Here is a 138,213-nt window from a genome sequence, read left to right as displayed (position 1 = left end):
CATGCTCATTTAGCCACAGCTCCCCCTGTTCCCTTTATATTATGCAGTCTTGAATTTCAAGTCTTGTCCAGGTCAGAGAAATACAACAAATAGCTCTAGTTGCATTACATCTACAATGGCTAGCAAGTGTGTAATTTTTTGTAGGCTTTGCCTGACTTATTCAAGACTTCAAGATGTATAAAGGATGACCTGGCGTGTGGGGCAAGTGTTGCCAAGCAGTGGCAAACCACAGGGTTGTATAAATTGTTCTTTGCTGTTTTTATGCAATTCTTCACTTACCAGCCACTGCTTATTATGCCATCAATGTGATTTGTGGCATGTTTGTAATCACATAGAATGTACTATCAATGTTATGTCAGATTCCAATGTGATTACATTGACTTAGTGTTAGATATCATTCAGAATTGAATCACTTGCTGTGCTTGTCTGATTGAAGGCTTTGTGACACAGAAAACTAATCCAGGAATATTTTTCATAATCTTATATCATCACACAACATTGTGGATGTGATGGACTTCTTGAGGTGATGCAAACACTACACATCATATTTTTTATCACAGGAAGTGTCCTTAAATGCTATTTGACAGTGAAGATAGAGAGGGATGTTGCAGAAGTATCTTTATATTAGTCTAATGATGACTGAATCCGGCAGATAAAAACCTTTCCCTTATACCATTAACCTGGAAAATGTTTTTAGCTGATCTTCTGCTCCCCCCCATGCCATCAAACCCTTCGTCTATCATGCTTGTTTGTAGTGCTCTCCAATGACATTGTAAGTACTAATTGCGGCTCATATGTGTATATGTTTGTTTTAACTTGGGTATTTATTTCATGGCCATTTTGTGTTGGCCTCGCGAGTAATTGGTTCCTATGCTTGACCCTTGTAGAGAGTACATAGTCATCATGCACCATCTGCATTTTTTTCTCTTTTTGTATGCACATTTAAATGGTACATGTGTCATGGAATACTGTCATGTATCCTGTGGTTGTATTCAACATACATTGTGAACTTTCAGCAGTGATTTTGAGTCAAAGGTATTAAATTATTGTTTGATATTTCTCTGAACAGAGAATCATTTACATCAAGTTTTAGGTGAAAATACAGGAAGGGATTAGCAATTAAGGTGGCATGATTATCGTGATAGCAAAAGAAATATGCAAATCAATAAAAACTAGAGATAACACAACCATTTAGGACAAGGTCTTTTTTTCTGTGAGGTTTTAAAATGTGCAAAAAGTGTTCCACTACAATAAAGAACTTGCAATGCCTTTTTCCTGAATTTTAGCACATTTTTCTGGGAGCCGAGAGCAAGAGCCCACTTCAAAGAATTCAAAATTACACCAAAATGCTTCAGATTTCCCAGTTGCTTTTTGTTGTTCGTACAGGAGACATCAAATATAAATTGTGTCAAGGCTACTGTTTTAAACATTACTTTTGCTCAAATCACTGAATGATTTAAATACATATTATATGTAGAATATAATTTCTTGAAATTCGCTGTCCCACATATTGATTTCTGTGTTAGTTAACTGACACAGTGGTTTTCAGCTGGCTCTCTGGCATTTTTTTTTCTGTGTATGTGTGTGTGTTTTTATATTGCGGGCTTCCTATGCTATGCTGTGCTATGATTTATTCTTGACACATAAGTAATCACTAATGTATGGTTAGGACTTTAATAAAGTTAGGGCTAGGTCTGTATTAGTTGAATGATTAATATACTGAAGAGTTGCTTCGCATAAAATAAGCAGTGAAATTATAGTTGCACAGATGGTATGGCAGTTTGACCTCAAAATGAATGACAAAATTTGGGGGTTTTTTATGCAAAGTGTGAAGACTGTAAATGACAAGACCTAGCCTTTGATGTTCTTGTGCATGTGAAGGCTCTGAATGGGAATTGTCAAATTCACACCATCTAAAGTTCATTGTTTCCATGGGAACTCTTGAAATCTGTATTCTACCAGGTCAAAGACTATACTACGAGAAATGTTTAATGCAGATTCACGCCATGCTCGTAGTTCAACAGCATTGTGGAGCCAGATGTTTGTTAGATTATATTTGTGCTTCATTACCATGATGATTGTTTAGTTTATGTGTGTGTTTGAGTGTATGTAGACCCTTATTGAGTTTCCCACTGTGTGTTTCAACTTCTTACGGTATCACATCTGCTGTATACATGTATCTCGTATGTAGTAATGATGTATGTATTATGTAGGATTACTGTGTGTATTATCTGGCAAGATATTTTGTAAGATTTATCATTGGAACAACAAGTCTGCTTGTGAATGGAATGTCACTGTGATAATCATGTTTTGAGACAGGAGTGGAAAACTAAACAAAAATAATAAAGAGAGTATTTTGCAAGTAATTCTGAATTTGTACAATGCACAATAGATGCCATTTGATACTTTGTAAATGTACAATAAGTGTTTATATATATATTACAAGTGTATGATATATATTATGTTGGAAGTTGAGAAAGAACAATGTTTGATTCATCATTTTATACTAAAATGCATTTATATAGCTTGAGACATCAGCCCCCGTTTTTGTTTAGAAAGAGATTATAGATTTAGTTTGCCGAAGTTGGTCTGTCACAAAAAGATGTTGAATGTATCCAGACATGGTACCACCCAATGATCTCTATAGGATGTATCTGGATATCTCATTGACCAATCACTTTGAAGCCACTGTGCTGCCATCTTACCACCGACATATTGACCATACATGTGGCACTTTTGTGTGTGTGCATGGAGCTCACGATATCACAAGATCCTATAGTGACAGTCTCTGCTGGAAAATGTGTGCATCTCCACATAGTGTGCTTAGTATTATCAGTAATATGGCGGCGCAGCAACATCAGTTGTTTGTACAGCATAAATCGGCAAATGAGATATCCAGATACTTCCTATAGAGATCAGTGGGTACCACCTCATGATGTAGCCTCTGCCTAGATCACTCATTTATACACCGACACTTGGTGTATGACAGCTGCACAGAAAGTGGGAAAGCATTGAATCAAGTCTAGCACCTACAACGTAGTCTAACCTGCAGACTGTAGGCCAGAATGTTTCACACCGTCTTTTAGGTTCTATGAAAAATCCTTGCTTGACATCACTTGCAGATAGCCTACCTTTGTTTCGTTTTTGAAAGAATAGATTATGCAGACATTTTATGTGTATTTGTGCTGCATACAGGCCCACACAGTGTGAGCCACGGCCACCTGTAATTTCCCACCTGAGGCTGAATGATTTATCTGCATTATGACATTCTCAATGAGAACATGATCCCCAATGTCGTTGCATCTCTGGCCTGGCACAAAATTCTGAGAAAACACTGCACAAGATCTCACGCCAGGACTTGTAGTCTGTACCACCAGACATTGACGAGGCAATTGTGCCCATGAAATGAATTTCTGTATCTAAATATTGCATGCTATTTTTCGTCTCCAGAATTCATGATGACCAGCCAACGTCACTAGTGTTTGAATAAATTACAGATAACATGATCATCTGTTTTGTCAATTTCCAAACAGATAAATATGATGCACTGGAATTGGAAAGGAGAATTTTCTTTGTATTTTACTCCAAACTCTCTCCTGCACTGATAGTTGTCAGTTTGCATCCACACTCGTCAGCCTCATCAGCATGAACTTGGTCATCCACAAGTAGTTTTCTTGTGACAAATCACTGGTAAACTTGCAGTTCAAACTATTTCTGGCCTTGTCTGGATTACTGATGGTGGTGGTGATGATTTATCTGATGCCTGGAATTTGAAACAATTTACTTCCTAATTTTTTGTTTTTGTTTTATTTTTGTCATTCAATCAACTCCTTTACACACAAAGTGTGGTAAAATTCACATGTAAATTGGTAATCTATAGTCGAGATATTTCCTTGTATTGAGACACATGCATATCACATTCATTTCCCACTTGATTTTTCTGTGTGTTCCATGTACAGAATATGGTGTATCGTGATTGCCATCTTTGGTATGGTAGACATATTTTTTATGCTGTACAGAAAATAAAAAAATGACGGGGCAGGGTCAACTGTATCATAGGACTAGATGTGAACATTTTGACAGACTGTAATTGCTGTATGTGACTTTGTACAGTCCCGATGAATTCACCCTCACTGCAATTGATTTGGAAAGTTTAGATACTCTTTGGTGTATTTTTGTCACTCACTTTCACAGTGTTTTCCTTTAGTTCTTATGCATATGGCAATGTTTGCAAAATATTTTTTGAGCTTTCAGACTTGTGGCAAGAATGTAATCGTTGAGGTTATGTATTGACATTGTGTGTTATGAATTTACATTGTCCGTCACAAGTGCGGACAGAAGTTACCACTAACTCATTTCTGATTTCCTAGGTACAGTATTGTGAGGGAACAGTGGTGTTTTTTAAGTAGACAATGGTTGGGGCTTAATCTGCAAGTACAAAGACAGAAAAGTTAAATGCAGTGCTAGCAAATTATATCACCAAAACCAGCTTTTTTCTATTGCAACTGATTGACAAATTGCCATACATCACCATTATAATTTACATCAATGTACAATGTAGGACAATTTGACTATCAGTTGTCATTAAAAAAAAAGAAAAATGATGCAAGAATTCATTAGTTTGAAGTCTTGTCACAATTCTTGAATGAATTGTGCAAGTTACATAGGAAGGTTAATAAAGGAAGATTCAGAATATCAATAATTGTGCTCTTGTGCATTTCAATCTCTTTCTGATCCATCCATTAGCCGAGATAACTAAGTATATTGGTCCTCTCCCAATTCACTGATAGACTATGAAAATTCCAGTTTACATTGTATTCACATTTTGGTGATGAAGAATACAATTTTAGAAGAGCATGTCGAGAAAGGAAAGCTACTTCAGTGAATAAGTGGAGTAAAAATGCAATCACCCACGTACGACAATCCCATGATGTCTTTTCTGCCCACTGATATCACCAAACATAGAATGAATGCTACTGTGATGCATTCATCATGAAAGCAGACAGGATTCTTGTGATGTATGTGAAGATCCTAACAAATCACTGTTGGAACATTGCTAGAAGGCCGTTTTATGCAGGGCATACTTTTTTTTTGATTGTGTGACATTGTAAAAGTGAAAGTTGGTAGGAACTGTCAATGTCAGAAGGAAGATGTACTGTACATGTCCTGCAATATATTGAAAGAGCATTGTCATACCTTTTTGAGAATGCACTTTATGATTTGGGAAATGCAGGATGAATGTGATTTGAATATGCTGTTAGCGTCCGACAAAAAAAGACAACAAAAGTTAAATTGATGTGTTTAAAAAAAGTATAGAATGTTATTTTTTCTTTAATATTTCATTTTTTGTTCTATTTATGAAAACACAGCAGTGACATTGAAAGTTCAGAGGGAAATACCTCTGTTTGCATGAAGGCAGAAAATATGACATGGAGATTCTATTGCTGGCACATACTATGTTTATAGAAGAATTTACTATTTTTCTGTCACCAAGGCAGTGAAATGGAATGCTATCATCATCTTTATTAAATTAATTTTCATCTTGTGTCTTGGTAGTACTGAGAACAGAAGCTGAGTTATGAAACCAGCCATGGATGGTTTAGGATGTGTTGCAATAATCTTGTGAGCTTCTTGCATTGATTGTGGGTAGACAAGGCAAGGATGATGTACACAAATGGCCTGTATTCACACAATGCATAGAAGTTCTCAGGGTGGCAATCTTAAATTACGGCATAGGATCGTCCATTGATTGGTATCACTACCACTGATTTGGATACTCAAAAGGACCCACATTGATATTCTGTTTCCTCTTCACTCTGTCATTTCAGAGTGATTCAAATTGAAACTAATCCATATTCTGTCCATGACATCAAACATTTTCCTGTTCCATCTAATTCTGCAGATGCTGTGGTTGTAAGCAGAATGGTGACCCCCACAATCTCTGTGTTACAAGTTTAAGTTACCTTGTCCAAGGTTTATTACATGAAAGCAATCTCGTGTCAAATCTATGAATTGGAAATTTGCCTTGGGTGTAGAGAGGTTTGCCTAATAGATTATACTATTTCATTATTCTTATGTGCAAAGTTAACATGTGTACAGTGTCATATTTCTCTCTGTTATTGTAGTTCATTTCGACTGTACTTGCCTTGTGAAAATAAATATGAATAATACTTCCAAAATGTGAATACTTTGTGTTGAATTCTTCTTGTCTTAGACAGAGGATTCCATTTACATACATGTAGATACACAGCAACATGCTGGCCAGTCAGTCAGTGCATGAGACCGCTACTTACACTGGACAAAAATTGGATTCCAAGAAATTACACATGTGAAGGATACACACATTTTCTGTTAATGCAGTGTAGAGTTATTTTATTGCCACACAGTTTCAATAGATGTACATTTAAATTACCCAGTACTTACTCTCCACACACTTACAAATCTGCACATTGAATGATGATGCAACATTTATAAGCCTTCTGAATATACAGACAAAATCACTCTGGACTTTGTTTTATGTATCAGCATATCACAAATTCTGAACAACCCAGTAGTCATTCTAATCAGTATAAATTCATCATCTATCATTCACACATACATGTTTATAAAATACAAGATTGCTAAATGCACTAGTGTTTAAGAATTGTAAGAAGGTGCACTCTTGGTTTTACAGTACTAGAAAATCCATATACAAAGTATCTGGAAAACAATTACAATGCACAGTACATAATACATAGTAACTTTATACTGGAAACTGAGGAATGTCAAAACTGTCACAGACAGTTGAAGTTGGCTCAAAATTTACAACAAAAGCAGTGCTCTATTAACATAAGGCTATCAGAAATGTCCTTTTCAATTATTTCAATACCATGCTGTACAATTTACTTGAGAATTCCTCTTCTTTGAAGTACATTACATGAGTTAGTGTGATACGCTACACTTCAGAAATTGGCTACAAGAAAGTAAACAATCTACATTACCTATTGGCATGCTCCCTGAGTTTGGACCATTATAAGGTCTATCAAGAACTATTAAAAATGATTAAGAAGGATTAAAAAGGATTTGCTAGGAATAATAAATTTGCTGATCATGAAAGTATTTTGCCCTGCCAGGCAAACATCAACAAAAGATGTTGACATGTGTATGACTGACATCTGTTGCAATATTCAGTGTGTAAGCAGAGGTACTTGTATCTACCTTTTAATATGAGCATGCAAACAGAAAAATTTCATTATTGTACAGCGTAATTTCACATGACCAATGCTCACTTGTGTGCCACAATGAATGTTTGTGTTATACATGTCATACACTAGGAATATCACAGGACTTCCAATACTGCTATTTACCACCTTTCCATAGCATATCAAAAAAATTCTCTGCAACGATGTAGTGCCATGACTTCTCTCTCAAATCATTTACATGTTCACCTGGCCTAGGACATACACAATCTTAGTGATTGCAAGTACACAGTTCACATTTTATGTGCGAGAGAAAATGATTTGTTCATAAATCACACCATGGATATAATACCCAGTTTCTTACAAGGCTGGATGACCAATGCCACCCTCCTTCTTGTATGGCCATCAAACACGTTAAAGAACGCTGCTATAAAGTTCATTTTTTGCGCTTTTCATTACGTAAGTCTCCGATCCAGACTGCATGTCTGATAGGGTGTGAAATGAGATCCTGCTGGTCAAGTGTGTGGCAATTTGTAGCCGTGTATTGTGTGAATGAAAAGGACTTTCACAACCTCCGATACTTTCAAGAATTTCATGGAAATTCTTCCTTTCAGACTTACAAGTGTATATCATAATTATGAAAGAACAGAAGGATAGATGATCTGTTGGCGTGGCTGCGGAAAAGGAGAATAAAGAGAAGAAACTGACCATGTGGCAGCAGAATCTTCGGGCGAAAAAAAAAACAACAAAGTCACATCAGGCGGTGAGAGTTGGCCAAGCTGACCGCGCAGCGGCAGCAAAAGGGACGGCTGCCAACATGGATCGTGGCCAGGGAGTACCGGCGATGCTGGAGGCTGCCGACTGCTCGGTGGCCTCGGATTACTACAAAATCCAGCTCATCAAAGTTGAAAAATGAAAACTTTGGGACAGTAACAGTCGGCTTGATAGACTCAAAGGCTTGCTCTGTCAATTCATGGAGGCTCTTCCCAGTAAAAGGGAAGGGGTGGCAGGCAGGCATGGGACATGCACAGCCAGACCGACATCTTGATTGCAGTTGAAGTGATTCAGCCTCTGCTTCAACTTCTACTAGTGCAGATTATGACATGGCACAAATAATCAGGAGATTCGGTGTGCCTGAAATTGACATGTTTGCCTCCCGCCTAAATAAGCAGGTAGACCGATATATTTTTGGAGGCCTGGGCAGTAGATGCCTTCACAGTTGATTGGAGCCAATGGGATTTTCATGCCTTTCCCCCATTCAATCAAGTGCACCCAGCATCCTTTGAATAATCACCTATCACTATTATGTCGCAGGCTTGGAAGGGACTTTACATAGAACAAGGCCTCACACAAAGAACAACAGACATCAAAGCGGCTTCATGTAAAGGATCCACTAAAGCACAGTACCAGGTGTACATTGGAAAATGGAAACGATTTTGCGCAGAGAGACATCAATTATTTGCAAGCCCAAGTTTGTGATGTCCTTGCATTCCTTACAAAATATGTTGGACAAAGCAAAAGTTGGATACAGTAGGCTGAATACAGCCAGGAGTGCCCTTTCCACATTTCTCATAGGTGATGATGGACGACAGCCTCTTGGGTCACATCCACTTCTAAATAGGTTTATGAAAGGAGTTTTTCACTTAAAGCCGCCTGCCCCTTGTTACTCTTCTATCTGGGATGTTAAAGTGGTCTCGGACTACGTCAGAAAGCTATCTCTAGCCAAGGCACTTAATCTGAAGCAACTTACTCAGAAATCGACTATGCTGATAGCACTTGTTTCTGCACAAAGGGTGCAGTCTCTTCATGTTATCCACTAGGACAGGATGAGGTGGAAAAAAATCATCTGTTGAGATTTCTTTTGAGAATACACTGAAACAAAACAAGTCTGGGAATACAGGATTCAAATTAACACTAAATGCATACCCTCTGGATAGGAGACAGGGCTTTGAAATCTCATTTTACACCCTATCAGATATGTAGTCTCAATCGGAGACTTACTTAATAAAATAGGAAGATTAAATGAGAACTTACCTGTTTGAAAGTGAATCTTGATTTTCTTATAAGTAAGTCGTAGAGAAGAGACTACATCCCTCCTCTACCCCCACCCCCCTGCGACTTACGTAGCCTTATGCAGGCAAGTTCTCAACATCTTCATCTTCCAATTAATATATCCTGCAGTCTCGTACAGCTTTAAAAATTGCCACACACATGACCAGTGGGATCTCATTTAACACCCAATAAGACATGTAGTCCCTTCTCTATTTACTTATAAAATTAGGATTAAATTTCAAACAGGTAATTTCTCATTTAATCTTCCTGATATGAAATCATGTATGCTGCATGAATGCTGATTACTTCAAATTTTTTTGAATTTCTACTCCTCCCTACACTAATAAGTTACACATAAAGTATTGTGTTGTTTTCATTTTCACAATGTCAGTTACAATTCATGAAATACTCAAATTTTAGTAGTCATAGAACTGCCATGCAAAACTTGTATATTACCTTGTATACTTTTTTTGTTCTTTATGACAAAAGAGATCATACTTCTTTTATTTTTAATCCTGCATCTCCTTACCCTAAATTGGTACCATGTGGAAATAGGACAAAGATACTAATTTCATTTGAGAATTTAACTCTTGAAATAAAGTGGAAAGAACACAGAAGTTTTTATATAGGTAAAAGATGTGTTGCTTGATTGTACTCTCCAAAGCATAACATGAGTAGGTAGAAAGCATTCGCATTCCACCATTCTGTTTTACTGTGCATGCCAAAGAGCAGAGAGTTGACTGTCTCACAGATATTTCTAGTTCTGGATGAAGAGCTCAAGAAGAAAAATATCTCAAGGAAAACTGTCTTTTCTTTTTTTTTTCTTTTTTTTTTTGTGGGGGGGGGGGGGGGGGGATGGATAATATGAATGTTACAGAGAGGCTAGCCTCTGGTCTGGCCAAGCCTCACATCTGAAAATATATCCAGAAATACAATGTAGTATGTTATTAGATGTGCCTGCCATCTGTTACACTGTAGCTGCTGAGAAGGCTGAACAAGAGCTACCAGTTCATGTCACAGAAACTTTGATTGACATTATTATTTCCATCTAGAGAAAAGCAGCAAATGAAAGGTCATCCTTGAAAGACTTTCAGTGTCTGCATAACACAGATATTAGGAAGATCCTTAAAACATGCTAACACAAGGCAGTCATCTCTAAAGATGTGTGTTAACAGGCTTCATATGATGTGGCCAGCATTAACATGCTTTTTTCAATAACAAATTACAGCAGGGTAGTGAAAAGCAAACGGCACAGAAGAAGAAAGCTGGTGAAGATGCTCTGGTTGTGCAGATGTGCATAAAAATGAGACAGGCTACCATTACGACAACATTTAGAAGCCAAACTCAAATAGCAGTTGCATTGAAGCCATCAGTCACACAGTCTGCTCTGAACACAAAATCTTCAGTAGCAGGACAGAAAAGCAATGGCTCCACCTCAAAAGTGTCACAGAAAAGTAATATCGCAAGTTCTAAGACAGCTTTTCCATCTGAGACTTAACCAAACCTGATGAGTGGATCTTAAATCTTCTTAAATTTCTTGCTTAAATTTCTTCCTACTGATCATCCTCTGATTTTTGCCAAATTTCTACTGACACTGTAGAACAATAGAACACACAAAGAAACATTTGCGTGGGACTGCACAAGAGGTCTAAAAACATGACAGGGTGTAAGTTATTTAATGAAAGAAGAGCGTCACTGTGCATTACTCCCAGGCTGGGATAGGACCAGGTCTGCGCCAACCACCAGGAGGAGCTCCAGGTGCTGGACTTGGTCCTGGTCTTGGTCCTGGCCTCGAACCAGGTCTGGCACCGGGCCTCGATCCTGGTCTGGAGGTGGGTATGGTAGATCCTGGTCTTGACGACATTGGAACAGTTGATTCAGGTCTACTGGTCAGTCTGGACCCGCTGCGAGGATAGTACTGAGGGCCAAGAGAAGGAACAGTTTGCTTGAGATCAGTAGGTCCACAAAACCATGCACACTTTGGACAATCATAAAACATTAGTTATCAATAGCTTTTCAGTGCACTGCAACAATTGTCTTTACATCACAGAATAATAACACTTCTACAAAGCATGTTATGCCAATGATCATAAAACAAAGTATTGCCAAGTTGAAACACTAGTATGTAACCCATCCCATTTCTTGAAATTTTGTCTCTTCATGGCACTATGCCATCAGGCTTCCAAGTTGTTGAATAAAGTATTTCAGTGTAATAAGAATGGAATGATAATATGCTGAAGAAATTATAGCAGGAGGTGCATCATCCAGATTTGGATTCAACACCTTAGAAATAGGGTAAAAACAGTAAGAAACAAAACAAAAAACCTTTGGGTGGATGGTAAAACACGTTAGGCACAATATCTGAATTTGGTACCCAGACTAATAAATAATCTAATTTTTGTGGTAGTCTATTTGACAGTAGTTTATTGGATAGTACTTTCTTTGAGGACTTTACTTGATGGTATACCAGTTGTAGTTTATTTGATGGAAGTTTGTGCATTCACTGTAAGCAAGAGTTCACTAACCAGCTGTTTAAACCCTTGCTTATTGGACTTCTCATTAAAACATCAATCCAAAGATATGGGGGGGGGGGGAGAGAAATCTTTGTAATGATGTGTGACAAGGCAGATCAGGGCAACAACCCCCCGAGGACAACTACCCCTCGGCTGAATATTGGTTAGTGATAAGGTAAGAGTAAAGATTCAGGTTAGGGTGAGGTTTAGGGTTAGAGTTTGGGTTAGGGTTAGGTTTAGGATTAGGATTAGGGTTATGGTCAGGGGAAGGGTCTGGTGTAATTGTCTGGAGGGTAATTGCCCTAGAACCATGGCAAGGATTTACCTTGGGTTCATAATCTTCTAGGGCCATCCTGGAAGCCTCTTCTCTGAGCATTTCCTCGTAATCCCTCTCTGCCTGGTTCTCAGCCTCAAGTTCATGTTGGAGCCTCACTCTGGCTTCTTTCTTCCTCTCTCTTCTCTCCGTCATCTGTAAGAAAAACGTTTGACCATTGGTCATTCAGTCATGTAGTTAAAATATATGCTCTCCTCCATCAATGGCTGTTTATGTCTGACAGAGGAATTAAGTCCTTAATGCATTAATTTTGAGACAAACCTTATTCACCCACTGAATCACAAATGCATTTAATGAAATTGCAATGCATCATGAAAGATTAAGAATTGAAATGCTTGATTACAGCATATGACTCTCATCTACTGTATACGGCATATATTTTAGTGAGTGTCAATTTTTCACAAATCGGGACTTCTCAACAATTTCACGAGTGGTTAAATTCGCGATTGTAGATTACAGCACTGAACAGAAAAATGTGAGTGTGCAAATCACATTCATGTTGAGATCAGAGTTGATTGTTTCACAATTTTTAAATTCGTGAGAAGCACCCAACTCGCAAAATTCAAGAAAATAAAAACCTCAAGAAATATTTGGCGTACATGTATACTATAGTTTACATACTAATGTACAAAAACATCAAATTCATGGCTGAAAAGTTCCAGTCAGATATCAATGACATCATTTTGTCATGAGTCAAAGGGAAGGTACTAGAGGCACTGATAAAAGGACTGTGACAAAGTGGTAAAACCTTTTAAATACTTCTAAGTTTCCCTTCAAACATAACTCTTTGCATTGAAGATAACGTATGTTCCTCTGGGGGCTCATCACTACAGCATGTGGTCCATCATAGCATCCTTCTAACCAGTCACGCAATATTTGGAGCATCCCAGGTATGTATTGCATGTTTGCATGGACTTGGCAACCATATGAGCACAGAAACTATACAAACACCAATAACAGAAATGTCCTTTGTGCAACCGCATAGACATCTCTCTTCTGTTATTTAGTTTAACATTTCCTCATCTAAATACCACCATTGTTATGAGGTAATCCACAAGTAGAAAGCAGTCGTACAGCAGAACAAATTTGTGTCAGATTTCCTTCACTAAAAAGTTCTAGACTCACTCCACCATATGACCTTAGAAGTTCCCTTTGTCTCACCTGTGCCTTAAGCTGTCGCCGGGTGTCGACTTTCTGCTGCTCTTGATCCTCCTTTTCCCTCTGGGTTAGCTGCTGCGCCACCTCCATCTCCCTCAGGAGTGCCTCCCGTCGCCGTAGCGACTCTTCCTGCCTCTGTCGGTTCTCCTCCATACGGTCTTGTAGCTGCTCCTGCCGACCTTGCAGCACCTTGGAGGAATGATGCACATTGTGCATTATAAATTCAAATCATGTACATCAGCATTTGTAGAGGACGAAATATCTGTCTTAGATTTAGGAGCTTGTTTTTAAATGTGCAGGAAATGAAAGATAAAGCCCATAGGTTTTGCTGATATATTTTCCTGTACATACAGCCCTGTGTTGAGGCTGGGGGAAGGTTTTAGTTACATGGACATGGTGTAAATGGATTGAGTTTGAAGGTTCTGCAGACCTTCAAAATCACAGTGTAGTGGAGCCATTACCAGAAGTGCAAAGATAAACTCTATTGTTTTAGACTTGCTATATCTCATTTGCTATAAAAGATAGGTACTGGCAAACTTCACCAAAACCTACCAATTAGTCATCTAATGCATATTATGAATCTGAACACACAAGAATGTTGGCATAAATGACATGTACTTGGCATTTCATAGAATGTTTGGTTGATTTGAATTTTTCTGAAGCATCATATGATACCGAGTTTGATCTATAATAATAGCTATCAAATCCTACTATTCCACTGCAGCTTCTTCCCACTGTGTCATTCCTTCATATTCTTTCACACAGGAGGAGGAACAGAGCTATCAAAGAAGTATGATCTAATCTGATTTGGTGAGGGCAAGAAGAATGCATTCTGTGTGCATATTCTCAAGAGGAGAATTCAGAGTTTGGTCTATACCTGTACACAGTATTAACTGCAGTTTGGTCTGTACTGCATAGCTAGACATCTCATTGGTGTATGTTCTAGAGTTACACTGATTTCAGACTGCACCCTGAACAGGAAATGCGGATATTGCTAAATTGTTTGTTTGTTCATTTTCATCTGAGAAGATGGCTGGATAGCCCATATTCAGCTACTGTAAAAGTGGTTTCTTTCGCGTACAGAGAACAGAAACTTTCGTGGTTTCCATCGGTGCCGACTTTTTCGCGTGTTTAAATTCACGGTCGGTAATGATAGCGTTGTAACAAGCGACGAGTTCAAAAAATGTTCGCGTGATGTTAAATTCGCGGTTCAACCTCAAAGCGCTAAAATAAAACCACCGCGAAAGAAACCACTTTTACAGTACGCTAAGCTGGTCTTCCATGGGGTCCAGCTGGATGTGAGGTGGGACCACTTCACCGGGTTAAACACCCTGCTCTTCGTGATGAATGAATGAAGCGGGATCTTTTACGTGCATGAGTTGTGACTCTCTCATACACAGGACCTCCATTTCATGTCATATCCGAGGGACAGAGTGTTTTGCCTCTTGCTAGAGGGGACGGTATGATTACACACAACATTGCATATTCCAGACTTGGGTTTGAACCCGGGTCCTTAGGATCGTCAGGCAGATGCGCTACCGACTGAGCCAACTCACCGCCCTAATTTGACACTAATATTATATACCATGGTCAGATTAAATTAATAAATGTGACCCTGCACCACAAAACAAACAAAAAGTCGCCAGACATAGATTTTTAGTTAAGGGCAGATTCTGAAAGAGCAGACTCTAAGCTTTCAAATGATGTATAACTCAATTCAGATGGATTCCCCTAACCTGTCTAAATACTGGAAAGAAAGCACAATCTCTGGAAAAGTGTGAACCGAGAAAAGAGGTTCTGAGGTACAGAGTCTATTAAAGTGCTTAATCTTTACCAAGCTTTGCTAGCTGTGCCATGAAAGGGACAAAACGCAGGATGTAAACCACCTGCGCAACAACAATGAAGAGATTATCAGATTAAGCTGGAATTGAGCATATTCCATTAACACATTCTGTCCATAATTAATGCCAACTTTCAAAGCAGTAGCATTATTCTTTCATGAGCTATTAGACTTGAAATTGAAGAGAGTGCTAGGGACTTCAAGAAATGAAAAGGGGACCTCTAAAACATACCTGATCATTCTACTCTCCCCCAAAAAGGGTTGTAGAAAAACTGCTAAAAACACACTTTTTCATTCATGTTATGATCCAAAATTAAAGCATAATGTAGAAGAAGGATAGCTCTTTCAGAAAATATGAAAAACTCAAGATTGACTCAATTGACCCATTTCACTTATTTTGAGCTCTCAAGTAAGATCAAGGGGTGCGACTTTTTGTTTGTTTTGTGATGCACGGTCACAAATGATCACCTTACCTCTCCCATTAGCCTCTCCCTTGCCAGCCTCTCCTTCTCCCATTCTGCCTCTCTCTTGGACCACTGTCTTGCTGCCTCTTCTCTGTTGAAGTATGGAAGAACACAAAACAAATTTTATATGCACAAAAATTCTTCTGCACATGTGCCTCTCAATCGTAAAGTCAACTATCACAATGCTGGAACAGCTTATCATTTACTTTGGCTTCATACTGCTGTGTGATGTGGCAATGATTTCATCAGCATTTTGCCTTGATATACAGATTATACAATTCCCATTGCAAAACAAGAATACACTTCCATGAAATTGAAGAAAAAATGACAGGAAAACACAGCGACTGAGAGCATAGAGGTAATTTTGGATGACTATTTTACACATCTTTTACGTTACATAGTTTGCCATACAAGCATAACTCTTCATGGGAGTTGGGAAAATAAGCAAATGAGGATGCTGTAAATACCAAGCCACACAGTACTTTGAGCAATATAAAGGTCCAAAGACAGTAAGACATAAACAACATGATAAGGAATTGAGGGTGACGTACTGGAAGAGGGTGTCGAGTTCTGCCTCCCTCGCCTTCTCCAGCTTGAGCTGCTCCTCAATGACCTGCTTCATCCAGGCAGCATCAGCCTGGGCCTTTTGCCTCCTGGCTGACTGGAGGTCTTTCTCCTCAGCCTCCTTCTCTGCCAGTGACTCCAAGATCTTATGATCCAATTCCTGCAGGTGCACATTATTCATGGTGGAAGCTCTCTTGAGACTTGAATCATTTCAATCTTAGAACTTTTCACAGCGTTTAATGAAACCAGTGGGACTATTTGATTCATTTCAATTTGGGAGTCAAAAGGGGCCTGAGCTTTTGATCCTAGCAGAATCTTTTTCAGAGGCAAAATGACCAACAGGCAGGGAAAGCAACCATGGGTATAAGGACTTCACACAACAAGAACAGTCAGAGGAGGGTTAGGGACACAGAACAAAGAAAACAAAAGGGATGGGTATCATGGGCAAGGAGCCCAACAAGTAAGGGAGGGGATTAAAGTAGGAGGGTGGACAGACAAAAGGCAGAGGAGGGTCAGTAATGATCTCAAGGATCATAGGGGGCAACCTGTGAAGGATAAGGATGAATAGAGAGGCAACATCAAACACGATAAGGAACAACAGAGGTTAAGAATAGGACAAGAGTGAAATAGCAACAGCATGAGTGGGGGGTGGGGGCTGAACAATCAGTGAGCCCTAACTTGGTGTGCCAAGAAGAGGCAACAAAATGAAAGTGAGAGTCCACCAACAAATGCAAGTTACCAAACACATCAAAGTATGAAAAAATGACAATGATGATGATGATAATCATTTCAATTTTAGAACTTGCCACAGGGATTGATGAAAGCCAGTGAAACCCTTGGATTAATTCAGTAAGGCAAAAGCCTGCCTTTGATTAACAGCAGATTTAAGAATCTGAATACAACATTGTAATACATTGGACTGACCCCTCTTTAATAGGTATTTCCAAAGGCACTTTCCTCCAGGTAAGGCTGGGTTATATTCAAGAAGAAATATGTGATCATACTAAACATTATTGTACCCTCACTGCTTTATTCCGCAAGCGTCCTCTTGATGGTAAATATTTCAGAGCTGTGATGTACAGGAAAAGAGTTTGGTCAAGTATCCCAGTAATGTACAAATTAAGTTCAAGGATGGGTGAATGTGAACGAAACCTGGATATTGCTTGGCTGTAAAATTGTTGCCTACAGCAAGACTAAGCTCAGTAAAGTGGAAATTTGACTTTCAACATGCAAGAAGATGAGTCCATCCTTTCTTCTCAAGACCTACATTTGAATGTCAGATTTAAAAATAATGTACTTTCTGTGCTCTCTAGAGCTTTGCATCATATCATATCATGAGACATTATTTCCATTCATGTCAATATTGGAAAAATCTCTGCTGAGAAATTTGCTAACCAGTGCTTCCTGGACCTGCCGTGCCCGTCTTCTTAGCTTGGCCTTGTACTGGCTGACAAGGACACGCCCAAACTCTGCCTTCCTCCGCTGCTCCTCCAACTCCTTCCTCTCCTCCTCCAGTTTCTCCAGCTCCCACTGCTCCTGGACCAAGTCATCCTGCTCTGTCTTGAGCCGCGCAGCCTGAGATCATGATGAAATAAGCATTGATGGCAAAACTTGATGAAATCTTCAATGAATGTTAAAAGCAAGACACCTAACATTAAAGAAACACTCCATCAAAAAAAAAATAAGTAGAAATACTTTGTAATATTCTAAGCCTGTACCTTACTGTTGCAATGTCAATCAGGTTTTAGGAAACAAAATGCCTCTATTACATGAACGGCTTGTTTTATAACTGTTCTTCGCTTCATCAATTCACTGTATCAGTAAATGAGGGTTATTCTGTCTGGTACAAAGTTAAAGGACAAGTTCACCTTCAGTAACATAAGGATTGAGAGAATGCAACAATATTAGTAGAACACATCAGTGAAAGTTTGAGGAAAATTGGACGATCGATGCAAAAGTTATGAATTTTTAAAATTTTTATGTTGGAATTGCTGGATGAGGAGACTACTACAGCTTGTGAGTCATATGCGTACAACAGTATAAAGAAAATATAAAGAAAATTCAACATATTTTCACTTTTTTCGCATAATAAAAGAGCACTTGACTTGCCTCTTTCTAAAGGCAGGGGCAATAATATTACCCATAACATATGTCGGTAACGAGTCAGGGGAATGTGTAATTTTTTCAAAAGATTAAATTTTGTGAAATTCTCTTTATATTTTTCTTATATTGTTATACGCATGTGACATCTAAGTTATTCATACACTGCAGTAGTCTTCTCATCCAGCGGTTACTGCACAAAAACTTCAAAAATTCATAACTTTTGAACGGATTGTCCGATTTTCCTCAAACTTTCAATGATGTGTTCTATTAATATTGCTGCATTCTCTCAATCCTTATGTTTATGAAGGTGAACTTGTCCTTTAAATCCTTACAGAGGATATCAAACAAGAGACCCGCGGGTCTAGCGCTCACCTGAGTATCGCAAGTTCACCTTTCACGCAGTCACTAATCTAAATTATTTACAGCTCCACCAAAATTTGACCAGGCATTCTCAAGTAGAAGATGAAAATGTACAATAAAGGCCCAATTTTTTTAAGATTCCTTAATTTGGGGGGATTGGGGCCCCCTGGGGCCCTCTGGGTGGGGCATGGTGCCCATTTTGATAAATTGAGATCCTGACCCCCTAGGGATGCTACGTGCCAAGTTTGACAAAAATCCATCATGAGGTTTTCAGGAAGAAGATGAAAATGTACAATTCAGGCCCCCATTTGGACCCTTCCAACCACCCCCCCCCCCCCACCCAAGAGGGGCACCCCTGGATCTCCTATGAACAAACTTGAAACTACAGTCATTAATGTACTCACTCATAGTATTATCTCAGCTCTATAACTTCTGATTCTAGAGAAGATTTATAAAGATTCCTTCATTTGGGGGGTTTGGGACCCCTGGGGGCCCCCTGGGTGGGGCATGGTGCCCATTTTAACAAATTGAGATCCTAACCCCCTAGGGATGCTACCTGCCAAGTTTGGTGAAAATGGGTCATGGGGTTCTCAAGACGACGATAAAAATGTACAATTTAGGCCCCATTAGGACCCCTCCTCACCCCCTCCCCTGGGTCCCAAGGGGGGCACCCCTGATTCTGCCATGAACAAACTTGAAACTACAGTCATCAATGTACTAACTCATAGTATTAACTAAGCACTATCACTTCTGGTTCTAGAGAAGAAGATTTTTGCAGAATCCTTAATTTTGGGGGGCTTGGGCCCCCTGAGGGCCCCCTGGGTGGGGCATGGTGCCCATTTTAACAAATTGAGTTCCTAACCCCCTAGGGATGCTACCTGCCAAGTTTGGTGAAAATGGGTCATGGGGTTCTCAAGAAGAAGATGAAAATGTACAATTTAGGCCCCATTAGAACCCTTCCCCACCCCCCTCCCCTGGGTCCCAAGGGGGGCACCCCTGATTCTGCCATGAACAAACTTGAAACTACAGTCATCAATGTACTAACTCATAGTATTAACTTAGCTCTATCACTTCTGGTTCTAGAGAAGAAGATTTTTACAGATTCCTTAATTTTGGGGGGTTTGGGCCCCCCTGGGGGCCCCCTGGGCGGGGCATGGTGCCCATTTTAACAAATTGAGTTCCTAACCCCCTAGGGATGCTACCTGCCAAGTTTGATGAAAATCGGTCTTGGGGTTTTCAAGAAGAAGATGAAAATGTAAAAAGTTTACGCACGACGCACGACGGACGACGGACGACGGACGACGGACGACGGACGACGCACGACGCACGACGCACGACGCACGACGCACGACGGACGCCGGACGAAGGGCGATCGCAATAGCTCACTTGAGCCTTTGGCTCAGGTGAGCTAAAAACCTGAAGCACACAAAATACACAAAAGATTTGTCTGCTAGCTAATAGGAGAAATCAGGATAGTGTATGTCAATAACAAATTGCATGTACATTCTCACAAAAATTATGCCATTGTTCAGTTTCTCAACATGAAATAAATGTAATTGAACACACACACACACACACTTTTGCTGCAGTGACTGACCAATGTTGAACATGTGTACTCTGACTGTTATTGACACCTTTTCTAAATTGTGTCCAAAACAGTTGCTACATTCAATACTGCTATCAACATCAGTATATCCTTTGGATGATGAAAACAATTCATGATATCACATTCTAAGCTACCACGCTCTCACAGGACGTACAGTGTGTCTGAGGACAAACTGTGTCGTCAGCCCTCACCTCTAGCCTTTTGACAAGACCTTGTGGACGAGGCTTGAAAAAGAGACTAACTACGAGGGAACGAGTGAAGAAAGAGTGGAACAGCCATGAGGCCTTTTGGAACCTGACATGAATTTCCTATTTTGAATCTTGTTTCTTGTTGTTTTTGCCACCAAAATGATAGTAACCAATCAGTGACCTCATTGCTCGCAATGACATCAGCATATAATCAATATACATTAGTATGCATAGCGGCTTGCTCATCCAGGCTGTGCTGCCTGCCTTGAGATGTGATTCATTAGCATACCAACTGCAGATTGATTCATGAATACATGAATAATTTATGCATTGCATACGTTGCAAAGTGGCAGAAAAAAACCAACAACAACCATGTTTCAAAAGGCCTTGTGGCTGTCTGTGCCACTCGGTCTCGCATTTCAAAAATGCTCGTTGTGGCGAGTTAGTCTCATTCCTCAGCCAGGAGGCCTTGTCAAAAGGCTACTCACCTCCTGTTCCCGATCCTTGAGTTCCTTGACCTGGTCCTGGAGCTGGGCGGCCAGGGCCTTCTCCTCCTCCAGCCGAGACTCGGCCCTCTGACGGTCCAACTCCAGCCCAGCCAGCCTCTCTCGCTCCATGGCCTCATCAAGGAGCTGCTCGTGTGCCCTGGCCGAGGCTAGCTGCTCCTCTCTCTCCTCTCTCTGGTCCTGCCAGGCATTGGTGACGTAGCGCTGGTGCATGTCAGACTCCAGCTATATAGATGGGAGAAACAAGTGCAGCACTAAAACACAACCACAGCAACAAACAAAAACAGTGATAACAACCTGACATCATACCATTAGAATATCTAATGCAAAGGAAAAATAAATACTTTGCAAGATATTTGACTTATTTCTTACAGTTCTATACTTCCAGGAGAGATGAAACCCTTCTGATTCAACATGTTCTCTTCGATTTAGCACTTGACAAACGAAGCTGTTTTGGGATGTAGGAAGTGGAATATTGCTTTTCATGAGAACTTCTGTCATTTAGTCATTTAGTCAGAGATTTCATAATTACTAGACTATAGCCCATAGTCAACAATGATACTGAAAATCAACAATTGCTTAATTGCAGCAGGTTCAAGAACATGCATGTTCCTGACTCATCCCTTACTTACATTTGAAATCATTCTCATTCTCAGTGAAAAGGTGGAAGCAATAAACCTTATCCATCTGAGTAGATAATAGATTTATATGCCATAACTCTGTAATTTAAATCTTTTTCATGCTTTTTGGGAAGGCTGCCTCTCTTTCCTTACCTTTCTCAAGTCTGGATTATTCTTTTTCCAGTGGTCATACAAGCGTTCATCTGCTATCTGCCAAACAACACAAGAAAGACAGATTTCATTGTGATTCATATCATTTTACTTTAACACAGTCATAAAGGCCTGTTAAAGAAAAGTCATGTTCACCTAAATTCAAGTGGAACAAATTGACATTATCAATAGATATATATCGCTATATAGAGTTGGAGTCTACTTTTGATTTGTTTGATGCGAGATTTCATTGCTCATTCACAAACATGAGTCAATATAGCAATGCTCTTTGAAAAATGTATCTTTATCATCATATAGTAAATCATGTAAGTCAAGAGTTAAAAAAACACCAAACAAAACAAAAACAAAAGCATAGACAATTACTTGTGGCTTTATGAATTCCATTAATTATGAATAATGACTTCTTTTCTCAAGATGAAGAACAATATTGTGCCTATATTCAACTCTTCCTGTAATTATGGATGACATGTTTTTCATCAATTATGGATGACATGTTTTTCATCAATTATGCAAATGTGAATGACTTTTGAAGTCAGGCTTGATTATGCTTAATAAGTCTATCTTCCTAAAAATGTTATTTTGTTGTGAGTAATAAAATCCCCAATGCCAACACTACACATAATCTTAACCTGCCATTACCTGCTTTCGATGGGTTTCTCTACTAGTCTTCAACTCATCACTGCGTTCTTTCATCTCACTGAGTCTCTGGTAGTTGTCTCCCGACAAGCCACGAAGCTCAGCCTCGTACGCATTACGTTCCTCTGTCAGCATGCGGCGCAGCCTTTGGCGCCTACCCTGCAGCTCCTTGGCTTTCATTTCTCTCTCAAATTTACTCTTGAATGCATCCATACTGCAATGAACATAAAAGCAGGATTGTAGAAGACAGCAAACAAACAAATGACGTGTCAAACTCTCACAAAATCATGTCTGTGCGGGGTCAGGGCATTATCACAAATAATCCCCCCCCCCCTCAATTACCAATCCAACAAGGAAAAGTAGAAATTACGCGGTGCGTAACATATGTCCCCGCCGGAAGTAGCATTTTGTAACAAAATGTGCAATATAGGTAAAAAATCAAGGTCAAAGGTCAAAGAAGTCAAAGGTCAAAATTCTGTGTAGAAGTTTTGAAGCCCTCACCTAGTGCCATCACATAAAGCAAATGGAATCGAAATTGGGTTAGAAATGGCGAAGGAGTAGCATTTTGTAGCCAATGTACAATATAGGTCAAAAATCAAGGTCAAAGGTCAAAGAAGACAAAGGTCAAAATTCTGTGTAGAAGTTTTGAAGCCCTCACCTAGTGCTATCACATAAAGCAAACGGAATCGAAATCGGGTTAGAAATGGCGAAGGAGTAGCATTCTGTAGCAAAATGCACAATATAGGTCAAAAATCAAGGTCAAAGGTCAAAGAAGTCAAAGGTCAAAATTCTGTGTAGAAGTTTTGAAGCCCTCACCTAGTGCCATCACATAAAGCAAACGGAATCGAAATCGGGTTAGAAATGGCGAAGGAGTAGCATTTTGTAGCAAAATGTACAATATAGGTCAAAGGTCAAGGTCAAAGGTCACGACTGAAATTCTGTGTAGAAGTTTCAAAGCTCCCATGTAGTGCTATCATATAAAGCAAACAGAATCAAAATTGGCTCATAAATGACAGAGAAGTAGCAAATTGAAGATTTTGATCACACACGGACGCACACACGGACACACGGACGGACGGACGGACGGACGGACACACGGACGGACGGACGGACGGACACACGGACACACACACGTACGGAGCCCGTTTCATAGTCCCCTGCTCGAACTCGTTCGGCGGGGACAATTACTTGGATATGGTTTCATTATTTTGTACACGCATAAAGACTATCTTATGGTATTATGCGTTTCTAAGAACTGACTATTATTGTCCCCGCCGAACGAGTTCGAGCAGGGGACTATGAAACGGGCTCCGTACGTGTGTGTGTCCGTGTGTCCGTCCGTCCGTCCGTCCGTCCGTCCGTCCGTGTGTCCGTCCGTCCGTCCGTCCGTGTGTCCGTGTGTGCGTCCGTCTGTGATCAAAATCTTCAATTTACTACTTCTCTGTCATTTATGAGCCAATTTTGATTCTGTTTGCTTTATATGATAGCACTACATGGGAGCTTTGAAACTTCTACACAGAATTTCAGTCGTGACCTTTGACCTTGACCTTTGACCTATATTGTACATTTTGCTACAAAATGCTACTCCTTCGCCATTTCTAACCCGATTTCGATTCTGTTTGCTTTATATGATGGCACTAGGTGAGGGCTTCAAAACTTCTACACAGAATTTTGACCTTTGACTTCTTTGACCTTTGACCTTGATTTTTGACCTATATTGTACATTTTGCTACAAAATGCTACTCCTTCGCCATTTCTAACCCGATTTCGATTCCGTTTGCTTTATGTGATGGCACTAGGTGAGGGCTTCAAAACTTCTACACAGAATTTTGACCTTTGCCTTCTTTGACCTTTGACCTTGATTTTTGACCTATATTGTACATTTTGCTACAAAATGCTACTCCTTCGCCATTTCTAACCCGATTTCGATTCCGTTTGCTTTATGTGATGGCACTAGGTGAGGGCTTCAAAATTTCTACACAGAATTTTGACCTTTGCCTTCTTTGACCTTTGACCTTGATTTTTGACCTATATTGTACATTTTGCTACAAAATGCTACTCCTTCGCCATTTCTAACCTGATTTTGATTCCGTTTGCTTTATGTGATGGCACTAGGTGAGGGCTTCAAAACTTCTACACAGAATTTTGACCTTTGCCTTCTTTGACCTTTGACCTTGATTTTTGACCTGTATTGTACATTGGCTACAAAATGCTACTCCTTCGCCATTTCTAACCCGATTTCGATTCCGTTTGCTTTGTGTGATGGCACTAGGTGAGGGCTTCAAAACTTCTACACAGAATTTTGACCTTTGCCTTCTTTGACCTTTGACCTTGATTTTTGACCTGTATTGTACATTGGCTACAAAATGCTACTCCTTCACCATTTCTAACCCGATTTCGATTCCGTTTGCTTTATGTGATGGCACTAGGTGAGGGCTTCAAATCTTTACACAGAATTTTGACCTTTGACTTCTTTGACCTTTGACCTTGATTTTTGACCTGTATTGTACATTGGCTATAAAATGCTACTCCTTCGCCATTTCTAACCCGATTTCGATTCTGTTTGCTTTATGTGATGGCACTAGGTGAGGGCTTCAAAATTTTTACACAGAATTTTGACCTTTGACTTCTTTGACCTTTGACCTTGATTTTTTACCTATATTGCACATTTTGCTACAAAATGCTACTTCCGGCGGGGACATATATTACGCACCGCGTAATTTCTACTTTTCCTTGTTATTATTATTATGGTAAAAACTATGAAAGATCATGTCTTTATAGTACCATACAACAAACATTAAGGAGTCTCACCTGTCATGGAAACTCTGATCTGATGTCCATGCATTCTGTTTGACCATCTGGACCTCACTTGTCTTGAAATACTCGGCTCGGTGTGACCACTGTTCCCGGAAGTCTTCCTCATGGTTACGTCTCTGCACCATTGCCTTCTCGTGTATGTTCTTGTAACGTGACGTCCAGTAGGATGGCAATGTGGGAAGCGCCATGACACTGCTTGTATGTTGTACTGCCTGTAGTGATTTTTCAGAAGCAGTTCAAGTAGGGTGATGATACAGTGAACAGACTTGAATTTGACACATAATATACAAACTTTGTAAACACATGGAATTTGAAATGATTTGGATCATGGCATGGCATTTTACCAGGTTTACAAGGAGTGTCATTGTTATAGAAGATCCAGTCAATAGGTGGCATACAATATGTGAAACTGATATGATGACAGTATTCAAGATGACTAACAGTCTAGATGGAATTCCTGTGAATTTGGGCAATATGGCCATCGATGGGACTCATCAAGCATTTTGCCAGATTTGTTTTTCTGAAAAACAGTTTAAGCTCCTGAAATTCTTGCATTTGATTGGCTAAGAGCAAATTTGACAAAACGCTTCATGAATTTCCAACTGCCCCCCCCCCCCCCCCCCCCCCGTTATTGGTGAATGAACACATTAGCGGTTTAGTAAATAGCAAATCACATTGGTTTCCATGCTACACCCGACAGCATCCTCCCTACAGTACTATTGGCTATTGGACTCAGAGCCTCCAGTCTGTAAATTTTAGGTGAGGGATTCCATGAAGAGTGAAGCCAGATGTAGTCTTTGCGGAACATATCTCCCATGAATACCGTTACAGCCTGATCTTTTGGTGTAACCTAGCCGTATCAGCGACCCTGTACAGCGCCCCGAGTGGAGTCAGGTCTATTAAACCCTGATCAATGACACTGCCCACTGCTGCACTGGCGATGGTATGATGATGTGGTCCCATCTAGTAGCAACTTTCTAGCACTATTGTGACAATGTCTTGCAGCTGCAGTAAAAAAATCTTGAACAAATGCCACCACCACGTTCCAGCCTGTTGACACCAAAATCTACCGGATTCCTTGTCTTATAACTCTTCCCGGGCAATTCTGGACAATGGAAAGAAAGATACAGATGTAAGCCTACGTCATAAAATGGTCTATCTAGAGCCAGGTTTCTTTAAGACGTGTTACACAGAGTTACCTAGATCTATATCTACACACTATAGACATCTAGAGACACAAGTCTAACAATACATATAGAGGGTGTAGACTCTACTCTAGTCTGGCAGAGCACCAAGACGGTGTGAGATTGAGAGCTTGCATGAAATTGTGCAAAATGGGAACCCAGCAATCAGTTTTGATTCAGAGAGATTGCTATCTAAATACAAGGAGATTGCTATCTAAATACAAGAACTTAAAAGTAAAACTATTTTAGTATATTCATTCCGCCTACATCTAGGCGTAGGGTTTAATGCCTACGCTAAAGTCGAAGAGTAACTTTTAGCTTAGGTATATTGTGACCACATAGACATTGAACCGAAGCCAGCACTAGCAGCAGCAGAGCCGAGGCCGAGGTGCAGGGACTAGACTGCGACTGTGTATAGCTGCCTGTATCGTAGGTAGCTGAGCGGCATAGAATCTAGTAGAGTCTCTATTAACCCCGTCGCGGGGCGCTGTAACACAGTACGTATTTGTCCGTATGGGGTCGCTGCTGCGGTTAAGTCTCTATCAGACCGTTATTAGCAGATTAGTAGGGCAAAATCGTGAAATAGGCCCCACCGCAGTGCGCGTGCACCCGTGCGATGCTATGCTGTGGAAATCGGCCCCACCGCCGTATGCATCTCGCGTAAACCCCGTTTGGTGGGGCCGTATTCACGAGTATTTATACTGTGGAAGAAAGCCCCACCGCCGTGCTTATCTACCGATGAACGCCACACGGTGGGGCTGAATTCACGAGTATAAACAGGCGAGCCGCCGTAGTATTTGTACGGATACGCAGTGCCAGTGGTGGGGCCTATTTCACGAGTATGCCATTAGTAGTAATGTAACCCCGCAGAGCATGCATAACTGGATTGTAAGGAGTTAAATTTAGTTGTAACGAGGCGGTGGTAATTCAGCTCAGTAACGGGTACCTACAGGCTACAACCATCAATTCCACAATGGCATGCAACTGTACAGAAATCATTGTCTGTAGTTATCGAGCATATCAATATATCACCGCAGGCGCAGCGGCACCGCGTACGTACATCCACTGAGAAGCGTCGGGTCGCCAACGGGTTGCTACCCTCAACAAGCCCAGCAGTTTAGGGGCGGAAACAAGCAACGATCTGTTGCACACTCCATGAATTTCATGAGCGCATTTACTGTGATATTCGATAATATTCACAATACCACGGCTTTCTGCTGCAGAATTGAATCAAATCCGTATGAATAATTCACAGAATTGAAATACGAATGACTACATACCTTTTAACAACACCTCAAAATTCACGGATCAGAACCTGGGTTCCGTTCAGTGGAATGCTATTTACGTTTCAAATATGTATGTTGCCGATTGCATTGCCTGCTCATAACATGAAACGATTTTCTTACTGTTTATTAAAATCAATATATTTTGATGTAATAATTATTATAATACTAAATTTTATATTTATTATCATTTTTACTCGAAAGAAGTTTTATAATTCATCAATAAATGAAAGCATTTTTAATAATCAGTTGGTCGATTCTGCGCTGGAGGATGAGTGGATAAGTTTACTCACAAAACAACAACCAGGGACAACTACTAAGTATTCTGTGGATTGAAGCAGGAGCATATTATCACCGAGCGAACTGAATTGTTGCCGAAGTGTGCTATTGTCACAACAGTTTATAAACTTAGCAATTCATTATGTTTTCATCTACACGTATAGGGCCTTCAACAACAAGAGTTCTTTAAAAAACAACAACAACAACAACAATGCCAATGTTTGGGTCATGTGAGGGTGAATGTCTAATATAATAAATTATACTAAACACAGATAGGCGGCCGGTATAAACTGAAAATCTATTAAAACTATAGAAGATAATCACAGGACCACCCATCTTGTCAGCCTTAATTTTAAGTCCTCTTTTATTATACATAATATTATTGTTTATCGTCTTTACGAAAATCTCCTCTATGTAACCTTGGTGATCCCTTGCATCTCGTGCCTCTATATAACGTGGGCTAAGTTGGTTATTGACCCTCCATAACTCCTCTTCCTTCGCCGCTTTTCCCTGTCCTCTTCAGTCTCTTCCTGTGTGTTTTTCCTTTCACATGTTTGTCCTTTTTTATTTTTACAAGAGAGCTGCCTTGTGTTTGTTTGTGTGTGTGTGTATTTCTTCTTGTCTTTCTTTTCTTTAAGGCAATTTGCCTCGTTCGTTCGTTCAGCAATTAGTTACATCCGTCCTTGTTTATGAGGAGATTGGAAACAAAATAAAATATAGGGTCCTACAAGCTCTGATTTTTAGCAATCCCCTTGCTCCACTTCCAACAATTTGATTCGGTATTTGTCAAAGAAGTCAAAACATCCATATATTGCACTTCAGTTCACATTATTTTAATGGTTCGATGTTGTACTGGTTTTGTACAGTACTTGTATTCAAGTGTCTAATTGCAATATCATTTATCTTAATGCAATAAATGAAATTAGAATGTAATGAATGATTGATAATTATTAATTATGATATCAATAAAACTATTGAATGACAGAAAAACAGTGAGAGCCTGTAGTATGAATCACTTTAGTGATCTTATATGGAAGAATAATGAAAAACTGAAATTATGGTAAAAAGCGGGTGATTCAAAGGTTCAGGGTTTCCACATTAACCAAAGCCCAAGGGGGAGGGCGCATTGTGCCCCCTATATACCATATATATATTTTCATTTGCCACCACTACGCCCTTAACCCAATTTCAACCAAATTTGGTGACTTTTTGTAAAAACTTTATTGCAAACATTACGATATATAATTCATCTATGTTTGATATTGCTGGTTGTCATGGCAACCATAAGCTGACAACCATGTCCGCCGGATCTTGCATGTTTTTTCTGTTCCAAAGAACATAATAGTTGATGAAATGTATATTATACATGTAACGTTACATATTAGATTTTATCTATTATTGTATATAGCGAATATCACCCCCATGTGTTAAAATTGAGAAACTTCAACCATAATAAATAGTGAACTTTGACTTGCTCTGTGGCAAATGTGAAAATGATTGGTCTAAAACAAAGACATAACTGAGATGGGGGTGGAGAAAGAAATTATAAAGAAAAAACATAATTTTATGGCACATATTTTAATCTTATTTATTTCTTTATATTTTGGTGAATAGCCCCATCAGTGGGTGACCTTGAGAAATTTCAAGTATTGAATCATGTAGAGTATGAGTTGCTCTACCCATGTGCCAAAGATGACGGTGATAATGGGTTCATAAACTTAATATAGAATCAAGGGTCTACTACTATTGAACCTTTCAGATGCTAGCGTTCTGAGAAGAGGATATGATAAATTGTGGCGTTGTATTAGTGTATCTCAACTATAATCTGACCACTCAAGCGCGGTCTCGGGGTGTCTGTGGGGGGAGGGGGCAGGGAAACATTATTGTTTGCCCCCCCCCCCCCCCCCATTGCGGGGGATATATATCTCTCTAAAAAGAATCGAGTGAAAATGTTCACTCTAAAAAGAGTGAATACAAAAAAGAGTGAATTTCGAGTGAAATTGGAGTGAATTTTGAGTGAAAATGCTAATTTTCACTCATTTTGGAGTGACGTCAGGGATCACTCGAAGATTTTAGAGTGATCCCTGACGTCACTCCAAAATGAGTGAAAATGAACATTTTCACTCAAAATTCACTCTTTTTTGTATTCACTCTTTTAAGAGTAAATATTTTCACTCGATTTTTTTTTAGAGAGTACACACGCTGGGACAGCCGAAATGTAGATAATACAAGGCAAATTGTATATAAACAAGCGATAATTAATGCATTTAGATATTGAAACATTATCAAAATTGTGTGGTTTTTTTTTTGAATGATTTGCACAAATCCATCCTCCAGTGTTTAGTGGCAAGCGAGCAGTTACTATAGACCTGTAGACCGAAAGATCACAGAGCTATCCATTATTATGTTATGCGCGGAGACTTTGTCTGGCTTCAAGGAATCCCTCTCCTATACAGGAGAACTGCCATAGCAAAAAAAAAAAAAAAAAAAAAAAAAAAATGACACACACACACACACACACACACACACACACACACACACACACAAAAGGGGGTAATAAAACTCCTCCAAACAGACGGATTTTTCTGTCTCAATTTGTCATAGCGAGCAGCTGGTGGAGTTGATCAGAATTAGCATGTATAGAGGCTTGCGGGCGCGGTTATCACCCCTCCCCTTAATGATAGTAGAATTACTTTCAAATTGCTCAATGCAAAAAAGCCCAGATATTTTTTCAATGTAAATGGGCAATCTTAGCTGTATGTCATCATCCTCGTATCAAACTATATATCTGCCTAAGATCTTGATCCCTAATAATTCAACAGAATTATTATAAATCCAGCTGGCAACGGATCAACGCCCTGCATTATACACAGGATATTTCGAATACCGTTATCAATTTCCTGTTGACATCTGGTAATGTTGACTATTTTGCTAGTTTGACAACATCGTTGTGTTACTTGTCATGATAACCCCTCCTTTATTTCTGTATTTTATTGTATCTTGGTGGATTTATCGCTGAAACAGCTGAGAGTGCTTGATTATTACATCATTGTGCATGGATGAAGTGATGATGCAGGAAAGGATAATAATTTGTAATCACAATAATTGTAAACAAAACTGGCAATTGCAAGATGACTTTGTTAAAAATATGCAAATAGTTAGACCTGAATAATATACATTTACACCCACAAAAGACGAAAGTCGTGACATTAAGTTGGTAATAAAAAAAATGGAATATGATATTTTGTTAATAAAATTTGGAACTTACCTTTAGGAAATGAAAAGAAGATCATTAATATTTGGCTGTCTGGAGACCCGGTTTGACGGGGATGGTGTGAACATTTTTCTGCTATTGTTTGTATAAAATATCTCGTTCAATATAGGTTGTATACGCAGGATTAAACACTTTTGCTGTCATTCAAATTAAGGAAGAATCTATATTTTGCTATGATTTTACCTCATTTTTAATATTGATCATTGTAGTGCATCTTGGGGAAACTGTGCAAAAATCCATGGGGATAAGATACAAAAACTCCTAATAAATATGCCAGAATGATGTTGAATACTGATTATCATATACATCTCAAACTTCCTTGTTACTAACGCTGAAATGGCAATCAGTATATAATGAGCAACGTATATAAAAATATCAATATTGTGTTCTTGTTTTTAAGATTCAAAATAATCTATAGTACCGACTCATTTAGAATCATTGATATTTAAACGAACTGTAACGTAATATACATATACGACACGTTATTCTTTGAAATGCCCCTTCAACTTTCCCGCCCAAGGACATAATAAACAGGGGCGGATCCAGGAATTCCGTACCCGAGGGGGCGCCTTTACAAAATAAACGTTTATTAAAAAAAAAGGGGGGGGCACGCACCCCTGCCCCAATTTTTTCTTTTATTTCTTTTGTTTAAAAAAAAATGCGGGGGGCGTCCGGTGCGCTCCTCCTTGTTATGGATCCGCCACTGATAAGGAATTCTCTCGTGCATAATCATTTCGAAGCCATTTTGTTTAATGCACTCTATAGTGTAAATGTTGCACATCCTTTTATGGACAAAAAACAAACAAACAAACAAACAATGATGCAAAGCCATACTGGCCATACTGTAAAAGTGGAAATTTTCGCGGTGCTGGAATTTTCGCGGTGCTGAAATTTTCGCGCCTTTCGCGCAACCAGAAACTAGCGCGAAAATAAAAGCACGCGAATATTTTTGCTTGTCTTATGCTCCAGTATTTAGTGGATATCTTGATTCCGCGAAATCAAAAAACACACGAAACTCTTCTTACCCTGCCGAGCGCGAAGAATATCCACTTTCATAATATATCAGTAGTGATTCAAAACAGTGCTACACTTGATACATGTGTATCCATATATCTACATAGTATATCCTATATCATTAATCCACTCCAATGTTTATAGTTTACAATGTTAAGCCTATATAACTGTTTTTATAGTGTTTGTATTTTCATGCTGTAGAATGATGTTTGGTATATAACTACAGGGTATACATATACCTTTTGAAAGCAGTTTTACAAAACTGACAGGCCACCCTGCAGTATAAAGTAGATAAAACAAAATGAATATGAATAAATGTTAATGAACATAAATTATTATCTATCAGTTGAATAATTGTAGAAAAAAATGATATAGTTTTTTTTTTAGTTGAAAATGTCGGGTTAATCATCTATTTTGTTATGGCGTATGTGTTGTTTCAGTTACAGTAATTTGCACCCTTGTATGTCTTTGGCGTATCTTAATTTGTAATATAGGCCTATACTTCATGTTTATTTTGTGGTAATATCCTATGTACGAATAATTTCCATCGCTGACAATAAAGTAATCAATCAATCAATCAATCAATCAATCAATCAATCAATCAATCAATCAAAACAGCAATTGGATAGAGGATACTCTTCATATAGAGGGTAGTTTTGTACCATGAAGCTCAGTGGCGGATCTACGGAGAGGGGGAAGGAAAGAGGTTCTCCCCTCCCCTGGAGGTCCATGTTTGTTTGTTTGTTTGTTTTTATTTTTTTTTTTGTATGTCTGCCGATTTGGGAGAGAGACCCAATGGGAAAGAGAGTTGCCAGCAAAAAATATGAAGACTTTTTCCCCTTTCTTTCTTTCTTTCTTTCTCTTTGCTTTATGACCCATCGTCCCTGGAGCTACAACAGATTTCACCAAATAGAATCTGTTTTTGTATCCTCTATTCATTCTTGTCTTTGAGGTTTGAGGAATTTTTGTGCCTCTCATAACTCCCCCCCCCCCCCCCCCCCCCCCCCCCCCCCCCCATTCCATACACATCGTCATAGCATCAACACTGCATACAGTACGAATCAGGGTATTAAAGTACCATTCAGTGACCGGTCGAAAACTGGTGACGAAAAAGTCGAATATTGCGTGGAAATCCGGTCGCCCGTCGGCTATTTCAACGGGAAAATGAATAAAATCTCAATATCCTATTTTCAACTGAAAATGGAACACGGGATAATGGATTTGCTCTGAAATTCTGTTTTCCGTGTTTCAGTATAATGAAATGTCGAAAAAATGACTCAAAATCCTATTTTCTGAACATTTCAAAAAATAGGAAATGGAAAACAGGATATCGGTTCGATATTCGTTTTTCCATTTTCCATTTGCAACGAGCGACGGGATATTGAAGACCGCCCCCAACGGCCACTTTTTTTCGACACATAAATCAGTGGTAGCGGTTCGGTATTATTCAGCGTCTAGAAGAAGAAGACTATACCTTGGCTACGCTCATTGCTACGCACCTCATCAAACTATCCAGCAGGCACTGGGGTGTAGCTCTGCTGCGAAACGACAAATTTGTAGAAACTTCCGACCGTAATTATGTGATATTTCCATGTATACTGAAGACCCTTTTCTTCTCCGACTGAAACTGAGATGAACTAAGAAAATAATTTCAGCAGAATCTTCGTCAGAGGCAAAATGACAAACAAGCAGGGAAAGCAATCACATATAAGGACTTCACACAAGAAACAGACAGGGACAGGCTGGGTACACAGAACAAAGAAAACAAAGGAGAGGATGGGAGGTAATGGGCAAGGAGCCCAACAGGTAAAGAGAGGGGATTAGAGCAGGAGGGTGGACAGGACAAAGGGCAGAGGAGAGTGGACAGACAAAAGGCAGAGGAGGGTCAGTGCTGATCAAGAGGATCAAGGAGGCAACCAATGAAGGAAAAAGGATGAATAGGGAGGCAACATCAAAGAAGATAAGGAACACCAGAGGGATAAAGAAAGGAAAAGAGTGAAATAGACAACAGCAAGGGGAAGGGGGGGGGGGGGGGGGGCTGAGCTAACAGTGAACCCTGAAGGGAGTACCAGGAAGAGGCAGCAGACCCGTTTATTCCCTATTACTTCCTTCCTCTAGTCCGAGTCTCCTTTATACAGCCCATTTCTACCTAAACATACACACACTTGGTTTTGTTGGCTTATACATACTTGTGCTTACTATGCCTTGCCTGCTCATCTACATACATTGTGTACAATTTTCTCTCCCCCTTTTTTTTCATATGTGTTTTATTTCATTTCTTTTATCAATATCTTTTTTCATTACTGTTATTTCATTTGTCATTATCATTTACTGTGTGTGTATATACACTTTTTATGTTTGATTACTTTCCTTTTGCTGCCTCTTCCTGGTACTCCCTTCAGGGTTCACTGTTGCTCAGCCCCCCCCCCCCTTCCCCTTGCTGTTGCCTTTTTCACTCTTTCCCTTTCTTTATCCTCTGGTGTTCCTTATCTTCTTTGATGTTTGCCTCCCTATTCATCCTTTTCCTTCCTTGGTTGCCCCCTTGATCCTCTTGATCAGCACTGACCCTCCTCTGCCTTTTGTCTGTCCACTCTCCTCTGCCCTTTGTCCTGTCCACCCTCCTGCTCTAATCCCCCTCTCTTTACCTGTTGGGCTCCTTGCCCATTACCTCCCATCCTCTCCTTTGTTTTCTTTGTTCTGTGTACCCAGCCTGTCCCTGTCTGTTTCTTGTGTGAAGTCCTAAATATGTGATTGCTTTCCCTGCTTGTTTTGTCATTTTGCCTCTGACGAAGATTCTGCTAGGATCGAAAGCTCAGGCCCCCTTTTGACTCCATTTTACTCCATTGGCTCGCCTTTATTGGATAAGCAGTTTTTCAGCAGTTTTTTTTTTTTTTTGCCACAAAATAATTTCAGATGAAATCCTCAAATCTCAACAATTGCAATCAACCTCAATGTCGGGAAAACCGTGAGAAAGGAGGTTGCGTTTTTCCTTTTCAATGTGCTTTGACCAGGATTGTGATTTTGTTTTATGCTGTTACTCTTCCTCTTGGTTGCTATATGACACACAGAATTTTTTTTTTTTGGGGGGGGGGGGGGAGCGAACACCATTCACCACAGTGATATTTTCAGTTCGTATGTACAATTGAATGGAATTTAAGATCGTTTTTATTGTTATTTCATGTCAGATAACCACATGTAGAATGCTTTGTATTCATTTATTAATATTTTTCATTGTGTATATTCGGTCATTACCACGGCAAAGGCAACTGAACGTGTTAACTTTAATAGCAGACTCATTATTATCATTACTATTACTAGTATTGTAAAGTAGTTGGAGTGGTTACACATACACTCTGTAATTTTCCCTTTTCCCCCTACCCTTCCCTCTCTCTCTCTCTCTCTCTCTCTCTCTCTCTCTCTTCTCTATCCCTTATTCTATCCATAGCAGCTAAGTATAGGGTCTCTATACCGTCAAGCCTCGGGATATTTTGAAAACCCTTCTCTTTAAGTTCCCTAAGCTGTTTGTGCTTGTTTTTGTTTTGTACTAAAATCTATGTGTCGATATACTGTTTGTCATAAATGACTTGTACACAAGCATATCTGATGTAACGGAATAAGCAGAGATAAATCAAATCAAATCAAATCAAATTCTCTTTATACATTTTGATTTATGATTGATTGATTCTATATAGGTTTTTAGACTTTATGTGTAGGACATATATATATGAAACTGATCCAGTATATCACTGTTTTCTTTTGGTTTTTGGTGTTTTTTTTTTATCATTCTCACACAACCCCAATACCATTTATGAATTTCAGTGAATACTTATTGTAAATTGCACAGTGGTGTATGTATTACCACATAAGGATTTTCATAGAGAAATCGTTGGGTCATGGAGTCTCAGGTTAACAATGAAGCTAAAGTTTTGAAATCATTTTTATTTTTATTATGTATCGAAGATTGTTTCGGGTATTTTGATGATACCTGGTAACGTGCATTTGCTGTCTGACAGTGATATTTTTTTTTTTGGGGGGGGGGGGAGCAGAGGTTTTGGGTCATCGGATAGGATTTGGGTGCTAAGAATACATTATTGATTAGCAGTGCAGTTATACTAATTTTTGTTTTTGTGGGTTTTTTTTTTCCACAGATGTACTCTGATAACACTTTTTTGTATACTGGACTGACTTTTTATGGGGGGGGGGGAGGGACGAATACCATTCCCCACAATAATATTTCTAGAATAATTCACCTGGTGTACATGCTCAATTTCAAATCACTTGTATTATTATTTACTATTATTATTTTTTATGTGTGTGTCCAAGTACTTCCTGACGTGCTTCCTTCAGTTGGTTGGAGAGGCCCAAGGGTCACAATGATTTTGATTGGTTTTTTTTCAACTTAGGGAAGCTCACTGAGCTCACCATCAGGGAAAACCTGACATCTGGTATCCTTAGTGTTTGCTTTGTTTGTTTATTTGTTATCACTTGTATTGTCTTGCAAATGTCGAATAAATGATAATAATAACTTCGTTTCATGTTCACCTGTCTTTTCTTCTTATCATATGCAAACAATTAAGATTAGAATCACAAATTAATACACAAAATATACACCAAATGAAATCATCTTTGGTTATGATTCACCTCTTTTCTCACCATTAAAGGAGACCTCCGAATTATTTTCAGATTTCTACATTTGAACAACTATAAATTAGTTATGCTGAGGACAGAGTTTCAGAAGTTGTGATAATTGGGATGAAGAATAAGAATATTTTCAAAATTTAGACCAAATTGCAATGAACAAGGATGATGACATGGCAGAGTCACCATCTAGAATGCATGAGTTGGGGCTCAAGGAAGCAGAACAAAAGAAGGCATGCATAGTTTATACACAGGTGAACTCGCAAGCAAGTGGTATTGTAATGGAATTACACTGCTACATTTCTGAAATATATGAACCTCCTATGTCATCATCCTTGTTCAGTGTAATTTGTTTAAGGTTTTTCAAAGTATTGTTTCTCTGCTCAAGAACCACAATAAATTCCAGAAATCTATACATGGAGTTGTCAATTTATGTACTACATGATGTGAAATTATGAAAATCGTCTGGAATGTCCCTTTAAGTTTCTTTAGGTGCCCCTTCTTTTCTTGCTTTTTCATGTGATCATTTCATTTCAATTTCATGTGATGGTGCATGTCCACAAGGGACCATCAAGTGGACCATGAGACTACATTCTATTTTGTTTTATGGACTGTCCACTATAATATAGGCCTATGTACCACCTGACTGGTCATGACAGAAAATTAAATGTAACATACCGTTCATATATAAGGCACCTTTTAGAGAATAATTAACTGATTCAATCAAAGATACATGTCCAACAATGAATTCGAGACAACTCACAAGCGCTCATACATAATCAAACAAAGGCAATTTTTCTCTTTATTATTTTTATTCTATTTATTCGTTTTCCACTCTTGGGAAGAAATTGCCCATTCAGCCAAAGTTAGGACTGATTTTCAAAGGGATCCTTGCCTTTAATAAAAATGTGCATTAAACTTTGTTTCACTGAAAACAGAATTACATGGTTACACACACACGAAAAATGAATACAATAATAATATTTATAAATACTAAAATAAAAATAAAACCTATACCTTATTGGGAGAACGGGGCCTAGTAGGCATACTGTACGAAAAAAAATCCCAATCATACACTTAACAAAGAGAAGCATGAAAAGAAGGGGCAGCTAAAGAAACATGCGGTGAGAAAAGAGGTGAATCATAACCAACAGAGGATTTCACTTGGTGTATATACTTTGTGTAGAATATAATGATAAATTTGTTAATCTAATCTTAGATGTTTGCATAATAAGAAAAAAAGCATTAGAACTAAGTATGTATAGCGCATTATGGTCTGGTCTTAGATAATGCTACACAAACTAAAAACAGAGTCTGCATAATTATGTAGAATTGCTGAATAAGTTTGGAAATGAGAAGGGCCTACATTGAATAATTTACCAGTTCCATCCCCCCTCCCAAATATTCTGTGTGCAATACATGCATAGCAAACAAGAGTAGTCATATGAAGAGCAACAGTAAAAACAAAATCACAATCCTGGTCAAAGCACATTGAAAAGGGAAACACAACTCCTTTCTCACGGTTTTCCCCGACATTGTGGTTGTTGAAGTTGTTGAAATTTGAGGATTTCATCTGAAATTAGTTTCTTAGTTCATCTCAGTTTCAGTCGGAGAAGAAAAGGGTCTTCAGTATACATGGAAATATCACATAATTACGGTCGGAAGTCTCTACAAATTTGTCGTTTCGCAGCAGAGCTACACCCCAGTGCCTGCTGGATAGTTTGATGAGGTGCGTAGCATGAGCGTAGCCAAGGTATAGTCTTCTTCTTCTAGACGCTGAATAATACCGAACCGCTACCACTGATTTATGTGTCGAAAAAAAGTGGCCGTTGGGGGCGGTCTTCAATATCCCGTCGCTCGTTGCAAATGGAAAATGGAAAACGAATATCGAACCGATATCCTGTTTTCCATTTCCTAGTTTTTGAAATGTTCAGAAAATAGGATTTTGAGTCATTTTTCGACATTTCATCATACTGAAACACGGAAAACAGAATTTCAGAGCAAATCCATTATCCCGTGTTCCAATTTCAGTTGAAAATAGGATATTGAGATTTTATTCATTTTCCCGTTGAAATAGCCGACGGGCGACCGGATTTCCACGCAATATTCGACTTTTCGTCACCAGTTTTCGACCGGTCACTGAATGGTACTTTAATACCCTGATTAGTACGCCCTACTTTGCAGCACCTTGCCCGATCGACCATGGCATGCAACAGAGTTACAGCCGTGCGCTGTAGTGCCAGTGCAACACTTTTAATAGTCACGCAGCACCGTGATTTCAGCAAGGATCTCTGCTTGCTATCTCCCCCTATAACGTCAGCTCCATTGACTACTACAGGCGCAGAGAGGAAACGCTGATGGTATTGGTGAGTAGCATTTATTCAGAATTTTTGTTTTCATGTTATCATGTTGACTTGCCATGTTTTCTCTTGTCGAATGCGCCGAATGTTCACCAGTAGTGAGGCCAGAGTTAAGAAAAAGTTCGAGATGCAGCATGCAGCTCATCGAATTGTTGACACCACTCCAGCGGGACGGAGCCCCACCTGACCGCGAGCGAGCGCTTGCTGCCAGTTGCACTGCTGGGTGTTTTTTACGTGTCTTGCATTACATTAGACCGATGCCTCTTGTTCGGTGGCCTCTGCTCTGGTCGGTAGTATGGTTGGTAAATGGTGGGCCCCCTATGATAGCCTTGCCTCACAACACATCAGACAGATACTGAGTATCTTCCATTATAATTCTATTCACTGTTTTGAAGGGACCGACCGTATTTAAACGACCGTACAGTCAGTAACAAGGGGCCACCGAACGAACAAGGGGCAGATTTATTGGTCGAGTAAATCATCAGTTTAATGTGTTTTGCCTCATATTAGTGCAGTCTTCTGAAGTTGTATTTGTATACCATGTATACTCAAAATCTGGTCAAGGTTGGGGAATCCCTGTGTGTCTTTTCCAGATCATTACAATGTTAGTCTAACTGAGCACTGACAAATTGATTACCTCTTGAGCGAGTTTCATGTGCCTTTAGGTAATATTATTACTATAATTTGTAGTCTATACAAAGTAGCTAAACCATGCGTTCATGGATCTGTCAAATTGAAAAAGCAAAAAAAAAAAAAATCAAAGCATAAATGACTCTACTTCGGGTGAGGTAGTACTGAATTATCAAGGAATCAAGGCATATCGAATAAAACGAAGAAATTTGTGCAAATTGCCAGTCCACTGTATTTAGTTCAAACTAGTTATATTCTAATCTTTAAGAAGTGTTTAGTGTCTGTGTTTGTAAGATTCAGACAGGACTCAATCTGCAAGTCAAGTGGAATGTTCTCAATATGCTTGCTCTCTAAATGTTATGTTGTGGTAAGTTCAAACAGAGAACTGTCAATAGCGATATAGTTCTTGCAACCATGTTAGCATAAGTTTTAAAATTCTACCTTTTTTATCTACTGTTCATATTGTGGTCAGTTTTGCAGTAATATGGGTGACACATCAATCAGGGTGCTACATAACTTTATTTTACCACTTGCCCAATCGGGCAAGCAGATTTTCAAATTTGCTGCAAAACACTTGCCTAATATTTAATATACTTGCCAAAAAGAAATTCCAGAACATAAGGAAATAATATAGAAAATCATGTGTTTATAGTCAAGGGCTTGATGAAACACAGTCATTTGAATTAACAGCATACATTGATTCACATGCTTAAACACGATGGAATACCAAACTTGGTCCGATCAAGTATTGCCATTGCATTGCATTGGGGCTTCTTCATGTAAGTGTTGGAAAGTTGCTGAAATGAAATATAAAGTATGTTACATCACTATACAGCCATTATCTTTGGGCTTCTGTATGGTGGGAGGGGGGAATAAGTGGAAAAAAAATGGCTTCAAAACTTTTTGCTTGCCCAATTCGGGCAAGCATTTGTTCTCATTCAAAAACACGTGCCTGAATTTGATTTTCACTTGCCCCGGGCAATTTGGCAAGTGCTTATGTAGCACCCTGCATCAAGAACTTTTTTTAAAAGAAAATTATATTCATAATCCTTGATTAAAAATATTCGCTCTGATTCATTGAGGACGACTCCCGAGTATACTCGAGCAGGTGTCTATGGAAAATGTGTGTTGAAATAGCAAAATCAGTCCGTCCTCAACAGGTTAAGTTGATAAATAACAATGATGCATACAGTACAAAATAGATCCGGTATTTCAGAGATTTGTGAGTATGTGTGGTTTTATGTGAGTTTTTGTCATCTGTCTAAACACGTAAGTAGGCTAAAAGATACAGGTAAAAAAGGAAAATATAGTTCATATGTGACCGTGCACCTCAAAACGAACATAAAGTCGCACACACTGATTTTACTTGAGGACTGAAAATAAGTGAAATGGGTCAACCTAGCCGAACTTGACTTTTTCATATTTTCTGAAAGAGCGGGTCTTCTTTTACATTATGCTAAAATTTGGTATCATAAAATGGGCAGGAAAGTGTGTTTTTTAGCAGTTTATTTCGAACATTTTTGGTAGAATAGTGTGATTAGGTGTGTCTTTAGAATCCCTTTTTCATTTCTGAAAAACCTTGTCCCCATTCTTCACTTTCAACTCTAATAACGTTTGAAAGGATAGTGCTACTGCTTTGAAAGTTGGCATTAACTATGGACAGAATGTGTTAATGAGGCATGCTTAATTTCAGTTTAATCTAATAATCCCTTCGTTGTTGTTACTCTGGTGGTTTACTTCATGTTTTTTGTCCCATTCATCACACAGCCAGCACGGTTTGGGTAAGATTAAGCGCTTGAATAGACACTGTACTTCAGAGCCTCTTTTCTCAGTTCACACTTTTCCTGAGTTTGTGCTTTCTTTCCAACATTTAGATAGGTTAGGAGGGTCCATCTGATTTGAGTTATACATCATTTTAAAGCTTAAAGTCTGCTCTTTCAGAATATGGTCTTAACTAAAATTTCATGTCTGGTGACTTTTTGTTGTCCCCGCCGAACGAGTTCGAGCAGGGGACTATGAAACGGGCTCCGTACGTGTGTGTGTCCGTGTGTCTGTCCGTCCGTCCGTCCGTCCGTCCGTGTGTGATCAAAATCTTCAATTTGCTACTTCTCTGTCATTTATGAGCCAATTTTGATTCTGTTTGCTTTATATGATAGCACTACATGGGAGCTTTGAAACTTCTACACAGAATTTCAGTCGTGACCTTTGACCTTGACCTTTGACCTATATTGTACATTTTGCTACAAAATGCTACTCCTTCGCCATTTCTAACCCGATTTCGATTCCGTTTGCTTTATGTGATGGCACTAGGTGAGGGCTTCAAAACTTCTACACAGAATTTTGACCTTTGACTTCTTTGACCTTGATTTTTGACCTGTATTGTACATTTTGCTACAAAATGCTACTCCTTCGCCATTTCTAACCCGATTTCGATTCCGTTTGCTTTATGTGATGGCACTAGGTGAGGTCTTCAAAACTTCTACACAGAATTTTGACCTTTGACTTCTTTGACCTTGATTTTTTGACCTATATTGTACATTTTGCTACAAAATGCTACTCCTTCGCCATTTCTAACCCGATTTCGATTCCGTTTGCTTTATGTGATGGCACTAGGTGAGGGCTTCAAAACTTCTACACAGAATGTTGACCTTTGACTTCTTTGACCTTTGACCTTGATTTTTTACCTATATTGTACATTGGCTACAAAATGCTACTCCTTCGCCATTTCTAACCGGATTTCGATTCCGTTTGCTTTATGTGATGGCACTAGGTGAGGGCTTCAAAACTTCTACACAGAATGTTGACCTTTGACTTCTTTGACCTTTGACCTTGATCTTTTGACCTATATAGTACACTTTGATACTAAATGCTACTTCCGGCGGGGACATATTTTACGCACCGCGTAATTTCTACTTTTCCTTGTTTGTTTTGAGGTGCAGGGTCACATATTGTCTTGATGTAGCTACTATAGAAACTCAAGCTGGGAAAACTAGAAAGAGATCTACTGTGAACCTTTGTATGCTTTTGGAACAACTTGAACGTAAATCAAAGAGGAAAGGCTTTTAGCACACATATTCTCAACTGTCTGTATAATACTGTCATGATTGTCTTTATGAATGTAATTTGCTTCAACCCTGCCGGAAGTATCATGCAGATCATATGTGTCACACTACTCACAGCTCATTAATTTTTTACTATGTGAAAGTCCATTATTTGCTGTTTGCGAATTATTGTTCTTCCACAAGTTACATTAGAGCTAAAAGAATAGCTAGAAGGGGGAAAATATAGGGATTACCCAGTATGTTATTTATAGGTGGTGCTCACAATGGCGTATGAATGAATGTAAATGGGAAAACTCTTGGCACTAATGGCAGTTTGTACTAAAGCATGCTATCCAATACTAGTACTTACTCAGAAGATGCACACACCCAGCAAAACAAACACATTACCAGCTTGTACGAATTAGCTGAGCGTGTTTGCATCTAGATTGTATGCTTTGTTCTTACTAGGGTAATCTCTTGTGAGGGATGCTTTAATTATTTGAAGAATGTACTAGTAGGGTTATGTTTCAATCATTTATAAATTTCATGGGACCAAACGTTGCCAATATTTTGTTGCTGCTGTATGCATGCTGGTTTAGTGACCGCTGTATGCATGCTGGTTTAGTGACCATGAGTTTAATGACTCCTTCATTGTAATCCGTCAATCATTAACTATATTGTGTGGTGCATGCTTAAGTGGCAACCAATTTATACTAGTTATACTAGTTAGCTCTCCTTTCGTTTGAAGCTCTCCATGGGTTCATTGAAGACACTGACACCTAAGACACTGTATTTACCTGGTAAGGTATGACATGCAAATATGCAATCAATTTGTTCAACCAGACAACTAGTTTTCATTGGTGGGAAGACTGATATCATTTATTTTACTTTATACAGACACATTAATCTGAGCTTTTAGAGTTTTAATCATTATAGAAATATGTTCTATTTTCGCAATCACAAAAATTAGTCTGTACCTTTGTGAGTGGCGTCATATCCCCATGTACAGCGCAGTCTGAAGAAGCCACCAGTTGGAGGCAAAAGTACTCGATAAGGTACAAAATAATTTTAGTGATTGTGAAAAGAGAACATTTCTATGAAATCGCCGATCAGATGAACCTCATTCAGGTTTTAATACATTAATGTACAAGTATCAAATTCTTCCCTAAATTCAATTCACTACATACTTGAATTCATCATAAAATCAGCTTGTAAACAGTGTGCTTCTGTCAAGTCCTGTGCATTGGCAAAACAGCATTAACGTTGAGCATTTTGACCTTTGATAGAGAGTAACCTTTTTTATGGGTCCAGTTATATTTATAGATCAAGTTTGCCAGATCTCATGTGATAATTGTTATCTAAAACACTGAAAGTGGGCTTTACCCACTTCTAAGGTTGGTGATTGCAAATGGTACATGCTGAAATGTGAGCTTCATGATCTTGAAATAGATAACAAGATAACAATACTGTTTACAGAGTGTTAAGGTCTCATCTGCCATTTCCTCATTAATGTCTTTCCTCCACTTATAATCACTGTTTTCTTTTGCAATAAATGTATCGCCTTACATGATTTCGCTTTCTCTCGTGCAGGTCTGAGATTATTATTGCATCCTTCCATCTTCCTCTGTGGTTATCTTGCTCTGGACTCTCACTTGGACATTAAGTTCTTGGTCTCATCATCTTGACATTGCACTCAGCAGCAGGATGTCTTTCTACCAGAGGCTGGAGACTTGCTTCAGGGACGTGCCGGCTGATGGAATCATTGAGACTGACAATTTTCTGGAGGCCAGCAGAGTATCCATTATTCCTCTACTTGGTCAGTAAATTTCTCCTAATCATGACACTGCCCTTTGTATCATCACCCTATCATCATTCTTGTTTTTGGGTTTTTTTTTTTTAAATTCTCTGAGCTAGAAAATGCATGTGAAGGCTAGCATTGTCTGGATGGTTTCAAACGTCACACTTGCCAGGTTATCATGTCTATAGTAGATCATGCTATCTTCAGTGTTGTGTCCATGAAGTTGCCAGTTTCTGTGATATTGCTGTCATTCTTTTTTTTTTAGTACACAAAATTTGTACAAATTGTCTTTTGTTTGAGACCTAAACATGTCATGATTCTGATTTTGTATGTTGCACATTGCAGTATTGAAAAGAGTGATTGTTGGTCTCTGAACTGAGCGCAGAGTAAAACTTAGATATTTTATAGACCAATTCCCTGTGAACAGAATGGCAAACTGATATCGACTCCAATAGATAAGGAAGGAACTTAGTTTTATAACATTTTGAACTGTAAGTGAATCTTATTTGGATATCAAATACTGTAGATAAGCTCACAGTAGTTTACGTACAGACTATGTTTGAAGATTGCTAAGTGTTAGTGTATCATTTCTGTTCCTAACAATGGACTCCCATTGTAACAAATTCCTTGGGGCAAGAATTTTTCTTCTGTTATATATCAAAATTTTGTTATAACTGAACAAATGAATTATAAAATATAAAAAGCATACAGCAGATAATGTTGCAGCCTGAATTTTTATTTCGTTTTAACCAGAATTTCATTATAACCATGTTCGTTATAATGGGAGTGCGCTCTAACTGAAAATTTGGTTTCAAGGTATTTTGTTCTTTTTTTCAAAAGTACCGTAGTGCAAAAGTTTGAAGACAAGATCACAGTTGTGTACGTTCAGGCCACATCAAGCACTAAGTTTTGCAATTCAGTTGTTGCTTTAAATGTGAAGATGGCATACTGAAGACACTAGGTGCAACAAGTATCATGTTGATATAATGCTGCTGTGTATTCAGAAATCATGTGTGATGCACAGCAGTTGACGATGACAATACATTACTGTATACGCTAAATATTTCGCAAGTCTAAATTTTTGCGAATCGGGAATTCCCGACGATTTTGCAAGTGGTTAAATTTGCGATCGTAGAGTCCTGTACTGAATGGAGAATATGCATACGTCACATTCACATCGGGATCAGAGTCAGTATTTTTGTATGTCTTTAATTTCACGAATAGCACCCGACTCGCGAAATTCGCAAAAATTAAATATTCGGCGTATACAGTAATCCACAAATGACAGCTCGCATTTCATGGACAAAGCCTGACTGACACATCATTAGCTAATATTTACTGTTTTCTGCCAATCTCACGTGAAAAGTACAATTCAGTTTACAGTTTAAGGATGCATAACTTTGCACAGTACATGGATGGTTTCCACTACTATTCATGATAGTAGAAACAGTGTACACCTGAATGTATTGATATATACTGCTGAGTGCATAGTTTGGATATTATGTGATCTCAGTGTCATTGATTTGTAGACCTACTTTTGATGACACATAAACAGAACTCTGGGCAGTTGAGTCATTGTTCAGGTGACCGTACATGTGTTGCTTTCATGGGATATATATTTTATTGTTCAAGTTGATGATAAGCTATGCTTTCTACCCTCGAGTACCCTCTATATGACTACCATTTCAAAAACAATCTCAGATGGTGTGATCGTGCGATGTATGACATCATATTTGTAGAGGGTCAGACTTTGTACCAGACTCCCTTCTAACAAATAATGATTGAATTGTCACGGTGTGAAACTCTATAAAAAGAAAATGAGCAAATGGTCACTGATATTAGCAGGTAAATATTGATAAGAGTCCATTAACATAAAGTATTCTACATTTTGTTGAATAATGCTTACCTGTCTTTAAAGCTTGAAGTGGGGTTGAGTGGTAAATTGAAATTCCTGTGTTGCGGACTGATCAAAAATGGTACAGTGGTATCTGTGATCTATCACTTTTATTCCTCCTGTTGAAGTAGAGAAGATAAGAGAGAAATACAGTAACCTTTAACTACAGCATACCTGACTATGTAATTACATGATACAGCTCTTTATCTGCTCCATTCATAATGATCTTAGTAGCCAGTCATTTGTTGATTTTGTAACCTCTCAAGAGGAGACATACATGTACATATGCTTCGCTCATGCACAGCAGAACAATCACTACTCCTTGTGGACAGGGTAAGACAAAGGGGCTAAGGGGCCTTGATCGTTACTTATTCAGCATCTTGTGGACTTTATGAACAGATCCATCTAAAAGAACATTGTAATTAAAGGAAGCATTTGCCCTGTTGCACTAAGTTTCATAAAATATTTCAGCAAAGGAACTTAGAAAGTTGATCTGCCAATAAATAGATTTCAAAGAAAGTCCTAGATGAATTCATCTGCAAGAAGAAGAAGGGAAAAAATGTATGTGTTCAAAAAGAAAATAAAACATATTTCTTTCTATAGGTTTAAGCACAGTTGCCACAGAAATAAGCAGCTGCCCATTAACATTAACTTATGGAAGACCAGCTGTGATGTGCATTTGCAAGAAAGACAAGCCTTTCCAGAGGATTTTAGGGGTTTGTCTTTTGAAGTATGTTAATAGTAATAATACTGTATGTGATATTCAAAATTTGGGTATCGTATGTTGCTTCAAATAAGAAAGTAACTATTTTGATATTTTGTATTAAAAAGCCTTCATGCCATAGACTTTGAACTTGTGATGTTTTTTTCAGATATTTTGGGGTCCACAGCATTTGGCTTTGTGAAGAAAGATGTCAATGGAAATATTGAGGTGAGAGACAATAGGTTTCACAGTATTTATTGTATAAAAAGTGTCCTCCCCCCCAAAAAAAAATATATATATGTATGTATATATATATATATATATATATATATATATAGATATATCTAATTCATCACCCAAACAGTAAAATATAAGTATCTGACCTTGATCATTTACTTCGAGCTTCATTATACTATGTCCCTCTCTTACATCCTAATCAAGTTCTACACTTGTACCACATTTGAAGAAGCTGTATATATATCGTCGGCGTTTTCACGAACCGACGCTATTTCGTTTTTGAGCGAAAATGCAATTCTGAGAAAATCGCGTTTAAAGATCTCACAAGTTTTAGACAACGTTTTCAATGACTTTTCCTGTCTTGTGTGTGAAAATTTTGACAGGGTGATGAGAGTGGAAGTTGTTCTTCCTATCCATAGTGTAATTTTAGTGTGAATTCAAAAAAATTACGATATTTCTGTCTTCAAACTCACTGCGTCGGTTCGTAAATCCATCGTTTCTTGCGCGCACCATAGGTTATGTACTTAAGCGCGGGTCTCACGAACCGACGTAAGTTGTATTACGCCGGTTCGTGAGACCCGCGCTGTAGGGCCTGTACAATAGGTAACGTGCAATACGCGTGTATTTACGAACCGTCGCTATTTCATTTTCGTATGTGTTTACATACAAATACTATTAGGGCTATACCTGCTTATCAACAATAACCTTATTAATTGAAATTAATTGTCATGTAATGATTGTTGTGATGATTACAATACATTTAGTGATAATTAAGATGATAATACAAGCCAGTTTCTCTTAATTGTTCTAAAAAGAGTGTTGTCATTGTTTTCATCTTCATTTAGTACACGCATGTATTGTTATTATAGCTGTGGTTGATCGTTCCAAAGATTTCTTTGCCCCCCCTTTTTTTGTGGATATATATCTAACACTTTTGCATTTGGACATCTATCATTTGGTAATACATGTACTCGGTATACTGTGTTTCATATTTTTTACTCTTTACTGTTTTTTAAAACTTTGTTAACTTACTTTTTAGCTCACCTGAGCCAAAGGCTCAAGTGAGCTATTGCGATCGCCCTTCGTCCGGCATCCGTCGTGCGTCGTGCGTCGTGCGTCGTCCGTCGTGCGTCGTGCGTCGTCCGTCGTGCGTCGTGCGTAAACTTTTTACATTTTCATCTTCTTCTTGAAAACCCCAAGACCGATTTTCATCAAACTTGGCAGGTAGCATCCCTAGGGGGTTAGGAACTCAATTTGTTAAAATGGGCACCATGACCCACCCAGGGGGCCCCCAGGGGGGCCCAAACCCCCCAAATTTAAGGAATCTTTAAAAATCTTCTTCTCTAGAACCAGAAGTGATAGAGCTAAGTTAATACTATGAGTTAGTTCATTGATGACTGTAGTTTCAAGTTTGTTCATGGCAGAATCAGGGATGCCCCCCTTGGGACCCAGAGGAGGGGGGTGGGGAGGGGTTCTAATGGGGCCTAAATTGTACATTTTCATCTTCTTCTTGAGAACCCCATGACCCATTTTCACCAAACTTGGCAGGTAGCATCCCTAGGGGGTTAGGAACTCAATTTGTTAAAATGGGCACCATGCCCCACCCAGGGGGCCCCCAGGGGACCCCCAGGTGACCCAAATCCCCAAAATTAAGGAATCTTTAAAAATCTTCTTCTCTAGAACCAGAAGTGATGGAGCTAAGTTAATACTATGAGTTAGTACATTGATGACTGCAGTTTCAAGTTTGTTCATGGCAGAATCAGGGGTGCCCCCCTTGGGACCCAGGGGAGGGAGGTGAGGAGGGGTCCTAATGGGGCCTAAATTGTACATTTTTATCTTCTTTTTTAGAACCCCATGACCCATTTTCACCAAACTTGGCAGGTAGCATCCCTAAGGGGTTAGGATCTCAATTTGTTAAAATGGGCACCATGTCCCACCCAGGGGGCCCCCAGGGGGGCCCAAACCCCCCAAATGAAGGAATCGTTAAAAATTTTCTCTAGAATCAGAAGTTATACAGCTAAGATAATACTATGAGTGAGTACATTAATGACTGTAGTTTCGAGTTTGTTCATAGGAGATCCAGGGGTGCCCCTCTTGGGGGCAGGGGTGGGGGGGGGGGGGGGGGGGTTAGGAAGGTCCAAATGGGGGCCTGAATCGTACATTGTCATCTTCTTCCTGAAAACCTCATGATAGATTTTCGTCAAACTTGGCAGGTAGCATCCTTAGGGGGTCAGGATCTCAATTTATCAAAATGGGCACCATGCCCCACCCAGAGGGCCCCAGGGGGCCCCCAATCCCCCAAATTAAGGAATCTTTAAAAATTTGGGCCCTTATTGTACATTTTCATCTTCTACTTCAGAATGCCTGGTCAAATTTTGGTAGAGCTGTGAATAATTTAGATTAGTGACTGCGTGAAAGGTGAACTTGCGATACTCAGGTGAGCGCTAGACCCGCGGGTCTCTTGTTCATTTTTTCACATTATTTTTAATTCAAATTCAGTTCACTTCTTTCATAATAATTATGAATGTTTGTTCTAAGATGAAGGATATTGCTAAATCTTGGGAAAAAGACGTGCCAGTCAGTAATAATTACTTGTATTTACTCATCTTTCATACTCATGCATGCACTCTGTTATTTCTTTCTCTGAAATAATATATTAATTTCTTTATTTCTTATTATTCCACATATTTGTGACATTTACTTTGTCACAATTTTTATCAGTGTCATTATTGTCATTTGGCTCGCATGCGAATTCACTCATAATTCCTCATTTTCCATCTTTCTCTTTCCTGCTCAACAGATTCTATGATAGCTGCACCTAATCATATAAAAACATAAAACTCATCCTGCATGCACTCTTCGATACTGATAAACTCCTAAAAATACATAAATATCAACACTATCAGAATTTCAAGCTTCATTATGCCTCCGCCACGAAGTGGTGCCGGAGGCATTATGTTTTCGGGTTGTCCGTCCGTCCGTCCGTCCGTCCGTCCGTCTTTCCGTCCGTCCGTCCGTCCTTCCGTCCGTCCGTCCGTCCGTCCGTCCTTCCGTCCGTCCGTAATGAATTTTGTGGACAGGGTAACTACCAAAACCGTTTGAGGTATCCTAATGAAACTTGGCATGTATGTGTATTAGGGGGTGAAGTTGTGCCTATCAACTTTTGGGTGCACATGCTTAAGGTCAAAGGTCAAAAGGTCAAGGTCAAATGCTTAAACTTTTACTATTTCCCCCATATCTATGCAATGCCTGAAGATATTTTCTTGAAACTGAGTGTATACATGTACTACCCAATTAAGATTCTCTGGTGAAAGTTTGGGGTCATGAGGTCAAAAGGTCAAAGGTCAAAAGGTCAAGTAAAATGTTAAAATTTCACTTTTTCCTCTGTATCTTGGAAATTGTTCAAGGTATCTTCATGGAACATAGTATATATATGCATCTACTGACTGGCAGTGGTTATCTAGGGAATTTAGGGTTCATGGGGTCAAAGGTCAGGGGTCAAAGGTCAAGGGCAATACTTCAAAATTTTACTATTTTCCTTATATTTATGCAATGCCAGCAGGACTTTTTTTAAAAAACTTGATGTATGCATGTATAACCCAATAGAGATTCTCTGGGATTTTTTTTTTTTTTGCCAAGAAGGTCAAAGGTCAAAAGGTCAAAGATCAAGTGAAAGTGCTGAACTTAATTCTTTCTCCATATCTCGGAAGTGGCTCAAGTTAAGTAAATCTTGAAACTTAGTACATGCTGAATTTATGCATGTTCTGCCTGACAGTGATTCTCTTATAAATCAAAGGCCAGACGAAAATGATAACAATTTACTGTTCAATACAGAAATTGCACTTTTTCTCCATACCTTGAAAATTACTCAGTGCATAAACTTATGAAATGGTCAAAGTCAAGTTAAAGTTCTTAAATCCCCAAATATATGCTCTCCTATTCATCCTTGAATTAAACATAGGTCAAGGAAGGTAAACATTCAATACATTTGTGACAAACATGTCATTTTAATATTTTGCCAATTTTGTGAAAATGTAATCACACATTGTCCACATGTACTATAGACCTATTAGGAGAATCATGCATTATGGCGGAGGCATACCAGTCGCCATAGCGACATTTCTAGTTTTCAATATATAATAATGGTCATGTTTTATTATGCCTTTTGCAGCAATATTTTGAAGAGGTACATTATGTAATCGAAGAAACATAGGTCCTCAATAAAATATCAAATTTGAATTATTCAGAGATGAGTAATGACAATGGGAAGGATAACAATTGTGGAAGAGCTCCATAAATCAATACATATCTAATGGCAAATGGAGATGGAATCAAGATTCAAGAATATGTGTAATTCAAGATCATTATTATATCAGTTCTTGTGTGTTCACAAAAAGAGGAACACAGTTCGAACATGCACACCAAATCTTACATCGTACATTTACATCTATAGAGTGCGGCCGGAACATATACAAGAGAAAGAATAACATTCTCAAATTAATATATCAAGCATAACTATTTATATGAACACACAAAGATGTTGCTGCATATGCATGAAGCTTGAGAGTGCTGCAACACCCATATGCTCAGATAAAAACTTGATGTATATCATACAAAAGAGAAGAGGTACTGCATGTACATGTAGTTACACTATTCACAGGACAGTAGAGAAAAAGCACGAGAGAGAGAAGGAAATGGGTGTCTAAAATAGGTCGATGTAAGGAGTGCCAAGCCAATTAAGTCTCTAATAGAAGTCATACATATATAAGGAAACAAATTAATCACAACATAAATGATCATGCTCATGTTAACCAATAATTAGCATCTAAAAATGTGTGTAGAAAGCCCATAATATCAGCCTTTCGCCCCGTAGGCTTGTTACATATGAGAAAAGAGAAATTTTGGCCGACCCCCCCCCCTCCCTGTGAATCCTTAATCCACCAGTACTATAAACACATTCTGAGAATGTGTTTTAGTACATGTACTAGCAAATTCACAAGAGGGGTGGGGAAATTCGGCCAAAATTGTGTGTGGCTAAAATAATTAAAAAGAAAGGTCATCAGCAAAACTACGGGGTGGATGCAGACGAATTTTCATGTGATGACTAAAAAAAATGCAGCTAAAGGAAAAAAAAAAGACGGCGGAGAGGGGCCAAGGCTAATTTGATTCCCCTCCCCCCCCCCACCAAAAAACAAACAAACACCACTGTTTTACAGCACCTTTAAAGGACTCTTAATTTTTTGTTTGTTAAAAACAAACGTCTCGAAGTAAAGAATTCCATATTGTAGGCGAAATGTAGACCGATACAGTGTATAAAGTGTACATCCCAAGCTATTAAAGAAAAAAACAACAGATTATGAATATCATTTAAAGTAAGAATTTCAGTGTGTTTAATCATCTTTAGTTGAGTTGCAAATGACATGTACATATTTAATAAGAGCAGTAAACTTCGAAGCGCCCCCAAGCCCTTCTATACCTAATTATTCATGTGTAAAGGTAGCGCCAGGGCACTCCGGTGGTCTAGTGGTTATGACGCTGGTCTAGTAATCCAGAGGTCGTGGGTTCGAATCCTGCTTGGGCTGCCTGTGATTTTTTTTTTCACAGCAGCCTACAAACTGCACACTGCAGTTGCGTGCGTTACTACGGATGGAGACAAATGAATAATCTATTATTTTGATATACAATGTTTGACATCCTTATTGCAATCACTTTCTTTAATTGTAAATTTAGAGACATAATGAATTATTATTAAAAGAAATCAAATTTCTGTATTTTGTTGTGAGTTTGCATGGGAACATACACGTATCATAATTTACAATTTTAGTTAAATAAAGAACATCTTATAACAGAACGGTCTAGTGATGGTTGAATAATTATGTCAATTTGTTATAAGTCCTATCTGTTACATGGAGTGCATGTTCCCATGTTTATAAGAATCATACGTGACACATTCAAAGTGGGTTGAAGACAACAAAATAATAAATAAAAGAATAAAGGAGAATAGAACTTAATCTGATTACAGCATCATCTAAATATTGCCAATGTGCACTTAGAAATCTATCAAGATTTATCACAAGGTTATGATTACCACACAAAACCTTCAAGATTTATTATCATGAAATACCAATGAACACTTAAAAAAATGTAACATTCCATATCCACATGAAGCTTTCCTTGATATAAATGTCTCTCTGTAGTGTTATTAAAGTGTAGCAAAATTGTAATTACGACATCACAGAATGGAATGCATTGTTTTCACCTTCAATCTTAGGATCTCCTTTCATGTTTCCACTTTACAATCACATTTCACTGTAGATATACCGTCCTTATGTTGTCGCCCTTCATCCCAATTTCTCCCTTCTATCCTATCTGTAGATTGTCTTTTTTCCTAAGCCATTGTATTCACATTCCTTGATGATCAGCACGATGCTGTACTTTTTTCTCCTTCTCTGAAACAGTCCAGCTCTTCGCTACTGCATGGCATCAGTCATCTGAAAGAAAAGACAGAAATTAAGAACTTTCGATTAAAATCAAACATCATGATACAAGATACAACTTTCATTTTGAGAAAAAGAAATCAGCCAACTAAACTGTAGTTGAAATTATTTTGCTCTATTTATATTAAACATAAAACAAAACGGTATACAGGATCAAAGAATGTCAAAAAAATACTGCTGTTCGTCTTTGATGCATATTCAAATTGTCTCGCCTTTTACATATTTTAATGATGCAAGATCTTATGTCTAGCACTTAGTAAGTCTCATGTAGAATTTAAATTATTATTCACATGAATAAATCTGCATGTCCTTGTAAACAAGGCATTGCTTTGAAAAAGCTGAATATTACTAATTGCATTTGGGAAACAGTCTACAACAATCAAACTTGTTTATTATCAGAGACTTTAACATCTTAATTAGATCTAGGCTCTACATTACCATTGTATTCACATCCGTTGGTGATGTACACGACCCTGTACTTTTCCTTTTCTTTTCTGAGACAGTCCAGTTCTTCGCTACTACATGGCACCAGTCATCTGAAAGAAAAGAAAGAAATTAAGAACTTTTGATTAAAATCAAACATCACGGCACAAGATACAACTTTAATTTTGAGAAGAAGAAAAAAATCAGCCAACAAAACTGAAGTTGAAATTATTTTGCTCTATTTATATTAAACATAAAACAAAATGGTAGGCCTATGCAGGATCAAAGAATGTCAAAAAATGCTGCTGTTCGTATTTGATGCATATTCAAATTGTCTCGTCATTTACACATTTTACTGATGCAAGATATTATGTTTAGCACTTAGTAAGTCTCATGTAGAAATTGAATTATCATTCACATGAATATAAATCTACATGTATTTGTAAACAAGGCATTGCATTGAAATAGCTGAATATTACTACATGTACCTGCATTTGGGAAACAGTCTATGACAATCAAACCTGTTTCTTATCAGAGACTGTAACATCTTAATTAGACCTAGACTCTACATTATCATTCAGCTTTTAAAGGTATTAACCATTCACCTATAAAACACTGGCATTATCATGTGCATCATATTTCTTTGATACTGCACATATTTTCATGAAGTCTGTGCAAGAATGCAAATGAAACACGTCTGCTGTTTGGTATTTATGAAAAAAAAATCACTAACCCGGAAGTCCTTGGCCTTAGGAATAACACGTGGCGAGTTAGTAGGAATTGACGTTAAAATAGAATAAGAATAGATCTACTAAATAGGCCTTTGCCTCATGAATGTCTGGTCTAATTATAGACTAAGTGAAGTCTAGACCTTTCACTTTTAAGTTACCAGTGGTACACAGAATTTATATTATAGATCTAGACTACATCTAGATCTAGACATCTAATACTATTAGATCTTGGCAACTTTTGTCTTTGTGACACGAAATTAACACGTCACGGATGATATTGCGGCGATATCCAACAGGATGACAGTACCACTATTACTGAATCAGTAAGTTGACATAGACAACTAACATCAACTTGTTAACGTACGTTAGAGATGGCACCATATACAATAACCGGTGACGCTGACACTGACAGATCTAACGACTACGTTTAGACTAACGTTAAAGAGTTAGACTCGCCATCTCAGTAAGTCGGCCAAAGACAAAGTCAATACAGGGCTAAGTCAGTGTTACTGTTATGTTAGGCCTAACAAATGTTAACGGTTACTCGGTTAGGTTAGGTTTACCAGGACTCAAGAGTCCTGGTTAAATCAGTCGAGGGACATTTCTTAGAAGTCCTTCGATTCCAAGAATAAAAAGGGTGAAAGAACAAAGGGAAAAAAGGAAAGAAGAGAGGACAAAAGATTATGTATGGCTGCTGTGGAAATCGACAGCGCTACTGTATCACTATCAATCACGCGTAAATATGTAAACGCCATTTGGTTGGGCCGCATTCACAAGTTTTAGGGAAAAAAAGCCCCACCGCTGTGCTTCAAAGGTACTCCACTCGAACTAACGTTAGACATAATGTCACATATCTACACACAGTACGGTACTAGGGCTGAATTCACAAGTATACTATAACACTGCACTGTACAGGAAAGCCACCTAACCTGTAGAGTACTACTCGTAGTGTTTAGGTAGTATCACTAGACCACATACTGTCATAGATGACATCTACACCAACGCTGCACACTGGCAGTGGTCCGACGGTCCCTGACCAGGAAAAATCACTGTTGGACACTGACCAGTAACTTTTTCAGGAATGGACCAGTAAAAATTGGGGGAAAAAATGGGTGGACTCTACCTACTATTACCACTAGTCTAGATGTAGATCTAGAGGCAAGAGCTAGACTATAGACTCTGTGTTAATTTGACTTGGTCTTACACTCTTAGACTTCAGCTGATCTCAGTTTTAGTAACTGGCATTACAAGTAAAGTCTTAACTTAGACTTAATAATTAAACTTGAAAGTTAAAGTCTAGCATGTCTAACTTTATTCTTTACTCTTCCTTTGAGTTTTACTTTTAGACTTTTTACTTTTTTTTTAGTTTAGTAGGCCTACTTTGTCAATCTCATGATTTCATTTTCAACTCAAGTCAAGGCATAGCCATGAGTGTCTTCGAGACTTTGACATCTTGCATGTCTTGCACACAGACGTTACGACTACAGTACTCAGTAGTCTCAGAAGTAACGACATAAGTTGAAAAGAAACTATAAATAATATGATTTGGGATCTAATTTGAAATTGGATGGCGTTTACAGACTAGGCTTCATAAGCATCACGCGATTGAATACATGGGACTACACTCTACCGCAATTAATGGTTATGGTAGTCCAACTGAAACTGTTATTTTGAGCATGGTTTTAATAGGATTATAGCTTACCATTCACTTCACTCGTGGACAGTGGGCTGGCTTAGGTCGTCATTCATCTTTCAGAAGGTTTGGTTCTCACTCTGAGATCTGGATTAGGGCCAAAACCTAATTCTAGGCCAGTAAGTTGAACAAAGCTCAAAATAATGCAACTGCGACGGTTCGTAAAACCCGCATTGCTCTTCACCCTAGCAATTCGGGTTTCACGAACCGGCGTATCTTTACTGCGTCGGTTCGTGAAACCCCTTTTTCTCAATTTCTCGATACAATGTATTTCGGGTACCGTCGTTTTTTTCTTTCTTTGATAAAATTAAGAATAATTAATTTTGTGATCTAAAATTTTGGGATTTGGTAGAGTTTTGAAAGCACTTTCATTTGGTACCAATATCTCGATTTTGAAAATTTTGACCAAAATCGAAATAGCGTCGGTTCGTGAAAACACCGACGATATATATATATATATATATATATATATATATATATACAACTTCTTCAAATGTGGTACAAGTGTAGAACTTGATTAGGATGTAAGAGAGGGACACAGTATATATATAAATATATATATGAATATACAGCTTCTTCAAATGTGGTACAAGTGTAGAACGTGATTAGGATGTAAGAGAGGGACACTGTATAATGAAGCTCGAAGTAAATGATCAAGGTCAGATACTTATATTTTACTGTTTGGGCGATGAATTAAATGCCCTGCATGATTCCATTAGTATGTGGATGAGGTGTTGAAAATCAAGCCTGGAATAGATGATACAGACAAATCTGTCAGTCTGGAGGAGTTTTTTTTTTTAATCATTTTTTTTACTTTTATGGCTCTCCTCTGTAAGGATTCCGTGAAGCTAGACATAGTCTCTGCAGAACATATCCCCGACGACACGATACAGAACGATCTGTAGGTCAAGGAATAGATCTTGTACAAAGTATGGCCAGGATCTGTATAATCTGGTTCTAGGAACAGTACCCCCTGGAAAACCACCCTCCGGATAACTACCACCCGGATAATTACCCCCCAGGACAATTCCCCCCTAGGGCAACTACCCCCCGGACAACTACCCTCCAAGGGCAATTACCCTCCAGGGTAATTACCCCCTAGGACAACTACCCCCCGGACAACTACCCTCCAAGGGCAATCACCCCCCAGGGCAATTCCCCCTTAGGAAAACTACCCCCTGGATAACTACCCCTCGGATAACTACCCCTGGATAACTACCCCCTCGGATAACTACCCCCTGGATAACTACCACCCGGATAACTACCCCCTGGATAACTACCCCCCGGAGAACTACCCCCTGGATAACTACCCCCCGGAGAACTACCCCCTGGGTAACTACCCCCAGGATAACTACCCCCCGGATAACTACCCCCCGGATAACTACCCCCCGGATAATTACCCCTCGGATAATTACCCCCCGGATAATTACCCCCCGGATAATCACCCCCCGGATAATTACCCTCCGGATAACTACCCCCCCCCCCCCCCCGATAATTACCACCAGGATAATTATCCCCAGGTTAATTACCCCCTCCTCCGATAACTAGACCCCAGATAACTTCCACCCGATAACTACACCCTCCGATAACTTCCCGAGGATGATTACCCCGGATAAGCAAGCCTACGACTCCCCCTCCCCTATAACTATCAAGACGAAAATTACCCCAGGACAGTGCACCACGCCAATTACCCCCTGGGTAACTACCTCCCGGGTCATTGCCCCCCCCCCCCCCATCTTACCTTTAATAAAAAGAATATCATTACTACAGGAAACGAAGTTCTTTGTATTATTTGCCAGGAATCACGGAGATGTCATACTGATACATCATTTTATGAAAACAACATCTTAAAGATTTACGATTTGTATCGTTTGCACTTAGGACAATTTATGTAAAAGCTTAATTTCTCCCTCTGTATTTTGACTCTATATATATGTTCATAAAAAAACGAAGCTGTCCCTTCTTATCCTACCCGGTAATCCAGTAAATGTCAATGCCTTTAACCAAACTATTTTCGCTAAATCTGTATTTTCTTTTACTATTCCGAAATTTCGGATTTCTCTTGATAGTATAGTATAAAAGAAGTTTTAAGTTTGAATGCCTTTACCATTGAACTAAAGACATTTTGAAGAAATGTTACACTTCAGAATGAGTTAAACTTTTTGCAATATTTTTTAACCACAATTGTCTATCGTTTACCACAACTCCATGTAACACTTCTTTATTTTGAGGAGCTTATATCTCATGCCTCACGTGCCCTGGTTTTGACCCATCATCTTCCTCTTCCCTCTCGCTTTTCTCTGTCCACTGTGAAGGTAGTCTATTCCTGTCATTCATAACTCACCTTTCCTCTTTCTCTCATTACAAGGGATTTATCTCGTGTGTGTTCATGTGCAGTGCACTCCCGTTAAAACGAAATGCTCAGGACCGGCATTTTTTTTTTTTCGTTTTAACGAAATTTCGTTGTAACCGAACAAATATAATATGCAATGTATAACGAAAAGAAGGAAACCACGCATAAAAAAATTTTGTTTGTTGAATCCTCATCATACGCTGGAAAGCTATGTGAAATGGGAGAATACCTTTTTAATTTCGTTTAAATATTACATTTTAAAAAGAGCATAAAGTTGTTTGTGTTGTCACACATGTGTAGAAAATGACGGTGTAGGATTTGGTTACAGTTCGCTATTCCAAAGGTTCTTTTCTTACTAAAGTACGTTACTCCGAAGACTCCTTATTCCGAAGTTTCGCCATTCCCGGGATTCCGATGGTTTGTTTATGTGAAGGTTCGCATTTCCGCAGAATCATCATTCCGAAAGTTCATAATCTAGATCAAAATAATATATTGTTCATTTTCCGAAGGTTCGTTGATCTGAAAATGAAATGAGGTTCGTCATTCTGAAGGTTTATAAATCAAAAAAAAAAAAAAAGGTTCACTAGTCAGAAAGTCCGTTGTTCCGAAGGCTTTTTCATCCGAAAATGAAATAAGGTTCGTTATTCCGAAGAAATTTTGTTAATGAAAAAAAAAGATGAGAAAGGTTAGTTATTTCGAAGATTTATTTATCTTAAGACGATTATAAAGATTGCAATTCTTAAGTTTTGTTAGTGTACTCTCCTTTTTCCACCATGGATTAACGATACTTTTTGTAATGTTCCGATTAACGAACGTTTTGAATTCCTATCATTTTCGGACTAACGAACCGTATAAGAATAAGAATAAGGACCATATTTTATTATCGAATTAACGAACCTTTGGAATAACGCCAAAATGTGCTTAATAACAAACCCTCTTTCATTTCTGAACTAACGGACATTTAGTTGTATCAGAATCTGTGTGTTTTGTATTAAAGGACTTCGGAACAATGAAACAAACCTTATCTGAATTCAAATTATTTTATTACAACAACGCAAGTTCCCCTCGGAAATTGTGCGTGATACACGGAGTGAACATTTAATGATGCGTTCGCTCATGCAGAGACGCTTTAATAATGCTTGTTCCGCTACGCATTTTCGAATGCGATCCGCATTTCGTTATAACGGAGCGCATTTCTTTTATTTTTCTTTGTCAGTGGCGCTCAGAAAAGACTTCGTGATAACGAAAATTTTGTTATAACCGTCTTCGTTATAAGCGAATTTGTACCATAGACTTTAATGGCGATAATTTTGGGACCAGAAGTTTTGCTTCGTTATAACGAAATTTCGTTATAACCGTGTTCGTTGTAACGGGAGTGCACTGTATCTTTATTTGTGTACTTCGTCTCTGTCTTAATTTGCTTTCTTTGCATTGTTTCATCAATTTTGTAACTATTTTACTGTTATACCGTTGAACGCTCATTTCAGAATTGCCCTACTGCATTATTGGGCATATTAACAACTAGTATATCAAGGATGTGGGAAGAGATTGTCACCTCCTTGGTATGATCACTGCAGAACATTACCTCCCTTGACAATTACTCCTTATTAAAATTAGGCTCCAAACAATCACCCCTCTTACAATAACTCTCCCCCAGAAAATTACGTCTCTCATTGTTATTTTCGAACACATTAGCTATTTGAATTGAAAAAAAACCCAACATTTTTTCATATCGTCTGGTTTTGGTCGAGACCTAACTTCAGGTTTTAAACATCTTTTGGGTGAGATAATTAGAAACCCCTTACGAAATATTAAAGAGCATGTTATTCCAAGAAGGATTCAATTTTTTGAGAAAAAAAATACTCTTGAAATGGCCGGGATAAAACAGAGCAGCCCTATAATGTAAAAAGGATTCTGTCAACTACAACTCTCCCTAGATCTATTCAAAAAGAGGGTGCAGGACAAAAGACTTCGTTAACAACTAGGGGTGTTTTGTAAAAAAAAAAAAAAAATACCGTTAAACTCGTAATATTTTACTCTTTCTAATGAGACTAACTTATATTTGAACTGGATTTCCTCTTAAAGTGTCGAGAACATTTAATTTGAAAACTAGCACAATTCTACTTGTATGTAAAACAAGCTGTAATTTTACTCTCATGACAGATTAGGGCACCTTTTGATAAAAGTTGCCAGTTATGACATCTTGTTAGTATCTAATAATTTCAATAAAACCATGGGTTCTGCTTGATTGATAAGCTCGAGTCACTGACTTGTTACCATGGACCTGCTTTGATCGACCTACAACGATTGGTAATTGTGTGGAACTGACAGCTTGTCAGGACTGATAACTTTCATAAAACCGTGCCCGGATCCTATCAGAAATTATGGCTTTATATCGAAGAGTCCCTCGCTAATGTTAAGGGAATATGAATTGCAGTGAAATCAACTCTCCTTTTCTTATGTTTATCGTCTATCATGTGTTATAACGGTAGAAAATAAATGACAAGCCAAAAGAGTGATGACAGTGTAAGAGAAAGGTGCATCTTCTGATATGGTGTTATGAACTTATGGAAAATATACGACGGGTGGTAACTTTCGGGGGGCGGGGAGGGAGGGTTGTCCAGTAGGTAAGTATCAGGAGGGGGCGGGGGGGGGGGGGGGGGTTCGGGGTATTGTTAATGGGGGGGGGGGGGGGGGGGTAGTAATCCGGGTGGTAGTTATCCGGGGGGTAGTTATCCGGGGGTAGTTATCCGGGGGGTAGTTATCCGGGGGGTAGTTATCCGGGGGGTAGTTATCCGGGGGGTAGTTACCCAGGGGGTAGTTCTCCGGGGGGTAGTTATCCAGGGGGTAGTTATCCGGGGGGTAGTTATCCAGGGGGTAGTTATCCGGGGGGTAGTTATCCAGGGGGTAGTTATCCGGGGGGTAGTTATCCAGGGGGTAGTTATCCGGGTGGTAGTTATCTGGGGGGTAGTTATCCGGGGGGTAGTCATCCAGGGGGTAGTTACCCAGGGGGTAGTTATCCGGGGGGTAGATGTCCTAGGGGTAATTGCCCTTGGGGGTAGTTGCCCTAGGAGGGTAGATGACCGGGTGGTAGTTTTCCTAGGGGGTAATGGCCCTGGAGGGTGATTGCCCTGGGAGGGTAGTTGTCTGGGGGGTAGTTGCCCTAAGGGGGAATAGACCTGGGGGGTAATTATCCGGGTGGTAGTTATCCGGAGGGTAGTTGCCCAGGGGGTAAGTGCCCGGATACGGTATAATCTGCATCTCAAACTACATTGGATGGTTGTAGCAAGGAAAACAAAACATATGTGGGATGAGTTCACCGTAAAAGTTTAAAGATGGACCTCTTTATAGAAGAGACACTGTACTTATGCACTTTTTTTTTTCATGCCCTGATGCTTGCTGGTAGGAAGCCTGATATGTGTGCTGGTATGAAGAATTCATGAAAATGGATACCAGCACTTTCACTGTATTCTCCCAAGAACTTCTATATGTTTCAAATGTTGTTATAAATGGATCTTTTAACTCGTACTGTATGTCTGTAGTTTCCAGTGGTACTGAAAATGTTGTTGGTATATTTACTATTATTATTATTATTATTATTATTATTATTATTATTGTTATTATTGTTATTATTATTATTATTATTATTATTATCATCATCATCATTATCATCATTATTATCATTATTATCATTGTTATCATTATTATCATTTGCTACTTCATGTGTCTTTTGCAGAAGCTGAAGAGAAAATATGATGAGGACCCAGAGGAATTCAGGACCCTGCAGGCCATTGTTGATCATGAGGTCAACCAAGGGACGACATTAGCCACAAACTCAGCGACAGATGCTCTCATGTGGCTCACAAGGTGCCATTTGCTTGCTGCCAATTTGAAGAAATAAGGTGTTGCCTGCCCGGCAGAAGGGCACTAGTAGTATGAAATTTTGGTATGTGGCTTAAATCGACAAAGGCCTAACCATTATTTTATTGTGATTCTGCGAGGGCACAAGCCGTAGGGCCCTTCTGCTGGGCAGGCAATGAAGTGATGATGTGATAATTATATTTTTGTCCCCGCCGAACGAGTTCGAGTAGGGGACTATGAAACGGGCTCCGTACGTGTGTGTGTCCGTGTGTCCGTCTCTGCGTCCGTGTGTGATCAAAATGTTCAATTTGCTACTTCTCTGTCAAATATGAGCCAATTTTGATTCTGTTTGCTTTATATGATAGCACTACATGGGAGCTTTGAAACTTCTACGCAGAATTTCAGTTGTGACCTTTGACCTTGACCTTTGACCTATATTGTACATTTTGCTTCAAAATGCTACTCCTTTGCCATTTCTAACCCGATTTTGATTCTGTTTGCTTTATGTGATAGCACTAGGTGAGGGCTTCAAAACTTCTACACAGAATTTTGACCTTTGACTTCTTTGACCTTTGACCTTGATTTTTGACCTATATTGTACATTGGCTACAAAATGCTACTCCTTCGCCATTTCTAACCCGATTTCGATTCCGTTTGCTTTATGTGATGGCACTAGGTGAGGGCTTCAAAACTTCTACACAGAATTTTGACCTTTGACTTCTTTGACCTTTGACCTTGATTTCTGACCTATATTGTACATTGGCTACAAAATGCTACTCCTTCGCCATTTCTAACCCGATTTCGATTCCGTTTGCTTTATGTGATGGCACTAGGTGAGGGCTTCAAAACTTCTACACAGAATTTTGACCTTTGACTTCTTTGACCTTTGACCTTGATTTTTGACCTATATTGTACATTTTGCTACAAAATGCTACTCCTTCGCCATTTCTAACCCGATTTCGATTCCGTTTGTTTTATGTGATGGCATTAGGTGAGGGCTTCAAAATTTCTACACAGAATTTTGACCTTTGACTTCTTTGACCTTTGACCTTGATTTTTGACCTGTATTGTACATTTTGCTAACCCGATTTCGATTCCGTTTGCTTTATGTGATGGCACTAAGTGAGGGCTTCAAAACTTCTACACAGAATTTTGACCTTTGACTTCTTTGACCTTTGACCTTGATTTTTGACCTATATTGTACATTGGCTACAAAATGCTACTCCGCCATTTCTAACCTGATTTCGATTCCGTTTGCTTTATGTGATGGCACTAGGTGAGGGCTTCAAAACTTCTACACAGAATTTTGACCTTTGACTTCTTTGACCTTTGACCTTGATTTTTGACCTATATTGTACATTGGCTACAAAATGCTACTCCTTCGCCATTTCTAACCCGATTTTGATTCCGTTTGCTTTATGTGATGGCACTAGGTGAGGGCTTCAAAACTGCTACACAGAATTTTGACCTTTGACTTCTTGACCTTTGACCTTGATCTTTTTACCTATATTGTACATTTTGCTACTAAATGCTACTTCTGGCGGGGACATATATTACGCACCGCGTAATTTCTACTTTTCCTTGTTAGCTTTGCATCAGGAGTGATGTGGTGTGTCGAAACCATTGTCATGATCCAATGCAAGTATTCAACTTTGATCCATGCCTTCATAATTTACATTGTTAAATAACTGCACAGCTTTTCAAAGAATTCCACAGATTTTTTGTTTTTTGTATTTTTTCCCAAATCCAGTTGTCCTTAAACCAACCACTATCTTGATAGAATTTTGCTGTTATCTTATGTAAAAACAAAAGTGTGTACACTGGTAGCCAGTGGGAGATCTATCTAAGATTCTAAAATTTGTTATCAAGGCAGTTAATGGAGGAAGTCTTAAACTGACATTACTATATCTGCTCCAAACTAGAAGAATAAACTTACACAGTACTACTATTATACAACTATGGTTATGGTATTTTGTAATCACACTGAAGAAAATTAACAATATACTTGCTTTTGTAACATCAACACCACAAAATGACTTCGGTGAGTTCTGCCTGTCATTTATCTGGCAATTACATTCCAGGTAAACTGAGCCTACAGATGGGTGGAACCTCCATAAAGTTTTGCCTAATGATGTACAGTATGTCCCAAAATAAATTACAATCGGGTTTTTGCATTGATAACACCCAATATGATTGAACTGTCTTAATGCTACTTTAGGGTCTTAAAGCAGAATGCTAAAGGAAACGCATATTTTGTTGGATTATTCCCCCATTTCAAGCTTAGAGCATGTTAAACACAGCGGCCTTTCATTCATCCATTTAGAAAATTGCGTTTGGAGAACGGCTGCTTAGAAAAATTGTATCCTGAATCATGCTCAATCGGAAGATCCGTGGTTATTTTGGGGGCGTGTCCATGACGTCATGGGCTGAAGGGCAAACCTGGAAGTATCACACAACAGCCTAAGCTTACCTATGTATGCTCTCGATGAGAGCGTGATGTCGAGGCTCATACCCCGAAATCCCAAGACATTTTTTATCCGAATGTCACAAAAAATGAAATAAAATTGCTTTCTACTTCAAGTCTCCTGTGAAATCACACATTTCCTTGTTTAAATAGAGTCTGTTACGTGTTATTTAGGCCACGAATACAGAAGTTGTCAGGCCTAGTGCCTGTAATGGTGCTTCATAGTCGATCAGTCACATGCATGCGCCCATCACAGGCCGCGTATGTTGCAGTGCAGTAGCCTCCGTGTATCAAAGAGCGGAGAAGCCTTGGCTTCGTACCTCTTTGGTACGTACAAAATGTACTACTGTATATCAGCAGTTCCTTGGTAGTACTCAGGGAGGTGACTGTGTACGCCATATACATGTATTTAGCGAGACTTTTTTTCGTCAATCGGGACTTGCCAATAATTTCGCGAGTGCTTAAATTCGTGGTCGTGGAGTACACTACGGAAGGGGGAAATATATACGGAAAGAGAGTTAATATTTTCTTATGTTTTTAAATTCGCAAAAAGCACCAGGTTCGCGAAATTGGCGAAAATAAAAAAAAAACCCTCGCGAAACATTCGGCGTACGTGGATCGCTAATACTAGATACCACGCATGCAATCAATGCGTGGGCATCAGCTAAGTTAGCCCGACCAGACGCTGTAAGTACGCTGTCGCGACGTACCTACGTACAGCGACTGGGCTGTGTATAGTTACGGCTAAGTCGAAGTCTTGACTAGGCCGGCCGGCCTATCTGGTGATAAAATAAACGATAGAGAGCACTGCGATTTTCATCGATAGTGATAAAACTTTGATGGACTCAGTGAAGTAATGAATGGATCGTGCAGTGAATTTGTGAGGGTACCTAGCTCTAGCTAGATAGAATGCTGATGAGCTGTGAACGGGAGTACGGAGTGAGTGTGATGTGATAAGATACGATAATACGTAGCCCGACCAGATGCTGCGCTACTTACAGCGACTGGGCTGTGTTCAGTTAGGCCTACTGCTGCTCTAAAGTACGAGTTCAAGTCAGCACTAAGCTCGGTTCATTTTCAGTTCAGAATAAAAACAACTCTTACCAATCTAAATTTTGAAGTCTATCTGGCATTGGTCCTGAGTCACCAACATTGTCCTCTGGCCTGCCGTGTGGCAAGGGCTCGTACTGCCAATCTCCACTAAGTCCGTCCGTTTCAACCGGACCGCCCTGGACCTTCCCCACTAGCTCGCCCGTAGCATCTCCCTCCTGCGCCCCGCCGTTCGGCTTGTCATCTATCTCTCCATCTTCACCAGGGTCATCATCACTAGTGTGTACTGTATCACTCAGTTCATCATCGCTCCCACATTCAAATTCCACCAAGAAATCATCCTGATCATCACTTCATGGCCTTAGGGTACGATGTCGCGCATTATCGAAAAACAAACTTTCAAAACTTTATATGTAAATACTATCTACAACAACTTGTATGATACAATGCGTGCATTATGCGCGCGGGGGCCTGCGGCGCTCGAGACCTTGCGCGATTTCCTTCAGCCCATGACGTCATTGGCAAAGCCTTGAAATTTACGCTGTGACCTAGATTTTAGGGGGGTGACAGGTGTAAATCTTCAATATCCTCTAACTTCACTTCAAAAAGGCCATTTTAAACGATGTAAACGACAAATTGTTCTATGTGTCCCACTCTTTGACTTCATATATAATTTTATTTCTTCAGTATTTCCCCTTTAAAACATAACATCTTGGCTCTATTTTGAAGAAAACCCCATTCAATTTGGTTAAGCGGTCACAGAGAAATGTGGATTGTTGTAAAGCATGTCATGAGTCTGATTCTTCCAAGTTTATCACTTGGATGCTTTTGGATCTGCAATGTGTGAACACAATAGACAGAACTTGGAGGGAAGGGATTCCTGACATGCTCAACAAAAATCCTAATTTCTCTTTAACCACTGAAGCAAACTGAATGGGGTCTTCTGTAAGATGTGGGCAATGAGTTATAGTTTCATACCCTGAAATTGTGTTTGGATTGATTACTATTTCTAGCTATTGTGATCGCCCTTCGTCCGGCGTCCGTTGTCCGTCGTCCGGCGTGCGTAAACTTTTTACATTTTCATCTTCTTTTCAAAAACCCCAAGACCGATTTTCACCAAACTTGGTAGGTAGCATCCCTAGGGGGTTAGGAACTCAATTTGTGAAAATGGGCACCACGCTCCGCCCAGGGAGCCCCAGGGGGCCCAAACCTCCCAAAATGAAGGAATCTTTAAAAATCTTCTTCTCTAGAACCAGAAGTAATAGAGCTAAGTTAATACTATGAACTAGTACATTGATGACTGTAGTTTCAAGTTTATTCATGGCGGAATCAGGGGTGCCCCCCTTGGGACCCAGGGGACGGAGGTGGGGAGAGGTCCTAATGTGGCCTAAATTGTACATTTTCATCTTCTTCTTGAGAACCCCAAGACCGATTTTCACCAAACTTGGCAGGTATCATCCCTAGGGGGTTAGGAACTCAATTTGTTAAAATGGGCACCATGCCCCACCCGGGGGACCCCCAGGGGGGCCCAAACCCCCCAAAATGAAGAAATCTTTAAAAATCTTCTTCTCTAGAACCAGAAGTGATAGAGCTAAGTTAATACCATGAATTAGTACATTGATAACTGTAGTTTCAAGTTTATTCATGGCCGAATCAGGGGTGCCCCCCTTGGGACACAGGAGAGGGGGTGGGGAGGGGTCCTAATGTGGCCTAAATTGTACATTTTCATCTTCTTCTTGAGAACCCTATGACCGATTTTCACCAAACTTGGCAGGTAGTATCCTTACGGGCATAGGATATCAATCTGTTCAAATTGGCACCATATCCCACCTGGAGGGCCCCAAGGGGCCCAAACCTCCTAAAATGAAGGAATCTTTAAAGATCTTCTCTAGAATCAGGAGTGATAGAGCTTAGTTAATACTATTTATGACTGTATGTATCAAGTTTGTTCATAGCAGATCCAGGGGTGCCCCTCTTGGGGGCAGGGGGGACTGATGGGGAGGTCCAAATGGGGGCCTAAATTGTACATTTTCTTCTTCCTGAAAACCTCATGATGGATTTTTATCAAACTTGGCAGGTAGTATCCCTAGGGGGTTAGGATCTCAATTTATCAACATGGGCACCATGCCCCACCCAGAGGGCCCCAGGGGCCCCCAATCCCCTAAAAATTAAGGAATCTTTAAAAATTTGGGCCCTTATTGTACATTTTCATCTTCTATAAGAATGCCTGGTCAAATTTTGGTAGAGCTGTGAATAATTTAGATTAGTGACTGCGTGAAAGGTGAACTTGCGATACTCAGGTGAGCGCTAGACCCTTGGGTTTCTTGTTAAAGTTATCATTGCTGAGGGTACTGTTGTAATTTTGGGGGGGACATACGGTATAACGATAATATCAGTGATGATATTGAGTATTTGTCAATCGCCATTTCTACTGTACATAGATGCTCAAAGGTGTTGTACAATACATCTGTACAAAAACAAAGAAAAGACAAAGACCATGTTTAACCATACAATTACACAATATGTATTTTATTTACCATGTTTGATCAGGGGGCTGAACTTCATTTGTCTCTTCATCAAGAATGTGATAGACAGGAAGAATGATGGAGAGGACATCAAACCCTGCATCTTTTCTGCCTATGACAACTCACTGAAGGAACACCACAATTGGATTGTGAGGAAAGCAGCTGGGGTAAGATTATACAGGCTTCAAGAGACCTTTTTTTCCTTGGGGGGGGGGGGGGAGTTGAACAAGTGTGCATTCCTAGCCATATACTTTAATGTGTATGTGTGTGTGTGTGTGTGCATAATATACAGTCAAATCTGTCTACAGTGACCTCTAAATTGAGACATTAAATGTCATTGTAGACAGGCTCATTGGTGGAAGCCATCGATACATAAATTATTTTAGTGGCCAACAAAGCTGGAGTAATCTGACCACTCTGCCATCAGATGGTTATCATGCACAGTCATTAATCGTCGAACAGAAACCAACTTTGTGCTCACTGGTAGCATTAGGCAGGTGGTCACTATACACAGGTTCTGAATTATACATGCTTTCCTATCCAGGAATTTTTATGTACTGGTAACCACTTGTGAACAGGAAGTCGTTATAAACTAGTGGTTGTTATAGATAAGATTGGTGGTCGTTAGGACAGATTTGACTGTATACATGGGTAAGGGAAGAAACTGAAGAGGAGCTCCTGGAAGGTACTTGTTAACATTTCTGCAAAAAAAAAGAGAAAAAAAAAAAGAAAAAGGAAAGGCCATCAATATTTTCCCCATGCCTGTGAATAATAAAATATAATTATAAAAGCATATATAGTTCCATGGCCCATGCTATATGCAGTGTTTTAAGTATAGGAGACATTTGAAAAGGGGATAATGCCCAAAGCTGTTGATGCTTATGTTCAGCTTATGATTCTAACGTGATATGTTAAAATAGTTGTGTGCTTGCTAAATATGGCTGGTGTGAAAGCAATCTGATATAAGATTTATTCTTAAAGGTAGTTTAAAATTAAATCCATGGTATGAATTTAGTCCATGGATTAAAACAAGGGCAAAATACTCAAGAGCAAATACCTTTCACATGCATTTGTCAGCATATGTTTATTATGGATGCCTCTTTTTGTATGTGATATGTAATTTGCATGTATGCACTCAAAATTTGCATAATCCATAAAGGAGATTTCAAATACCTTTGTGAATTCCATTCTTGGAATGCTTCTGTACAGCAGACATACACTTAAACACACATGCACACCCAATATGGTTTAAACAATTTTCCCATACTTTTCATGTTGATAATGATCTGGTATAGCTGTAAACAAGATGATCAGATGATGTGTATACTACCACTGTCCCTCCCAAACATAATGTGGCATACTTCTAGTATCAGTTTGGAACCAACAAAGTTTTATATCTTTTCTTTTGATTGACAGCTGGCGTTCATGGCCGCTCCATATTACAGCGACCTCATGGCGGCACTGAGAGGGGAATCTGACGAGGAAACACTGCGCAGGGAAGTAGAGGAATACCATAGATTATTACAACAGCATGTGAACACCATCCAAGATATTTACATATCACGAAGTATTCAACCACGCCCCTTAACAACGTAGCATTCAGTGTGGTGTAAAAAGTTAGTGTTCATGTGTGTAAGTTTAGTGTACCAAGCCCTAATGAGGATTTATACTGCCTGGTTGCCTAGAGGGTCCGTAGAAGTTCTGACTCTGTGCAGATTCAATGTTAGAGTGTGTGTAGCTAGTTGCAGAAAACACAAATCTACACAATACAATCAATGTTATTTTAACGAATCACTTGAAGACGAATTAGACATAAATTCAGAGATTGAAGATAATTAGTCAACACTTAAAACAAGTCAGAACAGCGTAATGTACTCACAGAAATGTCAACATTTTGTGAGTTGTGTGTGTATACCAATTATCCACACACAGTCACAGACACATTATAAGTGAGTATTGAAGCGCAGTAATCCCTTCTCCAGTCCACCAGATCTTATTACTGAAAGTTTGAAATTGAATTCTGTCTTCAGCCAATCATTGATGCCTTTGACAATTAAGCAGTATTTATAATCAGATTCTATATTTTTATAATTTGTATGTTTGTGATTTGTCATGAATAGCCAGCAGATCTAAATGAATAACAGATTGCATTTGAGGCCAAGTAGACCAACTTTAGTGAGGACTTGCTCAGGTTATGTAAAAATACTCATTTGTAGTTCTGAATAGCAGTGGTAAGTTGGCAAAGAATCTGTGAATTCTTTACTCATATTTTGAAAATGTGATTATTTTTTTTCCAAAAAGGTTTTGAACTTAACTTATATGATAGGTAACTTTTAAATACATAGAGGCAGTTGGCTGCAAATGTGAATTCAATGTGCTGTTACAGAAATAGAGTTTTGTTTTGTGTAATGTACATCAACATTGTGCTGGATATCATCGTAGCATGTGTCAAAAAGACTGTTACAGTGGAGTGTTCAGCTCTCTGCCTCATTTTGAGAGGAGAAGTCATCAATCTATGAAAAACACTATTAATAGCAAGAAAAATGACAACAACAACAACAACAACAACAAATTAATGTTGAAAACACCTAAAATATGGCAACTCATTAAAGAAGGATGACATTCAATTACAAGTGACCTTGTCAGAGACTCCAACCTGAAGCATCTCTTAAACTAGAGATTTCATGTAAGATAGATAGTAGTGTTCCAAGAAGCCAAATTGCAGATGATGTTCCCATTCTTCATGGAGAAAGAGGTGATGCAATATGTGCAGAAAACTGTTGAGCTGTTCCTTGTTAACTCCTAACCCCCATCTAGGGAGTCAAGTCACACAATCTGTCTCCTCTGAACTATTCCTGCTTCCATGAGCAAAAATAGTTCTTTTTGACTTCTCTTCTTGACCTCTCTATTTCAGTCAGTGTTACCTGCCGCTTCTTTTGCGTTTTTATGCTTGATGCCTTTGTAGACATCATGAACAAATATACAGAGTGCATGCTGTACTTAGTTTATGGTCTGCCGGCCAGCTGGCTGCGTAGCTGCAATGCAGTGATAGCTATCGCTATGTGCTCTTTAACAATCACTTTGCCAGTGCTGTTCATATTCTGTATTCAGATCTTTGGTAGATACACACGGTATCATGTAATTGCAATCTTTACGTTCTTAATGTATATTTGTATGCAGTTCCCTAATGCAGTTCACCCAAGCCAAGAGACCTATATTAACGGTTGAAGAGGTCTCTGTTTTTGTTTGAATTTAGTTTTATATTTTAAAGCTAGGTAGTTAGGCGGGGAATAGCTAAATTCTAAGCTGGAGAAAATACACTTCAAGTCAGATACACAAAGATGGAGTGGGAGAAATTCAAACTCAAGCAGGAGATTTTGCAAATATGGCCTCAAAGTGGAAGATCTTCTGAAAGATGGAGAGTTGGTATCTCTGCATGATCATATAAATTATGGAAATGATGCATTTCTTTCTACTGTATTGAAGGGAATTTGTGAAACAATGATAACAGCAACAACATGAAAAACAAAAAAGAGTACGAGCTAGGACCTGCTGTTGCTGTTGTGTATGTGGTTTGTTTTCTTCTTTTTTTTGCATGCACAACATGTATAAGAGACATCAAAAGAATTAAATATTAGCAGACACCTGTTGACAAGCAGCTATTATGGAATTCAGAACTTAGACCCCGTTTACAGTGCGAGGCTCGGCCGCGGCTCGGCCGCGGCCGTTCCCAGCCCCGCTTCAGTGTAAATGCGCAAAAGGCCAAATGCGAGGCCAAAATTGGCCTCGCATTTGGCCTCGTTCTGGAGGTGGTCTCGGCCGCGGCTCGGACGCGGCTGAGCCCGGCTTTTTCTTGGTGTAAACGCAAACTGGGCCAAATGCGCGGCCAATTGCGCAGCCAATTTTAGTCTGGCTTCCAAACCCTCCGAGCCGCGGCCGAGCCCGGCCCCGCACTGTAAACGGGGTCTTAGTTTCCTTTGTTTGGGGAGGGGGCTCTCAGGTAGTTTGGCCTTTATGTGAGCAGGAAATTATGTTCTGTGCCTTGAATAAGATAATGACTAATATTTTCATGAGCTTATTAGATCAGAACTTCTGTAGGACTCCTTCAAAATATTAGTTATATTTGTTGTGTTTGAATAATGCTAATGATAATAATGACAGCAATACATTTATATAGCACATATATATACTTTTATAAATGCGCTTTACAATGGTATCATTATTGAGACAGTAAAACGAACCAGGAGAGAGTTTTATTTTACACAACAGTGGCAACAACAACAGCAACCATAATAGCTCAATCAGGGTCTCAAAGTGCAGATGTTGAGAGAACCTGCACACAGTGGTCCTACCATTTTAAACAAACCACTGTAAAGAGTGTTTTGTAGATAGATATTACACTAGTCGAGTCTAAAGTAACCTATGCTATTAGAAAATGAAAAAAAAAAAACATGAAGGTGAATGGTGAGTGATCATCTGTCAAAAATATCATGGCATAATTTCATGAACAATATGTCAGCGCTGCTAAAATATTCTATGCTGGTGGATGAGAATAGTGGGATGGTACTTAGTATTAGCTCTTGCAGTGGTAGCTGCAGTAGGTGATAGTCACTTTTACAGTAGTCTTGCATGCATAAGTGCGTAGATGCTGCATGGCACATAATGAGGCAGTTTCTTACTTGGAAACTTGAGTTTCATCATGTGGTTGATCAATATTTTTATATGCTTGTTTCATGCAGCTGATCCCAGAGCTAGCTGAAGTGTCAATTATGCATGAACTACACTGTATTCCTATCCTCATACAAGCATACAGTTTGCAACAAGTTATTGACCTTTGAACGCCATCTTGCTTTTAGACAGCAAAAAGAACTCTGGTTGCTTCTGATCACCAACATGAAGATATTTATTTTTGTGATTCTGGCCATAGTGAGCAAGAGTTATATGAATAAAACTACAGGATCATCTGCATGTCTACACCTAATGTTATTAGCCCAGCACAATGAACACTGAAACAATAGCATCATGTCTGCTAGTAGGCATGATTCCCACGTACAGTGTATCTCAGGATATCAGAGACTCCAACCCCAAGCACCTTCTGATCTGGATATTCTCCCGCCCGAAACCCCTAGCAAACGGGAGACTCCAAGTTGATGTGTGCAAAGTGCGAAGTTCCTAGGGTTCTAGATGTTCTCTGGTGCTATCTAAGGCTAATTTTTTCAACATACGATAGCAATAAGTAAGAAATCCTTTCCACCGGGAGACACAGAGCCAGGGCAGGAGAAATCAAATCTTCAGCGGGAGAACGGGAGATTCTACAAAAGTGGGCTTTCGGCGGGAGATCTCCCGTCGAAAACGGGAGAGTTGGAGTCTCTAGGATATGTATACACATGTACATAAGGTATTAGGCACTAGGTACCAGTATATGTTTTGGTAAAAGAACTAAGGAAGAGTTATGTCTGGTAAGAGCATTTGAAATGTTATCCCCTGCTAGTGTGCAAGTCACTTTAGAGGGTTGGTTTCACTCTTTGATTGCACATACTTCCTTATGGTTTTATAATTTGTATACCTGCCTTCTCTTGATGAAAATGTGTTCCCACAGTTATCTTATAAAGTAACACATCTGCATTGCAAAGCCATTTACTTTATTCTCCCAAAATGGAGTTTCTGTGATTAACACTTGTTTTTATGACCCATTAACACTGTATTGAAATCTTCAATGAGAATATTCTATGCATGTCCTTTGTTGTTGAAGGGGAATAATTAAATGTTACAGTGCTTTCTTAGTCTCAGAACTGCAGACCTTACTTTGTAATTTCATTACATGTCACTCAACAGAATGCTATTTTTCATATTGTGTGTTCATACCTCAGATTTGTTTTGTTTACTTCTGGTGATCAGGAAACAGCATTGCATCTGTTTATATTTTACTCTTTTTATCTTGGTATATTTTACAATGATTCACCAATAACATTATATGATAATTCAATTCATTGAAAGTGTGTGACTTTTCTATTAATTTTTAGCAATCATGACATAAACAAAGATCAGTAGGTTTAGGTAGTGTTCTATAAAATTCTTTTGCATACCAATTTTAAGAATATTTAAAGACAGCTCACTTGTGCAGTAGCACACCAGCAGATAGTATGCCATGATGTAGGATTCTACTCAGACAATGTGCGACAGTACTATTAACTCTTGCCACATTTGCACTGTTCCACTTTGAACAATGCTCCATTGTCAAAGCTAGCACTCACTTGCTGCATGTATGCACAGAGAAATTGTCACCTTTCTGTGAGTTGAGAGTCTAAATGAAGTTGAAGTCTGCTTCCTCGTAGATGAAGTTGTGAAATGTTGTTTAGGCTGTATCTATGCATTTTACAATAGCTTTGATCATAATGTGACCCGCTACAACAAAAGGATCCCAAAGTTGCTGACGAGTGAGCGGAGAAAATAGAGTTTGAAGTCAGATCATCAAGATCTGTCAAAACATTTGGATTTCTGTTTTTGACATAATTTTGTCGTCTAATGTATCTTCTATCATCTGCCGAAATTTCGAAGCTAAATGATCAAAAGATAGGCAAGAAAATAGCATTTTTTCTGGGCCATGATTTTGCGACTTTCAACGGAACAGAAACGTGACCGAAGATTTGGACTTAGCGCCGCGGCTAGACTCCTCCCCTAGAAAAGAGGGAGTGATCTCATTGGTCAGTGCGTGGCATCCTGGTAACTGATTGGTCGTGCGTGGACCGCTGGCGCTAAGCTTGAATGAACATCGTGGAGGTTGCTAGGAGCGTACCTTCTATTGTCAAGCGTCGAAAACTGTCTTGCTTCCTTTTAATCATGATAGCGTTGGAAGGAAAACTATGAAGGCAGTTTTCTCGAAACGCTGATTTCTTAAACCACTCGACATGCGCTAATAAAATCATCCATATCTCCGCAACCAAGTACTTTCATGAGTCATGTTGTGTATGACATAAAAGTGAAAGAGTAAGGGAATAATGTCATGTCTTTTTCAGAAAATTGTCCTCCCCCGACTTTCGGATCCTTTTGTTGCAGTGGGTCACATATAGTTTGAATGATCAAAGAGTGGAAATTTCATGAACTTCTAAGGATAACAGTAATAGTAATTAGCAATGATTTGCTTTTGAATGTTTCTACAACAGATATATGGCGCTGTACAACTGCTATGGATCATCATCATGATCATCCCATCAATGCTCTGAAATATAGCATGTAAAACATAGTGTATATGTCCCTTTGCACTCAAGAAAAGGAAAGAATAATAGAATATACCATTGCAATTGCAGTGATACTGAGTTTCATATTTGTTTAGACTGTAAAAAGATGCACTTTCAGTGTAAACTTTATGTACATGCAAAGCACAGTTGGAGAGATGCTTTTTAAAAGACAAAGACACAATGCATATGAAAACATTATGAAAGCATAACAATGATTATGTGTGTACACACTATGATTATTATTCTCTAGTACATGCATGTACTGGAAAGCAAAAGTGATACATCGTACAGCATACTTTGCCACATTTGTATCTCATTTGACTAGTCTTTCCTTATTTTCTCTTATGAGTCTATCAGGGGTTGTGGAACAATTTTCACTGAAGTATGCGTCTTCAGTTGTGCAATGTATGAGTACACTTAACACCTGTAACAGTTAACGATTACATTATTGTGCGATATAGATATCTCTGATTATGTTTGCTCCTGTCTTTCTCAGCATCAGCATTGTCTTAGGCGAACTGATGTTTAATATCGTATTGGGTATATTTAGTCGGGTCAATACTTGCATTTCAGGTATATAACAAGGTATGTTATTCAGTTATTGTGGGAAATTAAAACCAGTTCTCTAGGAAATACAAGGATTTTGTATGAAACTGTGTTTTCTTGCTTTCACCTTGAGTGCAATAAAGAATACACAGCTCTACTGTACTCTATCTCTTCACTGTACGTGTATAATGGTCTTGTCTCTGCAAATCTGTCACCAGGGATAGTGCTTGTCGATTTTCACAGAGGACTGTCTTCTCTTAAGATTGGATGAGCCAATGTTGTTGTGCTGTTTGGTGACTGTCATCAGCTTAAACCCAGAAGTGGCATCAGAAATATTTTTTGCGCCCCATTGTCATGGATATGATCCTTCTGAATTCCACAATTCCTGCACTAATACTGGTGATTTGAGAGAATGCCGGGGTATGCATAGGTAAAAAACAAGAAGAAGAAGAAGCTAAGGAAAAAGGGAAATTGTTGAGAGGAGAAACTGATTCTCTTATAGGTGATTGCAATTTAAAAAAAAAATCAGTTAAATGCAGTTAGCATTAAGGGTCCCCTAGGACATTTTTATTATGTATTAGTGTAGAGCATGGCCAGACAGGTATTTTGTTTTTAAGTTTGAATGTATGTACTTCCTACTACTTTTCTAAGTTTAAATTTTGCTTGTAGGCCTATTCATAGTCCAACGAGAAGGGGGGGGGGGGGAGAATGAGTATTTATTGTGACTGCAGGGAGATGGGGGCAATGTATATGTATGCTCTGTATGTGTGTGTGTGGGGGGGGGGGGGGGCTGTATAATTATAATGTTAGTGTGCCCCCCCCCCCCCCATGATGATGATGACAAAGTATTATGTGAGTGCAGTACAATGAAATCTTCCCTCTGAAAAATGTAAATCAATTATACTGTAACTACATGTACATAAAATACAAGAAATACCAACAAGAAGCTAATTAACCCTCTGTGTACATGCTACATGGATTTCCTGGCCATATGTTCGTGAGAGATATGTGTGCAAATTTGACCCGTTGGCATAGAAAGGGTTAAAGTGTCATAGATAAACAAGAGACAAAAATCACTAACTGACATACATTTCAATACGTGAGAGGAGTTAGAAATATTAACAACACCTCTTGCGTAAAACAAGGGTGAAAGGAAATTGGAATGCAAAGTCCTTGTCACAGGAGTGGCACCAGCATTGTGAGCATGTTAGTTATACCAGTAATGACTTTAGAAATATAATGTAATATTATATATATATATATATATATATATATATATATATAATATTATATATATATATATATATATATATATATATATATATATATATGTTGTATTTGCTCCGCGTATTGGCAGTACTAGAAATAGCAATAATAATGTCACAATAGAGGAATGCATTAATGCCAATTGCCTTGATTTTAATTCAAAATCCGAATTTTCGGGGGCCTCCCCCTTCGTCAGGGATGACAGTGCGAATGAATTTTCACAGTGATATTAACAGTTATATTATTCGCACTGTCATCCCTGACGAAGGGGGAGGCCCCCGAAAATTCGGATTTTGAATTAAAATCAAGGCAATTGGCATTAATGCATTCCTCTATTGTGACATTATTATTGCTATATATATATATATATATATATATATAAGTATATATATTGAGTAAGTTGTCCACGTGTTGGTGTGATAATATCATAAAAAAATAAAACTGAAACTAAGTTCATGCTGTATTCACCAACAGTTTATTTCGGCACAAATTTTCGAGCGATTCGCTCTTTCACTTGAGATATATATATATATATATATTGAGAGAGAGAGAGAGAGAGAGAGATGGAGAGATTATATGAACTTATACTCCGGTGAAAATAGTTGCAGTATAGAAACAGCATCAAGAGGTTCAAAGAGTGTGTCTCTTCACCCATTCACGATTTGAACCTATACACATCATTTTTCTATCCCAATATGTTACCACTCTTCCGATACGTGTAGGGATTTTTTTTAATTCTTATTTTGTACGTTAAGATGACCTCATACATTATGTTTGGCATGAGCTGTGATATCGATTTCAGGTCGTAATGTTTTCACGGAAGTAGGCATGCCTAATTTCCCGCGGTCTGCTACGTATAAGGATGGTGCACAAAAGGCGGGCAGACGGCGTACCATGTAGTAATCTGAAGGTCGAGTTGAATGGCGGGAAGATCATGGTGAGTCGATGTCTTTGTCTCCTCCTAGCCACGCTGCATTAGTGAGTTCACCGCATTCTGTACCAATATCAATGTGATTTTTACTCGGGAGGAGAAACGGAGTGAAAAGCACGAAGCTTGCTCATTTTCTTTATTTACCATGACTGTTACATTTCTATCTCAATATTGCATCCGAGAGCGTTTCTTGGTCTTTTCGCTCATATTTACTCTCTACCTAAAATCGTCGCACAACCCAGCGGTATCACTATTATGCCATGGTCGCAAATGCTTTTTGCATTCGAGTTGGCGCTCGCCTTCTTACTGTCGCCTGTTTGCACATGAGAATTGGGCGATGGACAGAATGTCCCATCATGATTGATATTTAGCTGTTTTCTTTTCCATTTTCTCTTAGAGAACCCACCTAGTGCCTTTTACACTCTCCTCCACACACACGCAGCTATCAGCGATCATTGTAGCATGCAGATAATGGGATTCGTATAGTTACAATCATGATAATTCTAATTTGAAGCGACAAATTAAGGGTAATGAATGCTGAAATGCACGGCACAGTGCTGTATGCATCCACCTATCTTATTCACCCTAACCATGTGGCTAGACGAATATGCAGCTCAGTTGTACTTGTATTGAGGAAACACAAGTACGCCTTACAAGCGATATATTTATGTCTTGAGCTGCGCTTTAAGTTGAAACGGTATCAAGCAGTGTGCATGCTTTTAAGAACGGCAACTTTGCTTGTGGCGCTTCATCACAACAATTTTCTTCTTATTAGACGATGATGCAATGGGCCGTTAAGGTATACAGCGCTACTCTACGTTAAAGCTGACGCACTTTGCCAAATAAAGCGAAATAAAACAACATTTTATTAAAATTTGACATAAACCAGTGTATAAGAGAGAAGGTTGATTTAAAATCTAATAACCACCACAATAATTATGTATGAGATAGGTGATAATGTTATCTCACAACTGCCCTGTTGATTTTGGACACAAAGAGACAAAGTGATATTTTGGTCGATAATTCAGCAACATTTCTCTCCCCCCCCCCCCCCCTCCCCCCGTCCTAATAAGTCATCACGGCATGGTTATTACAGTAATATAGGTTTTCCCGGCCACTTTCGCACTTTTTTCAGTCCAATTCCTAATTGCTGCATTCAATTTAGCACAATTTAGCCTAGATGGCATGTTCGGTATTTCAATTTTATAATCTTTTCATTCAAATTCATTTGGGAGCATTCAAATTACCTTTTACATCATTCGATTCAGCACTTTTTCAGTTCAAATTCGTAAGACAAGCACCATTTCGCAAATCGTTCATTCAATTTAGCATGACATAGTCACGTGATCACGTATACGCTGCGCTCGTTCATTCGAATTCATTCTTGGGCATCCAATTTCGCATTTACTGCAGTCAATTTAGCAGACACGTTTATGCCTTTATTCTGATATCACCTTTGCAACAGTACTTTCAAAATATGTGTATGTGTTTAGAATGTTCGATAGCATTATTTCATTCACAGATACATTGATCTTAAGTTTGTTTTGACATTTATTGGGAGAAGGTTTCAATTTACATCGTGATTATGTCTTTCATCTGCATGTTTCATTATTTTCGTTTGGTGGGTGCTATATTGCGTTAATTATCATTAGGAATAAAGTTCTTGGATCAGTTCTAGCCATCAATTTGTTAAGGTTATTATCCTCAAATGCTTCTATGGTTCTTTCCCTGTCTTCTTGAGAGATACGCCTGTATCTAACTCGTGCTGCCATGACTGGACATGTAAGAAAGTGAAGTGAATCTATGGTACTGGTACATGCATGGCATGTATAGTTCTGATAACATGTATGAAAGAAGAGGGGCGTTACAGAACAACAAACTTGAGTTATTTAGAGTCAAAGATACCTTTACTATATACTTAACAGTGTGTGGATGAAACATAAATTCACATTTAAATACGTATAAATCATGGTTCTCAACTTTTCAAAATGGAAATAACACTACGCCAATTTGAATGAACATGTTTGGAATTTGACTGCCCATACGCGAAATTGAATGACTGAAATACCATTTTCCGCCAGTGCTGGCGAATTTGAATGACTGAAGAGCACGTGCCAATTTGAATGCCCGTTTAACGAATTCGAAAGGCACATGGGCGAATTTCATTGACCGAAATGCTAAATTGAACGAACAAGTTGCAATTTTGAATGACAGAATGTGCAGTGACGAGGATTTTCGCTAAATTGAATGAACCTTTTATCAAATGGACTGACAAAAGTGCGAAATTGGCCGGGAAAACCTATAGTAATGGAACATATAAGTTATCGTATTTCGTTGAAAAATAAAATGTTAGGGCCCACGTAATGAAGATGTGTGTGCTGGTCAATGAGTGTTTTGTTTTTGTTTGTTTGTTTGTTTGTTTTTTAGTTTTTTAAGATGATGATATCATCACGTCATAATTGGGCGTACGGCCTGCACTGTAGTTATGAATGATACCCTACACTGAGCTGAAATCAAGCTAAACTTGTTTGATTACATTGAAGTCAGCTTGAAAAAAGAGTCACATTGCATGCCTTTTGACTGTAATTATTCATAACTGTCTGTACCAAGCGACATCCTGTGGTCACTTTACTCATGAAAGACAACCTTGACCATGAATGTAGCTGTGTTTCTTACGCAAATTCCATGACCATGACCATGAGGTGGTCAAAGCGACTATTTGGCAACATCTAAGGTAGTCAATACAATGTGTACACTGTTGATCACAAAGTTCTTTCACGACACCACAGCGACTGTCAAGATGTCTCCATGCAGTCCTTCGCTACGAGCGTACCTACTTCTCGTTCTTGGCGTGGTGGAGAATCTCCTGAATGGGGGACTCATATTCGGCTGGCCCTCCCTCGTCTTCGTCTTGAAGGAGAGTCACTACTACAGCCATCTTTGCATCAAGAACTCGTCATCGACAGATTTTGACGTCGACTATAATGATGGCGACGTCGTGAAAAGTGGCGCCATAGGAAACTTTTCACCAATATTCAGCGAATGGGGCAGCTCAAATACCACCACTAATTCAGCCGCGGCGGTTTGTCCGGCGCAGGACGTCCAGCTTCAATTGGTCTTCTCTGTGTCGTCTGCTGTCTTGCCGCTCGCTATGTTGCCAGCTGGCGCCATGTTGGACCGATTTGGGACTAGATGGACACGAATTGCCATGAGGTTAGTGGCTATATGCATTGGCCATATTATGGTATTGTGCGATGGGAAGTATTTATTACGTACCATCGAGATGGGTTTGCATGGAAGGTCGCTTTCAAGTGGAGCACACGAAACTTCACTAGATACCAGAAACATTATACACCTGTAGTATTTTATCAAGACTTCAGGTGCGTTTTCTATCATCTCTATGAACACCACTCCGGACCTCTGTAATTAATCTCACCGTGCTTGGCTGGGTGTTGCTTCTCCATCTGATAGATCATTTTCCAAGCTTATATGGACCCTATCCAGTTGGGGGTAGGCCTAATTATTTCCTTAAACACTCGTGGTATATAGTAGCGCAATATTTCTCTTTCCGGTCAAGATTGTGTGTAGCTGCTATGGACAACATGCACAAGCGGGGCTATCAGGAATTCATACTAACAAAAATCATAATTTACCTATTGTTATATTCGTGTCCAGCCTCTTTATTTCAATGATAGTCAGTTTTATTTCAATTCATGCGGTGTGGTTGTATATAGACCAGTCAATATGTGTCGTTGATTGTTGAGCTATATTAATGTTGCTGCAATGCCTGTCAATATGACTGTATAGGTATTACAGTGCCTCTGTATAACATCTGACCCCTAATAGTCATATAATGATATTTATCCATTTTTATCCATGCACATTGTTTCAGTTTTATATTACTGACAGGTTACCTCTTCATGGGCTTCAGCTCACCCGGGAGGGCGTATTTTCTATTTCTTGGAAGTATAACATTTACCATCGGTGGAACAATAGCTCTGTTTTCAACGTTGCAGGTAAATAAAAAGCATGCATATTAGAATCATGTAACACTTCGAAAAAAAATGTGATACTCCGTACAAAAGTCATGTGGTTGACAAAAACATGTCAAGTTATGTCACGCACAGCACATTCAATAAACTCTATCAAACGAAAGACAGCTCTTTGCAATTTATTTCTACTCGTTCAATGTCGTTTCGTAAAAGAAATCTTTCTCATAGTCGTATGCCCATCGCAATATGACAGAAACTAAACCTGGTCGCAGTTGATTTCGGGAAAGACACCACTTTTTAGTGACGAAGAGTTCGTAGAATTTTTTTTTTTGTATGTGTGTGTGTGTGTGCATAAAATATCAGCGCTTACTTTCGAAAGTATACTTGTTAGTGGAGTCTTATCTTGAACATTTTTTAAATCACTGCTCCCAAAGGTAAACAGGACCTTTAACTATGATTAACAGTAGCAAATCATAAACAACATCACTTTTGATGATAATGTGCAATCTATGAGGGGCTAGAACAGAATAATGATCGAATGATTTCGCATGATTTTGCATTTCTACTCTGTTTGCAGATAGGAAATCTCTTCAAAGGTCATCGTTTTACAATGATAAATCTGATGAATGGATCCTACAGTACCTCTCTGATCGTTTTCTTTATCATCAAGGTGAGAAAACGTTTTATGAATTTATGTCGGTTGAGAATTTACGTCGGCAACAAAGAAAAAGGACTGTAAAATATGTGTTTCTGGTTGAACTCAGACCTGCTCGAATAGAGGACGTATATCAAAAGTTGATAACGTCAATATGGATATACAAATGTATTTTGTTGCTTCTGTTGTGTTGCAGATAGCTTACGAGTCTGGAATTTCTATGCAAACGTCCTTTTTTATCATGGCTGCATCTACCCCAGTGTTTACCATCACTACTTGCCTCCTGCCAAAAGACGGTATCAAGTGGCCCCCGTTACCGGACGAGAAATATGTCGAAGCATCGGACAGTATGTACCACATTCTATCCATCATAACAGGCTGTAGTAGTTGGTCAGTCAATTGGGCTTCAATACGTTATTGGAGGAGCTTAAACCTGGTTGTAGCTCATTTTTGCCAGGAGAAGACACTGATGTACATCTTCTTTGGTTGTATTTGCTTTGGTAGAGAATCGGCCAGAATCAGTAAAATGAGGCGATAAAGAAGCAATAGTTGCATAGGTGAATAGAAACAATGTAGAAGTAACACAATCCGAATCGTTAATGCAGTAATACCACCCCCCCCCCCCTGCAAGCGGGAACCACAGCAAATACACTTAAGACAGGATCAATTTTTATTCAAGGGCATAGAAATATAAAGTGTGATTACGCACATCTCAAAATGTTATCAAATCACGCATTTCAGCTCTAAATGAGGTAGTTTGTAAATGGAAAATTAATCATTATTGTAACAGATGTGGATTATAAAGTGAGATGTTCATTCTTTTAACAATGTTTAATGATTTTCCCAGAGGCCGCAAACGGGCATCCTGCTGCACAAATTGCAATGGATATGCTGTCATGCGATTCGGATATTGTTGATGGAGAGAGCGAAATTGCCCAAGCCGCTGACGAAGATAACGAATCGGTTGTCGACTGCGTGAAATCGACCACGTTCTGGCTGATCCTGGTGTGGATGACCATCCTCCAGCTCGACATGACTTTCGCCTTCGGAGCACTCAATCATATTCTATCGCGTCTCGCTGAATATAACAACGAGAAAGGTGCGGAAAATCTCCTAGTTTAATCAATGACGTTATACAGTTGTAGCAAAGTGAGTCATCGACTCCAATAGGGGTCGGGCTTGACGTCATGTGTTAAGAAGTCACACTACGATATGTGAACCTTGTCACAGAATGAACAAAATGAAATGCTTCATGAATATTCTGGAAGCGCAAATTGGTGAAGATTACATGTTTCACTGCCATGACTGTGTAATATATTTTCCCTAAACAATAAGACTTTCACGTGAAATTCTCCAATGAAATTAATCATTACTTCCAATGGAAATGACAGAGTATATGATTATATTATATTGTATTATATCATATCATATTATATTATATTATATTATATTATATTATATTATATTATATTATATTGTATTATATTATATTATATCATATTATATAATTGTAATACATAGGCTTCCCAACATAACCATTTTGTTTTCACGGAGCAGTCGGGAGCTACACGAATGTTTTCTCCATCATTCAGTCTTTCTCTCTCGTGGTTGGCGCCCTTGGGGGCGTGCTCATAGATAGGAAAGCGAGGAGCAAACCTCCTCATCCTGACTCGAGGAGAGGTGAGTTCAACACCAGTTCAACACTCATTTCATCTTGCATCATGGATTTTACAAGAGTGTTTTTTGAAGAAGCATTACAAGATGATATTCACGTAGTTTTCCATTATCACCCCGATAGTAACCTCACGCCAGTAATGCTCTATCTATGATAATTCTGTGCGTCTTACATCGTTTATTTACAGTTCATATACGCATGGGAAATGTTAATGCAGCTGACTTTGCATGAGTCATTCTTTAATAACACCTTTTACCACCCCCTTTTTTCCGATACTGATTAAAATTCGGGATTTTTCTTCTTTAAGCTAAGGGGAATAATGTCTGTAAGCTCCTTCTTACAATGACGTCTGTTACTAATAATTTAATTGATACATATACCGCGTTGTATCATGTATTCTTTCAATGGAAATAAATGAATTGTTGTATTGAATTGAATTAATCAAACTTTTACTCAAAACATGGACAAGTAGGCCTACTTGCAAATCTTCGTGTCTTCTATCCAGAGAACAGCTTAGAACGTATTTCGGAGAACTTTGCGCCTCGTACATGCATGGGATTACAGCCAAATCATCCGTCTCGTATATGAATTGGTGCCAGATATCATAAACAGGATCACTCCCCTGCGATAAAACGACATGACAAACGTTAACTTCACAGTCATAGAATGTTAATCTTGTCGCCCCAACATTTTGCAGGATGCCGTAGGAACACTTTTGCTGAACTGAGAACTAGTTGTCTACCTCTCGCCCTCATTACACTCCTGGCTGTTGGTTACTCCATCTGCCTTCTCGTGCCCAGTCTACTCATGCAGTATGTGACTGCCATTTTCATGCTCTTCATGCGATCCATGCTCTATGGAGTTGGCGCTGCTGTATCCGCCATCGCGTAAGGGAATGTTTGTATGTTTGTGTTGCTACCATTAATTTGTTGCAAACCAAAATATATACCTGTCTATCTCACAGCTATACAGATATTGTCAATCATGCCTACGAAGTGGCAGTTTGATGGGGAAAAAATCCATATTTCTTCTGATTATCTTCAGTGGTGACGACGTTTATTAAGTATGCACTAGAGAAATAGAATGTATTATCATTATACGCTCTACCAAAATTGAGACTCACTACACTCCAAAAGAACGACAGCCTGCTGTCTTTTGGAAATGCAATTGACAGGATCATCACGGTGCAACATCACGGCATTAATTCTGCTAAATCATTGCTCAAGAAAACGCTCTGTCGATGAACTCGTAAGAGATTGTACATGTAATTTTACTTAATTTTCATCGAACAAAATGAAACAAAACCATTAAGACCCCGAATGATTGATGTTTACACAAAGAATTCACCGTTAAAAAATGCACAACTTTTTAACTGTTAAATATATTCTCCACTTTTGAAAATGGGAATCATAATCAAATTATACTTGTCCAGGTGGACCTTCTTATCTTAACGATTCATCTTTGTAGATATTAGTAAAGACATGTCACAGAAAGATAAGGGGGTGGGTGGACGATGCCAATATTGACATAAATACGCCAGTTCCGCTGGAAGTGAAATCCCTTTGATGTCTTCTTTCTTATCCACATTTCAGTTTCCGTCATAACTTCGCCACTGTGTATGGACTTATCCGAGCACTAGGGGGCGTGTGTCTTCTCCTGCAATACCCTCTCTTCACCTTCATACAACGACATCTCCAAGGGGATCCTTTCTTCGTAAGAAAGCTTACTTGGAATATTATACTATACTGCAAACAATACTTTAATGTAAGGAACGTGATCGCTACGTGTTTTCTTTTTAATTACTATATATTAAAAGGATCATATTGAAAAGATTGAGTGCAAAGTTCTAGAGAATAATGAAATTTTGTCATTATTTTGCTTTTAAACTATTTTCCCTATTATTACAATAATCATTTGTTATTATTATCATTACCATCAATAACCTCTTTGGTTGCATTTCTTATTGAATTAGTTAGTGATGTACTGGTATCAATTCCACTGGAAGTTGCAAGAGGGGAATGAAAAAGTTTTGATAGTCTCATACTGCAGCCTGAAGTAGCAATGGTTGGCATAATTATGATGGCATCGTAAAACATGATAATTTTTGAAAGTAAACACATATATGACTTTAGGATGTACTTGGTAGCAATATGCAAAAGGAGCTTGTCTCTATCAGTATATTAAAGGCATCAGCTGGCGTTCTCTATACGTACTTTATTAAACACACAGGTAACAACTGGATTTATTGCAGCTGACCTCACGACACTGAGTCTGCCCTGTTATATTTTATGGAAACAGAAGGACCTATCGCGTACACCAGACTTGGTATAATTCGTGCTGAGACACTATATAGCAAGTTATGTACAATGTACATAGATTCATGCCAAGAAATGAACAAGAGATATGCGTGGATATGATATATTTATGAACGCTATTGCAGAGCTGTATAGACTAGAGGAAGGCGAGACGCCCAGATGAGATATCATTGCGCCCGCACTGTGATGGATCTAAGGATGTTGAAACACCACCAACGTGTGGGGTCAGGAAGCCAATTCTGGAATCTACTGACTGCTTTGCTCTGCTCTCTATACATGGATGAATACGCAATAACATCTTGAGTTCTTTTAACATTCCAGTGGAGGAAGAAAATAATTCGTCATAAACAGTGTTCCATGGCTCAGCAGCAACAATTTACCAACAAATTGTGGCATTCATCATTCATAGTTTCATTCGATTCAGAGCATTGCCCACTGAAAATTACCTTCTAATTACTTTTGTATTACAAAAATATTATTCATGGTGATAATAATGATAATAATAATAATATATATATATATATATATATATATATATATATATATATATATATATAAAAGATGACGAAGTAGGGTGGTAATGCATTTCAGTCCAACAGTGCTATTTATTCAGACCAAATTTTCGACGAATACATACGTCTTCCTCAGGGTCGACAAAAATTTGGTCTGAATAAATAGCACTGTTGGACCATACCACCCTACTTCGTCATCTTTTCTGTACTGATACCAACTATTATCATTATATATATGTATATATATATATATATATATATATATATATATATTTATATAATTTATATATATACATACATAATATATACATACAATGATATGCACTGCTGTATATTCTATATCATGAACAGTGGAATACAAAATATGAGAAATATTACTTTTGGTAACATAGAAAAAAGATATATTCTCGTTATCATGCTCACACACACAAAAAAAAATCCATACAGAAGGAGAATAAATGGCAATTGAATGGACTACAACTTTTAGTCATGAGACTGAATCTTTAATGAGAAGTCCATACCAGTTCGATTGTATTCAGTTACTTACCATAGTGTTTATACCTCATTTCGTCTACTTTTCCTCCTCCTTCTCCTTCTTCTTCTTCATCTAGCTTCTTCTTCTTCTAAACTACTAGGCTACTACTACTTCTTCTTTTTCTTCTTGTTGTTTGTTCTTCTTCTTCTTGTTCCTTCTTCTTCTTTTGCTTCTACTGCCAACACTAGAAATCTGGCAAAATTCTTTCCTAGAGACATACACTGACTACATGCGAATAAGACTGAATTTTTTCAATCGAGTTTTATGACTCTCTTAATCAATATTTCTGAATAGGCATGCAGACGCGAGCGGATCATTTTTCCCCCCATATTTTCACTACTCCTTTCATAGCGGCCAGTTCAGCCGAAATAATTCAGTATATCACTCCACTGTGCATGATTTTATTAGGTGCCCCTGACTTCAGCTCATCGCAAAGTACAGTGCATTAATTCACAGATTGTTGACTTCGGTACACTGGTAATATAATCAATCAACATTGACTTGTTGACTTCGATTAAACCGACATTCACACGCACGCACATAACGACTGTAACATGCGAATGAAATTCACCGGTATATAGGATTGCTTATGTGTATTCATCACCAAAATGTGGCTCTCCTTTTCAGATCTGTGAATATGTACATTGTATTTGATTCGGTGTTTATATATACTTTTTATCTATCTACTAGAAGCTAAATTACTCTAAACATAAGTACATGAAAAGAGCATTGCGATAATCATGCATGTTATAGTAATAATAGACAGAAAACGTAACTCAGAACTATAATACCTGCGAACACTATGGAGAGAGATTATTCAGTGATGTGAACCGTGTGAATGTGGCTTCATAAAAACAATATTACCTACACTCTGTGTCTCTGATAGCAGTTTACTCGTTAAGGGATGCGTTCCTGTTTTGTAATAATGTCCGATAGTGTCCATTTTTTGTGCAATCGGTGATTGTTTCAGAAACATACAGTCATATTATATACATTCTTACATAAACTCAGAGACTCCAACCCAAAGCACCTTCTGATCTGGAGATTCTCCCGCCTGAACCCCTAGCAAACGGGAGATTCCAAGTGGATGTGTGCGAAATTCCCAGGGTTCTAGATGCTCGCTGGTGCTATTTAAGGCTTATTTTTTCAACATACCATAGAAATAAGTAAGAAATCCTTTCCAACGGGAGACAAAGAGCCAGGGCGGGAGAAATTAAATCATAATCGGGAAAACGGGAGATTTTGCAAAAATGGGTTTTCGGCGGGAGATCTCCCGTCGAAAACGGGAGAGTTGGAGTCTCTGAAAACCGATGTATGAGATGGAAGATTATCACATTACATATACATGATACATTGAAAGGCGAACCGCTTATACTATCCTGGACCTCTACTTTTCACGTACTGAATCACAATATGTTTTGCAAGAATCGATGTCCTTCAATGTGAGATTGTATAAGAAGTGACGTACACGCTCCGCCCCCTCCCCCTTTTTCCTTTGGAGTCTAGATAAAATATTTTCAAATAATGATGTTATAAGTAAGTAAGAAATACACGCAACAATAAAGGATGTATAATGTTTATTTCTTAGGTTTCTTAATTGGAGCTACATACATGCATCTGCCACCACTCCATTGATTCATAGCTATTTATTATGATCGCTCTGCATCTCCGTAGACAATGTACACAATAAAGACACACAGGTGGAACAAGACGTGACAGATTCCAAGATTCAAATTGTCCCTAAATGGGAGGAGTTTCCCCCAGCCCTACACACACACACAAACACACACACACACACACACACACACACACACACACCCTTTCCCTTCTGTCGTATATACTTAGTACACAGTGAAGACGCAAATGTGGAAGGAGCTAGGTGACAGATATCACATTTCTCACTTTTTGATTGACAATTTTCGAAATATTCCACCAAAAAGTGTGCACCAGTTCAGTTCTTAATATATATATATATATATATACTAGGTGTTTCAAAAAACATTTCCCACTTTTGATCATTAACAGCGCAAAAACTATTCATTTGATAAAACTGTCATTGATATGAGTAATAGCTGAAGAGTGTACAATTTTGTTGAAGGCAATTTGGATGCGAAAGCATGAATCAATTTCATGAAATCTAAGATTGATTTTGAAGTAAGGTTTCAGATTTTGGTCAAATTTTAGCCCTCTGTGCAAAAATGAACTTTACACAGGAACCAATGATGTGTCTGTGAGTGTGTGCTGACAATGGCCCTGAGCAATGGACATGCCTGAACCACCTGTTCACGAGGCGTCAGTCTCGCGCTCCCAGGCACATGAATGCTTAATCAATAATTCATGTGGATTGCCCTGGGCACTGCTAGTCTGAATTCATGCACGGTAAAGGGTAAAACATATGCACATGGAAAACGTAAGCACATGTTTCCATGTGCTTGCAAACACCAAATTTCATTCCAGTTGACAATCATTTTCAAATTTTGCTTTACATATCACTGAATCTGGGATATAAATAAGCATAACTGATCTAGAGTTCTTCATTTTAATACAACTGTCCACTAATCTGACAAATTTGTCGCTTTTTTAATAAAAAGAGATCATTTTTGGTAAAGAGTTCAGCAGCATTTTTCACTGGGGCAATTTGTTTCACAGAAGATTTATTCAAGGCTCCATATACACAAGTGTATGCTCTATATTGATTTTCTTTGCTTCCTGTCACCATGTTTACGACAGAACAGAAGGTATTCATTGTAATTTCGTTTTTCAGAAGTAGGGAGAGCACTGTCGCCACTCAACGACAGTATCGGCAGGCGTTTGACTTTACACAGATACTGCCATAGGCTGAATAAAAACTAGTATATAGTGGAATTTCTCATGAATAAATAATGAAGCATTCAAACCCTGGCCATTGTTCAGGACCATTATGTCAGGGTGTTAACCACACACTCCCACACACACCCATTGACCCCTGTGCAAAGTGAACGTTTTGTACAGAGGGTTGAAAATAGAGCAAAATCTGAAACCTAACCGTGAAATTAATCATGGATTTCATGAAACTAATTTATGCTTTCATATTTAAACTACCTTCAACAAAATTGTACACTATTCAGCTATAAGTCATATCAATGACAATGTTATCTGATTTATAGTTTAGGAATTATTAAGAATCAAAAGTGGGAAATGTTTTTTGAAACACCTAGTATATATACAGTATGTCCCAAAAAAATTACAACGGGGCCCTCCTCAATGATATCTTTAAAAATAGTAAATCTATCTAAATACAAATTCAGGGTAGGAAACTATAACTCATTGCCCACATCTTACAGAAAACCCCATTCGATTTGCTTCAGTGGTCAAAGAGAAATGAGGAATTTTGTAGAGGATGTCATGAATCTCTTCTGTCCAAGTTCTGTCTATTATTCACACACAAGATCATCGAAATGCTAAACTCGGAAGAATCTGATTCATGACATGCTTTACAACAATCCACATTTCTCTGTGACCGCTTAACCAAATCGAATGGGGATTTCTGCAAAATAGAGCTAAAATGTTATATTTTAAGACCTTGAAGAAGCATTTAGGAAATGTAATCATACAATGGGCGTTATCAATGCGAAAATCTGATTTTAATTTTTTGGGGGACATACTGCAGTAAGTCGCCCCAAAAATTACAATCAGATTTTCGAATCGATAGCACCCAATATTATGATCAACCTGTCTAAGTGCTACTTCAGGGTCTTAAAATGTAACATCTTAGCTCTATTTTGCAGAAAACCCCATTCAATTTGGTTAAGGGGTCACAGAGAAATGTGGATTGTTTTTAAGCATGTCATGAGTCTCAGTCTTCCAATTTTAGCAATTCAGTGCTCTTGTGTGTGAATAATAGACTGAACTTGGACAAAAGAGATTCCCGACATCCTCTACAAAATTCCTCATTTCTCTTTGAACACTGAAGCAAATCGAATGGGGTTTTCTGTAAGATGTGGGCAATGAGTTATAGTTTCATACCCTGAATTTGTATTTAGATTGATTCACTATTTTTAAAGATATCATTGCGGAAGGCCCCGTTGTAATTTTTTTAGGGACAATATTCACATACTGTATATATTATGTGAGATATGAGAAAGGGAGGAGAAATCGGTGCGGAGCTTTGACATCGTTATTCCTCTTGCTGTTCCTCCTTTTTGGAAAAGCGCAAGAGTTGAAAAATTGGTCTCCGCCGGGAATCGAACCCGGGTCTTTGGCATGGAACGCCAACGCCTTAACCGCTCGGCCACGGAGACGTCATAGCGATTCAGGCAGACCCAAGCTCGAATACCCGACGGACCAACCTTTCAACTCTTTAGCATACGTTCCTTTTTGGGGCAGAGAGTTATGAATAACGACCAGCCGCGTGCCTCAGCTGGATCTCCAATGAGATTCACGTAGCGGTGAATTGGGATAATGTTTTTGCGAAAATATATATACATGTATATATGTATATATATACATATATATATATACGGCTATACGGCTCTGAGTCCTGGGCAACATATGCTGGCCAGGAGAAGAGGCTCAACACCTTCCACCTCCGTTGCCTCAGACGACTCCTGCACATAAAATGGCAGGATAGGGTGACAAATGCAGAGGTCCTCCAGCGTGCCGGCATTCTCAGCATGTTTTCACTCCTCGGCCAGAGACGCCTGAAGTGGTTGGGTCATGTGCGTCGAATGGAACCAGGTCGCATCCCGAAGGACAATGCTGTATGGAGAGCTAAGCGAGGGGTCTCGTCCCATGAGAAGGCCGCATCTTCGCTTCAAAGATGTGTGCAAACGTGACATGAAGACGATGGACATCAACACCAACACATGGGAAGGTGTAGCTGAAGATCGTCCGCTATGGAGAGGCACCGTCAGGGAGGGCGTTCAGAGAGCTGAAGCTGTAAGGCACGTACAGCAGACCGACAGGAGAGCTAAGAGAAAGGCACGGGCAGTCCTATATGGCCCCAACAGACTTCATCTGCTGCAAGTGCTCTAAGGATTGCCACTCAAGAGTGGGGCTTTACAGCCACTCAAGGCAGTGCAAACTTCTTGCCTAGCTCGTGCTACGCCATCGTTTCTCGAGACGAATGGATGCCAACTTACTTACTTACTTATATATATACATACATATTATGCAAAATCTCCCTTCTGTGAGAGGGGTAAATCCCCTCACCTCGGCCTCAGTGTAACATGGGGTGTTTGTAAAAAAATCCAAATTTCTGATCGGAACTGAAGGAGCAATGGAAAAAAAAAACAACTTTAGCCTCTAGTTTTCCTTCATGTATACTTTAAATTAAACGCATCAAGCTTAGCATAATAAAGCTTGATTGTCTATAATTATATAACGAGACAAATACGAGGAACATGCAGAGAAAGGAATACCTTCACACAAAGAAGGGAGAAAGGGATATCAAAAGTGATTCAAGGATTTGGAGCTGTATTCCATAATCGTGTATAAGTGGTATGTTACTTAGGAATTCTTCTTTTTTTTCGTTTCGTTTCGTTTTGTTTTCTTTCTAGCATAAGAACGTGAATGATAAAGTAAACATAGAGTTGAGATGTGAGAGATATAAAGCGAATATGAGTTGAATTATTGAGTTGAAAATAGTGCTTTAAAGCAAACAAACATATTGAATTTTATGTGACCTATAAATTTAAATGTTAAAACTATTATCAAAGCAGCTACTTCACTGCTTATACCTATACCCCTTAATATTAATTGCTCCTCGTTCGTCGATAGCACATGGAGTTACAAAAAGGAATTCACATACAGGGGCCGCAGAACGGGGGGGGGGGGGGCTGGGGGGTTGCAGCCCCCCCCCCCCCTCCCCCACACACACTTTTGGATCTTGACAAAAAAAGAAAAAAAAAAGAAAGAAAGGGGAAAAATCGGGGGGAAAATCACACTACCCGAATTTCTCACAAAATTTCTTCAGATCACTTTATTTCGATTTTAAAAACGCAACAGCTCCGTCGAGTGGGAGGGGGCATCCCCCTCCCACACCCTCCCCCTCTACCTCATTAGACTTTGTACATACACTTTAGGGCTTTTTACACTTGTAAATTTTTGCTTAGCCCCGGACCAACGGTGGGGCTAAGGGGGGGGGGGGGCTTAGCCCCACCGTTGGTACGGGACTATCCTTAGCCCACTTTCTGTTTACACTCGTTTTTGCCAAAGTGGGCTAGCCCCACCGATAGTACGATACTATCTGGCCCTGCAAAATAGCAGGGGTTAGCACCGCAATTGCGGTGCCAAGCAAGTGAGTGTAAACAGAACGAAAAAATTTCCCTGGGCTAAGCGACGGAGACGAAGTCCGACCCTCACTGACCAATCAGAAACGAGGTAAATCAAGTGCTGCCGGTGCGTACGTGTACGTGTACAGTACACAGCGTAATTATGAATATTCATGTGGTTTGGAAAGTCCGGGGCTAAGAAATACGAGTGTAAAAAGGTCAGTTTTCTCCTTAACCCCGGACAAGAGATAGTACGGGACTAATTGGAGAGTGTAAAAAGCTGAAAAAACGGGACTAACGATAATCCTGGGTCAGAGAAAGTCCGGGGTTAAGAAACACAAGTGTAAAAAGCCCTATAGATGATGCACACGCGGAATAAGAGCTAAATGCCGTGATTTTGCTATTAACACTTTCCTGAAAAAAAGTCCAAATTATTTTGACCTTGATACCCCCTTCCGGCTGCGCAGCCCCCCCCCCCCCCCCCCCCCCCCCCCCCCCCCCACCCCCCCAAACTGAAAAACGTTCCGCGGCCCCTGACATAAGAGCTGGATTTGTGCGGTCGTCATGTGAATGGCAAAGGTCAAGAATCCAAAGAGCGAGCGAACTTGATCAACATAATTTTATTCAAAAGACGGGTGGGTGAGTGCGGGAGAGATTCCCAGGGTACAGCTATGTGAGGTCATAATGTCAAGAGATTACAGTATGTGATAGAAAACGGGCCTCCAAAAGAAGTGACAACTAGTGCGGGAGTAAAACGCGCGTTCTTAACCGAGTCTACGTCTGCACATTAGAACATCAAGATCGAAGAAATCAAAATGGTGGTGACGATCTATGTCGATTTGCTTTCCCAGCCATGCCGAGCTCTCATCGTTTTCCTGAAGAATTCGAAAATTCCCTTTGAGCTCGAGAACGTGGAAACGCTGGAAGGTAAGTATATACATAACCAGGTTATTATGGAGTAAGTGAAATGATTGATTAAAGTTTAATACTGTCGCTTTTACTCGTGCATGTATGAATTATCAAATGCAAGCTGAAACTGGACATTTGAGTCGTTATCTTGTTCAGAGTAGGAACCTTCTTCTTGTTTTCTATCTATCAGTCAGCATGCAAGACTGATTTGTACAGAGAATTTCGTATAGCGAAATGTTGTGAATGGAAAAAAAAAATCATTTGGATGTGAGGTAATCCTTTGCCGGTTCAGTGCGACAGTGGTTGCTAGACACACTGCCACTGCACTTGAATTGTGCCAGATCACGTGTCGTGAATGAGTACCATGATTTGGTGTATACATATGTGTGTCCATTGTAGTCCGGGTATGGCGTACTGTTCAAAGAAACAATGTGGAATCACGTATAGAATAACTAAATATAAACTGACTCTGTATTCACACAACACTAACAGACGATGAAAAAAAAAAAGATTATTATTATTACTTCTTCTTTTTTTGCAAGAGGTAATGAACATGAAGCAGAAACCAAACAAAAGCACAAAAAAGATGCTGTAAAGTCGAAAGGTATAGGGAACAGGTGTATGAGGGTAAAAAAAGAAGAAGATATTACATTCAGCAATATCATTGATCGCCTTTACCATTAAAATTTTCTTTTCCTCCATACCAGAACTTCCCGTGCAAATGTGAGAATAGTAATTTGAATGGCTATGAATAAGGATGTACGGATATCAAAACTGATGTTATCATTATGGCTGTAGTCATCAACCATAAAAATTGCCATGTCAAATTCCTCCGTTAAGATAATACATTCAAACAATAATCGAAATTGTGTTTCATGTGATTATTAAAGATTAAAAAAAAAATCTGCATTTTGTGGATAGAGCTTGTTTTAATATTTTTGTAGTTATAATATATGCAACTCAGCTGTCTCTTCATTAAACTGGTATGGATGGCATGGCATACCAGAGGTGGGTTACTGTTACTGACTAGGACCGTGGATTGCATAAAAGTTGAGATCAAACATAACTCAGAAAATCAAGCATAAATCTCTGAATGTCCAATTCTGATTGGCTAATAATGGATCTATTATATGTTTGATTTTACGAGTTATGTTTGATTGCAGGTCTATCTTTTGCTGTATGCAACAGCTAGGGCCCAGGTCACGATAAAATCTACATAAGTAAAAAATGATATATATTTTTTCCCAATGTATGTATTAAAAAGCTTTACACACATTTGTTCATATTTCACCCCATCTGACAAATAAAGCAACAACTCCTTAAAAAAATTCTTCTCCCATCTAATCACTTTGTAAAGAGCTGGAGATACATATTCTGTGCATTGTGTGGGGAATTATCTCATGATTCCTGTACAAACAGACACACACATCTGTTTCTAATTCTCCAAGAATACATATACATGTATCTACATTTGTTACATTTTTACACCGTATGCCCCACCCCTTTGCACCCACATGACACTGGTGAACCAAACTGTATTATTATATGTACATGCAGTACAAACAACCATGGTCTACACATAAAAACAACAATTTGCCAGACTCTGCTTAAGCTATAGCTCTACATTCCTGCTTGGATTGTGTGTATGACACATGATCTGTGTGTACTTCTTATAGTACCCGAACAGATTTACACAAGTCACACATACTTGTGATATAATATGAATAATGAAAATCCCAAAGTGCTTTGCTCTCTTGAGCTCCTCGAAGCCCCAACCACCCCAGACCTTTCTTACTTGCTCTCTGTCTCAGTATACTTAACTGTGTTGAATGCTGACATTATTCTTGAATTATTACTAAACCCACAGGAGAGCAGAAGAGGCCTGAGTTCCAGGCCATCAATCCAATGATGCGAGTTCCTGCAATGAAGGATGGAGACTTCTGCTTGTCTGAGACGTGCGTACATGTTTTCTGATTGATATCCTCAATTGTGTTTTCCCCATTTCATTTCTGTCTGCATATACCAAATGTTTTATTTTTTCCCTATAAAAGACTTTTTCCCCTTACACCTCAACCTGTATTCCTCATCATGCAGTCCGCAATTTAAACGCAAGAACAATGTCTTTGTTTAGTAACAAGCATTGTTATGGTAAACAGATCGATGTACTGTGGATTATGTTGGTCACTAAACTTGACAACTTTGTATCAATTTCTGATTAATGGATGGCTATCATAACCAGTGCATAAAATTTTTCTGAAGTTTCATTTAATACACTCCATACGTAAAGAGAAACTTTCTAATTTAATGTTTTAACTTCAGAATCTACTGTTAACATTCTTGTCGACTTTGAATATCATTTATTTTATCTCTCAGGAAAGATTCTCTTATTCTCTCCCAAAGTTTGTATTTCTTTTGGAATCATGCTATCATATATTTCCCATCTTACAGCAAGAACAGGGATACTGTCAATGTGTATAGGAGTTTGAATATAACTTGATGATAATATATCTTACGGTCATCCTTGACAGAGTTGCAATATTCCGGTACCTGACGGCAAAGTACCCCAATGACTTCCCAGACCACTGGTACCCAGCGGACATTGAAAGACGAGCCAAGGTAGACGAGTACATGGCTTTCCACCACCAGGGTGTCCGGGAACCTCTTGAGGCTGTGGCTGTGGAAGAGGCAGGTGTTTGAAGACATTGGCCGGCAGTTATATTTATCATTGTCAGGTTTAAAGGACAAGTCCACTGTCATATACATAAGGATTGAGAGAATGCAGCAATATCAATAGAACACATCAGTGAAAGTTTGAGGAAAATTGGGCAATCCATTCAAAAGTTATGATTTTTGAAATTTCTGCAGAGTCACTAATGCATGCATGAGAAGACTACTACAGTGTATGATGTCACATGCACTCTTATTTCTGCGGCGTCAAAAATAACTCGGAAAGTGTGAAATATGACTCGGAAATGGTGCCAGCTGGGAGTCAACTCCTTCCGAGTGAAAGCTACTCGGACTTCCGAGTCAAATGATATCACTCTGATTCCGAGTCACTTTCCGAGTCATTTCTGTGGTGTCAAATTAACTCGGAAAGTGTCAAATTTGACTCGGAAATGGGGTCAGTTAGGTGCAAAATGACACGGATTTCCGAATCAAAAGATCACAATGTCACTCTGATACGGTGTCGTTACCCGCATTGTAAGTAACCCATTGGTGTAGTAATGACTCGATTTGGTGTGCACTTTTCTAGAGGAATGCGGAATGGAGGAATACATAGGAGTTTTCATCGGTGAGTACCCACCTCATTCACAACACTCATAACACTCATAACACTCATATAAATAATTACCTGACAGTCAGTTTTATTTGGAGCAAAATGAACTTTCGACACGGACACATTGACTGGTAATGGCGTAGCCATAGGCAGCCGTACGGCAACTCGTACCGTTTGTACGTAGCCCTGGGCTATATGCTGTACGTTAGAACCAATCTGCAATAGATGTGAACCTACCTAGCTACACCTCCACTGTACATGCATGGAACCTACCCGTATGGTACGATGAAACTACGGGAAGGGGGCGGATTGAAACTTATTTATTACATGTTATTAGAATAGGTAGGTTTACAAATGGTTCTAAACGTATAGCATATAGCCCAGGCTACGTACAAAAGGTACGAGCTACCGTACGGCTACGCCATTACCAGTCAATGTGTCCGTGTTGAAAGTTCATTTTGCCCTAAATAAAATGGACTGTTTAGACCATGTTTCAGGCAATTATTTATATGAGTGTTGTGAATGAGGTGGGTAATCACCGGTGAAAACTCCTATGTATTCTTCCATTCTGCATTCCTCTAGAAAAGTGCACACAAAATTGTCCATCTTGAAGACAAAAAGTTGTAAGACATCCTGCAGCCACGGCGGATCGTCGAGAAATGGCGCTTCTTTTTTTTTCGCGGGGATACTACGTCACATAGGACACATGACATGTTTTGTCCAATTGTAGCGCGCGTATGTCATGTACACCGCGCTGGGTATTTCTGATGTGACTCTGCGCAGGTGTAAAAAGTCCGATAACCAAAATGATAACTCGGATTTGAGTCAGAAGTACACGGTTGGTGTTAAATTTACACGGATTGGAGTGAAAAATTTTTGACTCGGAAGAAATAAGAGTGTGCATAGAATGATAATGATAAGGAAAATAGAGAATTCCACAAAATTTCATTTTTAAAAAAAAAGTACACATTCCCTGATATTCCCTGATATTGCTGCATTCTCTCAATCCTTATGTATATGAAGATGGACTTGTCCTTTAATGCTCTGGCCCTTTTTTGAAAGACACTATGAACATGAAGCTTGATATGGGGATGTCTTTAGTTGACACTGGAGGAACAACAATCTTTTGCATTAGGCTAGGGAAAGGGTGAGCTGTACTGTTTGAGACCGGAAGGAGTGGTAATGTGGCTGTGTGTATAGGGTTAATATGGACTTTTAACATTTTAGTAAGGTCTCTATACATACTTTTTTTTTCTAGGAGGATTTGTGAAGGGCCTTCAGTGCTGCATTGTTGCAAGGCAGGGCGATATATTGGCCATCTTTGGTAATCTGTGTCACCATAAAGTTACAGATTGGCTATCCTGCATGACCGCTCAATGTGCAAACTGTAGTCATTTTAGATATATTGGTAGTCAGCACTGTGATCGCCCCCTCCATACTGGCCTGAACTTGGTTGACATCATTCTGCATAGAGCCATTTGATTCCAAGTTTAACTGGACATCTGATTCATGTTTCTGGGATGAGAAAAGTGATGTGGATCATGTGAATCACTGAGCTCCTTAAAAACCCTGTGTAATTTTTTAATGATGAAGATATATAATTCCAAATTAGTCAGTACAAGATTTTCAACATGAAAGCACCTCCATGTGAAAGTTCAGCATTACAATGGTTATTTCAATAACCTTACATGATATCTTATTGGACTACAATGACCTCGCATACAATGTAGGTCATATAATCGCCCAAGTCCGAAGGTCTTTGTCCTTTACTCTTTAAATTCTATTGATGTTAATCCCTCATAAGTCAAATTTTCTCCAAATCGAAGCTATTTCTTCAGGCCAAATAGATTCGACTTAGGCAAGGTTGACGGTAGGCCTATACTTGTAACCTATGTCCTCTCAACCATGCTCTTGCCTTGGCATTACCATTGTATTCCACCGATAGGTGTGGCTCCCAATCCTCACAGGGAAACCAATCTCTGAGGAGGCAGTGACTAAGCACCTAGAGACGGCTAGGAAAAAGATGGCTGTCTTCACTGACGTGTGGTTGAAGGATAGATCGTATCTCCTGGGAGATGAACTGAGCTTTGCCGACGTGCTTTCTGTTAGTGAGGTAAGGTAATCCAAGATGGCACAACAAACCAATCAACTCTGCATGCCTGGATTCTATTGCTAGTATGGGTTTGGATAGGTAGTTGTTATGCACCTTGTATGTACAATTATTATTTCTGGCTCTGTGATGATGCTTAGTGAAGAAGAGATCAAATAACAAACACCCTTTCCTTTTGCAGATAAGATTGGTAGGTTGTTTTAAAATAATAAAATCTTATATTTAGATTTTAGTCATGGCAGTTAAATTAATGAGGAAGATGTTATAAATGGTAGCAGCATGTTGATTCATAGAGTGGAGCATTCCATTCATTGTTTGCTTTGTGAGGATAATGAAGCAGTTGGTTAAATGTTCTATTACAGAATGAAATAGATTGTTCAATTTTAGCTTTGTCATCGTACTCTACAACTATCAAACAGAAGTTTTAGACTTACATGATATAGGGATTTGATCAGCCTACTCGAGTAGAGATCATTAGCAAAATGCCACGAAAATGGTATGTTCACACACAAGAGTTCTTAGTCATATTGAATGATGATTCTTTGTTGATAATTGTTCATATTTTGTTTGCAAATGGAATTCTTTATGATATAAGTATCAGTCAAATCTGTATATGGTGGCCACCCAAGGGAGATATACAGTGACTTTTGTAGTCGAGTGGTTGCTAGACAAGGTCTTTTACGTGGCTTTTCTCTCAGGGGAAATTTTTTCAGTGGCTGATATGGCAGGTGACCACTATAAACAGGTGGCTGCTAAGGCAGGTTTGACAATATGAACAAGCCCATAGGCAGCTTAATCAGTGTCCTTTATATCACATCTCTGTCATCTTTCTCACATCTCTGTGACACAGTTGGTTCAGAACACCATGTCTAGAGCCCCCGTCATTGAGGACAATGACGCCGTGAAGGCCTACATCGCTAGAGTCCGGGAAAGACTGAATCCAGAGTTTGACGAGGTCTTCGAAACAATCTACAAGAGGAGAGACAACTTTGTCGAGCAGAACAAGAAGTGATCTTGTGAAAGATACTGCCCACTGCCATTGACCAAAACAAACCTGATGTGCTCCTTCGATGGACATATCAACAAATAGCTCAAGAACAAACTGTTCATGTTTTAGATTCTGTACAGATGGTGCATATTGATTATAACAGGTCTCACCTCCCTGATTATAAACATGTTGCACATGTTAACGTTTTATGGAGAGTTTTGGTATGTTTTTTTAAGGTCTTACTGGATGTAACAAGAAGATTTGAAAACATTTATAAAGAAATATAGTGTCTTGTTATTGCTTATGTGTGAGCTACATAAAACATACATTCCACCTATGAACATGGATAATGAAATAATAACATACACTTAAAACAGTAAAATTGCACTACTTGAAGGACCCCAAGAGCATAACCTATAACTAGTTGTGATTTCATACATTCCCAAGTAGGCCTACAGGTGTACATCAGTCTGCTTTGAAGTTATCATGAGCTCTCGTGATACATGTATATTCAAACATATTAAAGAATGAGAAGATGTGAGAAGCTACAGTTGATATAGAGGACAATACAAGATTCAAACGTGTCTGAGAACATTAATATTTCATATTGTGTTGCATGCAGTCATTAAGAATCATGTTATGTACTGTGGAAATGTAGAAATAATACTTCAAATTGTGTTACCATAAAAAAAGAAGGAGCTCCCCCCCCCCAGAAAAATACCTTGTTATGAGTTAATTACCCTCAAATGGAAAAAAGAGCAAAAACATGTGTAATGTATAGGGAGTGCTATATGATGCAATGCTCAAATTTGTCAGTATGAACAAATTCAAATAGCATCAAGACGCAGTACTTACCATCTTTTCAGTGATGTTATATTGTGGTGAAGATACACAAGAAATAAAGTAGTTGGCCCTACTATCATGTAGTTTGTTACTAGATACAAGAAATAAAGTAGTTGGTCCTACTATCATGTAGTTTGTTACTAGATCAATCATTTGAGAGCATTATGATTGATCCAATCAGCTGAAAATTATGCAGAGAAAATAAGATACTGCAGTGTAATACAATGTAGTTGCCATTTTAGTATTGACATGCATACGTGCCATGAAAGTGTACATTATAGATTGAATTTTATAAATGTCTGTTCTTGTTACGTTTTCACTTCATACTATTGTATTTGTCATTGTTTCCTTTCAATTCAGTGATTGCTTCTATACCTCTTTATTAAGTTACCCTTGAAAAAAAAATGAACCCTATCTTGCCTAATGTATGGTGTGTACTTAATTTGTTATTTGAAACAAATTGGTATGACATAAATCCACAGTCGTTATCATTAAGATTACTCTGTGATGTTATATTGCATTGAAGAAACCCAAGAATTGGATCAACCTTTCGTGAGCATTACAATTGATGCAATCAGTCGAAAAATTCTGCAATGAAAATATGATAGTTGCCTTTTAACTAATGATGTGCACATGCACCATGGAAGTGTAGGTTATAAATTAAGTATCATAGATGCCTGGTTCTTGTTGCATTTCACTTCATAATCTTTGTCATTCTTTCTTTTCCATTTAGTTGTTTCTACCTCTTATTTCATATGGAAATAAATTCATCCATCCATTTATTCTGTTGGCAATATGTTTTCTGTATCAGCTGTTTCCTCAGCTTCCCTTTGTTTCGATACCACCCTCAGTATGCCCAAAACTGAATAAGTGGGTTATTTATACAATGAAAACAAACAAAAGGAAACTGACCAGAAACGATTGATTTATTAGTGACAACTACACATATCTATTTACCTATATATATATATATAAGATATATACATTTGTATATATATATATGAAAAACCAAAACGGCAAATTCAGGAAACTCCTTCCTGCCGGAGGAGCTCGCAAGTCATAATTGTACAAGCAGGTAGTCGCACTCTTCGTCAGCGGCCAGGGTGCGAAAAAGATGTAAAATTAAATCCGTTTCTGAAGCAAACGTACAAAATACGTTTGCTCCTGGAAATATTCTGTTGGCAATATGTTATATATTGCATATATATGTTATATATGTTATATATATAACATATATAACATATATATATATATATGTGTATATATATATATATATATATATATATATATGATAATAATAATACAGAACATTTATAAGGCGCTTAATGCGGATGTTTCTAAGCGCACGATTTACCGGGAAAATTAATATTTAGACCAAAATAATACAAAAATACAAATACAAAAAAAAAAATACAGTGTATAAATGCGATAAGTACTGAAAAATCAAAATCAGTGTGCACCTCCATCGACCGACCCACAACTGGACCATTCCAAAGGACTATATATAGGATTATATACACATATAATATACAATGTAAATATGATTATATGAAACACGTTTAACAGCTCTCTTATCCCTCTTGGTAGCATTTGAATCATGCTCTCCACTATCTGCTTTTTTATTTGTTTTTGTTTTTTTACATTTCTATTAGCTGATATGATAGAACATTAAAGGTATTGGTTACATTTGAAACAGTAATGTAGAAATGTTTGGTTTATCACATTTGATGCATATGTGTAGTTCAGTTGTATCACAAAACGTCCTACCATATATAAAATTTGCAGTAAAACCTAAAATATAAGGAGCTATCACTATTTTTCTCAATAAACCATAACTGTAGACGGTCACTATTCTGGAAACAATGTTATCATAACTATTGTTCACATTTTGTATATTTAACAATACTTAACATCGATTATTTAATGATTAAAATTATCACATTGGTTGTTTCTATCCCTAACTCACATTTTAGAACTATTTTGAAGGACTAATGCTGGGTTTTTATTTCATCTGCAAATTTAAGTAATGCCTTTAACTAATCTAGAATAACCTATTTTATTATATTAAATGGGTTAGTCAAATACCGGTTAGTGATTGGCTAAACAGAGTCACGTGATGGAGGTACATTCGTTATGTTCGCCCATGGGCGAACATAATGGAGGTACATTCGTTATGTTCGCCCATGGGCGAACATTCTTGGTAATGTTCTCCCATGGGAGAACATTTTCACGTAACAAATGACAGAAGGCCATGTAGGACCGGTCACCCCAAACCCCCTTAACTAATCTACTATCTTTGGGTCACCCACGCGCGCACAGTGAATTTAGCTCTGCATGCATGCTGGTGGTTAATTGCAAAGATCATACACTGTAACTACAGCCCAGTCGCTGTGTAGCGCACTGCGCTAGCTACGCGTAAGTACACTGAATCTCAACGATCTTTGGTGGTTGACGTTGACGTATTTGACTAACCCATATAATATAACAGATGATGAATTTTGTTGTCGGGAACATGTACCAAACGTTCCACCCTCAGGGTTTGAAATGCTATTTCGGGAGGCTATAAGTCCCTCGACTTCGTCTCGGGACTTATAACCTCCCTCAATAGCATTTCAAACCCTTCGGGTGGAACATTCGGTATGTTCCCTCCCCCGCCAGTCATCATCTATACAAAGTAATAATGATGACATAACAAAATGCACCTGCTGCTTGTTAGCTGATGAAACCCGGGAGTGCCCCCCCCCCCCCCCAACACACACGCACACTTGACTTGGCGTCGGCTATGTATCACGCGAATCAAAGTTGATCTGCCGCGTATGAAAGTGAAAGCCGTCAAAAGCAAAGTTTCATTAGATAACATTTTAGTGGCCTTTTACGGCAGGTGGCCGCTATTGACATGAGAGAGCCGCTAGTGCAGGTTTTACTATGTAAACATGTGTGTGGCCGTGTGTGTGTGTGTGTGTGTGTGCCAGTATGTGTATGCATGCATGCATTGTATGTCTCAATTATCCTAACATGAAATATGAAATTATTTTATCACGACACACGTAGTCCTAAATGATTATATTATCATGCGTCCACCACAATCTATGTGCTATATGAGTCATATCGCAGTAGCTCCGACCCTGTACATTGTATTTCGTTCCTTTTTTTATCTTTTGCAATAGGTCACCACGCGAAGCATAAATCAGTTAAAAGGTTATGTTTACACAATACGGTACCGACGATACGTTGAACTTCAAGTGTCGACAGCCGACATTCTGTATAATGGGCGGAATGACTTGCGCAAATCATAATAATGTACTTGTGATACCGCGAGAGAAGGTTAATGCACATTACTGTATTATACCTGCTGGAAGATCGAGAGCAAGACGTCCAACATGGTGGTGAAGGTCTTTGTCGATGTGCTGTCGCAGCCTTGTCGCTCCGTCATGCTCTTTCTAAAGAACTCGAAAATCCCTCACGAGTTCGTCTACGTAGAACTCCTGAAGGGTGCGTATAAAATTGTTCGTAGTTTCTGTTCATACTGTATGGCTCGCCGATGCAATTTAATTGATCTACTGTGTATTATTATGCACAGAATATGAGAGCGAGGAGCTCGTCACACCTTTTGTTTGCATCTGTAATTGTTATATCAAAATTGGGAGGGGCTCGGGAGGGGAATTGTCTCTGCTTCCCATGAGTAGTGGACGAGGCAAGGTCCAACAGCTGTATATGCAAACGTGATGACCTTACCTGAGGACACCTGTGATCCGCTCAGACCTCTATAGCATGATAGCTCATGGTTAGTATTCTCTATACAGGAAAGATTCTCTATGCACTTGGCTTCACACAGTTTTATTTTCGAAGTTATTTTTTGCATTTCTTTATCTTTGGAGGGTTACAGAGACATAATGATATCATAGGTTGATTTTTGTATATCAATTTGCAATTTTTATTTTGTTGAATCTGTCTTTTGTTTCATTGTTATATGGAAGAGCACATGCGCTTGAATAACAACTTGTCCATTATTGCAATTTTTACTTTTGTGCCTTGGAAGAGAAAAACGAACGTGTTTACTCATGCGTAACGTGTCCCCTTTTTATTGACCTGCAAGGTTGATAGCCAATTAAATTACCTTTAACGTATCAATCATTAGCTAAACAATCTATGAGAAAGATGAAGATGAAAAAGTGTTTACTTTCTTGTTTTACTGAGTGTATATAATGTGACCCGGGCCCTGTGAAGTTAATCTTGAAATAATATATGAGCCCCTCTGATGTATGCCATGTGTCTGAACGTGTGTCTGATAGTTACGTTCTCTATAGATTTTCAGTACTTTAGAGTTTAACAGTTTTAGTTGAAAATAGAGATGTTATTTCTTGGTACTTTCACTAAATTCCTCGTGTATTGGCGATTACTTTTATTTTTTAGAAAATAGTGTGAAAATGTGATAATTCTCTCCTCAGACGAGCATAAGAAGCCCGAGTTCCAGGCCATCAATCCAATGATGCAGGTTCCTGCAATGAAGGATGGAGACTTCTGTTTATCCGAGAGGTACTTTAGAAACAAATTGACACTTTTGAACGAGCTAAATTCCTTACAAAAAGAGAGACATTCCCATACCCTTTAATTTCTTCTTTTATTGATGACAGATTGGAGTTCTAAAGAGGGTTTATAAAATTTGATTGACAGCGATACTTTGGTGTGTGAGATCAGTTCAAATCTTTAAGAAAAAAAACTGTATAGATTTCTGTTAACTTTGGTTTCCAAATGAAATAGATAAGCCAAATATACTTTTTCAAATGTTCAGATTCATTCAATGATTGATAGTGGTAAGATCCATTGGTAAAATACTGTCATTCCAACTTATACTTTCTCATTGCAAAACGATGATTTCTCAAAGTGCAATAATAGCAATGAATCCGTTAAATATATTATTGCCCCCCGTGCTCACGAAGTTCGATGCAGCCGATATTAGCTTTCATTGCCTCAAACCGTTCAATTAACCAATTGAAGTCACTAACAGGAGGAAGAACGTTTGAATGTATCACCCACCGATGCTGACACGTTCCCCTATATATTCCAACTTTCACAGTGTTGCCATACTACGGTACTTGACGATGAAGTACCCGAATGATTACCCGGACAACTGGTACCCAGCGGACATTGAAAAACGCGCGAAGGTGGACGAGTACATGGCCTTCCAGCACCAGGGCATCAGACACCCTCTGGAAGAGCTTGCCTATGAAGAGGTTAGTGGTCAAGGGTGGCGAGATAACTGTGTCAATTGTTTGTGTGCTCGCACTCATGTTGCGTGGTGCGGGACCGAAAATGTGGGTTAGTATTTTAAATTTGGTCCATCGAGGAAGCTATGAAATGGTCATATTACGCATCCAAGCAAAAGACCGATTGCTCAGTGATATCTCTGATGGGCAATGTTTTTTAAGGTGACTATATTGCCACTTATATACAGCCAACGGATTCGTCTGGGACACAATGGTTGAGTCCGATGATCTTTCAAACTGAACCGAAAAAGCTCCTCTGAGCCACAACAGAGACTATTACTCACCGTTAATTCTCAAATAAGAACCTAAGAAAATAATGACCAGGTATAACTGCTTTTTTACTTGTCTGAAAGGAAATGAATGATTACATAATGATCAACATGCAAAAACAAGTACAGACACACGAAACAGTTCAATTGGGGAATTAAATTTCTCATGAAATTTCATTTATAAAATGTGACCCTTTTGTCTGATGCCGAATGTCGACTTTATAACATGTCATGTTATAATAAAATGATTTTGTATAATTTGAGGACCAATATGAATGGAAAATTATTCCAGTTTCGTTAGGTTACCATCTGTGATATTTCTAAATCTAGATTTTGAATATTCATTAGACAAGACCATCGCAACTGGGCACAAGTAGCTTTAAAACAAAGAATCATACTGTAATTCGAGCAACGTTTGTCTGTATGTCTGTCTGTCTGTCTGTCTGTTTGTCTGTCTATTTGTTCCTCTACTCCTCCCAGGTCCTTGGTCCGATCTCCATCAAACTTAGTGGGTGGATGCAGGTTCATTTTTGGAAAGGTTAAGGTCACCGAGGTCAAAGGTCAAATAACTTTTAATCTTCGTCAGCTGCAATAATCAGAGACCCGATAAGAGGGCGCTATATTGATTTCTTACTTTTCCTACCTTGGCTGCATTGGTACATGCGGTGGCACCTCGGTATGTGCATTATTTTCCCCCAGAAATATCCTCAATAGGGATTTCCCAGGTGTAGGCCTACTTATATGGGGATTCCCCCAGAAATATCCTCAATGGGGATTTCCCAAGTGTAGGCCTACTTATGCTTCCAGCAAGTTTGGTCAAGATCGGACCAAGTAGTAGCGCAAAACAGTTATTTGACCTCCGTTGACCTAGTGACCTTGACCATTTCTGGGGGAATCCCCATAGAGGATTTCTGGGCACTGGCTGAAGCCAAACAAGCATGATACATGTACTTCATCATAGCCCCTCCCCCCCCCCCCCCCCCCCCCGCCCCCCTCTATGCCCCGCTTCGGCTGATTCAGCACTCCACGGGTACAATTGACTAGTATACAAAATACGAGTAAAATCGAATAGACGTGTATTTTTTTTCTTACCTCGAAATTTAGTCGAAAGACGTGATTTTTTTCATCCTTGCGAAAAAGCAACTTCCGTCATTTTTACTTAGCAAAAATAAAACTACTTTCAGAGTGTCTATCTGAGGGGGACCTTTCATGACTCATGAGGTGAGCAGTGATACCGTCTTACAAGCTAACATTGATAACTTATGCGATGTGATAAATCGTCATTGTGATTTCCATTTTCTTTGTGCATACTTGCAGGCGTGGCCGTACCCAGTTATGCTGAACAAGCCCATTGATGAGGAAGCGGTCAAGAAGTACCACGAGCACACTAAAGGAAAGTTGGATATCTTCGCCAAGACATGGCTGGGAAAGAAGCCATTCCTCCTCGGAGCGGAAGTCAGCTTTGCTGACGTCATGGCTGTGAATGAGGTAAGGTCAAAGTTCAGCGTTATCATACCATAAATTTTAATAAGAATGTGGTAGAAACGAATAAATACATAAATGACAAATGAAATCACATTTGAATGTAACAAAACAACTGCTTCAATCAACGTGTGAGACAAATGGGCAAAATTGTTAATGTGTTTAGGGATACCAGAAGAAACAAGATATATATTAGGGTAAGAATTAGAGTAAGAAGGAATGCAAGACCCCTAAATCATATTATGGTGTAATAAGATTTTGGAGACGTTGCCTTTGAAAAGAATATTTGGCTTGCCAAGAAGAAGAAGGAGGAGGAGAAAAAAACAACAACAGCAACAACAACACACACAGTAAAAACAGCATCAGATGGAACTGGATCGCGTATTGATAGATTGCTATAAAGTAATCATGACGTTGAGTTTATTCACGGGGTAAAATATAAAAACACGTGGGACCGATTTTTACAATTTATTTTATTTTCACTCTGCATGCAGTGAAAAAATATAATACACCAAAGATCAGGACCGAATTAAACTAATAATTTCATATATATATATATATATATATATATATATATATATATTTCTATATACCAACAATCCAATTATTTTGTTACTCATGATTACATGTATGTCTTAATTTACATTCTTGAAATTATTACAAATCAGTTCTGTTAATGCGTTGTATGTAATTTGCCCTGTTTATTTAATGGAAATGAAAATAAATTTGAATTGAATTGATTTGAATTGAAATCTTTCTTTATGCAACTCGTAATATTATAAATCAGATTAATCTTGCAATGCTTTGAAACATGAACCACCATAGATGATTATATGAAATGGTTTCAGTCTTTTTGCTTTGATATATTCGAGAAGGACTTGTGTAGATTGACCTATACTTATGGAGTCAAAGAATTCTGTCGAAGCAAGAACACGGAGAGCTTATTGGTATAGTATACCCTCTTTATCTCTCATTTTCTCTTAATTTGAACACCGCACATATGACCATGTAGCTGGTACAAAGCACCATCTCTCGAGATCCGGTCACCGATAGCAACGACACTCTCAAGGCCTACATGGAGCGGGTTCGAGACGCATTGAACCCAGTGTTCGACGAGCTCTCCGCTGATGTCTACAAATGGAGGGACGAGTTCATCGCTAAGAACAAGAAGTAGTTCCTTCGACGCTGAGTCCGAATGTGACACATCATTTGTCCCATTCATGTGTGGGATATTTGTTTTATGTCTCCGCCACAATACATGTTTAAGGGTTGTCCCTCTCCGTCCTTAATTTATTTTGTAGACGACGTAATTCAGAACCGTTTGAGTTATCCAAGTGAAACTTTGCATAATTCTGAATGTATAAGTGGACGGAGTTGTGCATAATGAACTACTGGGTGCATTTGTTGAAGGTAAAAGTCTTAAGCTCAACATCAAATTTTAAAATTTCACTATTTCACTCTTATTTCGGCATGCCAGAAAGTATTTTTCATGAAACTTAACGTGTACATATGTATGACCAGATGAACATTTTCAAGCGAAAGTTTTAAGCCATAGGGTCAAAAGTCAAATGTCAAGTGAAAATGCGAAAATATCACCTTTTCCTTGATATCTTAGGCTTAAAGTGAAATCTTCATAAAATATTTTACATAAAACTACACATGTACTGCCTTACAATATTTCTCTCTTGTAAATTTTTGGTTTTTGGTCAAAGGTCAAAGGTCAGGTTAAAATGCTTGAATTACACCGTTTAGTGCTGATACACCAATAAATATTTTCTTCATGGCTTGGAAATGACTCAAACTTGACTTACATTTACTACTGCAAAATGAGTCTGTAGGGAAAGATTTAAGCCATAGGGTCAAAGGTCAAGTGAACATTTTCCAAATTTGAAAATGCCTCAAAGTATCATCATGATGCATACTTACCAGATAATGATTATTTGCCAATCATGCAAAACTGTCATCTCACATTGGCAAAGTGTACCCTAGACATATTGGGATAATAAAGCGATATAGGAGCAAAAACCAGTCACCAGCGCAAGGTCTATTCACATTTAATTTTTTTTCCCGGGGGGGGGGGGATGGGCTGATGTCTTTGACATTGAAGTGAAAATGACCTGCCAATCAATAATTGTTATGTTAATAATTATTTGAAATTTCCACACTTTTTGGGCTTTTACACTTTTTGTTTTGTCAAGACAGTATTTCAATGTATTACAGCCTTCCGCTTTGAGGAAATTAAGGAGAGCAGTATGTCAAGGGAATGATAGCCATCACCACAATTTGTATACTAGTACACACTACTTAAAAGCTACTCTGTTGTTGCTATTAGCATGTGCAAAGACAAATATTGTATTGTCGTATTGACGTTGCAGGACAGGAGATTATATCACACCCACTGATTTTTTGAGAAGGGTAGGAGTGATCAAATCGGGGCCAGGGCTTTTCTTATCCTGCAACTGCATGATTCCCCTGTAAACTTCCTGAGATGAAATTGAAATGGAGCAAAGTTGAGGTAGAGGATCATTACGTTGTCATGCACTCGGACCTTCTGGCAACACACATGGAGGAGGGTAGATTGACTCAAAAAATACTCCAAAGCTGTTAGCTATGTCACTATTCTTATTGATGACTTCCCCATCTATACAAGTAGAATTGGAGGAGATGCACTTTTCTTCCTAGATCTGACGTATGCGAAGAAATGCTTCCTGTTCTCTGGAAGGGCAAAGAGAGTACTTACATATCAACATACAGTAGCTCGCGCTGATCGCATTCTTTGTTTCATTGCCTTAAATATTCAACATCCATCTTATTCAGTGATTTTTTAAGGATATAACCCTAATCCTTCATTTGCACCAGTTATAAATGGATGGATAAGAAAAAATAGCATTAACTCTGAGACAGATCTACCCCGATCTAGATTTGGCATAATCTTGTATCTTAAATGTTCTTTTGTGTATCTTCTGTATAAAACTGATTTATGATTTCTGAAAATAACTTAGATTCCAATTCTACATGATTTGTAACAACGGTGTATACGCGCCTACAGGCCTTATTGGCTTTTTATGTGTACACCATTTTCCATTTTACTTGTTGCGTGCTGTAATCTGGAACAATTTATGACTGTAGTTCTGATGTCGTTGTGGTTCCTTTTATATGTCATTGTTTTTTATGTTTTTCTGTAACACTGAATGCTTCATATTTTTGATTGTGATTGAAAATGAAATAAACGAATTGAACTGAATTGAATTGAATTAAATTTCATGATTTCGATCTGAATGAAATATTGAGACACGGTGTGTGCTATATTATTCCAAGCACTTTCTTCTAATGATTTTTCACCTTACAATACAATTTGTGAAATTTATTCCACAGGGCCCTGTTTTATGAAGAGTTATAATTGTTTATATAGTTGATTTCTATCATAAGTCTATGGCAGCCTGTGTGGTATTCTTTTGATAAAACGGGGCCCTGGTATAATGTCCCCGTTTTAAAAGGCTCTTGCATTCATTCATATACATCTAGCTGAGTTCGTCACTGTAGCTGAACGATTCAACTATACTATGAACGTAAATTCAAACCTCAGGCATGATATTCGAAAACCTTTTGTAAGAGACAAGCCAAGCGTTAGTTCCCATTACACATAGTCACTTTGGATCTCTTACACTCTATACACAGACTATATGGGTTACGCAGTTAACGCATAATCTCCGCTCCTTGTCTGTAACGGTGGTACGAGTGTATACTTCCAAAAGCATCCGTATACAGTTATGTTGTTGGGTATTTGTTTTTTATCATTCACTAAATTTTGGTTCAACGCTTGCATTTATACAGTATGCTGGGCCCTTGTGAAATTTACTCGATTAACAAAATCACAAAGGACTGCGTATAATTCACGTGACAGTATTTCAAATCTTTGTACATTAACTCATGTTAAAATCTTACTTATAAATTGTTGCTGTTTTTTTTTCTTTTTATTAGGCTAATAAGTTCAATCCGGCGTTAGTCGCCGATAATACAGAGACCAAAGGACTGAAGTTATAGGGGATTCGGTTGACAAGGTCAAGTTTACAACATGTCTAATCAGTTAATACATGTAATAATAAGTAAATAATAATAAGTATATTTCAAGCAATTTGCTCAAGGAGGTCTCAAGAAAATATTAGCCTATATACAGTGGACTCCCGTTATAACGAAGTCCTGGGGACTGGCAGTTTTCTTTCAGTATATCGAAATGTCGATGTAACCGAACAAATAGACAATAAAAATACATACAGCGGATAATGTTGCAGCCTGAATTTTTACTTCGTTGTAACCGGAATTACGTTATAACCGAGTTCCTTATAACGGGAGTGCACTGTACATTTATACATTGCATGCCACTGACCTCACTCTATTCACGACGGTACTTCATGAAATCAAAGCTTATGAAATCGCCTCGTGCTTTACGCCTTTGTTGAATTATTCAGGGCAACGGTGTTGGTCATAATATCGTCCTCAAACGTTGACAGACTCAAGAATACCCGCCCTTTAACTATTCAGCATTTTATAACTTTTGTGAAATCACCCTGCCACCCTAACAGTCTGAAAGAAAATGTAAACATTTAATACGAACAAAGTCGAAACATCGTGATCTGAGCTGAGTGATGTGATAGATTTAGCAGTATCGTCTCTAGAAAAAAAAAACATCACGCATAAACACACACACTCACACACACACACACACACACACACACACACACACATATATATATACATACAGTGTATATATATATATATATATATATATATATATATATATATAATATTATATATTGTATATTGGGAGATATGAGAAAGGAAGGAGAAATCGGTGCGTAGCTTTGACATCATTGTTTCTCTCACTGTTCCTCCTTTCCGGAAAAGTGCAAGAGTTGAATATATATATATTATATATATATATATATATATATATATATATATATAATACAGTACATTTATAAGGCGATTAATACGGATGTTTCTAAGCGCACGGTTTACCGGAAAAATTAATATTTAGACCAAAATAATACAAAAGTACCAAAATTCAAATACAAAAAAAAAAAAAATAGATACAGTGTATAAATGCGATAAGTACTGAAAAATCAAAATCAGTGTACACCTCCATCGACCGACCCACAACTGGACCATTCCAAAGGACTATATATAGGATTATATACATATATATTATACAATGTAAATATGATTATATGAAACACATTTAACCGCTCTCTTATCCCTCTTGGTAGCATTTGAATCATGCTCTCCACTATCATTTTTTTAAAACATTTGTATTAGCTGCTATGATAGAACATTAAAGGTATTGGTTACATATTTTGGAACAGTAATGTAGAAAATGTTAGATTTATCACATTTGATGCATATGTGTAGCTCAGTTGTATCACTAAACGTCCTACCATATATAAAATTTGCAGTACAATCTAAAATATAAGGAGCTATCACTATTTTTCTCAAGAAACCATAATTGTAGACGGTTATTCTGGAAACAATGTTATCATAACTATTGTTCACATTTTGTGTATTAACAATACGTAACATCGATTATATGATGATTAAAATTATTACATTGGTTGTTTCTATCCTTAACTCACATTAATTTTTAGAACTATTTTGAAGCACTAAAGCTGGGTTTTTGTTTCATCTGCAACTGGTATATAATGCTTTTAACTAATCTAGAATAACATATTTTATTATGATGACATAACAAAATGCACGTTGCTTGCTTGTTAGCTGATGAAACCCGGGAGTGCCCCCCCCCCCCCCCCAACACACACACACTTTTGAAAACTTGGCGTCGGCTATGTATCACGCGAATCAAAGCAGGCATTAAGTTGATCTGCCGCGTATGAAAGTGAAAGAAGTCAAAAGCATAGTTTCATTAGGTAACATTTTAGTGGCCTTTTACGGCAGGTGGCCGCTATTGACAGATAGCCGCTAATGCAGGTTTTACAATGTAAGCATGTGTGTGGCCGTGTGTGTGTGTTTGTGTGTGTGCCAGTATGTGTATGCACGCATGCATAATATGTCTCAATTATCCTAATATAAAATATGCAATAAGTTTATCGCGACACACGTAGGCCTATATGATTATATTAACATGCGTCCACCACAATCTATATGCTATATCATATCGCAGTATAGCTCCGACCCTGTATACGTTGTATTTTCGTTGCTTTTTTAATCTTTCGCAATATGTCACCACGCGAAGCATAAATCAGTTAAAAGGTTATGTTTACATAATACCGACGATACGTTGAACTTCAAGTGTGGGCAGCCGACACTCTGTAGTGGCAGCGGAATGACTTGCGCAAATCATATGTACGTGTGATACCGCGAGAGAAGGTTGCTGCACATTACTGTATTCTACCTGCTGGAAGATCGAGAGCAAGACGTCCAACATGGTGGTGAAGGTCTTTGTCGATGTGCTGTCGCAGCCTTGTCGCTCCGTCATGCTCTTTCTAAAGAACTCGAAAATCCCTCACGAGTTCGTCCACGTAGAACTCCTGAAGGGTGCGTATAAAATTGTTCATAGTTTCTGTTCATATAAAAATGGCTCGCCGATGCAGTTTAATTGATCTACTGTGTATTATTATGCACAGAATATGAGAGCGAGGAGCCCGTTACACCTTTTGTTTGCATCTGTAATTGTTATATCAAAATTGGGAGGGGCTCGGGAGGGGGAATTGTCTCTGCTTCCCATGAGTAGTGGACGAGGCAAGGTCCAACAGCTGTATATGCAAACGTGATGCGGATGACCTTACCTGAGGACACCTGTACTCCGCTCAGACCTCTAGCATATAGCTTGTGGTTTGTACAGGAAAGATGGCATCTGTATGCACTTGGCTTCACACAGTTTTACTTTCGAAAGTCACTCTGTGCTGACATTATGCAGTGGGTATATTCGCAGTGAAGTTTGCGTTTATGATTTCGGCGTTTAGTATAGTGAATGGGATTCAGGTAGGGATTTCAGAGTGTAGTATGGAGTTCCAGGATTCCAGCTCCACATTTTAATAACACCAGATTTGCTTTTTTTTTATTGACTCATTGACATGCCTGATGCTTAATCCTGAATAGTGCATGTCCATATTTCCTTGATCCAAGCTGTAATGTACATTAATAAAAAACCAGATGATAATCTCACTCCTGGCATCTATAGCGTACGGACCTGGAACAATCATTACACGATGAATTGCAGATTATCATATGATGATGACTTCCTGTGACAAACAGTATACAGATAAGATGAATATCTTCGATGATTGATGTAGTGCTGTCATTCATTCAAGCGTGTGCCTTATCTTTCGGCAAGGGACCATGGACTTGTAAATGTTTACCATCAGGGAAAAGGTCGTCTGCATGTTTGATTATCAGTATGCCCGAGAAATTCATGATTCTCGTATACGGTGGCATTGGTTTCTGTGTGCCATGCATGTATGCACGGGAACAGGAATTTTGATAACAAGCTAATCGGCTACGTCGTGACATGAAATCTCACTTATTACAGTAACATACGAAAGTAACGAGACGACCAATGTTTTATTTTAGTCTTACAATAATTTGCCTGATTGCACTTTCATTTAAAGGGGATGGCTAGTAGCTGACCAGTGGGAATCAGTGGGAATGCTGGGGGATGATTGTTCCAATCCTTGTGGGATTCATTTAAGAGTACATTATATATGTATTGTTGTGTGAAAATTATTTGCTTCAGAATGGTCTCATATTCAAGTAATGTGCAGTTTAATGTTTCCAGGTTAGCATGCCTGTACAGTGACGGGGCGATCGTTAACGATCGTTAACGATCGTAATGTGCAATCACTTAAATGAATCCCACAAGGACTGGAACAATCATCCCCCAGCATTCCCACTGATTCCCACTGATCAGTTGCCAGCCATCCCCTTTAAACATGATTCCCATTATGCAAAGATTAGCTGAAATGGTCACATTAAAACTCATGATGGCATGCACCAATGTTGAAATCCATTACAGTATATCAAATGCATGAAATATCATGAAATTAATGATTAAAAGATTAATCCCTTCTAAAAAGGTAATTGTTATAAAAACACGACAATACCTAACAAACGGTCAACAGTCAACGAAGGATCAGAAGATGTGCCGAGATAATGCTATACACTCAGCAAAAAAAAAAGAAAAAAAAGAAAGTAAACACTTTTTCCAGTTCATATTTTCATAGAAGATCTTCATAAAAATCATTGTGTCATATACCATATAAAAGGTTATTTAATTGGCTATCAACCTGGTAGGTTTATACAAAAGGAAAATGTAAGCATGAGTGACCACATTCGTTTTTGTCCTCCAAGGCACAAAAGTATAAATTGCAGAAATTCCCATAATGAACTTAATATACAAATGCCCTTCAAGATAACAACGATAGTAAAAGACCAATGTAGCGCAATGAGAGACATGAATGAAATAGCAGATATAAATGTTCGTTCTCTTGTTTCTCTTTATACTCTCAAACATAGTAACATAGTGGGGAAAGTGAAGGGGAAACATGGGAATTTTCTGTCAACTCAAAGTTTAAATGACACAGGGAGTAAGCCGCAAAGGTGATAAAATAGACAGAATTTCTTTATTTCTTTTAAGAAATTAAAGCATTCATTAGACAAATTCAAGAACCAAATATTATTTTCAAATTTTCTTAAATTGGAATAGCATTTCAAATTTTTACCATCTTTGTTACCATTGCTTCTTCTCTTATGTCTTTTGAATATTGAAATGACGGAAGATTCTTCATTGTCCTCCGTTATTTTTTGTATTTCTTTATCTTTGGAGGGTTACGGAGACATAATGGGGATCATACTTTGATTTTTATAAATCAATTTGCAATTTTTATTGTGTTGAATCTGTCTTTTGTTTCATTGTTATATGGAAGAGCACATGCGCTTGAATAACAACTTGTCCATTTTTGCCATTTTTACTTTTGTGCCTTGGAAGAGAAAAATGAACGTGTTCACTCATGCGTAACGTTTCCCTTTTTATTGACCTGCTAGGTTGAAAGCCAATTAAACTATAAAAACCTTTAACATAGTATATAAAACATTAATATTAGCCAAATAATCTATGAGAAAGATGAAGTTAAAAAAGTGTTTACTTTCTTGTTTTGCTGAGTGTATATAATGTGACCCGGGCCTTGTGAAGTTAATCGTGAAATGAGCCCCTCTGCTGTATGCCATGTGTCTCAACGTGTGTCTGATAGTACATAGTTCTCTAGATTTTCAGTACTTTAGAGTTTAACAGTTTTAGTTGAAAATAGAGATGTTATTTCTTGGTACTTTCACTAAATTCCTCTTGTATTGGCGATTACTTTTATTTTTTAGAAAATAGTGTGAAAATGTGATAATTCTCTCCTCAGACGAGCATAAGAAGCCCGAGTTCCAGGCCATCAATCCAATGATGCAGGTTCCTGCAATGAAGGATGGAGACTTCTGTTTATCCGAGAGGTACTTTAGAAACAAATTGACACTTTTGAACGAGCTAAATTCTTACAAAAAGAGAGAGATTTCCATACCCTTGAGTTTCTTCTTTTATTGATTACAGATTGGAGTTTTACTTATAAAGGGTTTATAAAATTTGATTGACGGCGATACTTTGGTGTGTGAGATCAGTTCAAATCTTTAAAAAACCGCAACTATATAGATTTATGTTAACTTCGGTTTCCAAATGAAATAGATAAGCCAAATATGCTTTTTCAAATGTTCAGATTCATTCAATGATTCATAGTGGTAAGATCCATTAGTAAAATACTGTCATTCCAACTTATACTTTCTCATTGCAAAACGATGATTTCTCAAAGTGCAATAAAAGCAATGAATCCGTTAAATACATATTTGACCCCCGTGCTCTCGAAGTCCGATGCAGCCGATATTAGCTTTCATTGCCTCAGACCGTTCCATTAACCATGCAATTAATATCACATAACAGGAGGAAGAAAGTTTGAATGTATCACCCACCGATGCTGACACGGTCACATGCATATTCCAAATTTAACAGTGTTGCCATACTACGGTACTTGGCGATGAAGTACCCCAATGATTACCCGGACAACTGGTACCCAGCGGACATCGAAAAACGCGCGAAGGTGGACCAGTACATGGCCTTCCACCACCAGGGCATCAGACAACCTCTCGAAGAGCTTGCCTATGAAGAGGTTAGTGGTCGCGGGTGGCGAGAGGACTGTGCCAATGGTTTGTGTGCTCGCACTCATATTGCGTGGTGCGGGACCGAAAATGCGGGTTAGAATTTTGAATTTCGTCCATCGAGAAAGCTATGAAATGGTCATATTTATTACGCATCCAAGCAAAAGACCGACTGCTCAGTGATATCTCTGATGGGCAATGATATTTGAGGTGACTATATTGCCACTTATATAACAGCCAACGGATTCATGTCTGGGACACAATGGTCGAGTCCGATGATCTTTCAAACTGAACCGAAAAAGCTCCTCTGAACCACAACAGAGACTATCTCACCGTTAATTCTCAAATAAGAACATAAAAAAATAATGACGAGGTATAACTACTTTTTACTTGTCTGAAAGGAAATGAATGATTATACAATGACATGCAAAAACAAATGCAGACACACAAAATAGTTCAATCGGGGGAGTTAAATTTTTCATGAAATTTCATTTATCAAATGTGACCCTTTTGTCTGATGCCGAATGTCGACTTTAAAACATCTCATGTTATAATGAAATGATTTTGTATAATTTGAGGACCAATATGAATGAAAAATTGTTCTAGTTTCGTTAGGTTACCATCTGCGATATTTCTAAATCCCGCGTTAGATTTTGAATATTCATTATACAAGACCATCGCAACTGGGCACAGGTAACTTTAAAACATAAACAATATACGAAATACGAGTGAAATCGAATAGACGTATACTTTTTTTTTCTTACCTCGAAATGGAGTCGAAAGATGTAATTTCTTATCCTTGCGAAAAAGCAACTTCCGTCATTCTTACTTATCAAAAATTTACCTAGACTCTCACGGTGTCTATCTGAAGGTGACCTTGTATGACTCATGAGGTGATCGAGCAGTGGTACCGTCTTACAAGCTAACATTAATACTTCGATGTGATAAATCGTTATTGTGCAATGTGATTTCCATTTTCTTTTGGTATACTTGCAGGTGTGGTACCCATTTATGCTGAACAAGCCCATTGATGAGGAAGCGGTCAAGAAATACCACGAGCACACTAAGGGAAAGTTGGATATCTTCGCCAAGACATGGCTGGGAAAGAAGCCATTCCTCCTCGGAGAGGAAGTCAGCTTTGCTGACGCTTTGGCTGTTAATGAGGTAAGGTCAAAGTTCATCGTCAACATTTCATACAGTTTAATAAGAATGTGGCAGAAACGAATAAATACATAAATGACTAATGAAATCACATTTGAATGTAACAAAACAACTGCTTCAATCAACGTGTGAGACAAATGGGCAAAATTGTTAATGTGTTTAGGGATACCAGAAGAAACAAGATATATATTAGGGTCAGAATTAGAGTAAGAAGGAACGCAGGACCACTAAATCATATTATGGTGTAATAAGATTTTGGAGACGTTGCATTTGTAAAGAATATTTGGCTTGCCAAGACAGCCTGCAAGAAGAAGAAGGAGGAGGAGGGAAAAAAAAAACAACAACACACATACTAAAGAATGTATATTATATATATATATATATATATATATATATATATATAGATAGATAGATAATTACGTATATGAAATGGTTTCAGTCTTTTTGCTCTGATAAGATTCGAGAAGGACTTGAGTAGATAAACCTATACTTATGGAGTCAAAGAATTCTGTCCAAGCAAGAACGCGGACAGCTTGTTGGTATAGTATGTCCTCTTATTCTCTCATTTTCTCTCAATTTGAACACCGCACATATGACCATGTAGCTGGTACAAAGCACCATCTCTCGAGATCCGGTCACCGATAGCAACGACACTCTCAAGGCCTACATGGAGCGGGTTCGAGACGCATTGAACCCAGCGTTCGACGAGCTCTCCGCTGATATCTACAAATGGAGAGACGAGTACATCGCTAAGAACAAGAAGTAGTTCCTTCGACGCTGAGTCCGAATGTGACACATCATTTGTCCCATTCATGTGTGGGATATTTGTTTTATATCTCCGCCACGATATATTTTAGGGTTGTCCCTCTCCGTCCTTAATTTATTTTGTAGACGACGTAATTCAGAACCGTTTGAGTTATCCAACTGAAACTTGACATAATTTTGAATGTATAAGTGGACGGAGTTGTGCATGATGAACTACTGGGTGCACGTGTTGAAGGTAAAAGGTCTTAAGGTCAACATTAAATTTTAAAATTTCGCTATTTCACTCTTATTTCGGCATACCAGAAAGTATTTTCATGAAACTTAATGTATACGTATGTATGACCAGATGAAAATTCTCTATAGGGAAAGTTTTGAACCATAGGGTCAAAAGTCAAAGGTCAAGTGAAAATGCGAAAATATCACCTTTTCCTCGATGTCTTAAGGCTTAACATAAAATTAAGTATACATAGAATTATTATACATGCATTGCCATAAAGTAATTTTCTCTTGTAAGTTTTTGGTCATTGGTTAAAGGTCAAAGGTACTAAGTAATTTATGAAATTTAATTTAATTACACCGTTTAGTAGTGATACACCAATTACTAGTAGCATTTTCTTCATTCCTTGGAAATGACTGAAACTTGATATCCACTCACTACTGCACAATGATTCTGATAGGGAAAGATCTAAGCCATGGGGTCAAAGGACAAGTGAAAATTTTCTGTAAGCTGTAATTTGAAAATGACTCTAAGTCTTGCAATGAAAACTTATGTGTTTTGCCAGATTATGGTTATTTGCCAATCATGTAAAACTGTCTTTTTCACATTGGCAAAATGTACAGTAGAGATATTGGGAAATTGTGCGATATAACGAGCAAAAACCAGTCGCAATAGCAACATTTCATTTCTTTTACCCCCCCCCCCCCTTTTTTTTGGGGGGGGGGGGGCGGGGTTGTCTCCGACATTGAAGTGAAAATGACATGCCAATCGAATTATTATTGTGTTGATATTCATTCGAAATTTCCGCACTTGATGGGATTTTACACTTTTTTTTTTCAAGACAGTATTTCGATGAATTACAGCCTTCCGCCTTGAGAAGTTAAGCAGAGCAGCATGTTAAGTGAATCATAGCCATCACCACAAAAAAGCTATACTCCGGCGTGTAATATGTTGCTCCTTTTAGCAAGTGCAAGGATATCGTCATCTAGAAACGTTTTCAAGTTCATATTTTTAAAAGATTTATATAAAGGATTCAAAAGTACTTAAATCATGTAAAAAAAAAAATCCATAGAAAGTCTTCATGATTTAAAAGACAGTATTTCCTGGTAGCTTCCATAAAAGATCAGATGCGAGGTTATTCTATGAAAATGATTCTTATGTCACATGTTTTCACATGACACAAAGTACCATAGTACTCTGTATCAATATGCGTTCCGAAAGCACCCACTGAATTCTGAAATCCTAATATAAAGACTTTGATTGCACAAAGTTGTCTCATGAATCTGATTATTTCCCTTGAGTTCAATATCTAAATGTTTTAATGTTGATTATATATATATATATATATATATATATATATATATATATATATAATGTGTATTATGTATATATGTATGTATTGAAGTTGTATTGTCCGATCAATTTGTTTCCCACTGGATTACAGCATCACATTCCTGTAAATTAACTTTCAAGAAATCTGTTTATTGGTTAATTTCAAACATGATTGCATGTCATTACAATGCAATATTCCATTTTAGCTAAATATTTATGTGTGTGATACGTTCAGTATGTCACATTGATTTTATCTACATCGTTACAACTCTCACACACGTAAATATATGAAATTCACACCAGGTCATAGACAAATAGACAACTTGATAAAACACCTTTACTTTCTTTTGGATGAATTTTGGTGTCGATGTGTTTTTACCTTGAGTATTTTCAGGTATATTGTCTGATCAGGGAGGTGGGGTCGACCTTTGGATGTAGCCGTCAAAACAGGACCGTTGGATCAAGTGTCAACGCAGGATTCTTAGTACATGTATCGGATTATACGTTTACTTTCTCTGTCATGCGTAGTTTACTTTGACGCAATAACACTGAACACACAGGAAAATAGTACAAGCATCGTGTTACAATTACAGTAAATCATGAATGTGACCAATGATCAGTGTTCAGGATGCGTATAAAAAGCATTCATTGGACGCCTTGCCTGTTACCATTTTGCGATCAGTACATGAAGTATAGAGAAACAGAAAGAAAAGCAATAGGATGCCTTTGCTGACCATATACATGTACATGACAAGAACATACGACGTGACAGATTTTTTACCCTTGTCTTAAATATTCAAGCCATCTTATTCAGTGATTCTTTTTTTTTTTTTTTGATATAACCCTAATCCTTTATTTTCACCACTTATAAATGGATGGATAAGAAAAAATAGCATTAACTCTGAGACAGATCTATCCCAATCTAGATTTGACATTATCTTGTATCTTAAATTTCATGATTTCGATCTGAATGAAATGACACTGTGTGTGCTATATTATTCCAAGCACTTTCTTCTAATGATTTTTGACCTTTCAGTACAATTTGTGAAGTTTATTCCAGAGGGCCCTGTTTTATGAAGAGTTATAATTGATTATTGATATAGTTGATTTCTATGATAAATCTATAGCAGCCTGTGTGGTATTCTTTTGATAAAACGGGGCCGTGGTATAATGTCCCCGTTTTAAAAAGGCTCGTTTGCATGGTGTTCAAAACATCTACCAGAGTTAATCACTGTAGCTCAACGATTCAACCTATATACAAGGAACGTAAATTCAAACCTCAGGCATGATATTCAAAAACCTTTTGTAAGAGACAAGCCAACCATTAGTTCCCATTACACGTGGTCACTTAAGATCTCTTCCACTCATCACAGACTATTGGTTATGCAGTTTACGCATATCTCAGCTCCTTTAGCGTATATGGTGGTACAAGTGTATTTTTTTTCAAAAGCCTCCGTATATAATTATGTTGCTGGGTATTTGTTTTTTTATCATTCACTGAATTTTGGTTCAACGCTTGCATTTATACAGTATGCTGGGCCCTTTGTCAAATTTACTCGATAAACAAAATCACAAAGGACTGAGTATATAATTCACATGACAGTATTTCAAATCTTTGTACATTAACTCAAATTAAAATCTTACTTATAAATTGTTGCTGTTCTACATTTTTATTTCTTAGGCTAATAAGTTGAATCCGGCGTTACTTCAGTAGTCGCCAATAATACAGAGACCAGACACTGAAGTTATATAGGGGATTCTGTCGACAAGGTCAAGTTCACAACATGTCTAATCGGTTAATAGATGTAATAATAAGTAAATAATAATAATAAGTATATTTCAAGCAATTTTCCTCCGGGAGGTCTCAAGAAAATAGTCTATGTACAGTGGACTTCCGTTATAAGAAGTCCTCGGGACTGGCAGTTTCTGTCATTATATCGAAATTTCGTTATAACCGAACAAATAAACAATAAAATACATACAGCGGATAATGTTGCAGCATGAATTTTTACTTCGTTGTAACCGGAATTACGTTTATTTCATTTTATTTGATTTATTTCTGCTTAATTCCGTTACATCAGGTATGATTGTGTACAAGTCATTTATGACAAGCAGTATATCGACAAATAGTTTTTGGTACAAAACAAAACAAAGCAAAACAAATACAAACAGCTTAGGGAACTTAAACAGAAGGGTCTCCAAAATAAGCCGAGGCTTGACGGTATGGAGACCCTAGTACTTAGCTACTCTGGATAGAATAAGGGATAGAGAGAGAGAGGGAAGAGTAGGGGGAAAAGGGAAAATTACAGAGTATATGTGTACCACTCCAACTACTTTACAATAATAATAATGATAATAAATGAGTCTGCCATTAAAGTTAAAACGTTCAGTTGCCTTTGCCGTAGTAGTGACCGAATATGCACTATAATGAAAATAGTAATGAATGAATACAAAGCATTCTACGCGAGGTTATCTGACATGAAATAACAAATTACATCGTGCATGGTTCAATGTGCACAGCACAGTAGGCACATGAGGTATACATACACATATGCGTGCTCATATACATAATATACATAATTATGTACCTATCCTATACATACACATACATACCCATATTTATAACCATGGATAGATAAATAGATCGATATAAGTATGCACACATACATGCATCATGTGTCACGTACATGTTTATATACATTTGATTATAATACAGAACAATAAAGAAATCAAAATGTTATCCTGGGGAATGCTGCTTAAAGCCTTCTTAAATGAATACATAGTGGTCATGTTTTTAATTTCGGTGGGAAGGGAATTCCAAGTGTCAGGGCCGTTATAACCGAGTCGTTATAACGGGAGTGCACTTTACATATACATTGCACGCCCTGACCGCACTCTATTCACGATGGTACTTCATGAAATGAAAACTTATGAAATCATCTCATGCTTTATGCTATAATACCTTTGTTGAATTATTCAGGGCAACGGTGGTGGTCATAATATCGTCCTCAAACGTGGACAGACTCGAGAACATCCGACCTTTAACTATTTAGCATTTTATAACTTTCGTGAAATCACCCTGCCACCTTAAAGGGAAGGTCCTGTTTTGGTTGATGATGGCACGTCGGGATGAAATTTTTTGGCAAGATAATGAGAAACTACTTATGAAATATGAAAGAGCATTGAAATTTATGGGGAATTCAAAGTTTGTTTGACAAAAATTGGTCTAGAAATGGCTGAGAAATGCAAAAATACGTCGTCCGATAAAAGTGTGGGACCCACACTTTCCCCCGTGATACGACCTTACCTCCCTCTACCGTTTGAATTTGACTACATTGGGCTTGGGGCTTTTTCAACCGTTATCTTCCGCACACGCGAGCGATGTGTACCGCACGGCTTGGTCTGGGAGGTTGACCTTTTCACCTCCGTGAATTTGGGAGAGAGACGGCGCGGCGAGGGAATATTGCGTAATCATGGGGGTTCATGGCACATTTGCAGACCTGTATGCACGTCGTGTGTGCGTGGAGTTCTGTGATCGCACTGCGCTATCAGCCGTCGCGTCGTTCCGTTTGTTTACTTGAGGGCACGTAGTTTCTTTTCCTCGGTGTGATGCTGCGTATAGAGCTCTACGGATTCCGACTCGAGAGCAACTAAAACAGTTAGGTTTTGCGAGACGAGGTGTACATACGTCTCCGACCCAGAAATCTCGCAAAAGAATATAGAATCTTTCGAAATGAGGCGTAGGGGACAACGAAGGGATCGCGATTATTGAAACTGGACAAGATGCCTTCATCCCGTAGAAATGAACCGACGCGACACCTGGATCTACCGACCCCAGCTCGCGATGTGATGTCCTGAGTGAAAAAGTGAGTATACAGGCATTTAGTGTAGAAGTTAGTCAGTCCGACCCATCTTTATCCGTAAGTGCATGATGTGAGAGCTTGAAGTTTATCTCGTGAAGAATATCCTGTGCCTGCTAGAAAAGATGTATGTAGGATGACCCACAAAAGACTTGATTACTTTATTTTTTCACCTTGATTTTCAAGGTTTTATGCGTGTAAAAAGTTCAGAAAAATAGATTTCTGAATAATGAAATTCGCAAGGGGTAATCGGCCAAACGAGAATGAAGTAGGGTCCCTTAGTGCCGAGTGTTCGTTGATCTGAAAATGAAATAAATTTCCTTATTCTGAAGCGTCCATAGTATTCTCAAGATTATGTGTATCGATCCGAAAACGAAATAAGGCTCGTTATTCCAAAAAGGAGATTCGTTAGTCAAAAATGAAGGAATATTCGTTATTAATTCTAAAAGTGAATAATATGTGCCCGAAGAGAATGGGGGAAGGGGTGATCATAATTTCTGTCGAGTATAGTTTACATGAGATTTGGAAGGGGATGATCTACACTGTATACTACTAGGTAGTATCAGAAACAGGGGAACACAATGGCGCGGCAGCATTGCACCCTCGTCGTGTCATTTTCTTTTCCCTACCTTTGAGTAGCCCCTATTTATAATAACCGTTTCTTCATCATATTACATAGCTCATCCGTATGATGTAATTAATCTGTCATATCATAATCATAAAAATGAAGTATACAATACCTGCAACATAACGACTAACGCTGGCCGTTTGGCGGAGGTTCAGTGGTCCGATGCATCATGATAATGTGCGAGTGTTTACGTATCATTTTCATTCAATTTTCTCTGCGTAGTATCCTATATACTTTTTTAATTAAAGTCTTATATGTATTTTGATTTGTATTTTGATTTGTTTGCTTTTGTTTTCAAAGCTCTTCAATTACTGTTTGTTATTATTAAATTGACTGAGACTCTACATGTATATGCCGTAGAAGACTGTAGGTTGTTCATTCACTGTGTCAGTTTTGTCCATCTATGTAGATCGTACATGTTGTACATAGATCCATCATGATGAATTGCTGTTTGCTTTGATGTGCCCTTTTCTTTGAAGTACTGAATGAATATGAAAGTTATGATAAATGGAAATATGAAATAGATTTTGTAATTTGACAAGCTATAAGATGATTTGCAGGTTGCATAATTCCATTTCCATTTCATAATTTGTTATCACAGTCAGTGAGAACAGCTTGATGTCAGGTTCTAAAACTTTTTAGGATGCTATGATTATGTTCCCCGGATGAATCCCTTCTGAGAAAAAAAAAAATCTTCAGATGTATTTTTTTTTTCTCAAAAGGGATTCATCCTGGGAACAATGCGTATATAATTTTTCATAGATTGTCGGTTATGAATGCAACCAATGTCTTTTCCTTTTACACTTTCAGTAGGCTATGGATACTCTACATCTCAAGTGGCACTTTAGTGGTTTCTCGGGACCTCTGAAAATGAAATCAGACCACCTAACTTCTAAACAGTTTATATTTTGACGGTTCCATCGGAGAACTGTGTCGAAAAAAATGTTTCCTTTCATTGGTAGGCCACGATACATTTCTTTTTTCGGGTCATCAAAATTCGAATTGAACGTTTTTGTAAGCGATCCGAACAGGACACCAAAAATAAATGAATAATTTATAAAACTCAAGTTTGTCTCGGAATTAACTTGTGAAAACTCAATTGATTCCATTAACAGGGAACGCGGGATATTACGATGAATCATGGTAGTCAATGAGATACGTTGTATGACCCGACGTTACTCTTTCAATATACGTTTACGCGTGAAAAAAGAATGAATCTCTAATTCCACTGTATCAATTTTTTTTATAGATCTCAGGAGCAAATCGAGAAAAGACAGGAATGCGCATTGGAAGCCGGTCAACAAAGGTAATGTTATTCTAATAAATATATCAACAAACGTGACCTGTTCTTTTTCGCATTGGGTGTGTGTGTGTGTGTGTGTGCATGTGTATTTGTGTTTTTGTTTTATTTTGTTTTGTGTTTTTTTGTAGAATGTGAAAACACGTAAGGCCTATATCGGCCTATATGACGCTTATTTTTATTCCGCGAATTTCTTATTAGTCAGAATGGAAGGCATTGTGTGAATATCATTTTACTCTGGTACATAAACTACAGGATGTGCAATTGAATCGTATATTAGTTGAAGAAAATGTCTACTCATGGAACCATGGTAATGATAAAATTATATATGAAAATGTTTCTGTTTTGTTCTTTATTACACAGGCAGATGTGTTCAACAGAATAACAAAACCAAAACCAAAAGCACTAAAAAAATTGGAGAGGTTCGGACATGCCGATTTTCTATTCCCGGCCACGAAGTATCGCCAGAGACAAGTCGCTTTATCCATCTGTCTTTCTCCTGAAAAGTTTCTTCCTCCACCTCTCCGAAGTTCGGCTGAGCCCCTTCACAGCCTGAACGTTCCTGGCGAAAACCATGCCCAGCCCGAGGCCTGTCATTCCATCTGGCCCGCTGCTACCACTGCCCACCTGTCTAAAGAGTTGATCATTGGGGAACGACGTTGATGGCATCATAGCGAGTATCCACGGTGGTTGTTCAAACTGTATGAACAGTTCCTTTGGTAATCTACTCTGCTGTGGAATCGGCAGTAGACTATATCATGGTGTACTATTAGGCCGTAATTTTTTTTTTTTTTTTTTAAATACAGTGTACTGTACATTGTTCTAAGTTTTGCACACAACTACATCCCCACAAACACAAGAGCCACTATTAGGGTTCGCGCGTATGCCAAAAAGCGGGATACAAATCTCGAGATTTACATGACCATCGTAATCTCGAGATTTTTGCAAATGTGCACACAAAATCCCACTAATTTGCGCGATCAGCATCGCGACGGTACCCCCAACAAATCTTGCACTTGATTTCTGCAATAGTGCGCTGATTTGCTCCCGGTGACCGCGTAAACGGCTGACCGAAAATACTTTACTCATCTCCAGATTTTATATTCCATCATTCAAGCGAGCATCACAATAATGGGTAAATGACAACATCACACTACTGTGTGGCAGCTGCGTAAATATTGTCGGTACATGCAAACGCGTGAAGAGGGGGAAAAATCTCGAGATTTGGAGTTCAATCGTCATCCTGGGTCGTCATCCCGCTATGTTGTTATACGTGTGGCTCCGGCTAATTGCGCGTAGATATTCTACATACTGGAAAGATAGTAAACACAATATCAAGACATGCATGATCATGAATGCGAACGATCCGGGTTGTTTCATTGTACTGATAGGGTATTATGAAGGAAATTGTACGTATAAGGTCCACGAGTGTAGTAGCCGCGTTTGTATGTACCATATAGCGGGTTACCAAGCTCCCCGAAACTCGAGTTTTTATTTTGTTTTGTTTTATTTGTTTTCTTTGTTTTTGTTGAAACCGTTAATCGACACTCTCCAAATTAATTGGCTAGTAGAGTATACTATGCGCTCGGAAACTAGAGTTTGTTGGGCTTTTTGTCTGTTTCTTTATTTGTCTGTTTTTATTTTGTAGCCTTTCTCCCTCACAGAAATACTAGTAACTCGCTAATTGCCTATCGATAAATCGATAAAACTACAAGCATTGTTCTTGAACCTCACATACATTGTCGAGTGCACGCCGTTGTGGCGTGCGCTATGAATGATGGGATATGAAAGATTCGAGTTTTTGTGGTCGACCGTTCACACGTGTGTAGTGTATTTGCGGGACAAAGATTAGCGCGCTAATAACAGCAAGATTTCTTGGGTTTAGCATTGCGCTGCTGACCGCGCTTTGTTGGGTTTTTGTCAACTCGTGCAAAGAACTCAGTTTACTAGCGGGTTACAAATTTCTCGTTTTGTTACCCAGTAATTTTTATACGTGTGAATCCCCCTATAGGCGTGTATAGATGAGTAATGAATGCCAGCGCGTTTTCACTTATTTTTCATGTTTATATAGGCTGTATGTTTGTTTATTATTGCCGTTGTCATATTCAACAAAACAACAAATTACGATACAAAATAATAATATTATACTCAGTATACATTACGCAACAGTCACTCCAAAGATATTACCCTGAATGCCCATCCCCCGTCACATGGACGTAGGGCCTAATTTACACTGTACAGTGACGTTCAAACAGTAAAAACATTGACTCAACGATCAATCATTAGTTCACACATTGTATACACACATGTTTACATGTATGCTGGTTAATTTCTTTGGTAGTGCAATACGCTGTACAGGCCTGCTGGTAAATTCCCACAAGATGTTCGTAATCTGTCCTTTTTAGTACCTCGGATAAGCTTGATTTTCAGACATTTCCTTTTTTATGTCGAAGGTATATTTTTTCTCTTCCTTTTCTCATATTATCCCTGTGAATTATCCCTGTATGAATTTTCTTTGCAAATATGTGGCTTGACCGTAAGTTTCGTATAGATAATCTATTACATCGGTAAGTAGGTAAATTTTGCTATTAACAAACAGGCAATGTTCGCACCTCTTTAAAATAATGGCAGAGAGAAGTTTAAATTTGCGCTTTCAAGCACAGCGATATGCTTGACGTGGAATTATTATATAGGTGATATATATTGAATACGACTGGGAAGAACACTGTCAAACCGAAGATAATGATAATTCACATGTTACTGCTCAGTATTATCAGTGTAATTCATTTTTGTATAATATTCACATTATTAGTATTATGTCTCGCCATCGTTGTTGTTCCTGTTACTGGTCATTGGTCATTGGTGTTTTTTGTTTTTGTATGTGTGCTATATGCCTATATCTCGCGAATCGTGAAGAGGCTAATGGCTGGGAGCCAAATGATATCAGATAATTATTGTCGATAGCATTAGCACTAACTGGAACGGATTCCACGTACTCTGGCGTTATGAGCATCGTCAAAATAATCTTGACAAAACATATTTTCTCCTCAATCAAAACAGAGGTTCTCGGGAGGTTTGTAATGACAACTTATATAGAGAATGAAATCATTTGTGATGATGATAATAGTACAGTATTCATGATAATCATTACAATGGTATAAAAAACGGTAACAACAAAGGCAACAATTTCAAGCGGCAATACCAATTCCAGGAGTTAGCTGTTTTGTTTAGCAATAACCTCGAATTTTTTTTTAATACCACGAACTGCGTGATTGTGATTGATGAAAAAAAAAGTTAAGTGCATTAATTACTTCACGCAACCACATTGGCCTCATTAGCTGTTATACGAGTTGATAAGAATAATCACAGAAATATTCATTTTCAAAAGTGATCGACACTTCGTCTTGTAATTGTACTTACATTTCCCTTGAAATGTTGGTATGTACGGTCCGATATCACCATCTCCGGTTCTGTCCGAGGTCATAATGTGCAGTAATCGTGGATACTGGTTAGCTCGGTTAGCTTCAAGAGGGATAATTTTAAAGCGAGATGCCGATCCAGAGCACTTGCAAGATAAACTTTATACACTGACGAGAAACTAACTGTAAACAATCGAGGGAACTTGATTAACCACAACTGAAATGCTCTTCCAGGGAATATAAAGCATATGAAAATATGTATGTATAGGGTTCACCTTCAAGATCAACTCTTCTTGTTTTGTTCTAATTTATTTATATTGTAATTCAATTATTTTTAGTGTCTTTTTATTGCACTTCATTGTACTTGAATGATGGTGAATAAAACTAGACTGAACTAAACTAGAACCGAGTTTGTAATCCTTGACAAGATCAACCTTGTTTCGTTCGTCAAGTTCACAGCTTTGTCGACCTCATGTTTCAGCAAGGAACTGTGAACGGAAAGATATCTCCTCCCTCTCTCTCCCTCCCTCTCTCTCTCTCTCCTTCTCTCTCTCTCTCTCTCTCTCTCTCTCTCTCTTTCTGACCTTAGTTTCAGGCTTACCGTGTTGTTTTGTTTCAGTTTTTACATCAGAATTGTCGGAAAAGATTTGAATGTAATCCATGGTCGGGGAGGTGTGCTGCCGCACAGTTTCATCCCTCGTCTTGGTGCATCCGATTGAAAAATTGCCTTTTATACATCGACGTTTATAAGCATTAGAAATCTGATCAGTGTTTTTGAAGTATCTTTGACAAAATAAATCATGGATGTACATAATCGAAAAGAATTCAAACCTACGACCTCCTGATCTCCGGATTTTCAGGAATAAATTGACATCTTATTCCTACACAAAATTTTGGTACACTGTCTTTTACATCTATGTATCTGTATATGCCCGAAATGAGTTGGATGTGATGTATACAATTTCTATAAAATGATGCATGTATCTATAGTTCACATAAAATGTCTCATCTGTATTATGGTTTGCGAATTGTCTCCATGTTGATACTTTATAGTTTTCCCCTCCAAAATAGCCCAAAAGAGTCTTGCTATTTAATTTAAAGAGAATTGCTGCAGTCTGTAGGCCTATCGTTGTATTTTTATACTATGTGAAAATTATTTACCATAATACACGCATTTTTTTTAAATATTCCAATGTTAAGATCAACAGATTTATCATTATTTATTATAAGGCTTGTTTCTTATGCTACTTACCTTTTCACATCAAACAAGATACATTGTTTAGCACTGTCAGAATTGTGATTGAAAAAAAAATATGTGTTGTGGTTTACATAGGTACATGTATACAAGTATTTGTTATATATACAGATATATATATATATATATATATATATATATATATATATATATATATAAAGTAAAAGAATTAGAAGAAGAACGCCGTAAAAAATAAATCATAGATCTTGAAGATCTTAAAAACGGAGCATAGCTCTCAAATACTGAAAGGCAAGGTCACACTCTTCATCAGTTCAAGAGTGTGACCTTGCCTTTCAGTATTTGAGAGCTATGCTCCGTTTTTAAGATCTTCAGGATCTATGATTTTTTTTTTTTTTACGGCGTTCTTCTTCTACTAATTCTTGTACTTATTATCATCAAGATGCCGAGCAAACCAATTTTCTTATTACAATTCTGTATATATATATATATATATATATATATATATATATATATATATTGGCCTCTTGTTATTACTATTTCTATTTCTGTTCAAATGCATGCAAATTGGTTGCTATTTTGCTTTTATGTTTATGTCTCATCAAGCCCTTGAAAAAGGCTGGTGAAACAGCCGAAAGCTTGGGGAATAAAGGCAAGACTGAACATCACTGCAACGTCTATACTGCAAGTTTTCCTTCCGTCACACACACACACACATACACACACACACACACACATATATATATATATATATATATATATATATATACGTAAAACTGTCTCGAAATTACTCAAATTTCCAGTTCTATTCTGAAGAATGGGAAAAGACACGCGAATACAAGCGGTGTTCAAAATTTACAATAAATACACATGTACACACATCTCTGTATGAACACTGTCAAACACTGTTTGTGATATGATGGTCACTGCATGTTATAGATTTTGCTTGTGGAGATAGATTGACAAGAGTTTTTGCTTGACGGCATCGTCTTCCATACGGTTACAGCTCGTTATTCCGAAGGGTCGTTATTCCGAAGGCTCGTTATTCCGAAGGCTCTTCAGTCCGAAGTTTCGTTATTCCGAAGGTTCGTTATTCCGAATTTCATTTTCGGATTAACAAAATCTTCGATAGCGAACCTTCTGAATAACGCTACAAAAATGTTCGGATTAACGAACCCTTTTTCATTTTCAGATTAACCAACATCTAGGTATAGGGAATTTGTGTGTTTCGCATTAAGGAACCTTCGGAATAACGAACCTTCGGAATAAAGAACCTTCGGAATAACGAACAGCACCCTTCCATGTACAGCCAAGATTTCAACCTGCAGATGAGCCAAGACACCTTGTTTCATATTTATACGTGAGTATATAGGTATAAAAAGCTGTCATTGATTTGAAATTGTAACACGACATTTCCATATAGAATAATGTAAACCTAAATATAGAAGCATATAAAATGTCTTTCAGGGTGTCTTACTAAAAATTTTTGATTAAAACATTGTTGATTTCTCCGTACCGAAACTTTTATGGATCATCACATCGCCTCCAATGTATACGTTGTTTATAACAAACGCTCAGTAAGCTTTGTGTAATATGAACCATGACTCCATTCTGTCAATATATTTCGAGTTTCGCAGTCGAATTTCACTGTGGGGTGCTTGAGAGATGTACATCATGATAACTGCTAGGGAGTTGAATGTTCCAGCATGATCCTGTCGAATTCACTTGCATTATAGGTATACATCGGAACTCTATTGTAGCTCGATCCACTAAACATGGGCAAGTCAGTTTGCATGCTATGCACAGTGAAATCAGTGAAATTTCGGCCACTATAATTATACTGAACAAAACATACGATCCCATCGCTGACAAAAACCTGACAATTGATATTATATATAGCATTCTAACTAGAAGTTTCCATGAAGTATAATACAACATAGATATGTAATCAAGTCACTGCCAGGGGGTCTTACTTAAAATAATTCTGATTAAAATATTTTTGATTCAAATTATTCATCACATCGCGTTCGGTACGTGTTTACTTATTTTGTTTACACGCGCTAAGCAGAATAAAGCAGAATGAACCATTTGTCAAGCAGGTAAGTCATATTATTCATGATGCGATTGATAATACAGACTTTGCCACAATAGTTCCGTAACAGTAAATTAACACTAAATCTATTATCATCGTTTGATGATAAGAAACCAAGTATTGTCTCTATTATATTCTATAAATACTTCACGTACAAAACGTTGTGATACCAAGGAAGTACTCCGTGATACCTGCCCGTAATATGGATCATTCACGTAAACAAATCTCTGCTCGTTAGCTTTTTTTCGGCAGTTGTAACGGGAAGTGACTGTATGCGGTAAATTTTGATTAAAAAATGATAATAAATGACCGGACGATAGATTGCCTGAATTTCACCCCAGCAATTTTTTTTTTTTTTTTTTTTTTTTTTGGGGGGGGGGGGGGCTGTAACTTCACAATTAATTTCTATAAAAATGTAGTGCTTATAGTTTATACTAATGTATTTTGGCTCATTTGGAGGTTGAAATCTTGATGCAAACTTCTTTCGTTTCATGTGTGTGAAGCTGCAGACTGCAATATAGGTGTAGCGTTTCAAATATTGGCGTCGTCTATCTGTTTGGATACTTTCTGTAATGTCTTGACACACACACACACACACACACAAAATCGGAAGTTACCGATAGAGTTTTTTTCCTACTTTTGGGAATTGTGAGGGTGGCTAGTCGCGATTATTCAATAGTGCCTCACATGCGCTGATCAAGCCTGTGTCAAGACAGTCATAAACATATCTCTGAGCTGGCGGTTTGAACATCAAAAATTCAATCGAAATCCATCTAGGATCTTTTTTTCTGTGTGTGTGTAGTAGCTAGTACACGTGTGTCTAGCTTCAAACTTTCATGTTCGAATAGATGATAAAATCGTTGATGCCGGTGGGCTCAAGTACAGACATACGTGAAATATCTACAGTCGGTGCCATAACCATTCAATTACTTTCTTCGGACTCACAAAGTTTAGTACCCAATGGCACAACCTTGGATACATAGTATTCAATGGATGGAGCTGTACATTACTAGACATTCGGATCATTTCCATAACCAGGTAGGTAGGGATACTGGTATCGGCGACCCAACACGTTCAATGGGGTTACGATACCGGTGTGTGTTCCACCGTACACCAAATGAAGCAAGTGGCTGGGCATCATTGGGTATTGGGTGTGTTTCTCTGGTGTGTGTAGGTCTGTACGGCGAGAGTTGGGAGAAGGGGAGAGAGATTCTGCCGAGAGTCCTTGGGGAGCTCGCAGAGTGATAGGAAAGCCTAAAAATAGATGTGTTTCGGTCAAGGGGTCAGGAGGGCCTGTCGCTTGGAGGAATGGAAGGCGTGGAAGGTGGCTGGAGTTTGGCTCGCAAAACGCAGAGACAGTATCGTATTGCAATGGAAACGGCAGGTGGCGCTCTGTATGTAACGGTCATCCTGATAGATGTTTGAAAGATTTTGCCTTCTTGCAGCAAATTACTATGTACTAAATTCGTAATTTTCTCATCTATTTTACCCTGTAATGTGAAACGAACCATCGTGGATGTTGATACTATCCTTCCTCAACACAATTTCATCGAGTATTCTGCAAATACTAGCAAATAACATTCTGATACGCCACATAAACAGGAACAGGACCATCCCTTTAACAGTCTAAAAGAAAATGTAAACATTTAAAACAACGTCGAAACATCGTAATCTGAGCTGAGTGACGTGGTAAATTTAGCAGTATCTTCTCTAGAAAAAAAACCCAAACACATCACGCATACACGCACACACACACACACACATATGTTATATATATGTATATATATATATATATATATATATATACGGTTGATGTTTAAGATATCACACAACGCTTTTATGCTAGTTATAACCCTTTCCCTGCCATGGACTTTGGACAGTGTGCACAACGCTATGGGGTTTTCTGGAACAATCGGGGCTCAA

General features: G+C 38.4%; 6 protein-coding genes and 1 non-coding gene across 7 annotated transcripts; 5 read left to right on the top strand and 2 right to left on the bottom strand.

The window, feature by feature from the left end:
* Nucleotides 1–10,932: 10,932 nt before the first annotated feature.
* On the bottom strand, nt 10,933–25,298 carry LOC139724063 (trichoplein keratin filament-binding protein-like). The gene is made up of 10 exons (XM_071635267.1): nt 25,105–25,298; nt 22,297–22,507; nt 21,640–21,696; nt 20,849–21,091; nt 17,499–17,678; nt 16,091–16,263; nt 15,549–15,630; nt 13,239–13,424; nt 12,069–12,212; nt 10,933–11,148 (listed from the first exon to the last, which is right to left on the bottom strand). The coding sequence occupies exons 1-10, from the start codon at nt 25,296–25,298 to the stop codon at nt 10,933–10,935; spliced, it is 1,686 nt and encodes a 561-aa protein (XP_071491368.1).
* A 19,219-nt stretch (nt 25,299–44,517) lies between these two features.
* LOC139724062 (pleckstrin homology domain-containing family A member 8-like) lies at nt 44,518–71,356 on the top strand. Its single transcript, XM_071635266.1, has 5 exons — nt 44,518–44,629; nt 47,378–47,436; nt 62,879–63,009; nt 69,068–69,209; nt 70,459–71,356. The coding sequence occupies exons 1-5, from the start codon at nt 44,518–44,520 to the stop codon at nt 70,636–70,638; spliced, it is 624 nt and encodes a 207-aa protein (XP_071491367.1). The 3' UTR covers nt 70,639–71,356.
* A 10,467-nt stretch (nt 71,357–81,823) lies between these two features.
* Nucleotides 81,824–93,521, top strand: LOC139724072 (equilibrative nucleobase transporter 1-like). The gene is made up of 9 exons (XM_071635277.1): nt 81,824–82,236; nt 82,916–83,039; nt 83,593–83,685; nt 83,867–84,017; nt 84,518–84,769; nt 85,228–85,350; nt 86,043–86,232; nt 86,938–87,058; nt 93,249–93,521. Exons 1-9 carry the CDS (start codon nt 81,824–81,826, stop codon nt 93,519–93,521), a joined length of 1,740 nt encoding a protein of 579 aa, XP_071491378.1.
* Nucleotides 92,916–92,987, bottom strand: Trnag-ucc (transfer RNA glycine (anticodon UCC)). Its single transcript has one exon. It is a non-coding gene; the product is annotated as a tRNA-Gly (tRNA).
* Nucleotides 93,522–95,773: 2,252 nt separating the features above from the next.
* LOC139724071 (glutathione S-transferase theta-1-like) lies at nt 95,774–102,914 on the top strand. Its single transcript, XM_071635276.1, has 5 exons — nt 95,774–95,885; nt 97,735–97,822; nt 98,396–98,552; nt 101,090–101,257; nt 102,105–102,914. The coding sequence occupies exons 1-5, from the start codon at nt 95,774–95,776 to the stop codon at nt 102,264–102,266; spliced, it is 687 nt and encodes a 228-aa protein (XP_071491377.1). The 3' UTR covers nt 102,267–102,914.
* A 3,436-nt stretch (nt 102,915–106,350) lies between these two features.
* LOC139724061 (glutathione S-transferase theta-1-like) lies at nt 106,351–112,140 on the top strand. The gene is made up of 5 exons (XM_071635265.1): nt 106,351–106,577; nt 107,534–107,621; nt 108,163–108,319; nt 109,939–110,109; nt 111,116–112,140. The coding sequence occupies exons 1-5, from the start codon at nt 106,466–106,468 to the stop codon at nt 111,275–111,277; spliced, it is 690 nt and encodes a 229-aa protein (XP_071491366.1). The 5' UTR covers nt 106,351–106,465; the 3' UTR covers nt 111,278–112,140.
* A 4,321-nt stretch (nt 112,141–116,461) lies between these two features.
* Nucleotides 116,462–123,141, top strand: LOC139724060 (glutathione S-transferase theta-1-like). Its single transcript, XM_071635263.1, has 5 exons — nt 116,462–116,652; nt 119,520–119,607; nt 120,158–120,314; nt 121,300–121,467; nt 122,069–123,141. The coding sequence occupies exons 1-5, from the start codon at nt 116,541–116,543 to the stop codon at nt 122,228–122,230; spliced, it is 687 nt and encodes a 228-aa protein (XP_071491364.1). The 5' UTR covers nt 116,462–116,540; the 3' UTR covers nt 122,231–123,141.
* The last annotated feature ends 15,072 nt before the right edge of the window (nt 123,142–138,213 follow it).

The sequence above is a fragment of the Diadema antillarum genome, unplaced genomic scaffold (assembly GCF_040938485.1).
Source record: "Diadema antillarum isolate AM-2024a unplaced genomic scaffold, OU_Dant_1.0 scf00000206, whole genome shotgun sequence".
Taxonomy (NCBI): Eukaryota; Metazoa; Echinodermata; class Echinoidea; order Diadematoida; family Diadematidae; genus Diadema; species Diadema antillarum.
The sequence above is the reverse complement of the archived record's forward strand: the minus strand, read 5'-3'. Positions and strand labels throughout refer to the sequence as shown.

Coding starts and splice junctions, on each gene's coding strand:
- LOC139724060 (XM_071635263.1), top strand. CDS start 116,541: ATGGTGGTGAAGGTCTTTGTCGATGTGCTGTCGCAGCCTTGTCGCTCC. Junction 119,608..120,157: donor GACTTCTGTTTATCCGAGAG/GTACTTTAGAAA, acceptor CAAATTTAACAG/TGTTGCCATACTACGGTACT. Junction 120,315..121,299: donor AAGAGCTTGCCTATGAAGAG/GTTAGTGGTCGC, acceptor GTATACTTGCAG/GTGTGGTACCCATTTATGCT.
- LOC139724072 (XM_071635277.1), top strand. CDS start 81,824: ATGTCTCCATGCAGTCCTTCGCTACGAGCGTACCTACTTCTCGTTCTT. Junction 83,040..83,592: donor CTCTGTTTTCAACGTTGCAG/GTAAATAAAAAG, acceptor CTCTGTTTGCAG/ATAGGAAATCTCTTCAAAGG. Junction 83,686..83,866: donor TCGTTTTCTTTATCATCAAG/GTGAGAAAACGT, acceptor GTTGTGTTGCAG/ATAGCTTACGAGTCTGGAAT.
- LOC139724062 (XM_071635266.1), top strand. CDS start 44,518: ATGTCTTTCTACCAGAGGCTGGAGACTTGCTTCAGGGACGTGCCGGCT. Junction 63,010..69,067: donor GCTCTCATGTGGCTCACAAG/GTGCCATTTGCT, acceptor ATGTTTGATCAG/GGGGCTGAACTTCATTTGTC. Junction 69,210..70,458: donor TTGTGAGGAAAGCAGCTGGG/GTAAGATTATAC, acceptor TTTGATTGACAG/CTGGCGTTCATGGCCGCTCC.
- LOC139724071 (XM_071635276.1), top strand. CDS start 95,774: ATGGTGGTGACGATCTATGTCGATTTGCTTTCCCAGCCATGCCGAGCT. Junction 95,886..97,734: donor GAACGTGGAAACGCTGGAAG/GTAAGTATATAC, acceptor CTAAACCCACAG/GAGAGCAGAAGAGGCCTGAG. Junction 97,823..98,395: donor GACTTCTGCTTGTCTGAGAC/GTGCGTACATGT, acceptor CATCCTTGACAG/AGTTGCAATATTCCGGTACC.
- LOC139724061 (XM_071635265.1), top strand. CDS start 106,466: ATGGTGGTGAAGGTCTTTGTCGATGTGCTGTCGCAGCCTTGTCGCTCC. Junction 106,578..107,533: donor CTACGTAGAACTCCTGAAGG/GTGCGTATAAAA, acceptor TTCTCTCCTCAG/ACGAGCATAAGAAGCCCGAG. Junction 107,622..108,162: donor GACTTCTGTTTATCCGAGAG/GTACTTTAGAAA, acceptor CAACTTTCACAG/TGTTGCCATACTACGGTACT.
- LOC139724063 (XM_071635267.1), bottom strand. CDS start 25,298: ATGGCGCTTCCCACATTGCCATCCTACTGGACGTCACGTTACAAGAAC. Junction 22,508..25,104: donor GATCAGAGTTTCCATGACAG/GTGAGACTCCTT, acceptor TGTTCATTGCAG/TATGGATGCATTCAAGAGTA. Junction 21,092..21,639: donor ATAATCCAGACTTGAGAAAG/GTAAGGAAAGAG, acceptor CCATCTATATAG/CTGGAGTCTGACATGCACCA.